This window comes from Amblyomma maculatum, chromosome 10 (genome assembly GCF_055883805.1).
Source record: "Amblyomma maculatum isolate TAMU_Amacu chromosome 10, ASM5588380v1, whole genome shotgun sequence".
In the NCBI taxonomy this organism is placed as follows: domain Eukaryota; kingdom Metazoa; phylum Arthropoda; class Arachnida; order Ixodida; family Ixodidae; genus Amblyomma; species Amblyomma maculatum.
Genome location: NC_139353.1, coordinates 121,462,143 through 121,606,321, shown reverse-complemented (window position 1 = coordinate 121,606,321; position 144,179 = coordinate 121,462,143). Strand labels below are relative to the sequence as shown.

General features: G+C 46.4%; 2 protein-coding genes and 1 long non-coding RNA gene across 3 annotated transcripts; all 3 read right to left on the bottom strand.

Annotated features, from left to right (window-relative positions):
• Positions 1 to 2,531: 2,531 nt before the first annotated feature.
• On the bottom strand, positions 2,532 to 4,328 carry LOC146177378 (uncharacterized). Its single transcript, XM_084581139.1, has one exon. It carries the CDS (start codon positions 4,220 to 4,222, stop codon positions 2,969 to 2,971), a length of 1,254 nt encoding a protein of 417 aa, XP_084437265.1. The 5' UTR covers positions 4,223 to 4,328; the 3' UTR covers positions 2,532 to 2,968.
• A 23,608-nt stretch (positions 4,329 to 27,936) lies between these two features.
• Positions 27,937 to 28,702, bottom strand: LOC146177377 (uncharacterized). Its single transcript, XR_014701307.1, has 2 exons — positions 28,527 to 28,702; positions 27,937 to 28,079 (listed from the first exon to the last, which is right to left on the bottom strand). It is a non-coding gene; the product is annotated as an uncharacterized LOC146177377 (long non-coding RNA).
• An 8,483-nt stretch (positions 28,703 to 37,185) lies between these two features.
• On the bottom strand, positions 37,186 to 120,908 carry brun (trafficking protein particle complex subunit brun). Its single transcript, XM_084580443.1, has 24 exons — positions 120,409 to 120,908; positions 118,030 to 118,195; positions 111,704 to 111,773; positions 109,252 to 109,436; positions 107,501 to 107,688; positions 101,936 to 102,105; positions 93,300 to 93,371; positions 90,481 to 90,600; positions 84,175 to 84,238; positions 82,442 to 82,538; positions 81,500 to 81,646; positions 73,489 to 73,714; positions 66,151 to 66,277; positions 65,382 to 65,574; positions 63,124 to 63,209; positions 60,059 to 60,181; positions 58,742 to 58,785; positions 53,604 to 53,746; positions 50,739 to 50,888; positions 49,315 to 49,410; positions 47,389 to 47,483; positions 45,085 to 45,183; positions 42,107 to 42,231; positions 37,186 to 37,549 (listed from the first exon to the last, which is right to left on the bottom strand). The coding sequence occupies exons 1-24, from the start codon at positions 120,674 to 120,676 to the stop codon at positions 37,370 to 37,372; spliced, it is 3,234 nt and encodes a 1,077-aa protein (XP_084436569.1). The 5' UTR covers positions 120,677 to 120,908; the 3' UTR covers positions 37,186 to 37,369.
• Between the last annotated feature and the right edge of the window lie 23,271 nt (positions 120,909 to 144,179).

Sequence of the window (144,179 nt, the reverse complement as noted above, 5' to 3'; positions counted from 1 at the left end):
TCCTAGCACTTAATACAAAAGTATATAGAAAACAAAACAAACAAACAAACAAACAAACAAAACAAGATACACTTCAATAATGTCCACATCTTCCAAACTCAACAACATTCGTGCGGAGAGTGATAAATTCATGTTCACTACAGCACAACGAGTCCTTCTGCACTTAGTGTCCATAGCGGTCTGGGGGTCGCCTGTTCCTTGGTGGCTGTACCCTACGCTGTGGTCCCGATGCTTCAGAGAACCCACTGGCTGCAGGCGAAGTCTCTTCCGGTTCACAGCAGGTCACTGATGGCATAGGTTGCTGCTTAGCAGCAGCCACAGCTGAAGACCCGGTTGGCGCTTCTGAAACGGGTCCGTCCGTGGTAGGCGGTGAGCTGCTTTCCGTAGCGGTATCATTTGTACCATTCCTTTCACCCCACCCACAAAGGGATGTAGAAGCTTGTGGCATCCTGGACAATTTTGAAGCGTTCCACGTTTTTCCATCATCAAGGTGAAAGGACGATTGCCCCTGCTTTCTTATTACTTTCCTTGGGCTGCTAAAAGCGAAGACACCTTTAAATGCAGTTGTAGGTCTCCGTACCCGTACAAGGTCACCAACATCCACTTTGGTTTCCCTTGCGGCCCTGCGAGCGTCTGTGTAGAGTTTACTGGATTGTTGCTTTTGCTTCACCCGCTCGCGTAGGCGGTGGAGCTCTGCACTAGGGTCAGTCGAAAATATGGCTGACGTGTACCCAACCACATCAAGTCGAGTTCTTGGCAAACGTCCATGCAGGAGAAGTGCTGGGGCAACTGCAGTTGTGGCATGTGGCGTGCAACGGTAAACGCCCAAGTATTCTGTTACCGCCTGGCGTAAGGGACGCTGCTCGAGTGTAGCTACTTGAACAAAACTTTTAAAAACTCTGTTAAACCGTTCTACCTGACCGTTTGCTTGGGGGTAGTATACAGACGAATGCCGCAAGCGGATGCCGCGATCCTGCAGAAAAGCTTGGAACTCTCGAGATGAAAACTGTGGCCCGTTATCGCAAACGATTTCTTCTGGGTAACCTTCACGTGCGAACACTGACACCAAGAAGCTTGTCACTGTGCGTGTTGTGGCTTGGTTGCAAAAATATACCTCGGGCCACTTAGAAAAGTAGTCGACCAGGGTTATTGCATATCGGCAATCGTGTGGCGCTCTCTCAAATGGGCCAACAATGTCCATTCCCAGCTTTAGCCACGGTTCCTTTGGTAAGGGGACCGGGTTCAATGGTGCAGCCCTAACCTTCGAGCTTTTGTCCGCTGCCTGACATATACTACATGTTTGGATAGCTAGCTCGACTTGCCTGTCCATGGCTGGCCACCAAAATTTTTCTCGCAGACGTGCTTTCGTTCGTACAATTCCAGGGTGGGCCTCATGAGCAGCGGTAATTATCCGCGGTGTAAGTGATGCGGGGACCACAAGGCGTTCGCCACGCAAAATCAAATTGTCCACCACTGAAAGCTCATCGCGAAGTTTGAAGAAAGGTTGAAGCTCACCCGGCAAGGATTTGTGCGTAGGCCACGACGATTCAATGTAAGCCTTGATTTGTTGCAGTGTGCCGTCTTCCGACTGGGCCTGTTCAAACTCTTCCCTGGTAATGCAAGACGATACAAAGGCAACTGATACAGTTTCATCTGGTAAAGTCTCTTCTTCCTGAGGAGATGACGCAGGGAGACGAGAAAGCGCATCTGCTACTCGATTTTGCGAACCCTTTCGGTACTTTACTGTATAGTTGTACTGCAGTAGGCGCTCCGCCCACCGTGCTATTCGCAAAGGACGCCTTCCTGGCCCTTGGGTAGAAAGCAATGCGACCAAGGCTTGGTGGTCAGTAAGCAATGTCAAATGGCGTCCCCACAAGTAGACATGCCACTTCTCGCACGCCCAAACACACGCAAGTGCTTCACGTTCTCCTACTGAATATCTCCTCTCTGCGGATGAAAGTGCTCGAGAAGCAAAGGCGACTGTGTGCAGTTCCTCTCCATCCACCTGTTGGAGAACCGCTCCAAGCCCACAGTCAGAAGCGTCAGTGGAAACTACAACGGGAAGGGATGCATCGAACATCCGCAGGACTGTGCTGGACGCAAGTTTCTCTTTGATCTTTCGAAAACTGGAGTCTACCTCGCCAGACCAAACAAATGGTTGCCCTTTTCGAAGAAGAACACGCATCGGTTCAACCATCTCGGCAAAGTTGGGAACGAACCTAGAGTAGTATTCGACCAGTCCAAGGAACGATCGAAGGCTGGCTGCATCGGTGGGTGCCGGGGTATCCTTGATGGAAGCAAATGATACCGCTACGGAAAGCAGCTCACCGCCTACCACGGACGGACCCGTTTCAGAAGCGCCAACCGGGTATTCAGCTGTGGCGGCTGCTAAGCAGCAACCTATGCCATCAGTGACCTGCTGTGAACCGGAAGAGACTTCGCCTGCAGCCAGTGGGTTCTCTGAAGCATCGGGACCACAGCGTAGGGTACAGCCACCAAGGAACAGGCGACCCCCAGACCGCTATGGGCACTTAGTGCAGAAGGACTCGTTGTGCTGTAGTGAACATGAATTTATCACTCTCCGCACGAATGTTGTTGAGTTTGGAAGATGTGGACATTATTGAAGTGTATCTTGTTTTGTTTGTCTAAGGTCTACACAGAGGCGAATACCTCCCTCTTTCTTTTTAGCGACCACAATGGGTGACACCCATTCAGATGCCTCCACCCTCTCTATCACGTCCATATTTTCCAATCGACGGAGCTCTTCCGCGACCAATGGTCGCAGTGAGAGCGGAAGGCGCCGAAGTTTTGATTGGAATGGCTGCACTGTGGATCGCGTTTTGACGTGGTGCACAAAACCTTTTGCGAGGCCAAGGCCTGGATCGAAAAGAGATCCAAACTCTTCAACTAATTCCTTTGGGAGGTTAATTTCCTGCACGGCTTTTGTCGGCTCAGAGCGCTGTTCCCTTCAAGAATTAGACGTTAGCGTCGTTTCAAGGCATTGAAGAGATGACCCATCAATCTGTAGCCCGAGAGCCTTGATGGCATCGATACCCAAGAGTGAGGTGCCTTGTTCTACAACATAGAAAAGAAGACTTGTTGTGTCAGCTTTGTATGTAACGTCAGCGAAGAAACAGCCACGAACCGGAATTTGCTGTTTTAAATAGTCTAGTAACCGAACTGTTGGGGCAAAAAGTACGTGGTCTCCAAAATGCTGCTTGAAAAGGTCCTGTGTAACAATGGAAACAGATGACCCAGAATCTACAAGGAAAGTTACGTCCGTGCGGCCAATCGAAACTGTGACGTGAACTGCGGAGCGAGCGGCCGTCGTCACAGCCAGAATGCTCAAAACTTCCTCGCTAGAAGAATTTTGGCTGTCTACCTCACGAACCGGAGCGGAGCCTCGTTTCTTGCAAACAGAGCGGAAGTGACCCATAACACGGCAATGGTGACAACGCTTGCTTTTGGCTGGACAGCGAAATGATGCCGCACTGTGCTGAGATGAACCGCAGCGATAACAACACGATTGGCGGCTGTGTGACTGCTTCGAGCTCTCGTCGGAAAATGGTGTGCACGTAGGCGTATTTCCACGAGTATTTATACGTCCAACAACTTCAGAAGGAAATTCTTGCAGATCATTGTACGCCTGCTCAAACTGCCTTGCCAGGAGTACCGCTCTAGCGAACGAGAGAGACGATCCTTCAAGAAGAAAACGTTCGCGCAAGCTCCGAGACGAAATACCCGCAACGAACTGGTCACGCAGCGAATCTTCCTCAACAGGAAACGAGCATGTAGCAGAAAGCTCCCGTAATGCAGTGATGTACTCATTCACTGATTCACCAACTTGTTGGACACGCCTACTAAAACGATGCCGTTCGGCAACAGCATTGCTTGTTGCCGAAAAATGAGCATGCAGAGCGGCCACTGCGATATCATACGATGATACTTCAGGCCTTGCATCGCCTGAGCCCGATGCTTTATCAGTAGCAATTTGCTCACCGAGCTTGGCGTTGTCCAAAGATGGGAGGGTGTAAAATATGCGCTGACCTTCTACCCCGAGACTGTGAAGAAGTAGCGCCTTGCGACGATCCGGTGTGCAGTCGGAGGCACCCGAAGCAAGCAGGTAGTTCTCGAACATGCGGAACCATTGCGGCCACGCAACAGCAGGTTGGCCAGGCGCGGGCAGGAACGGGAGCGGTGGCGCGAGTCCCGAAACACTCATGGCGCCGAAGAGCAAGCGGCGAAAGTCACGCCACCCGAAATCGGCCAATCCTCGTCGCCAATGTTGTAGCGGCGTGTGCCGCAGATGTACACGGACTGCCAAGCAACCAAGAAAATCCTCTTTATTTCAACATGCAGTCACTTATATACACAGAGCGACACTGGTGCCTCTGGCGGCCGGTGATCACAAACTCGAACCGAAACCAAATATACAACATTAAGCACTTGGGATCGCTACTGCATGGCGTGATGGGGCAACAACAAATTACCGTATCTCCATCCGGCGCGGAGGGGACAAGCCAAAGTAAAACATGGATTCCGCCAAACGAAAAATATTTGCAGTCTGGCAGTGGAACTGTAGAGGGTACGCACGCAAGAAGGCCAACCTACAGATCCACACCCAGAACACCACTGTCAAACCAGAGATTATCGCACTACAAGAATCCTCCAGAGTGGCGACTCTTTCAGGCTATGTTACCGTTACGCAACTGCGAACTAGCCGCAGATATTCAGCAACGACTGTACTGGTCAAAAGGGACGTCAGCTATGTGCAGCATTAGATTGAAGACGTAAACCTAGAATATACGCTTGTTGAAATTATTCCCGCCGAGAAGGGACAGCAGAGAACCTACGTCCTCAACGTCCACAGCTCTCCCAAGGATCCCACGCAGGAAACAAGTGAACTCCTAGACAAAATTATGAGAAAGTCCAGAAGGAATCAGATTATCATAGTTGGGGACTTCAACGCCCATCACCTTGAATGGGGTTACCCGAAGACTAATGGTAAAGGCACAGCAATACTAGGGAAGATTCAGGAGCTGGGCCTCACGATACTGAATGATACTACCAAACCCACGAGAACCGGCAACAGTATATTGAGAGACACTAATTCTGATCTGTCACTAGCGCGAAACGCGAGCGATCCCACATGGCTCAATACTGGGGCAGACCTTAACAGTGACCACTACATTCTCGCCATTACAATACAAACCAATTCACGTAATAAGAGGGCGTGGAACTCCTGTAAGCACACCGACTAGGATAAATTCAGGAAAGACAGGGAGAAAAATGCGCCGTGCAGCATCTCGGACTTGGAGAAGTGGGTCCAGGATATATGCGGAGACGCCCTTAAGCACACCAGTAGCGTAGAAACGGACGGAGAGCAAACCATCATAGACTCCAGGCTAGCGCACATGTGGGAAGCCAGACACGCGCTCATGAAGAATTGGAAAAGGCAGAGAATTAATCGGAAGCTCAAGTTACGCATTGCACGGCTTGAGAAGGAAATTGAAGAACACGCCATTAACCTCACACGCCAGAACTGGTATCAGGTATGCGACGAACTTATCGAGCAGCTTGGAAACAAGAACACGTGGAACCTTCTCCGCCACCTTCTTGATCCAGCCCAGCCCAAGACAACAGAAACGCTATAGACCAGATCATCCATGCATATCCCGGAAGCGGTGAATAATTGTTATCGGCACTACAGGATAAATATGTAAACTCCAGCAAAGATGAAGATTTGTACCCGGACTACACGGGACGCGACAACCCAAATCTTGACGAGCCTTTCTCGGACGCAGAGATCTGGGCCGCACTGTCTTAACTCAAGACAAAATCTGCGCCTGGACCAGATAAAATCAATTATAAGATGCTGCGGAACCTAGATCTAAAGTCGGTCACAGCGCTCACGGATTACTTGAATGAGTGCTAGGAGAGTGGTAGCATACCCCAATCCTGGAAGCACGCCAAGATGATTTTTATTCCAAAACCTAACAAGATGATAAACCTCGATAACCTAAGGCCAATCTCGCTTACCTCGCGATTATGTAAGCTAATGGAGCATGTTGTGCTTAATAGACTGCAGGACTATGCCGAAGAATACTCGCTTCTACCACACACCATGGTGGGTTTCAGAAGGGGACTTTCTACACAGGATGTCAAGCTTCAACTGTCACATGACGTCATTAACAGATCTAGAAAGGTAAATACGCGGGCTATCCTGGCTATCGACCTAAAGAAAGCATTTGACAATGTCTCCCATTATACTATACTAGAGCACCTAAACGAAATTAGCCCTCGACGAAAGGCTTACAACGACATCAAGGCCTTTCTGAGTGAGCGCTCGGTGGAACTGCACGTGGGCAATTTGAAATCCGACTCGATAAAGCTGAGAAACAGAGACACCCCTCAGGGGGCTGTTCTCTCTCCGTTGCTCTTTAGTGGCATTACCCAGTCGGAAAAAACAACAGAAAGTTTTCTGATATTACGACAGAATTTCTGTGCGGTTTTTGACGGGAAACCTGTTGTGACAACAGAACATTCTGTAGTAACATCAGAAATTTCTGTAGTTACAACAGAAAAGTGCTACAGAACAGACAACAGAAATATACCACAGAAAACTACACAACTACAGAAAAGTACTACAGAAAAGTCTGATGGTTGCGACAGAACTACAGGATATTTTGTCGTATTTTTGGACACAGTTTTGCCGTTTTTTTCGACTGGGTAATCAAGGTCCCGGATAGACTCGTCAAAATACTCGGAGTACAGCACAGCCTCTACGCGGACGATATTACGGTGTGGGCAACTAAGGTGAAATCGAGGACGCTCTTCAAGCATCTGCAGACGTCATCGATGAAGAGGCCAGGAGAGCGGGCCTAGAATGGTCCCTTGAAAAATCGGAGCTTATAGTGTTTCATAAAGGCAAATTAAATGCGTCCTTGACGACCGTCATTATACAGGGTGTGGAAGTAACAGAGGTTCAAGAGATCAAGATCCTGGGGCTCAGGCTACAAACTCTGGAAACGCGCCAGCAATCAACAAACTGAAATGGGCTGTTCACCAAACAGCCAGACTAATACAAAGAATCACTAATAGAAAACGAGGCATGAAAGAACACGACCTCTTCAAACTCATAGACGCCTTCATCATAAGCAGGATTACATACTCCCTCCCGTACCTAAAACTCCAAGGAAACGAAGTTGAGAGAATTGAGGCCATCATTAGAATGGCTTACAAAACAGCAATGGGCCTGGTTCGCTCGACTCCCAACGAAGAGCTTCTACAACTCGGGGTTCACAATACCTACGAGGAACTCAAATAAGCACAACAAACTGCCCAAATAAGGCGCCTATCCAGCACGCCCGCCGGTAGGACAATACTTGAAAATTTAGGTATTGAGGGCGAACCCCTACAAGACCTCCCTCAAACTATTCCACGCGATATCCGAAAGAGGATCACCATCAGACCTCTTCCTCGAAACATGAACCCCCACGCCCATCAAGGCCGAAGAAAAGCCCGAGCTTAGAGCCTGCACAAAATCCTGAGCCGGCTACAGGAGGTCATCTACGTTGACGCCGCAGAAGACCCTAACAAATATTCGATATGTGGAGTCACACAGCCCAACACTAACCCAGCGAAACTCGTTATGGCGGAGACTGTTTCCACATCCAGACCCTTAGTGGCGGAGGAGGCCGCCATCGCTGCGGCCATCGCCTTTACTAATGCAACAACCATAGTAAGCGACTCCAAACAGGCAATCAGTAATTCTTTGCTAGAGGTAGAGTCTCCAAACCCGCCTCACAAATACTCAGTGAAATGGGAGAATCTCCTCCTAAGAGAGACATCGATTTAATACGGACCCCAGCTCATGCGGGGAATCTGTAAAAGTTTTAGTGAGCACATTTTGTTTTAGAGAAATGCTCGAATATTTGGGAAACATATTCCCTGCACCTAATTGTTACCCTAAATATTACATAATACACCTAGATCAATGTACTTTACTGGTAGCCTATTATAATCATTATAATCCCTTTTCATCCAATTGGTGCTGTCTTCCGACAAAACTCGTCATTTCTGACAAGGGCAGTAAAACAGCTTCATGCGGGCTAAAATATCAGTGTTTATGTTCGGGAATAAATACATTTTTATAGTCGCATGATAAGATGACCTCCATTTTTTTTTGGAATAGTTTTATACACGACATCTGTTTTGGAAGCAAACCTAATATTTTACTTCACATAAGATTTAGTCACTGCTAAATAATTAGGGAATAGGAAATTTGCAGCCTGTAAAATTGCTTCCCAGAACATGACAGTGCCCATGCGCAGTTTATAACGATGTTTTCGCAGCAAGTAATTAATAGCTTGCACTTTAACGTTACTGAAAATTAATCGCTAATTATTGTAAATTTTGTCAAGTGTGTAAAAGTTCTCTCACAGGGTGAAATTTATTCGCATTGCAAAACAAAATAATTACACTACCGTTATATATTAACATCACACACATCGGAAATCCCTTATACTTTCCTCGGTTTCAGGAAATCATTTACAGTTAGTGGCGTATCCATTACTACACTATCATATTCTATGACAGTGGCCGCAAAAAGCATCTCGGCAAATTCAATCCACTCAGCGCTGTACACGTAAACAATCACCTTTTCTGCGCGGCGAGTTTTCCTGTATGTGTCCGCGAGATCTCATTTTTGGGGAATACTTGTGCGTGGTTGCCTTAGCCAGAAATGATGTGCACTTAGTCTAAAGCAACTCGCCATGCAGTGCGCTGCCAATGCTACATTTAACCTGCTTAATCCTCGAGTCAAGTGCGATATAGTGAACCAGGCTGCCTCGATTCATTCTAAATTACTGCAGGTCAGAGCACGAACCGTGTATCTATGTGGGCTTGACACTAAATTACCCGGTCTCACTCGCATGAGACATGTGCAAACTATTTAAAAGTCGATAAGAAAAACAAAGATGTGATTAGGCAGCCCCAAGCATTAGCCGCGTGAGCGCGGTACGCAAGAAACGTGCAAAGTAAATCTAGAAGACTGGTGGTTGCGTGCTTTATTGTTTTCCTAAAATCCGCTCTTCTTCTGGTGCATTGGCGAAATCCTTGAATTCTTTTCTGCAATAATGCAGAAATACTGCAGAAGACATGTTTTCATCGCCAACAAACCCGCCGTAAACTCCGAAGGAGACCTACGCAGCGTGCGGTGCGTTTCTGCGAGCGCCGCCGGCTGCCGATCCACACTACCGGAGTGACGGTGGCGCCACCTCTAGGTCGATCTCGCGACGAATACAGCGGCCGTATCACTATAGTGACACGGCCGCTCGATGGAAGCGCACTGGGTACGGCCTGCTGCGTCGTGCCGCCGTCAATGGGCAAGCGCGTCCTTGGGAAGATTACAGTTGCGCCCGCTATTTCTACTCAGGGCGCCACAGTTCGGGGACACGTAAAGCCCCTTGATACTTAGAAAGTTACGCCAACGATTGAACTTTGCCGCCGCCGCGCTACCTCCTCGCCTCCTCCTCGCCCCTTGCGCGCCCCTTCGCTGAAGGCCGGCTCTCCGCCCGATTTCCTGAGCGACGATTGGTCTCCCTGCCGTTGCCATTGGAAACCGACGCGCGTCCGACGTTTTCCTTGTGTTTTCTTTTTCCTTCGCGCCATTTTTCCCCTAGTCTCGGCGAGCGAATATTGCGCGCTGTGCTTTTATTGCAGCGTGCAAGCTCTATGCCGTGCTGTTGCGCGTACAACTGCAGCAAGCGACCTGAAGATGGTTATGCGGTATTCATGATATCTCAAGGCAAGCGTGACGGCTTGCGCACGAGTCAATGGATTCACAAGATTAGTCGAAAGACGTTTATTCCTAGAAACAACAGAGTTGTTTGCGACGTCGAGTGCCTTTCTCACTCCCCGTAATAACGCGTCACCTGACGCTGCGTTTTTTATTCCTGCTTGCTGCTCAATATTTTTGCGGCGGCAGCATGTTCATTGTATAAAAATAAGGTTGTCCTCTGCAGCATGCTGAATATTCTGCGAGGCTCCAAGGCTCCATCATTCAACACGCTTCGACTTCTGTACAGTCAGAAACAGGGCGCTATAATCTGCTTTTTGCTGTCAGAAATAACTGGAAAATTACAGTCTCTCGATTGCATTTGTCGCGATTATGCTAGGATCCCTGGCCTCCTTCACTAAAAATCAAAATTCGGGCTTGTAGAGGAGCTAGCCTTTCCAGCTTTTACTTGTAGTGTGCGTCGGTTACTCGGGAGCAATGAATGCTGGCCCTGCTTTGGCAAGTAAACCCGAGGTATTGCGGGTAATCTGCACTAGTTAGGTCGTATGGCATTTTTTTTTTCAATTCTTGAATGTGTCTTGCCATATGCTTCGACGCACGCGTGGGTTAAAAAATATGCGTTCGTTTTATCAGGGATACGGCCAATGTGCAGGAGGTGTTCATATGATCACACACTTCTCTTTGACCATGACTACAAGGCGTTGGCAGGTTACCTTCGCTTTGAAAGCTGGAGCTCTAAAAGCGCGATTCCGCGTATTCATTTATTGCGAGAAAAGTTATCCCATCGATGTCAAATCAGCCGGAATCATTGCATCAATTTTCTGTATTTACGAAACTTAAACAATCAATAATGATTATAGTTATTATGTAAAAATAGGGGAACATTTTGCGAGCAACAATTCTTAACACTGTAACATATTACTCATTTCAATTGTATGCAAGATTCTTTTTTTCACCTAGCCTGAGTAATTATCTCATCGCTCTATGTTCTAGCTACATTTCACTGAAGACCAGTTTGAGCCGCCAATATTACACGAACTCGAAAAAAAGAACAGACCAAACGCAGTTCCATCAATTTTCTCTCACCGACCTGTCCTGAAGTAAAGGAAGCCTCCTCGACAGAGACATGAACCTCGCGCTGATATTAGTCAGTTATTTCTGTGGCTTGCTCTTTTCCCACCTCCATTTATGAAAAAACAAGAAAGTATAAGAATTAAAAGTCAATGTATAGTTGTCTCGTCAGATATTATGAGATAATAGAGATATGACTGACAACGTAAGTCAATGAAAATTGAAGTATATCAATGGGTCATGGGACGGCATCAGATTAAATAGTGATGGTTATGAATAGTGATAAGTAATGATGGTGACTGTTACGGATAATAATAGTAAATTATAATAATAGGCCCGGATAGTGAGGTGATAGTGTTCGTTGCGGATAGTGACAGTTACGATAGGTCTCTGGCATTAGTAGATATAGTGATAGATAGGATAGCGATAGTTAATGAATTGGCAGTTATATGCTTTCTCATTTCCGCACGTTGAAGACCTATGTGCACCTTGTAATTTTTTTATTTGATTGTTGCGTTCAATGAAATCAAGCTCTTTTACACAGCGCATGAGACCACAGCATGCTTGCCCCAGAACTTCAGTGTATCGGCAATAGGGCCCACCACTTCTCCCAGTGTACCCTGCTGTCTTTTAACCACACGCGAAGTCAGTGAGGGGCCACGTACTCGTAAAATTATTTAATTCCTCCATCAGCATCATATCAAGACTGCCGTGGCAAACCTGTTCCTTGCCTCGAAGCAGCAAGGAACAGCTCAAAATTTGATTTTATACAAAATTAACTAATGAACGCAGATTATCGCAGATCTTTAACTAGCACAGTGCCATTACGCTTGGCCTAAGCTTTCCAATGGTATACGGTTCTGTGTTGCAGCTAAAATTTAGATTTTAATTGCAATTTACTAAATATCAATTAATTAGGCCCAGTAATTGATTGAAATACATGTACAATTAACCAATAATCCAATCTCATGGTTGATCACGTGACATATACTATGCTTAGAGAGATAGCTTGACAGTAGCGAAATAGACTAAGTCCTGCTTTGACCTTCTCTAATCTTGAAGTTCAAAGCACCAGCCTGGATCGTTTTCTGAAGTTTTACCACGGTGACAGATTTCACGCTCTAAAAAAAACAAACACAAAGTCAGAGGCAGTACTAGATTAAGTGCACAAAGTAAAACCTTATCATGAGACTTAAAAAGTGTCTGTAGCACAGAACTCGCCTGAAAGCTTTGTTTATCAGTATTCCCCATTCAAACAGTTCTAAGAAGAAACCAATCAATTCATGAACTTTACTATCGGCATTCTCAATGCTTTTCTCGCAATTTTTCAAAAATTTTGTGCACTCCTGGAGCGCAGACCTGGCCCAAAAGCTCGCGCTTCACTCACTGCTGCGGCCGGCCGGCGGGCGTCAGGGGGAAAAAGCGTGTCGTGCGCAGCGCTCGCCGCCGCCGCGCGAGGAGAATCGAGGAGGAAAGCGCGGCGCGGAGGAGAGTGTCGCTACTTTCAAATTATCAAGGGACTTTAGGGACACGTCGCCGCCGGGGTCGCTGGCTCTGAGCGCGCGGTTTGCTTCCTTTCTGGACGCGTTCGCCTCGTGTCTGCGTGGTAAATGCAAACTTTTTTCTGTGCGCGTGTGCAAGCAGGTTAACGTTGAGACGGAATGCGTTTGTTTTTTAAGGCGAAAGCCGTTCTAAGCTCATGGAGCGAAAATCTGTGCGCAGAAGCTGTGCCTGTAATCTGTGCGTCGCATCTGTGTACAGGTCTGTCAGTCGCAAAAGCGGACGTGCAAGGAGGGAGATTAAGAGTAAAAATGATTGGTGGTGATAGGTAGTCAATAAAAGTTATAGACATTGATAGAGGTAATGACTAATGCTAATGACTAATAATGGTTAATAATGACTAAAATGATATGTAATGACCAGTATATCAAACTTCGGCATGTAATGACCGCAATTGATTAGAAATGAGTAAAAGTGCTCAGCGATGTGTGGTAATGACTATAATAGCTAGGCTTGACTCATTACCGCTAATTACTACGAAATGACTAATATGTGAAACGACAACATGTAATGACCACTGCTGATTCTAAAGGAGTAACCTGCTTAGTTATGAGTGGTAAGGGCTACATGACTACGCAGGAAGACTCATCATGACTGGGAAACGACCAATATATCAAACGACGACTTGAAATGATGAACTATGGCAAACAATGAGAGGCAAATGATAGGAGATGGGTAGGCTTTTGCCGTCCTCCACTTAAGAGACATCTAAGAGACCCTCTAATTTTATCTGCTGAGCTCGCTTCAGGCCAAGGCAGCCACGAGGAGTGGAAATGCACTCGCTTCCTCTAAAATGAAAGTGCCGCTGAGGTTAAAAAGTCCAGATGCTGAAGCATAATGCCCTATCAGCTGCCATTGAATTTGCTACAAGGGACAGCAGATTGGACTTGTTGGTGATTAATTATAGGTTAACAGTGCAAACTACATGACGGGAACACAGGAGAAGAGGACGGCACAACCGCGCTAGTTGTGTCGTCCTCTTTTCCTGTGTTCCCGTCAAGTTGTTTAACCTATTTAGTTACCAGGGAGCTGGCCAGTGAACTAGGTTTTTTAACGATGTGTTGTGAGGCAGATAAACACGATGAGGTAGTACCAGAAGCTTTTCTCACAGGTTATGTTGTGAGGACATATCAGAAAAAGGTACGAAGGTTTTTTTTTTTATATAAGCATACAATTAGTTCTAAATTTTTCCACGCTAGTTTGAGTGGCCTTGCAAGCAAAGGAGCCTGTGCATACATTTGTTTATACTCTTGAGACTGTCTGAGCCGATGCGATAAACTAAAAAGCCACGTTCCACAGAAAATCCGGCGCCCGCTCTGTCGGCGGAAAGTCGGAAAAATACCTCTTTGGTAAGAGGCACTTTAGTTGGTGATATGGCCAGACACCTTTGCCGCAATGAGAACAGGTGACATGTTAAATGTGGCAGGAGCTGCCAAACCAGATAGAGTCAATAAGATGTAAGGGTGAAATGGGAATTATTGAAAGTGGGACCCTTGGATCCCAAGTCAGGCACACTATACTCTTATAGGGCATGTTCGTATGGCTTCGGTAAAAAGGGGCTTTATATAGCTATGTGTAGGGCGCTGTTTCATATAATGCGGTGGCTTGAGGCTGCATTTTAATGATATGCGACAGAGGCAGCAATTATGGGATACGGCGAATAAGCAGGTAGCAAAGTGCGGCTACTCCAACGAGGCTCTGCAAGGAGATTTAAGAACCACAAGTTTTTTTTATCACTACCAGGTTGTTGCTTAATTTATGCAATATTTGTAATGATTTTGAGGCGACATGTCCGTCGTGCAAGAGCCTGTTGCAGGAAATATGAGTCAACAAGGACCAGTTACAGGTTAATGAAAACCAAGGACAATTGAGGCTTGACGTACCCCGCAAAGGAAGTAGACAAGCTTTGTCAGCTTACGAGCACTTTCATTAACAGGATGATGAAGCCTGTAAAGGTCCGGCGCAGTAGCAAGCTGTGTAAACTTTTGATTTCATCATTTTTTCTCACTGTACACAGTACCTGCAGCTCATCTATGAAAACAATGATAGTGTCCATGCTGAGGCGCTATGCAAGATATCGTTAAGTTGCTGCACCCACTGAGAGCGAGCTGGGCTGGAAATGTGAACTCAACAGTAGAGCGACGTTTACGGCTATGGCATAAACCTCTCTCAAGAAAGGTTTTCCATCTGCGATTGCTAATTTTCTTCCCTTTTTGTGTGGCCATTTAATAAGCGTACTCTGCTGCTCGCTGAATCTCGGCTGCAGTTGCGAACTAAAGCGTGAACATTCTTGTGATCGCAGCTAAGAGTTTCACAACAGGAACACTCGATGCGCGTTCTTCCATTGAAAATTAAAAACCAGAAAAATTGTATGGGTTTACGAGCAGCCAATAAAAATAGTAATAAAAACTTTCGGCGCATATACGTAGCACCTTGAGGCTGACCGGCTCTATGAAGGACGCTTAGTTCGGTCATGCAAAATGCGGGAAGCCACGACGGATAGCGTTTTGGCGTACAAAGTTTAAGGTCTCCGAGTGGAAGGTCCCAGGTTATCATCTAGATTTAACCAAATAAACATCTTCATATTTTCACAGTAAAATTTGTCAGAATGAGATAGAAAGGTTGGTTACATGTCGCATTTTGACAGAGGTTGCTCATAGTAAGACATTTTTTTATTGGATGGCGCTGTCAACTTAGAACAGGTTGACATCAATTTGTGTATAAAAGCTGCATGCAGGAATGAGTAAATGGTATAAAAATGACGCACGGAATTCACGACATAGTTAATTAAGTGGTTATGCAATACGCTACCATGGCAGCTGAACAGCTTCGAATTGTTCACAGCCGGGTGACTTTTTCATGTGACGAACAATTTGATCCGAATGCAACATCATGGTAATGCGAGCTCTCCAATCCAGTGGCCTTAAACTACCGTCACATTTTTTTCGGGGTACACTCCAGTATACATCCTTGCCGAGCAAGCGCTAAGTGTTGACATGGTCACACTAGACGTGACAGTATATACTAATTCGTGTTGCCAAATTGTGTGAAGCGGAGCGCTTACACCCTTAAAATAAAAGGCTTCTACTTCGCCGACACCTTCCTGAAAGCGCAGCCAGGCGCAGCTCTCCGCGCGCGGTTGTCCCCGAACGGTGGCGCCACGGCGGGAGCGACGGGAAGTAGGCGCCTCCCGCCGGTTTCGGGCGACGTAGCAGGCTGCACCTAGTGCGCTTCTATCGAGCGGCCGTGATAGTGATATGTGAAGTGCGTACGGAGCAGGAGGCATGAAGAGTCATGTTCTCATCTGTGGCAACCGCTGTTGCAGCAGTCCGAGTAGGATAGTCTGCCGCGTCTGTGTAAAGTACGTCAAGTCGGCCAGCATATCACTTGGACGCGGCCCGAGCTTCTCTGCGATCTTGATGATAAGTTGGATGATTGTTGCAGGAGAGAGGGAGAGCGGAAAGAGTCCTGCTGTTGGCCCTGATGACAGGTGGGAGATTGACCACCGAGGATGGCGGACAGCTAGAGGGGAGCGATGTGAAGTTGTTCGATGATGGAGTGGCTAGCTGCGGAAGTTAGTGGGAGCTGTTGGCGCTGGGCTAGGAGGGCCGCCTCAATGAGCTCGTCAACCGTTGTGGCACACCAAAGGGCGAGGAGCTTAATTTTGTCGATGGAAGTAAAAAGAGGAATAAGACCAAGGGCTGTTTTGACGCCTCTGCGGATAAGGAAGTCCAGGCAGTGCTTCTTCGTGAGCGTGGGACGTAAATATGGAGCAGTGTAAGCAATACAACTTATGACAATGCTTGGAAGAGATGAAGGTGATTGGCCTCCTTCATGCCCGTCCGCTTTATAGTTGTCAACGCGCCGTATAGGACGGGCTCTGCTGTGTATCGATGCAAGTGTTGTATTGCGTTGTGTTGGCTCCGTTTGCTTGGAGGTGGAGGACAAAATTCGGATGGTGTCGACCGTAGGCACGAGAAGGTTAATAGTGAGGCGGACATCTGGATAACGTGCCGGGATAACGCACGAAGAGCTCAGATATTGCTGCTGAGCACTTAAGTACTTTGTCCAATATTCTTCAGCTGTGTTGATCGCAGACTAGCAGTCATCCTTTTAAATGCTATGATGAAGGCCCCCGTGGTGGGCGAGCCAAACCGGAAGGCCCATATTATAGTGATGTTGAAAAGTAGCGGAGAGAGGACGGAGCCTGCGGCGCGCTCTTGTTGCTCAGGAAAATATCCTCGAGGGAGTGGGGACCGGCAACGAGCGTGGCAGTGCGATCCGTATGGAAAGCACGGATATAGTTGCACAGTTTCGCTCCTGCAGATTCTGGAGGCTGGACAGAAATGCAGTGTGTTGAACGTTGTCAACAGCTTTAGTGACGTCGAGGCACAGAGTGTCTAGAGTCTTGTGGTCCAGAAGTTCATGCTTGAGTTGGAGCATAACATCACACGTGTATAGATGGGGCCGAAAGCCGATCATGCTTGGCGGGAAGAGGTCGCGATTCTCAATGTATGTCGAGAGCCGCACCAATATAACATGCTCCATAGCCTTGTACCCACGCAGGACGTGAGTGAGATTGGACCACGGTGGAAGAATATTTAGGTGGGGGCACAGCACGGGCGATGCACTGGATGCAAGTTTCCAGATAAGGTACCAGCCACGCTCCGCTGAACCGGGCCGCTGATCGCAGCGTCAGCGTCGATGTAGCGGTGAATGTTCGCTGGAAGAAAAAAACACATACAGCGATGACGTCGTTGTGATAGAAACCTGCTGATATCGCGCGGCGCGTTTCTCCTGCGTGAGCCGTTTGCGTGGCCCGAACTGTTCCCCCGTCGTCGCCAGAAGCATCACCATAGCGCTTTATCTGCAAAAGCGAAGTCCAGGATAATTTATTGTCAATTGTCAATACTATTGATGTCATTCCTAGCAATGAAGTGAAGAAAAGGTTGGAGTTGAACTTTATGTTGAAATATGGGGGAGTGAGTACTACATTACTCAACCATTAAGTCATCGTTATTCAATTGAAGGCGGCAGGGAAGCAGTTTTCTCACTTTGGATAGCGTAAATAGTGCAGGGAAAGCGAATCCTGCGTTCGGTTGGGTGAGTGGGAGAAAAATATAAAAATTCAGAAGGTATTCTTAACCACTTAATGAAGGAAATGCAACAGCGCCCCGTACCACTTCTCTATCGAATAAATCATTAACGTGGAAACTGAGTGGAATGGAATAAGCAAGCGAAGAAAAGTACGGACGAGTTATGTGTACGACAACCGGAACAAATGCTGCCGCGATTTAATGCTTTTTTTGCCTCAAGCAATCTCAACTGTCTTCAAATTTTGCACGAATACAAACTGCACGAACGGCTGCACGATCTGTCTATCTATTTATGTTCAACAGATTTATATGCGGCCTTGGCGCACCACATCACATTACTGTTCGCCAATCCCTAACGTAGATTCAAGAAAGCTGTTGACCGTAATTTTACCTCTATTGTTTTGTATTGAATAAATTATACTTGGTGTTCTTTGTCCATTGTTGTGAAATTCTCTTCCCCTCTGTATTGCTCAACCTTTCTGCATCTTTTCTGCATACCCTATACCCTGAGCACGGATGGATGGATGGATGGAATATAGGAGCGTCCCCTTTGAAACGGGGGGGGGGGGGGGTAGCAGTAGCTATCATGCTAATTTTTCTCACTATATCTTAATTATTGATTTAGAATGGTTAACTAAACCACCATTCTATTTATTAAATTTTGTTCCTACATTACTAACATTATGTCACTTCTCTGCTTTTAAGCCACTAATCTTCCAGTCGTTTTTTGCTAGTTTCCACCGCCGGTTTATTCACCCGGCCACTGTTATCTCTAAAGCCCAGAGCTTCAGGAACAGTGATTCAGGAACAGGAACACGGCCGCTCGATGGAAGCGCACTATGTGCGGCCTGCTACGTCGCCCGAAACCGGCGGGAGGCGCCTACTTCCCGTCGCCACCGCTGCGGCGCCACCGTTCGGGGACAGCCGCGCGCGGAGAGCTGCGCCTGGCTGCGCTTTCAGGGAGGCGTCGGCGTGGTAGAAGCCTTTTATTTTAAGGATATAAGAACTCCGCTTCACACAATTTGGCAACACGAATGAGTCTAATACTGTCATGTCTAGTGTGACCATGTCAGCACTTAGCGCTTGCTCGGCAACGATGTATACTGGAGTGTACCCTGAAAAACTTAATGCGACGGTGGGTCAAGGCCACTCGATGGAGAGCTCGCATTACCGTGATGTTGCGTTCGGATCAAGTTGTTTGTCACACGAAAATGTCACCCGGCTGTGATTAATTCGAAGCTGTTCAGCTGCCATGGTAGCCTAATTTGTATAACCACTTAACTATGTCACGAATTCCGTGTGTCATTTTCTACCATTTACTCATTCCTGCATGCAGCCTTTATACACCAATTGATGTCAACCTGTTCTAAACTGACAGCGCTTTCCAATAAAATATATTGTCCGACTGTGAGCAACCGCTGTGAAAATGCGACATGTAGCCAATCTTTCTATCTCATTCTGACAAATGTTACGTTGGAAATATGAAGATGTTTATTAGGTTAAATCTGCATGATAAACTGCGATCTTCGACTCAGTTGGAGACCTTAAACTTTTTACGCCAGAAGGCTTTCATGGCTTCCCGCATTTTGCATCACCGAACTAAGCGCGCGTCATAGAGCCGGTCTGCCTCAAGGTGCTACGTATATGCGCCTAACGTTTTTATTACCATTTTTATTGGCTGCTCGCAAACCCGTACAATTTCTGCTGGTTTGTAATTTTCAATGGAAGAACACGCATCGAGTGTTCCTGTTGTGAAACTCTTAGCTGCGATCACAAGAATGTTCACGCTTCAGAGCGCAACTGCAGTCGAGATTCAGCGAGCGGCCGAGTGCGCTAATTAAATGGCCACACACAAAAAAAGGAAGAAAATTACCATCCGCAGACGGAAACCCTTTCTTGAGAGAGGTTTATGCCATAGCCATAAATGTCGCTCGACTGATGAGTTGACATTTCCAGCTCAGCTCGCTATCAGTGGGTGCCGCAAATTAACAATATCTTGCATAGCGCCTCAGCATGGGCACGATCATTGTTTTCAAAGATTAGCATCAGGTACTGTTTACAGTGAGAAAACGATGAAATCAAAAGTTTACACAGCTTGCTACTTCGCCGGACCTCTTCAGACTTGTGAGGTTTAAAGGGGAACGGTCTTCCGCCCCGCTCCTACTCCGCAGGTGCAACGTCCTCGCTGGCGACCCGCGGAGGGAACAAAGGGGACAAAGGACGGGGGCGACACATAGTTAATACTCGAATGATATTGCACTTGCAAATAATACAGAGCATGCCGGCTAGCTATACATCAACAATGTTTTCCTTGGAAGGGCCAAGGCTACATAAGAAGGACTTTTGACTCACCGGCTGGGGATTGGGGGTGCGATTTCGGCGGCGGACATTTGAACGCGCCGTGAATATGGCGGCCGGGATCTCCCGTGCGCGCCGCATTCTTCGGACGAAGCCATACCACGGCGTTTGCCGCGGGAGGCGGCGAGAGCGTGCGGTATTTACCGGTCGCTTCGCCGTTGGGAACCAGAAGATGAGCGATCGTGCACGACGGGTCCTCCCGTGTGCGCAGCGTACTCCGTGCCCGCTATCCCCCAACATTTGCCGGGAGAGGCGGCAGGAGACGACCGCTCTCGCTGCCGGCTGGATCCAGAATCTCTTCTCTCGTCTTCTCACGGGAACCCGCGTAGACGTCTCGGTGGCGCACCCATCGCTGGTCTCCTTCCCCCAAGGGGAGGTATTTACCTCCTCTCCCAGCCGGCGCTGCCATGAAGCTCGTTGGGGTGGTGGTGGTCGGTCGCAGCGAAGGGGGAGGAAACTGGTTTTCCACATCCCTCCCTTCTTTAATGTTGACCTATGGTTGTCGAGAGCTGCTCCTTGGACGCCATCCGCGAGGTAAACACCAGGCTTAGCAGGGCGATCCAAACGTTGGTGTCATCCGACGAGCAGCAAGGTGAAGGGGCCCCCGCTGTCCATCGGCAGGTCCCTGAAGCCAGCGTGATGGGAAGGTGTTGTTCTCGCTAGCGCACCTTTGTTGGCAGGTAGGGGTTGGCCTTGTCGTGGGGCTGGGGCTACGTCGACCCGGCCTTCACTTGGTAGCGTGCAGAGACTCGGGGTTGAAGTAGGATTGAATCTTCGAAGTTGGTGAAATATGTACAAGCAGGTTTAATGGCACTTTGAGAAACTTATTTACAAGATTATTTACACGAAGAAGAAGGGTACATCAGCAAAATGGCAAGCGTTAAGAGTTCATAGCGAGAAGCGACTGGATGAGCCGTTTACCCAGGGCCCAGAGCGACATTTCGTGCTCTGCAGCGTCCTTAAAAACCCCCTATGTCCAGCCCCTCTCTGAAGATGCTGACCAACCAAATCCAGGGCACGCCCCTCAGGTATCGGCATCCAATCGAACACCTCACTGCACTGATGGTCTGAAGCACTGACTGGTCCGGCATTCATTCGTTGGGCGTGATCACTTGTTGGCGGGAAAAGCTTGGGAACGGCGAGGAGAGGAGGTACATTTCTATTCTTCAGCAAAGAAACCACAGGCTGATTCTGTCAAGGGGTTTTACTTCTCAGAAACCCGAGTGCACGTGGCGCCGCATAGGGCTCCCAACATGGTCCCTTTTCGACAATTGCAAATCTTTCCTGCATTCCCGGGAAATCACTTAATGGCCGTATGAGTCATGCTCCTTTCTTGTCCTGCACGTCAGCGGACATGTCACTCTGTCGTCTCCTTTGGATAGGAAGCATTCATCACTGGAGGATAGCACTTCTCGACTGGAAGGGTGAACAAAAGAAAGAAAGCACTTCCTGCTATTTCCCGCAGGGGGACGTTTCTTTGTGTTTTTCCAGACGTTCTCTTGACAGGGTCAATTTGGCATTTGCAGGTTGTCCACAAAGCAAAACATGCTTACAAAACAGGATTCCTGGAAACAGGCTCACTTAGAGCCATTGGACCATCACCACATATTCACAAAACTTATCCATGCCCACAGGCGAACAATAGAGCGCGCAATTGCGGATGCTTGGTCGTAACAGCCTCCTCCCCCGCCAGAAGAGTCTCGGAGGGCAGCAGTCCCAGCTGGTGCATGAAGAGACGACTTAATGGCCTGCACGTGAACGCTTGAAGCTCGCTGTTGCTTGTCGCGTTGTCTTGATTGTTGTAGGCCAAATTGCTCGAGCTGTCTGAAACTCAACCACATGTCGAAGCAAGCACTCGGCTCCCGTCTGAAGAGACCAGGTTAAAAGAAAACTGCCATTGTTGTTCGAGAAAAGCCCACTCTCAAGACGTTCAGGACCCACGTATGCCTAGAAAACCAAACGTGCTGCTTTACATAGTCACACATATACAAGCGCACGGAAAAAAAAAAAAACCTGATTATCAATTTCGATACATGGTGAGGAACATCTCGGACCGCTTAGAAAGAGCGGCTAAGCGCGTCCGCATTCCCATTTAACTTCCCCTTTTTGTATCTTATTTCAAAATTGTACTGCTGTAAAATCAAGCTCCACCTAAGAAGGCGACTGTTCTTCGATGTCGCAGTTTGCAGCCAAGCTAGGGGACAATGGTCTGTCTCTACGGTGAATTTGGCCCCTCCAAGATAGCACTGCAATTTTTGAATGGCCCATACAATGCAAGCGCACTCTTTCTCTGACGCGCAATAAGCCCTCTCTCTAGAACTCAGTTTTCTGCTCAAGTAGAGCACGGGGTGCTCATTACCGTCGTCATCTCTCTGGCAGAGAACAGCACCTAGCCCTCGATCACTGGCATCACACTGGACCGTGAATTCTCGGTCATAGTCTGGAGCTCGCAATACCGGACGGCTAATCAGCACAGCCTTCAGGTTTACGAAGGAGGCTTCCTTTTGTTCGTCCCAGACTACATTTGTCGGTTCTGTCTTGCGGAGAGCGTCGGTCAGAGGGCTAGCCAAAGCTGAATAGTTAGGGATGTAGTGATTGTAGTACCCAGTCAGACCTAGGAATGCTCGAATTTCCGTCTTCGTGCTCGGCCGCGGATAGTCTGCTACCGCAGAAATCTTAATCTCGCTCGGTTTCCTGAAACCTTGACCTACATTGTGACCCAAGTAGTCCACGGTCGCCCTTGCCAGGCAACATTTCTCGGCCTTTACGGTTAGTCCAGCTTGACGCAAAAGGCTCAGTACAGCTCCTAGATGTACCATATGGTCCGCCCATGAGTCGGAAAAAACCGCAATGTCGTCTAAATAAGGCACCGCGAATGTTTCACACCCCTTTAAAACGCTATCCATGAGTCGGGAAAAACAAAATGGAGCATTTTTGAGCCCGAAACTCATCATTGTTGGCTGGTAGCTGCCCGTCGGAGTGACGAAAGCCGCGTATCTGCTGGCGCGTTCAGTGAGCGGTACTTGCCAGTAACCTCGAGTAAGGCCCAGCGTAGTCACATATGCCGCTCTACTGACCTGTTCTACTCTCTCCTCAATATTCGAAATGGGATACACTTGATCCCTGGTGAGAGAATTTAGCTTTCGGTAGTCTACCACAGGCCTAGGGTCTTTACCTGGAGCTTCTACTAAGCTCATAGGCGAAGCATAATCGCTTTCCGAAGGTTTTATTACTCCCAATTCCAGCATGCGAGTTACTTCCCTATCCAGAATTTCTCTTTGCCTTGGAGAAAATCGGTAGCACCTTGATCGCACTGGCACGTCTGAAGTCAGCTCAATATCGTGCTCAGTCAAATCAGTCCTGCCTGGCCTGTCCACGAAGCAGGCCTCAAACTCTGTTATTAGCTCGCCCAGATCGGACAGCTGGGATTTCTTTAGTTCTCCTCTCTGCTCCGTCTTTTTGTGAAGCTCCTGAGCGTTGCTTCCTTTTCCGCTGAGGCAAATCAAGTTATCCCCCATCTCCTCGGGAAGGTTTAACGTTAGATTTACCACGGCTTCCTTCTGCACATAAGGCTTCATTAGATTGCAATGATAAATGCGCACTGCTTTACGCCTATCGGGGATTTTCACTGCGTAGTTAGTGTCAGAAAGCTCTGCAACGACTTTAGCAGGTCCTTCCCACTGTACTTCGAGTTTATTCTTGGGATCATTGGCTTGCTCCATAGCTAAGTCCTCTCGGGTTCCACTTAAAAGTCTCGTGAGATTACTAGACACTGGCGGCAAGAGGTTACTTTCAAGAACGTCCTCATTCCGTGTCTTATCAAGCTCACTTTCATGTTGACTTATCTGAGATGCCTCGCTCTCAAACTTTTCTGACCCGCTATTTTCCGCATTTACCACTGTTTTAACTGCCGTTTCCTCCGCTGTTGATTTTTCTGAAATGAGCAGTGTAGCTAGTTCTCGCGCCTTTGAACGTGTTAAGGCCTGCACATCTCTGTCTCCGAAAATCAGAAGGCAAGCTTTGACCTTCTCGTAGTTGTCCGCGTCCTCCTTGTTTAGCCGCGCGACAACCTCCGCTGCCTCGCAGGGCAGAACCGTCAATAATCTCTGAGACCACGTGTCTCGCTGGAAGGACAGTTCTTCGCAAGTTCGCTCAAAGTTACCCAGATACAGACCGATATCCCCTGATATCACATATGGCTGCATGTACTTTGACATCTTGAAATCTGCCTCCTTGTTGAGAAGAGGTACCGCTAGCTGGGGACAATTGCCCGACCTCTTGCTCAATTCTACTTCTAATTTCCGGAGCTCAATTTCTAGCTCCCGCTTTTTTGCTTCTCTCTCAAGCTTCTCACGTTCGTGCTCCCTTTCCTCTTTTTCCCTCTCAAGTTCACGCTCCCTTTCCTCTTTTTCCCTCTGACGTTCGCGCTCCCTTTCCTCTTTTTCCCTCTGACGTTCGCGCTCCCTTTCCTCTTTTTCCCTCTGACGTTCGCGCTCCCTTTCCTCTTTTTCCCTCTCAAGTTCACGCTCACGCCTCTTTTCCTCTTTTTCCCGCTCTTTCTGCTGTCTGAGCTGTTTCTCCTTTTTTTGGGCGATGAGGTTCCATGCTTCACTGAGCTCCTCATCATCGGCTCCCAAATCTGTGATTGCCTTTATAATCAAAGGTTTTCGTGCCAAACCACTTGTATCAATTCCCAATTCCTCACACAATTGCAACAGTTCCGGTTTCTGCAGCTTTTGTAGGTCCATGATCGCTCCGAGTGTCGGCTACTTCCAAAACAACTGTGCAAACTACCAAACCTAAAGGCGTTTCCACACTCTCTTTACCAGTTCTAAAATCTAACCCTGTTCTAGAACCTGGTCCACATCAGAAGAAAAGCCAAGCACTCACCCACACATGCGATCGATGTTCCGAGCTGCTCTCTTGTTGGCCGATTGTTGCGCCTGCTTGTTGCTTGAGATGCCACCTCCGATCACAAGATGTGGCTTGTAGATTCTGATCCACCTCGAATCACCAGATGTTGTAGCTTGTAGATCCAGATCCCACCTCCAGTCATCAGATGTTGTGGCTTGTAGATTCAGATCCCAACGCTGGTCACCAGTCGTTGTGCTTGTAGATTCAGATCCCACCGCTGCCACCAGTTGTCGTGGGGCTGGGGCTACGTCGACCCGGCCTTCACTTGGTAGCGTGCAGAGACTCGGGGTTGAAGTAGGATTGAATCTTCGAAGTTGGTGAAATATGTACAAGCAGGTTTAATGGCACTTTGAGAAACTTATTTACAAGATTATTTACACGAAGAAGAAGGGTACATCAGCAAAATGGCAAGCGTTAAGAGTTCATAGCGAGAAGCGACTGGATGAGCCGTTTACCCAGGGCCCAGAGCGACATTTCGTGCTCTGCAGCGTCCTTAAAAACCCCCTATGTCCAGCCCCTCTCTGAAGATGCTGACCAACCAAATCCAGGGCACGCCCCTCAGGTATCGGCATCCAATCGAACACCTCACTGCACTGATGGTCTGAAGCACTGACTGGTCCGGCATTCATTCGTTGGGCGTGATCACTTGTTGGCGGGAAAAGCTTGGGAACGGCGAGGAGAGGAGGTACATTTCTATTCTTCAGCAAAGAAACCACAGGCTGGTTCTGTCAAGGGGTTTTACTTCTCAGAAACCCGAGTGCACGTGGCGCCGCATAGGGCTCCCAACATGGTCCCTTTTCGACAATTGCAAATCTTTCCTGCATTCCCGGGAAATCACTTAATGGCCGTATGAGTCATGCTCCTTTCTTGTCCTGCACGTCAGCGGACATGTCACTCTGTCGTCTCCTTTGGATAGGAAGCATTCATCACTGGAGGATAGCACTTCTCGACTGGAAGGGTGAACAAAAGAAAGAAAGCACTTCCTGCTATTTCCCGCAGGGGGACGTTTCTTTGTGTTTTTCCAGACGTTCTCTTGACAGGGTCAATTTGGCATTTGCAGGTTGTCCACAAAGCAAAACATGCTTACAAAACAGGATTCCTGGAAACAGGCTCACTTAGAGCCATTGGACCATCACCACATATTCACAAAACTTATCCATGCCCACAGGCGAACAATAGAGCGCGCAATTGCGGATGCTTGGTCGTAACAGCCTCCTCTCCCGTCAAGCCGGACTGGTTCCGTGAGACTCCGAGCTTCGGTGATTCACGGCCGCAGGGCAGCAGGCAGGAACGTAAACAATGGCAGCAGGCCCAGGCGACTTCACTTGATATCTGCACAACCCTCCGGATCTCCAAAAAGGTTGAATAAATTGAGCAAAATGACCATTTGGTAAAATGCGAGTGCCAAACAATTTTATCCGGCACCGCACTGCGTTCCGTTAATCCGAACGAAGCACGGGCATCCGCGGTTCGTTTGCCGGCATAATAATCTGGTTCCATGAAATTTCCGATTCTCCTTCTCAGCCCAAAAATACCAAGTTCATTTGAACGAAGTTAGCTTTCTCTAATTCAGCGAGATGTTCGGCTACAGCGAGGTCAATATAAAACAAGCAAAACGCATTTGCGCATGCTGTATGCCACGGTTAGACTGTCCGACGTGTGACAGGCAGCTCCCAAAAAGAGCCTTAAGCCTATTTGCTCTAGCGCTAAGGACAATAGCTAGAACGCAGCGCCGCGCGAGGATGTGCATCTCCGCCAAGGAACCCAGGGTGACCCTACTCGCTCGCTGCCATCCAAAGGCAACTTCTGGGCGAACGGCGCCCACCGCGTCCAGCGGTGTCGGAGCGCCCAGGTGCTTTCCGGCAATCACGGCTGCAATACCAGTCAGCCGATTGCGGCACCTGGCTCCCAGAGCCAAAGAGACAGAAGAGGAAATATTTACAACAATATACAGGAAAATATAGGGCCACCGTCCCGGCTGAGGCACTCACTCCCTTCCGGCGTGCCGTTCTCCGTGGACGGCTCGGTCTCGCGCTCCATGTACGGACCTCGTGGCTGCACCTCTCAAAGGTCTAGGCACACACATAAACACACACACACGCACACTCACAAATATACATGCACGACCATTTGTTCTCGCTGCAACTCCTCCCACCTCGTCGTCAAGAAAGCATATTAGCCTTGCTAGCATAGCGAGGTCGGGTCAGGCCTAATGTTAAAAGTCTGGGCAGGCACTCCACGCCCGCGAACTGACTATCGTCCTGTCTCTAGGGAGGGGAAACTAGCTCAAGTGCTTCTGCACGAGAGAACCACGTTGAGGCGCCATTGTGGGGGTTTAAGAGGGGGACGGTCTTCCGCCCCACTCCTACTTCGCAGGTGCAACGTCCTCGCTAGCGACCCGCGGAGGGGAACAAAGGGACAAAGGACGGGGACGACACATAGTTAATACTCGAATGCTATTTACTGCACTTGCAAATAATACAGAGCATGCCGGCTAGCTATACATCAACAAGGTTTTCCTTGGAAGGGCAAGGCTACGTAAGAAGGACTTTTGACTCACCGGCTGGGGAATGGGGGTGCGATTTCGGCGGCGGACATTTGAACGCGCCGTGAATATGGCGGCCGGGATCTCCCGTGCGCGCCGCATCCTTCGGACGAAGCCATACCACGGCGTTTGCCGCGGGAGGCGCCGAGAGCGTGCGGTATTTACCGGTCGCTTCGCCGTTGGGAACCAGAAGATGGGCCCCTAGCAAAAAAATCCGATAGAAAACTAATAGCCTATCAGATTATTGATATTGGTTTTATAGGTCTGCCAGAGTATTTGTCTTATGGGTATCCTAGCCGATTGGTTTTACAGGTCTACTGGAGTATTGGTTTTATAGGTCAATTGTTTACTGGTCGTATAGGCTATGGTTTTATCGGTCCTATGGCATCTGATAAACTGATAGGTCTGTAATGCTAGTACACCCATAGCTGTCAATAATCTGATAGACCTACAAAACCAGTAGGCTTCCTATTGGTTTTGTAGGCCCTATGGAATATTGGTCTCATCGAGTAGCTGCGGGTGTTTTCCTCTCCGGACACCTGAAAGGAGAGGGCAGCTATGTTCCATTTTCTAGGGATGAGTTACGCAGCAGGTGCATGTATACACATTTTAATCCACAATGACAGCGGCAACGCATACTGGCACATAATCCAAACATTGACTGCATCCAGGTAGCCCTCGATTCCAAGATTGCGGATTTCGGCCCGATGATGTAGTCTCTCGAATGCTAAGGCACCTGAAAGAAATAAAAAATTGCGTTACAGCTTGAAAAATAAGCGATTTCAAGAACGCGACACCACCATGACTTCAAAAAATCGGTCCACACATATAGCAGCAACCGCGATTGCGCGCGTATTCATGCGGAGGCAGTTAGGAGAGGCGCCGCCATTACTGAACGCCGAGGTAGCTGCTGAACCAACATTCCGCTTTGCGCCTCACCACAGGTTCTGCCACTTAAACACAGTGAGCACGATATTCGAAAACAGTATAACGCTAAAAAGTTTCATCAATACTTTCAAGAAATTGTGCCGACAACTTTAAAACTCGACGCTGCGTTATATCACACCGCGCGATTCAAATTCCTTTGTTGGCGTGCAGGCAACGGCATTCTGCAACGCAAAGCCACATCATACACTGACAAAGTATAAACGTCAGCCCGAAGTTGCAAGTGATGCACACGCACCTGATCAAAAGCTGAACGTGCGCTGGAACGTTGATATCCTCGAGAAGCACCCCGAAAATCGGCGAAAACTTATAAACACAGGGCACCGACCGAACTGCCGCCCGATCAGCGATCGCGCCAGCGCCAATGCCTCTACGGAGCTGCGCATGCGCGCCCAGAGGAGAGGTGGAAAGGAGGATGAGAGAGGCAGCACGGGCACGCTTGCGCGGGAGTGGGAGTGAGAGAAGGAAACCTACCTCTCCGCTGCGAAGCGCCGCCGGCATCGCGCTACCGCGTCGGCAGCGGCAGCTCGAGCCGTACTCGTCGCTTGCTCGATGTCGACTCCTCTCGCTTCGGCGGCGGTTGCAGCTTTGCATGCAGTTGCTTGGACGCGCGCCTCTCAATCCATTTCACCGTCCTGCTCTGCACATGTAGGTGATTGTGACTGAGCTGGGCCCCGACAGAACCGTGCTATATCCGCGTGCTTTCCCATCTCCATTCAGTGATCCAGTAGCAACAGCGTCGCGCGTCTTGCGGCTCCAACCGTACGTAGTTTGTTGAGACCGCGCGCAGCGTTCTCAATTGTTATTGCGGCTAATATTGTACGTTACGGCAACACTCAATAAACGGAATGAATGCGGGAGTTTTGGGGATGTGTCCGAGATGGAAAAGGAAACAATGACAAAGACCTAAAATCTCCAACGTACTGATCCTGCATGCAAGACCCATAAACAAAGGCATACTGATGTATCAGACACATGAACCAATATGTAGTAGTCTACAAGACAAGCATGTATCAGCCTATAAGATGTATGGGCTTCTGCACTGGTCTGATACTTTTCTTATACAACCCACCGATAAACCTATGAAACCAATACTATTGCCTATAGGACAAATATGTACCAGTCTATAAGATTTATGAGTTTCTGAATAAGTCTCATAGAAATGCAGATAAAACACATAGAATACCTACAGAACCAATACCGATTCTTATAAAACCAATAACGCACCCTATTGGTCTTTTTTGCTAGGGGCGGTCGTGCACGACGGGTCCTCCCGTGTGCGCTGCGTGCTCCGTGCCCGCTATCCCCCGGCATTTGCCGGGAGAGGCGGCGGGAGACGACCGCTCTCGTTGCCGGCTGGATCCAGAATCTTACTCTCTCTCGTCTTCTCGCGGGAACCCGCGTAGACGTCTTGGTGGCGCGCCCATCGCTGGTCTCCTTCCCCCAAGGGGAGGTATTTACCTCCTCTCCCAGCCGGCGCTGCCATGAAGCTCGTTGGGGTGGTGGTGGTCGGTCGCGGCGAAGGGGGAGGAAACTGGTTTTCCACAGACTTCATCACCCTGTTAATGAAGGCGCTCGTAAGCTGACAAAGCTTGATTACTTCCTTTGCAGGGTACATCAAGCTTCCATTGTCTTTGGTTTTCATCAACCTGTAACTGGTCCAGTTGACTCATATTTCCTACAACAGGCTTTTGCACGACTGACATGTCGCCTCAAAACCATTACCAAATATCGCATAAATTAAACAACAACCTGGTAGTGATAAACAAAACTTGGGGTTCTTAAATCTCCTTGTAGAGCCTCGTTAGAGTACCCGCTCTTTGCTGCCTGCTTATTCACTGCATCCCGTAATTGCTGCCTCTGTCGCATATCATTGGAATGCAGCCTTAAGCCACCGCATTATATGAAGTAGCATGCTACACATAGCTATATAAAGCCCCTCTTTACCCAAGCCGTACGAACGTGCCCTATAGGAGTATAGTGTGCCTGACTTGGGATCTAAGGGTCCCACTTTCCATAATTCCCATTTCACCCTTACATCTTATTGACTCTCTCTGATTTGGCAGCTCCTGCCACATTGAACATGTCATGTGTTCTCGTTTCGCCAAAGGTGTCTGGCCATATCACCAACGAACGTGCCTCTTGCCAGAGAGGTATTTTTCCGACTTTCTGCCGACACAGCAGGCACCGGATTTTCTGTGGAACGTGGCTTTTCAGTTTATCGCATCGACTCAAACAGTCTCAAGAGTATAAACAAATGTTGTATGCAGAGGCTCCTATGCTTGCAAGGCCACTCAGACTAGCGCTGCAAAATTTAGAACAAATTGTATGCTTATACAAAAAAAAAAATCGCTTCTTACCGTTTTCTGATATGTCCTCGCAACATAACCTGCGACAAAAGCTTCTGGTGCTACCTCATCGTGTTCATCTGCTTCACAACACATCGTTAAAAATCTTAGTTCACTGACCAGCTCCCTGGTAACTAAATAGATTAAACAACGTGACGGGAACACAAGAAAAAGGACGACACAACTAGATCGGTTGTGCCGTCCTCTTCTCTTGTGTTCCTGTCACGCTGTTTTCAATGTTAACCTATAATTAATCACCAACAAGCCCAATCTGCTGTCTCTTGTAGCAAATTGAATGGCAGCTGATAGGGCATTATGCTTCAGTATCTGGACTTTTTAACCTCAGCGCCGCTTTCATTTCAGAGGAAGCGAGTGCATTTCCACTCCTCGCTACTGCCTTTGTCTGAAACGAGCTCAGCAGATAAAATTTGAGGGTCTCTTAGATGTCTCTGAAGCGGAAGACGGCGAAAGCCTACCCTTGTCCTATCATTTGCCTCTCATCGTTTGCCACAGTTCGTCATTTCAAGTCGTCATTTGATATATTGGTCGTTTCCCAGTCATGATGAGTCTGCCTGCGTAGTCACTGTAGCCCTTACCACTCATAACTAAGCAGGTTACTCATTTAGAATCGGCAGTGGTCATTACATGTCATCCTTTCACATATTGGTCAGCAGTAATAACGTGTCATGCCCAGCTATTAAAGTCATTACCACACATCGGTAAGCACTTGTACTCATTCTAATCAGTTGCGGTCTATACATGTGATAGTTTGATATACTGGTCATTACAAATCATTTGTCATTATTACCCATATTAGTCATTAGCATTAGTCATTACCTCTATCAATGTCTATTTATAACTTTTATTGATTACCTATCACCATCAATCATTTTCATTCTTAATCTCCCTCCTTGCACGTCCGCTTTTGCAACTGACACACCAGTGCACAGATTACAGCCACAGCTTCTGAGCACAGACTTTCACTCCATGACCCTAGAACGGCTGCCGCCTTAAAAAACAAACGCATCCCGTTTCAACGTTAACGTGCTTGCACACGCGCACACAAAAAGTTTGCGTTTACCACGCAGACACGAGGCGAATGCGTCCAGAAAGGAAGCAAACCGCGCGCTCAGAGCCGGCGACCCCGGCGGCGACGTGTCCCCGAACAGTGGCGCCCTCAGCAGAAATAGCGGGCGCAACTGTAAACTCCCCAAGGACGCGCTTGCCCATTGACGGCGGCGCGACGCAGCAGGCCGCACCCAGTGCGCTTCCATCGAGCGGCCGTGCCCTGAGGATAAAAGAATGAGGGAAAGGAAAAAAGAAGCTAAGAGAAGTAATGATATAGGAGAAGTAAGAGGGGGAGGGGGAGGGAATTCAATGGGAGCTAGCAGAATCCAGTTACAGGACCTCTAATTTAGGGAAGGAATAATTTAAGGGCCAAACTAAGGCTGAGCGGGCACACTGATGGGCGAACAAAAGATGCAAAGTCAAATAACAAATGAAACGACCGATGGTTAATGCTTTGTTGTCAAAGTGCCGCCGCTTATGCGTGCAACAGGTTCAAATTCCGAGCGAAACATTATTCGCTTTCTGCGCTTTTATTTAAGCAAGCACAAAACCACAGATTCATAAAACTGTGCTGAATAATGGACTTAGACAAAAACAATGCGGCAAAAATATTTTTCGCTCATTATCGGCCACAGTTTACAAGAAAATGGCTCTTAAAAAGCGTGTATTCACCATAGAAAAGCATTGCCTCCCACTACGTCACAGGCCGCTGAGCGAACTGCCATCTCGTACGGCTTAGACTAACTAGGGGACTTTATCTGGAACAGGCGCGGTACGCTGTGTCCCCACCTATATATCTTGCACCGTGGATTGGACGGAGGTTGTTGAGGCTTGGGGATAAGAATGATGTTTGCATGTTTCGGAGGAACAATTTTACACTCCGAGTTGCTTGCCATATGGGGAGCCATAAATACCATTACGACCGCTGCAGCCAGAAAAGATAACTTCAATGGTTATCGAATTTTAACCAAATCATATGCAGCGATTGCAGAGCTGACGGCACCAACTACAGACGACGCAGTGGCCAAGGACATCAGAAAGAGGCTGAAGGGAATGCGGGAAGTTGGAATAGAAATTCAAATTATATGGACACCGGGACATACTGGCACGGACGGGGGAAACGCAGCCGCGCAAGCGGCCGCCGCGCAAGCGGGTGGGCTCGCTGAAACGTACAATGCCCCACACCCCAACTCCATGCCTACACCGACAGACTTAAATCCTTACCAAACAATGCTCACTAAAGGCTCCTCTGGCAGATCGATGATGCACTATGTACGCACAAAAGTAAAACACGACAGTAAGCTTAGATTACATGAAGCGACACCAACGCCGGTGTTTGAGGACACGAAAGGGCTCACTCGACCACAAGAAATATTTCTCAACAAAGTAATAACAAACGCTGCTTACACACCGCACATACTTGACAAGTGGTTTCTCCGAAGACACGAAACACTCAAACACAACATATGCACGCACTGTCAGGAACAGTGTACAGCAGACCTAGAACATCTTATATGGCAATGTCCATCGTTTTCACAAGGAAGAAACAAAATTACGCATATTCCACACGACGACATGCCCACATTAGCAGGTCAGGTTATATCAAGCACCGAAATACAACACTCCATTGCTACATACGGCAGTGAGAGCGGCCTGCTTCGAGTAGTGTGAGAGAGGTCGACTCACAGCGCGAAGATCGGCCGCATGGCAAGCAACAAGCAACAGCTTGAAGAACCGTTAAGACGAAGAAGTTACACTCCCATCCCTCCCAACTCCCCAAGAACCCAAACAGCGGCCGAGAGCCATCCCTTCCTTTCAATAAAGGCTTCATTCATTCATTCATTATTCCTTTGGGAGAATGCCGGACTCCCAGCTTTGCTGCATGTAGACTGAGTGCATGAATAGAGCGTGGTCATCGAGGTTACGGAGAATCTTGTCATTGATGCGGTCGGGGTCGGCTGCCAATCGCGGACGTAACTTAGCGCAGCCCGGATCTCTGCCACTGTGATCGGGGCACTGAGAGAAGGGTTGTCGGGACCTGTATAGTCTGGGACTAGGAGCAGAGTAGGGGGCTACAGATTGATGTATTTGTTCCTCAGCTGGATGAGTAACTCTTCTGGAGAGCCTGGAAACTGATGTAGAAGGCATTCCATTTGTTGGGCGTTTTCTGCACGAGTGCTAGAGGGGTCTATGAGGTGACGCAGAAAGTGCCAGGCATCTACTCTTTCAATGTTTCTATCTAGTTTGAAGTTTGTTTCGTTTCCTGCAAAAATACAAAATCATTTGTAGACCAGCGCTTGGACCAGCGCTTGGACTCACAACTAGCCAAAGGCTAGTTGTGAGTCCAACGATTAAAAGTGCATATATACACAGGCAGTCATCATGAAAGTTTAGATTAGACAGGCTACTATATAATAATAATAAAAAGATGTCATAGATACTATTTACAGATACAGGAGCATATAAAGTTAGCAGAGATAAAGCAGAAACATCACAGCTGCACGGCTTTTACAAATGATCACATCGCAGATACAATATCAAAGCAAAAAAATATAAGTACATCTAATACGGAGGACAACCTTCGGCATTTAACAACAGGTAATGGTTTTTCAGCTTTTTGCAGAAATGTTGGTCATTCCTCAGGTCGACAGGAATTTTATTCCACAGAATTGCGCCAACATATTGTATAAGTCTCTCACCATAAACATTTTTAGTAAGAGAAAGATTAAAATTGTTGAGGGTGAAGTTTCTTGTGAATCATAATGGACTGTAAATAAGGACACTGGAATGAATGATAGTTTCTAATTATGCTGCATGTGCAACATGACGTTTTTTCTTCCCGCATGTGATTAAAAGTTAATATTTAGCTGCGCAAACAAAGACTTACTGTGTTCATTGTGTTTCGCTAATATCATTATTCTAATTGCACGCTTTTGCAATCATTTGAAGACGTATGATAGGGTTAAGGTAAGTAGTGTAGGTCCAGCCCTAGGATTCTAAACAGTATAATAAATGACTGCTGATAAATGGGAAGTATAATATGCACAAAATGTTAGTGCCAAAACAATCCCGAGCTCGTAAAAAGGCGTAACAACCAGAGGCTAGTTTAGAGCAGACAGTAGTAATTCGATTTTTCCAATATAAGTTGCTATCAAAGACAATACCTAGATATTTGAAAGAGTTTGTTTTCTAAGTGCATTATTGTTAATAACTGGTTTAATTAAGTCGTAGTAGCTGCTGCTAAGTTTCTCAGTTCTTTGTGGGCACAAGTAGGCCAAATGACTTGTTTTCAGGGCCGTCGCCTGTGGCATTGCTATTACCATGTGACATGTCATGTGCACAGCCATACTGAAAGGACACAATGTGCAAACTGCAGCAGCTGACAAGACATGGCGCATGCGTATTCAGAGATTCTTTTCGTTGATGTTGGTGAGCTATGCAATTATCCACCATGGTGGCTAAGCAAGGAAACGAAAAGCAAACCAAGCCACGCGACGTACACATGATGAAAGTAATCTAGATTTAGTTGTGTGTAGGCTACTGAGGCTGTCGTGCATCAAACACAGGGATAGGGGCCAGTTGAATTTATGTATTGTACTTATTGAAACCTATATAGTTTATTTAGATTTAATTCTTTAAGAAAATCCAGAAATGCAGGAAAAGTTGACGAGAACATTTTCATTAGAAACCAATGCTGGTGAAGAAGGATTTGTTATTTGTAAAAGAGTGAACAATGTTTTCTCAGTGTTTCGAGTTGTATGAATGGGTGCAAAATGCGATTGACTGTTAGCTCATCTCCATATGCATCATACAGGAGCTTGTCCCGCTTTGCTAGTGTGAACATAGGCGTCAGATGCATGTCCTATGCGGAGACAACATAAAATCACTTTTTTGAATCACTTCTGGAGGGTGCTCGACTTCCACTCTTGTACTACAGGCTTTATTTTTAGTTTATTATTTACTTCAGTGTTCCATGTTGACGACCATATTTTATTAACTTACTCTGCACCAATTACATGCAATCTTTAAAAAGTATGTTTAGTGCTCTTGTTTTCGTGTCTCAAGCTTGGGCAGTGTACAGGTGTGCTCTCTAATTACCTTCGATACCAGCATGACTTGATTTTGTTCCAACCTTGCTCTGTGAGTGCTGTTAAAGTATTGTGATGTTGTTTTCCAGAATTGGTGTAGCTGCATTTCTTCAGTGAAATGCTGCGACTATAATTAAGGAGTCTGTGTATAATAATACTGTTTGTGATGTATTCTCATTATTTTCACTACAGCAACAAATATAGTATAAAATTCAGCAGTAAAGATGGATGTGCACTGTGGAAGTCCTATTACTTTTTTCAATCTTCTTCGAACAATTGTACTTCCAACAGAAACAGCTGTTGTTGAACTGTCAGCATAAAATTCTGCGAAACTGCTGCATTTTTCTTCCACTTAAAGGAATTCTTAATGAATATACATGTTCTGTTGTAGTTTGTATTCTTTGAAACTGTGTAAGAGCACAGGAAATTTGTCATTACAGGAAAAGAATGGTGTGGACATACCGTGCTAAGAATGAGTCCAAAAGATTTCAGATCTGACAGCTTCTCTTGCTGATTATAAAGAACTCTCAAGAAAAAGATTGTGATTTGCCGTTTTTTCTGCTTCTATAGCATTTTTTAAACTTGTTAAAATACCGTAACCAGGAATGGAGAGACCAATCGATTGGTTTTATCAGCGTGTTTGTTCGGAACACGCTGGTGGGGTTAATATTTTTTTTAAAGGGTGAGTTGCTGCTTCGATGCACCCTCTGTTTTGGGGAAGATTGGAATGAAGAAAGTGCAAGGCCATAAAAAATTATATCTGTTTGGTTGTGGTGCCAGCCACCCACCATGGAGCCTAACAAGGGGGTGGGACAGAACTTCCATGCCAGCTGTACACCATGACTATAATTAAATATGGTGTAACGCAGGGTGGTTAGCCACACAAGGTTAACCCTAGCTGCCAAAAAAAAAAAGGTTTGGTTTGTGGAGTTTATGTCCCGAAGCGACTCAGGCTATGACAAGGAAAAAAAAGGAAAAGTAAGCACAGATAAGAGAGGAAAGTTAAGAGAAAGAGTAAAGGAAAAGTAAAAGATGGAGGTGATTGCCGATTTTGCCCGGTCGGATCAGTCCAGGGTATTGTCTATAGGAAGTGTACATCAAATTGGTGTGTTGCCTCCACCAAAAAGTCCAAACACTCGGCATCGGCTCGACCGCCAAGATGTCCTTTTCCCCAAATATGGCGATGCCACGCATGGCTAAGCGTGGGTGCTCGGGATCCGTGGTGTCGCACAGTACACCAAACATCTGCTTTAAAAGATACCCCTGCACAGGAGATAGTAAGGCATGGTTCGAACCTGCAATCTTGATATTTTTCTAAAGCTGACAGCAAAAATGCAGAGTTGGTTTCAACTGCAGATACCTCATGTATCGGTAGGTCGAAAACTTTTGTTAGAGGGTGGCAGTCACTTCAGGGATCCTTTAATAACTGTAGTAGAGTCCTTGAGTACATGCAACTGCGATGAAAATGACATACTAACAGTTTATTAACATTTTTAGTGCAGACAATAACAATGTTCAAAGGCTTCAATGTCTGTTTTTCATGACGCCACATAATGCAGTCAACTCAGAATGCTTGATCAGGGCGGAGCAACAGTGACTTCGATGGGAGGACAACACTTCCAAACGCGCTCGTCATCTCTGAGGCCAACTGGCGGGCGTTGTTGCTGCTGGGCACGGCAACTGAGCTCCAGCTTGTACACGCCCGTAAGTAGGAAGGCCAGCGTGAACTCGTGCGCCTCACTAGCACCCGGCTCTACCTGCGAGGAGTAATCAAGCTGTCCCTGTCAACATCGTAAAGGCAACACTGGCTACCTTGAATGCTAGCAGTGTGTAGTACGGCTCATTCAAAAAAGCATTGATAGACAAAAAGGCTCAAAAGAAAAGTATGTAACAGTTGCATCTTACCTGTACTCACTTATGGGGCTGAAACGTTGAGGCTAACAAAAAGAGTTCAACTTAAGTTCAGGACAACACAGGGAGCTATTGAACACAAAATGGTAGGTGTAACATTAAGACATAGAAAGCGTGCAGAGTGGGTCAGATCACACCGCCAAAATGCCAAGTAAGAATGGTCTTCAGTGCTTGATGGAGAATACCTATCTATTTTAAAGCGCAATCAGACATCGAAATGGGAAACGAAACTACACTGCAACAAGCGCGTAGAGCGCGTTTTGCGCAATTTATGATGTCTTTAAAAACATGCAAAAGGACTACTCTCTAAGTAATCAGATATGTGCAACATATATCCGGCAGGAAGCCAAGCATGCACTAGCGTGACATTCATGGCTTCCACATCGTGTTCATAGGCAACAGTGCCCATTCCTGAACAGTCAAGTGGCCGTATGAAAATGAATGCCTACATTATTCAATATTAGACATTAGCATAACACAAATCACCAAGCCAATGTCTGCAGCAACCCAGTTAAAAGCCTCAATGTCCTTCAAGAACTTTGAATTATCTCCATGAATGTTAAACCAAAATTCTAAAACACTCTGTACATTCCTCTAGCATCATCCTCTGCCATATATTCAAACATTCATTAGAAACTGGCAAAATTCCGCATGACTGGTAGATTCGTCAAGTAATCCCTGCGTATAAATCTGGTGATAAACACTCTGTCACTAACTACCGATCCATATCGCTAACAAGTGTTCCAAGCAAATTACTAGAACACATCATTGCATCTAACGATGCCTTCCACCTGGACCGAAATGGTTTTTCCTTCCCACATCAACATGGTTTCAGAAAAGGCTTCTCCTGTGACACACAATTAATCAAATTTACTACTGACCTCTTTAAGAACGTGGATGAAAATTTCCAGACTGACTGCATACTCACTGATTTCTCTCGTGCCTTTGACCACGTCACCCACTGTCGCCTCATAGCTAAATTGTCATTGCTTAATTTAGACAACCTAACCCTCTCTTGGATTCGAAACTTTATGTCATTTCTCAAGCAGTTCCCTGTTTTCAATAACTTTACATCACGCCTTAGAGACGTCACATCTGGCGTTCCTTAAGGTAGCGTCCTCGGTCATTTATTATTTTTAATATACATTAATGACCTCCCATCTCACATAAGATAATCAGTTCGATAGTTCGCAGATGATTGCATAATTTATCGTAAAATCCGTTCTCTCACTGACCATGTCATCTAACAGCAGGACCTGGAGTACGTAACTAGTTGGTGCAGATCATGGAAAACGGCACTTAACACGGAAAAATGCTAAATAATGACAGTCAGTCGAAAGCATTCACTCTCAACCTGTGACAATTTACTCAACAGGATTTCACTAAACCATAAATCTTCTTATAAATATCTCGGTATTCATCTTACCGCAAATCTTTCATGGGCGAAGCATATTGAAAATATAACTGCCAAAGCATGCGCGTGCTCGACTACCTAGAGCGAAATCTACATAGCACACCATTTTCTACTCACAAGCTCGCATTTTTAACTTTCATTTGCTCTCAACTAGAATATGAATCTGCCATCTGGTCACCACATCAAGAGTATCTTATCAGGTCCCTAAAAGCTATTCAAAACCATGCAGCACGTTTTACATCCCATGATTAAGACACCATTCCAGCGTGACTAACATCAGGTTGTCCTTATCACTAAAAAGTTTACAATCACGTAGGGATATTGTGCTTATCTCCTTACTGCACAGACTAATCTACAGTCATCATGCATCAACAGTGCCACTTACAAGACTGACTCGCACCTCCCACTGACTGAATAATAATACAGTAAACCCTCATTAACTCGAAGTTGTAAAATCCGGGAAAAATTTCGAGATAAGCGGAGTTTCGAAGAGTTAAGCAAAATGCCGAAAATTTATAGCGACAATCCCTGGTGATCCGTCACGCGATGCCGCCGCCAACGCCTGTCGTTGCCGTTAGTGCACACCGCACAGAGCGATGGGACTCTGCTACAGAGAGGCGAGTTTTCAGCACTGCTTTGTTACCACACCACCGTTCGGTCAAGGGGAGTACAGTTACGCTATATTCCGTTTCTACCACTACACAGCTTGAAATACAAAAACACTGATGAAATTTTTTGTAATGCATCACGTTTAAAAAAAAAAAAAGGTCGCAGTGCAGCGGTGTGCTGCTACACTGCGATGCATACTTGCATTGCAAACAGTGACTTTCCCCTGCTCCTTTCGAAAACTTCGAAAATATCTAGCCACACTAGCCTTTTTATTTTCCTTTACTACCCTGCCAAGCTTTTCCTGAATTGTCTCGATGTGCTCATATATGCATGGATGAGACGAAGTGAGCGTCTGCAGGTTCTTCGCTCGAACCAGACTAGAAAAACAAACTTCGCTCGCAAAAATAAGAAAAACCCAGGACGAAAATTGACTAGCCCAAAGCGTTCCGCGATTGGCTGCCTTCGGGTGACGCAAAATTTTCAAAAAACCCAGAACCTGAACGCGACAGCGACGAGCGAAAATGCTTTGGCGACCCTCGGCCCGTCGCATCAGTCGACGCTCCACTGCACAAGGGAAGCTTTTGTAATAAACGCAAAAGAATTCTTAGGAAAAACTGAGTTTTATTATTTTGGAAGGAAGAACTGGGGTGAGGCTTGACTGCATCGCGTTAGCATTCGGCCCAACAAAAGCGTCCTCGAGCTGCTGAACGCATCGCATAAGCCGTTGGTCGCCGCCACTGCATTCAACTTTGTTGCGAACACCACATACACAGCAAAAATCAAAGTCAACGTTTCATGCACATAGCGCGACGAAACAGAACTACTTGCCGGTATGCACGTGCGAAGGGCAGCTGACTGAAGCACGCTGAACCGACTGCCCAATAAGACCCATCAGCCCCAGCGCGTGAGCGGCACTCACGTGACTGCTTCTAAGGCGAAAAACACGTCCGCAAGAATTTTGTATTTTCTCTTCAAACGTGACCGCGTTCGGCACTTAGTATAGGAACAAAGCACTTGCTCGGAGCCCCTATCACCTTTCGGTAATGGCCTTTGCCTTCGGTCCTTCCAGTCAAAATTTCGAGATACCCGCATTACGGCCAAAAAATGCTTAGAGATAAACGGGAGCTAATACACAGCACCTATGGGAGATGACGGTAGAGCATGGAAAATTTTCGACTTTACCGATTTTTCGAGAAATGCGAGTTCAAGTGAACGAGGGTTTACTGTATAAGTTTGCAACGTCTATTCAGCCGAACACATGAGTTTAACTTCTCTGCCTTGCCATGGGCTATAAAGAGTTGGAATGGTCTTCCAGAATGCATAGCTAATATTTCTGACCCACTAAGATCCACAAACGAATTGAGTATCTTTTTGCAATCAGAATAACTCTTTTATATTGCGTTCACTGTGTGCAAGTTGATTTCGCCTAATGCCGCTAACTATTGTATAATGATATAATCCTCGGTTTATTACTTCCCATGCATGCTCTAATAATTATTTGCAGTTTCAATTCTGTATTACTGTTCGCTTTCGTATTTTAAACTATGTACCATTGTTTCTTTAGATATACTTAACCTCTCCTCCTCATACAATGTTCCATGTTTGGAATCTGTGAGGTATTTGCATAAATGAATAAAAAATACAAACAGATGTTTTTGAACAAGTAATGTCCCCTCTATTTATATGGATGATTTTGAACAAGAGATGTTTCCTCTTCAATGCGTTCAAAAATATACAGCATGTGCCTTTTTATCTGAAAATGTTTGAATGGCCCTATATCGAATCAAGTTTACTGCCAGTATTTGTATGATGTTGATCACCTCTCCGACAAAAAGCTGAATTAGTTCGGCCGTAGACAAAGTTTATGCCAGTGTACAGTGGATGTGTACAATGGCTAGTGAGCTATACTTAGAACAAGCAGATATAAAAGAATTAACATTGAACACGTGACGAACCTTCATTTTGCTTACGGCACAGTCAATGTGCAATAGTAAATATGAATAATGCCATGATAGAAGCAGCAATAGCATCCACAGCACAGTACATTCACATTTAGTTTTATGTGTGAAAATTAAAAAATAGAACACACAGCACAAATGGGTAAGCAAAACCAATAAAGTAGCACAAAACAGTTTAGCCTAATTAAGCAATTGTTCCTCCTATTCTCTGCAGAAATTAGAAGCTTAAAAGAGTGATTCAAGAAGTACATGTCAATCAAAGACGGCTTGAGGGAAGAAACAACTACACTTAAAATACTGACTACTCCTGACAACAGGAAGACAAGCCCACTCAGAATAATGCAATTATCTATTGCTTTCCCACTGGCGCACACACGCATTAAAGTGTTAGTGCACACGTGGCTAGGAAACAGTGGGTGTACCTGTTCAATGAAGAGCTTGTCAGAGCCAACAAACACAGCCTTCGAGTCGAGCCGGTAGCTGAGCGTCCCATTCTGCCTATCTTGGTAGCCAACAGCCGACAGCCAGAGACGCTGAAAGCTCATCTCTGCAGCACAGATGAACAAAGCAGAAATAAATACTCGGCCTGCCGCATAATGCCCCAGCGATACTGAAGGCAATGAGCAAGGCCTCTCAGAAAAACAGCTATACTAAAGTTTCAATGGGCCTTGCAGCACCTCTAAGATTAGGAATAACCCCATGAGAGTGACAAAAATGGCACGGAATATGTACAGGGGCCTACCCGCGATGTAATCGTGAATGAAATTAGTGTACTGATTGACAGCTTACAAACACCGAGGCTGCTTGTGACCGTCAAGAGCTGGTTGGGTGTATTGGGTGCACAGTCACCTATGGACTATGGTCTGGAAATCCGCCTTTTTCCACACGGCTGCTCCATGCATTTATTGGCCTTCACAACTGGCGCAGCCAGACCTCATCGCAGAGGCCATATGCAATTCATACTGTGACAGGTGTACACGACAGATGGTGGCAACAGTCAAGTACACATTTTGCCACTTGGCAGCAGACTGCGTCTCTCAAGAGTGTTTTCAACCAGTGGCAGATGAATTTCCAACCACTCCCCAGAGGGCGCCACATCTTGTGAGAAAGGCGGATTGCATATTACGCCATTTAAGAACTGTCTAGGCTGTCCAGTTTGAATGCCTGAGTGTCTTAGACAGCTATTGGGGTGCAGTGGTAGCACGCTGAACTGCATGGGGATATTGCACAATTCAAAGATTAGCTACCGGCTCACAATGTCCAAGTACACAACATTAAGTAGCTTTTCAGAGAGAGGAAGGTGCAGTATCTGTTTCACTTTCAAGCAGATATCTACACTCAATTAGGTAAAGGCACATCGCCTTCTCATTCCAAAATATTAAAAATATTTTTTTAAGTTTGTTTTTGGGGAAATGAAGGCACAGTGTCTGTCTTCACTCAAGGCCATTTGGAAGCAGGGAGGCGAAATCCGAAGTTGCACCCCGAGAAGTTGAGCTCGCACTGTAATACTATATGCTGTAATGCCAGACATACCCCTCGCAGCATCCAGGCAGCCATAAAGCATCTGAAAGCCTTGTAATGCTCGCATAACATGACTCTAGGGGATATTACAGATTAGGGGCATTCGATTCATATTCAGAAAGCTTATATTTGCAGTTACTGAATAGTATTAGAAAATGTTTGAATATACCAAAAAAAGTTAGAACTCAAAATATAATATTAATAATTGGTTCGCAGGAAGGGAAAGAAGCAGTACCTGTCACACTTGTTTCTGTGGACACCTAACCTCCCCAAGGGAAGGTAGGAAAGTGGGAAAGAAAGTGGAAAGAGAGAAAGAGGAGCGATAGTGGAGGGCTGTGGAGTAATTTTGACCACCTGGGGATGACCTGCACTGACATCACATGGCACTGACATCACACGGGCCTCTCTGTTTCGCCACCATCGAAACACAGCCGCCGACGGTCGGGATTGAACAACACAAAATAGCACCGTCCTTCGCTTTTTGAAGATGCTTCACCGCAATGCCTGCCTGCACACACTATGCAGTGAAGCATCCTCAAAAAAAAAAAAAAAAAGTTACGGGGTCATTTTGCAAAGAGGAACCTTTCCCTTTAATGAAGAGGGCCTACCCAACAATGTGTACAAAGTGAAGCACTTGACAAAACTAGAAAAAACATTGTTCTCACTTCGGTCTTACCTCAAATGCAGACATCCATTGTGCAATTCAGCCATCGAAACACAGCCGCCGACGGTCGGGATTGAACAACACAAAATAGCACCGTCCTTCGCTTTTTGAAGATGCTTCACCGCAATGCCTGCCTGCACACACTATGCAGTGAAGCATCCTCAAAAAAAAAAAAAAAAGTTACGGGGTCATTTTGCAAAGAGGAACCTTTCCCTTTAATGAAGAGGGCCTACCCAACAATGTGTACAAAGTGAAGCACTTGACAAAACTAGAAAAAACATTGTTCTCACTTCGGTCTTACCTCAAATGCAGACATCCATTGTGCAAGTGCTCATCAGATCAAATTACTGCGATGCAAATGTTTTTCTGCAGCTTTTCAAGCCCATTTGATGGACATTTTTTCTGGTTCCTTGAAGGCTGAATTTAGTAGAGTTTACTGCATTCAGCTGTGATGTGACAGCTCCACTCAGTTTTGTGTAGGTCCTTCCAGTACAGGAAAACTAGTTTACAGAGTGCTGTGTAAAATTTATACTTCATTTTTTATTCAGTGAACTCTACACTTCTGTGCAATTATAGTTTAATTTTATTTGCAAACACACGTGAATTCCGAAACAAAGAAGACGAACAGTGTTCGGTATTTTTTTAATTTTCAATTTTTTTTTCTTTCACTGATGAGATGTTCAATATTCGAAGGCTTTTTTTCCAGGTTTGTATTCGAAATTTTCAATACTCGCACACTCCTAACACAGATGTACTATCAGGAACAGATGATAAATCTCGGAGCACAGCAGTCATGCTTTCACCTGAGGGGGGGAGGCCATAAAGGCTTAAGTAATCACGGAAAGTCAGCCAACACTGTGGCAGGCGTGGCCAAGGGTAGGAAACTCCAGTTATTTTCAACTACTTAAATTGCATCTGATGAGTGGGAGAGAACAGGTGCTTAAAAGTGAAGAAGGTGCTCTGCACGCAGGTGGCGCTAGAAGCAGCAGTGATGGCCGGATCATTTTGAGGCACTAGGAAGCTACCCTGCTTTTTTTTGCCAGCTCTGGCTTGGGATGAATTTTTTTGTTGTGGATACCACTGCCATGAAAACGATACAGCGCTTTAGTTAGTTTTCTTCTGACTGCCATGGATTTTGCTAGACAATCGCATACACAGGAAGTTTCCTATCCCTGTCATGGCAATGAGCAGAGGAGGCTGCAGTCAGTGACTTACGTGACACGTTTCGAAGCAGCACGCTCAGGCGCAGGGGCTCCCCGACTGGGAACACGTACTCCTGCTCGGGGCTGTGGACTCTTCCGTCCACCTGCACCTCTGCACATTCCGCAAGAGTAACACATGAGCTCATCGGGAAGATTTGAGAAAGTTAGAGTTCCAAGAGGTCACTACAGAAACTATGCTGCCCACACAATTTCCAAGGAAGCAGCAGCACGTACAAAATTACAGTCCTGCTCTTTGATATGATGCCTGCCTTAGAGCTCGAATAAAAAAAAAGCTTTCTCTTATGTTAATTACCCTATGGAGGTGCAAGCATGTCTGCCGGCAATGGCAACAACAGCCCGTGAAAACATCCAGTGCACACATCTGTGCCAGAAAATGATTAGCCATTCTTTCCTAGCACAGCACATAAGGCAGCACTGTTAACTGGATCATGAAAAGTACTGAAAATCACTGGTAAAATGCATTCAATGCATAGAAGAAATGCTTTTCGAAATTCCAAGTATGATTCCTTAGATGGGAGCTGGCAATTCATTATTGCATTTTAGAACCATGATTCTCAAAATTTATGGGTGAAATTATCGCTATGCAGTCACAACTTTTAGAACTACTTTTTTTAGACCATGTACATGACCAGTACAAGTACCGGTCACGTAGTGGTGAGGAGCAGGCCTCCGAGCTTGGCCGTTATCGCTACACCTCGCCACATATGGTGCAAAAACGATAACTGGTGAGACATCGAACGCAGGCTCATTATTTAAAAACACATTCAATGATGCATTGGGAACCTGCCAGAATGCGCTGAGTGCAAATGTCTGACGTATTCATGGGAAGGCTGAATATCTGAACCTATTTTCTATGTGATATTTTTCAATGCCAAGAGCAGAGGAGGGCGAGCGTCATTTTTAATCACCAGCATTTTAACAGCTAATCAGGCTAGCTCCGAAAGTCTTGGAGCCTAACAATAAGCAGTTTATGATAACATCAGTCTGCAGCAAGAAGGTAAATTTCAATTTTCCCTCAGTGCTTGCACAAAATTCAACACCCTGTGTGCAGAACACATACCATATTTACTCGAATGTAATGCGCCCGCAAATGTAACGCGAGCAGCGACTTTCCATACTGCCCAGAGGGAAAAGCTAAAACCCTGAATGTAACACGAGGTAAGAAAAAGTACCTTTAATAGACATTATGACCACTGCAGTCTAATCGAAAACGCTCATTCGTTGTCGGCATCGGAGGTCGAGCTCTCGGAAACCCAGTCTTCCTTTGCACTCTCGTCTTCCCAGATGATTCGGAAGCCTTTGCGGCCAGGCCCACATTTAAAAATCACCTCCCACGTAAAGTGGATCCTAGCCGTTGAGCTGCCGCAAAATTTCCGATTTCTTTATCATAATAGCTTTTTTGAGGCGAGCCTTATACCATGCACAGCGCGTTGCCATCATGCGAAATGTGATAACAACAGAAGTAACCACGCTAATCCACTGCAAAAAGACTCAATAAGTGCATGATCAAGGGGACAATGTGATTCTGAGCAGAGAAAAAGCACGACGTTTTGACTTTGGATGGATTAGGATTTGGCTTCCCTGGTGCTCATGTTGCCAACCTAACATCGTAAAACCATGGAAACCGAAAACGAGTGGCGGCGGATTCAATATGGCTGCACCCCAGCGTTGCTTTAGCCAGCCAAATCACAGTATTAGATTATAATGCGAGGGTAGTCAAAATGCATAAAAAAAACTCGTGTTACATTTGAGTAAATACCGTATCTCTTGTTGCTTTTCACTCACTGTATGCACCTGTAGGGGCGCCTATTCCCAACCAACACAGGAAGTGTGTTGATTGGTTTGTGGGGTTAACGTCCCAAAGCGACTCAGACTATGAGAGATGTCGTAGTGGAGGACTCCAAAAATTTAGACCTTTGGGGTTCTTTAACATGCACAGAAAGTGTGTGCTAGCACATTGCATGCAACATCCACAAATTTGGGGAAAGCAATAAATTGGCCCTATACTGGCCCATATGATTCCTTTATCTCATACTCTTTCTCCTTTTCCTTTTTTTTAGCTGCACTTGTTTCACAAATAAAACCAACCTGCTGATAACCTACGCACTTATCAACCAGTCTTTGGCCTCTTGGCTGAACTAAGCTCGCCTCATGAGGGCACAGAACAAATGCTTCTTTTTGGTAATGCCGACAAGGTCATGGCATCTTTTCTTATTTATCTTCTTCCCCCCCTCCCCCACTCATTTTCTTTTTCATCAGTCAAGCAGCAAGCATACGAGAGAAGCAATTCACTCACCCCACTGGAGAGGTGACTGCAGGATGGTGTCGAGCATGTGTGGCGTCCAAGGCACCTCATCCAAGCTGGCCTCACCACCACGCTCCAGGGAGGGGTGCACCATACAGTCAAGCGCATAAACACAAGCACAGGAAAGCTCTCCCACACTCAGCCACATGCTGACCCCAGAAAACACTACTTCGTTTACTCTAAGGTGTTGCAAATGGTACATACAGTGTTTATAACATCCAAAAGCTATACACTGGGCCATAAAAGAAACTTTGGTGCGGTACTCTTGAAATATTTTTACCACGAGATTAGAATTCTGTACGCATCAAAGTGAAGCTGCTGCAGCCAAGGTTCTGTGTTTTACGTCACCCGTGGTCAAGCTCAGCATCAAAATGCTATGGCCAGAGAGCAGCTGAAGAGAGTCAAAGTTATAATAATAATAATTGGTTCACAGGAAAGGAAAGGCACAGTATCTGTCACACTTGCTTCTGTGGACACCTGAACTGTGCTGTAAGGAAGGAAGGTGGGTATGAAAGTAGAAAGACAGGAAGAATATAGGTGTAGTGGAGCGCTACAGAGTAATGAAGTAAAATGTGATGTTGGGCTAGTCGGTTCATGTCGTAAGGAAATACAAAACTACGCAAAAAAGATGGGACAAGAAGAACAGAGAAACAGAGATCGTGTGTGCCTCTCTGTTCTTCTTGTCCCGTCTTTTTTGCGCAGTTTTGTATTTCCTTACTACAGAGTAACTTCGACCACCTGGGGATTTTCAACGTGCGCTGACATCCCACAGCGCACGGGCACCTCTCCGTTTTGCCTCCATCGAAACACAGCTGCCGACAGTCAGGACTAAAACCGGGTACTCCAGCACAGTAGTCGGCCTTCTTACCACTGCACCACCGCGACAGGGCTCAAAGTTATGTCCAATGTGAGAAACTCTTAGTACTTGGCTACTGGAAAAAATGTAGCCATGCTAAACAGTACAATTTAAAAAAAAACACTGTAAATTGTAAGTTTTACTATACTTAGGTGAGACTGAAGCTATAAAGGGTGCCTTAAAGAAAAGCTCTGAATTAGTTTAGACCACCAGGGCGTTCTTTACCATTTCTCACGTGGTAGCGGCAATACTGAAGGCTGGAAACAAGATGACGAGCTGTGCTCAAATGAACCCTTTATTGGGCTGACTTGCATTCACAAAAGAACTGAGCAATTGGCGGCAGTGATAGCAGCAAGTGTGCTCGAGGTCGTCAAACAGAGAATGGCCATCGCATTCGTCAGGGCTCAATTTAAAGTCCTCACAGAAACACCTAGATAAAGACACTAAAGGTGACTAGTACAGCCAAGAACGCCGAGGAAACAGATGGTGACATAGCACTAACCATGATGACTGAAAAATTTTGGACAATGCCATACATTCCATTCAAGAGTGATGGCAGTGTGTACGGCTTTTGTGGACCAGGTTATGGATAATGGCAGCATAAGCGCTAGTACATCAGCCATGAACCCCAAGTGACCAATGGCTCACAGCTACAGTTCAACAATGGTGTTAGCAAAAAAATGATGGTCAAAGACATTACCACTGCATACACGGCACCACAATGGTTGAATGGATCTAGCTGCAGTCAAGGTGCAACCACTGTTCCCGAAAAGTTGAGTGTGCCGGCTGGCGATGTAATCCATTCTATTAATTTCCGCAGTATGACACGCTGTATCCCTCTCCACACTCCCCACCCCACAACTCTGATTACCAAGAGGACTTGGTGTTGGGCTACTTGGTTGCGATGCATTCCTAAATATTCAAAGGCACGAAATGCCATTCTCCATTTTGCATCCTTTCCCTCGAAGCTTTACTTGCTAAGGTTAGAGAAGTTTTGCGATAGAGAACATTCTCATGCCAATGCATCAATAAAAGACGTTTTTAAATCAGCCAAGGATATGAGCCACCACCGGAGACTGACAGCATCTCGCAAATGCTGGCGGCAGGCTGGCTCCAAGCGAGACAGTCGGGCAACTCCCTCCTCCTCAGAAGGCCAGCTGCAAAATGATGGGTGCAAATGTTGTCCCTCTCTAGCGGATGTATAGACCTTTGCAAACGAGGGCCTCCTAGGCGTTACCATATTGCTCACTGGGCTGTTGTGTGCACCCGACGTCAACACGGTGAAAACGGCAGCAGAACCTGTTTGCAACAGTCCAAATAGGAGGCGTTTCGACAACCTCCTCGCCCAATGCAAAGGTCTATATCTGGATACACTACTCATACTGGTGGGAAAGCTAATCAGTGTGTGGGTCTCAGATTACATCCCTGGAAATTGACTGTCACCATTAAGAACCATGCCAGTAGAACAACAAATCTTAAACAGAAAATGCACTGGCACCCTGAAAACCAGCTTGTCTAGTTTGTCACTCTGACAGCTTCTCAGAGTTCGTTTGTAAAAGAAGAAATTCAACACATGAGAACGCAAAACGCTGGCAGTGGTAAGTTTTTTAAAGAGAGGTGCAATCCTTGTAGAATGCAATATATATTAAGCTTACGATAAAGCACTCATGAAATCAAGCCTTTCTGCTTTAACTGTTAAAGCATATTTCAATTCCCGAGTGCAATTACTCAAAAGGCCCCTGAAAAGATACCTGCGGTAATATTTTGATGCAAGGAATACATAAGGGTGGTCCTTATCAATATTAGAGTCAAATTTGCAAGTTTTGTGTGGAGAGTATAATTTACAAATAATCATTGAAAAGTGTTCCTGGCAGCCACTCATGACCAATAGGGGCGACATGTTCCCATGCGTACCGCGTGTAAGCCTCCCATGTGAAGTGATATGGGCTTGCTCGGCACGCCCACTCAGCTGCTCATGAGTTACGCGGGTGGAACACTCATGATGGGATGCCATAACAATTTCTTCACTTCGTTTCTTCCTTGCGTGCTAGCATGGGCTGAGTTGAGGTGAGAGAGGCGGAGCATCATTTTCGATCGACCATATCCTCAGTGCTAATAAAGGTAGCTCAAAACTTTTTGTGTTGCAGTGGTGACTGATGGAATACTTATTGCTCGTGCGCGTTTTCTAGCTTTGTAAACACCTTTTCATGGATCCTTTAATCACAAAGCAGGGTGCTAGAACACTAAAATGTACAGTTGCTGCAATACCAGCAGGGGTACAAGGAGACAAGGGCACTAAAAATCTTTATTTGCTGAGGTCGCCTTCTAGTAGTACCCAAGACTACCATAGGTACCATGTAAAATTAGGCCTGCAAGTGAAAATGGGTCAAAAAAAACAAAACATCAAATCTTTCGAGCACCATGAGACTTTGCAGGCAGGCCTGTATTTACTGTTTCTTCCACACTGTTGCACCGGGCAACCCACCTGTCAGCCGTGCACCTCGGGACAGTGACGGGGATGCGGCAGGAGTCCTTGGCCTCGAGCATCAGCGGCTGCCGCTCGTCGTCTGCACGCAGCTCCAGCTCGTGTTCCGTCTCATTGCGGAGGTCAAGCACCAAGTGGCACTCTGTGGGCCTGCAAGGAAACAAGGATAGAGCTGACAGCATTAAAGATCATGAAATAAACAAAAAGCCACTAAGCAAGTCGGCAAGGTAACACTTGCCACCATCCCTATCCAGACACTGTCTGTCCATCCTATGTTCATAAGCTCCTGAATCATATGGTTTCCAAGATCATATGTTCAAAATAGTGGACAGTAAAAAATGTCATACAGTCGAACCCGGATATATCGAATTTTGGTTATATCGAACTCACGGAATATCCCCTTGAAAATCCCATGTAAAAGTATAGGAAAGCCGCGTCATATATCGAACTCAATTTCACCGGCCGTTCGATATATCGAACTCCGCACCACGCACTAGAAAGTGTGCCTTCCCCAATGACGATCGCATCACCCTCGGCAGTTTGCCGCGTGACGTTTTCAAGCCACGCGTGGAAGGAATGAGAGGGGACAGTTCGGCTAGGGCAGCGCCGCGCCCATTCCTTAAAGACGCGCGCATCTGCAGTTATCGTTTCCCGCGCGCCAGCACGTGACGTTTGCAAGCCATGTGCATGAATGAACCAGAGAGAACCGGCGGGAACGAGAGGGAAAAAACGCGATAGAGCGAAGCTCAAGGGTGTGCCTCTTCTTTTGCCGAGCTATCTCTCTCCTTCCTCTTTCCCGGCCTTCGTTTGCAGTAGCACGTGCTACGCATGCGCTAAGCCAGCTCAGCCTGTTTTCAGACAGAACGTCGAACGCTTTCTCCGGCATGTGTTGCGAACCCTCTGCGCGCGGCGGCTGACGTGGCTATGGCGCCTGCGGAAGTTAAGAAGCGGCAGATATATCTTTTTTTTTTGCGAGAGTCGTTAGTTCTTATTGGTTGTGCTGTACGCGCGGCGTAGCGTAAGATATGACGTTAGGAAGCAGCTTTTTTTTTCTTTTTCTTTTTGCGGGAGTTATTCTTGCATGCATGAATCAACGAAAGCACACGGTCAGCTGCAATCATGACACCGGCTTTATGCATTTTTCGCTTCAAACAGCATTTGCAGCTACTTTATCACGCTTTCCAATGATTTTGTGGCAGTAGACTACGCCCGCCCCAAGTGCGGCGTGATAAATCGAACCAGGCTTGTGCAATCAAGCATTCACGGGCAGTCTGCCAAGTTTGCTCCCTGCCACAGCAGGAGCTATCAAATGATAAACACGCCGCGACGTTATCACTGCGCAGCATCTTGGCACGCTGCCAAGAAACGAGCTTTGGATGAGACCACCGAAACGGAGTGCGACATCCAAGCAATAACGCTGGCAATTTCTGCCGCGGCAAACACAGAAACCTTGTTTTGAGCTGCAGCGGTGGCTCGTACGACAGGCAGAGGGACGCAGTTCCAACAAGTTGGAAATTTTTTGCTCTGTCGCTGCCGCTCGTCGCTGAGATCGCTTAATCGCTTGCATGTGAGCGAGCTGGCCTTAACGCTTTCTTTTTCCAAATTCTCACGTGCAAAAGTGGAGGGTGGGTTCATTATGCGAGTGAGTTGATTACGCGACAAATACAGTATCGTCTTTTCGCATCGTAAGTGCCGTCCCAAGCCAATTTCTGTATATTGAATTATCGATATATTGAACTATTTCGCGATCCCCTTCGAGTTCGAAATATCCAGGTTCGACTGTAGAAGGGTAAGCCATCTTTTTTTTAGTAATAGTTTTCTGAATAACGTAGTTCTTCTGCTTAGACTGTGTTATAAATTTTGGCTCGTTCTGGTTGCACCGTATGTTTAATGACCAACCGCACGTGTGCTAACATATGAGCAGCCTGAACCTAGGGCCACACGATGAGAAGAGGTGGAGAGCATAGGTGGAGGGGAGCTCGCCCACCATGGTGGCTTCTCTGCAGTTTTCCCAGGTGCAAAAGAGTGAAGCTTCACTCCAAAAAAAGCAAATGTGAGAGGGCTGAGACACGGTAAGAAAAAAAATAAAGCAGAGCAGCTTCATAGCAATGCTTTAGGGGTAGGCCCCAAGCATTTCAGAAACTTGAGAGGGCCATTCCCATTAAGATAAATTGAGAAAAATGGGGAAGCTTCTTTGCAGTGCCTTTGTAGCAGAGTTCAAACATTTCAGATCTGCAACTATGAGCTATACATAAATGTGACTGGGTCTGGGAAATGCAGCATCATAAGTCAGCCATCACAATGGCTTCTCCATAGCGCAATGGTGCAAGGGGAGATGAAGAGAAACAACCGCGAAGCGACTCCGGCTTGCCATTGCTGCCACCTTCATTTCTAAATCTTGTCAGCACTGTAGACAACAAATGTGCAGACTGACTTCTGCAAACACTAAAAAAGAGTTGTTTATCTTATGCCATAAAATAACCTACAGTTTTGTACCGAACGTGTGGATAACTGCTTTCACACTTCTTTCAGCAGTTATATATTTAAGAATCTGGCAGCCTCATTCACAAGTTTTCCCAGCAGATACGTTCTTTTTGCAATTTTTATTAAACACATCAACAAGGTTTTACTGCATAGCATAAAAAATAAAAAGCACCTCATTTTCGACTTAAAGAAAGCGACATTCATCCGAAGCAAATAAATCACTGTGAAGTGCAATGAACTCACTACAAAGCTGCGGGCTCGCTTTTGCACACAACAGTGCACGTAATGAGTCAAAGCATTAATGCAAAATGTTAGACCAATAGTTTGACAGTAAACCCCCGCCTTGTTAAAATGAATGAAAGGCAGAGAGGAAGCACGCACTCCTGTGCGGGCAGCACGTCCCATCGGGAGATGATGAGTGACGGCTGCACCTCGAGGGTTAGGGCCAGACCCAGCTGGCGGCAGTAGCGTGCCTCTAGGCCAGGACCCCCACTGTAGCGCAGCTGCACCACCACCTCCACCACCTGCACATCATCATGCTTTCAATGAAGACCTTCAACAATTTCTGCTTCTTGCGGGGCAGCAAGCAGGTCCAGATAGGCCAATACGTTAGCACAAACAGATTGGAAAAGTTGGCAGTAATCCATTAGAACGAACACAGAATTGGCAACCACAACACAAACGGGGTACGCCAGAAAGGCACTAAATGCAACTACAAAACGCATGTCGAAGACTGCATGAATACAGCGTGCATGCTAGAGAAAACAGTGCTAAGGTACGCAACAGCCAAAATGCCAACAAAGCTAAAAACAAAAACAAATAAATGCATCCCAAGGCCATAATTCAGACTCCTTAAGAGGGCAGTTTCATCTCTAATGAGAGTGATCAGAGATGTATTACAGTTGTGGGGAACGATCTCCCATCATCCCCTTTAAGGTCGGCTTTCCCCCGCAGTAGTTACTCTCGCTGTTGCGGAATGGGGCCAACATTGCTTATTAACATTAACTATCCAGAGATAGCACCAGCGTCACGGCGGCACAAGCGCCACCCCTGATCATGTCACCGCGCACGCGGACAAAGCCAGCTCTCTTCAGCTGGGGAACTCGACGCAAGCAGACGCATCCTCGCGCGACTCCGCAGTAGCCGATGAGGCGAAGACTTCGCGGGACTTTTCCCGCCTGCTCGCCCTGTCCGGCCTTGGAGTTTATCCTCTGCCCTAGCACGGGCAAACATTCGCCTGTATACCCTTGCTGGTGAGTCAGACGACCTGTATTCATTAACGTGTTTTATTGCTAGCTGGCGTTGTTGTTATTGCAGCAATAAATGCCTGTTTGTTGTCAGCACGTGTTGTTCCTTTGTTCCCAAGAGTAAGGCCCGCAGTGGTCAAGCTTGTAGCCTGGCCAAACAAAAATGATAGGTTAGCCCTGCCGGGGTGGCGCAGTGGTTACAGCTCTCGACTACTATTCCCTAGGATGCGGGATGGAATCCCGGCCTCAGCGGCTGCTTTCTGATGGTGACGAAAAGCTAGGCGCCCGTGTGCTGTGAGATGTCAGTGCACGTTAAAGACTTTAACCCCAGGTGGTCGAAATTTCCGGACCTCACCACTACGACGTCTCCTATAGCCCGAGTCGCTTTGGGTCGTTAAACCCCACAAACCAAACCAAACAAAAAAATGATAGGCTAATGCTCCAAAAAAAACACGCCTTTTAAATGCCTACCAAAAACAAATTTTTGGCCAGCTGAAAGTGACAAGTTAAGGACAGGTCAAAATACTGCTGTTAACATCTGCTGCTAGCTCCGGCTCACACGGCCACACTGGCTGCATTCGGTGGAAACTGCTGCATGTCAACGGCGTTCCCAGACCAGTGTGTGTTTGTCGTTTGTCTGAGCACTTCTCTTCAGTCTTCTTCAGCCTTTCCGTGTGCGTGTCTAATTTATGCTACAATTTCTCCCAAAATCTATGTACCATGTTGCGCATCTACACATTTTGTTAAGCTATTTAATGTGTTAGAGCGGTTCAATATTCCGCGACAGATATTGCAGAAATGCCTACCCTTCAGACTGGCAGCAACCGCAACTGCACTCTGCATGCTGCAAGCCACACTGGATGTGCCCATAAGGTCTGCATCAACTTTGGGTCTATGTACTTGCATGGAAACACTACCCATAGCAACTAGTGGCTGTGAGCATCAGTGAACTTGTGTGGCGGACAATGAGCTGCGTGAGCGTTCTACATAATGATGGCATAGACTGCACATTCCATGACAGTATATGATCAGCCAGGACAGACCCCACAAGGGTTTGCAGGCAATGAAGTCAACTAAGATCAAATCACTTTCAGTATTACGACAAACTAGGAGTGTGCAAGTACTATTGAAATTTTCTAACACAAAAAGGATAAAATATGGGGAATAATGCCTTCAAATATCGAACTGAATATCAAACATATCTGGCAAGTGAAAAAAAAAATGAAAAATTAGGAAAATAGCAAACGTTGTTCACCTTGCTTATTTCAGAATTCACGATTTTTGCGAACTAAATTAGATTAGAACTGCAAAAATCCTGTATAAATTTTATACATGACTTCATATGCCCCTTTTTGTGTTGGAAGAACAACAATGAAACGTGGTGAAGCTGTCAAATCGCTGCTGAATATAGTTAACTAGCATTGATTCAGCCTTCAACAGAACAATAAAAAATGTCCGAATGAACAGAAAGCTCGAAATATCGAATGGGCCCAAAAAAAAAAGTAAACTGCCAAAAACTGTCTTGCATCACAGTAATTTTATATGAAAACCTGCATGATGAATGATTCATATTGGAAAGTTCAAATTTTCACACACCCCTACAAAAAATTGAAAATTTCAATCTAATTCAGACACTTTGCGGCAAATCCCCCCAGAAGTGTACAGAAACCAAAGCACCAAAAGAGGCACTTCACGCAACAAAACATGCCGAGATGTTTCCTTCTTAGAGTATTTGCCAAGTAAATCTTTTTGGTTGACAATGGCAAGATAAGACTACTGAAGGTATGCTAGATGGCCTACATCCAAGACCTTCATGATTTTTCACAATCTTTGCTTGCCTTGAAAAAACAATTTCCTCATGTAATGCAAAGGAGGAATAAACAAACATATAAACAAAGGTTAGGGCAAAGTCTGTGTTCACTTGCTCAGGGTCTGCATGCTCATTTCACTTTGGATTCTGATGAAGTCTAGAAGCTCTTTCTGCTGATGTTGACTGTCATAAAAGCCCACCCTGCTTGAACAACAGCAGGTGACAACAAGTTATCGCTTTCATTCTGGTGGCAGCCTCAGGTGGTTGAAATTTCCATACCCTTCCACTATGGCATCTCTCATGGCTTGAGTTGCTTTTGGGACTGAAACACCATAAACCAACCAACCAATCATTGTGACTAACAAGAAAAATGTGCAAGAAGCAATAATAAAAAGCCACACAAATATTTCGCTTACAGAATCCTCGTTATTGCATCATGAAACAAAGCTTGGAAGTACCAATTCCCCAGACAAAGATGGCTTTCTTGAATAAATACAGTAGAACCCGGATAATAAGAATTTTGGTTATATCAAACTCATGGAATATGTCATGAAAAACCATAGAAAAGCTTCATCGTATATCGAACTTCAATTTCATCAGTCATTCGATTACCGAACTCTGCACCACGCACAGGAGGGTGTGCCTTCCTCAAAGACGTCGCATCACCCTCGCCCATTTACCGCGTAACGTTTTCAAGCCACACGCGGAGAGAATCGGTTCGGCGACGATCGGTATAGAGCAGCGCCATGCCCTTTCCCCGAAGGAGCACGCATCTGCGGTCATCGTTTGCCGCACGACAGCACGTGACGTTTGCAAGCCATGTGCGTTACGAAACGGACGCAGCCAAGGCAGCGGGAGGGGGGAAACAACGCAATATAGCGAAGCACAAGGGTGCGTTCATTCTTCTGCAGAGAAGCTGAGCTTTTTCTCTCCCCTTCCTTCCCCTTTCCCGGGCTTCGTTCGTAGCAGCACGCACTACGCATGCACCGACAGGCCAGCTCAGCCCGTGGCACCATGGCAGACAACGTTGGACGTTTTTTTCAGTGTGTGTTGTAAGCCCTCTGTGCACGAAGGATGACGTGTGACGTGAGTCGTATGTCGTCGTGCTGAACGTTTGGTGTAGTCTAAGCTTTTGCAGAGGGCTATGAAATGAAAAATGGTAGGGGTAACATTAAGAGATAGGAAGCATGCAGATTGGGTCAGAGAAATAACTCAAGTTACTGACATTATAGTGGAAATCAAAAAGAACAAATGGGCATGGGCAGGACATGTAGTACGAAGACAGGAGAACCGACGGTTGCTTAGGGTAACAAACTGGATTCCAAGGGAAGGAAAGCATAGCAGGGGGCGGCAGAAAGTTAGGTGGGCGGATGAGGTCAAGAAGTTAGCAGGGGTTAAGTGGATGCAGCTAGCACAGAACCGGGCTAATTGGAGAAATATGGGAGAGGCCTTCGCCCTGCAGTGGTTATAGTCAGGCTGATGATGATGATGAAGCTTGGCAGCTGCGGACATTAGGAAGCGGCAGGATTTTTTTTTTTTTTCTTGCGAGAGTCATCTATCCTCGCATCTGTGAATCAACGAAAGCATGCAGTAAGCTGCAATCATGACACCAGCCTTTAGCATTGTTCGCTACAAACGGCATTGGCTGCTATCACGCTTTCCAATGATGTGGCACTGGACGCCACACGCCCCAAGCACGGCATGATAAATCGGATCAGGCTTGTGCAATCACGCCATCAAGAGCACTCTGCCAAGTTTGCTCCCCGCCACCAGAGGAGCTAACACCAAAAACACAGTCAAAAGATTAATATGCCATGCCGTTATCGCTGTGCAGCATATTAGCTCGCTGCTAATAAATGAGCTGTGGATGCAATGGCCGAAACTGAGGGACGCGGCACCGACTAACGCTTTTTTTTTTAAATTCTCGGTGACAAAAGTGGAGGGTGGGTTCATTATGCAAGTGGGTTGGTTATGCTACAAATACGGTGTCACTTTTCACAATCGCAAGCGGTGTCTGAAGCCGATTTCCATCACAAACTATTTTGTGATTCCTTTTGGATTCGATATATCCGAGTTTGACTGTAACTGCATCCGCTGATGACACTGCTGACTTGCTATGAACTGCATCCATCAGTTCCAGCACTGAAACTAAGCTAGCAGCAAATTAAAATCGAGGGATCTTGCTTTTCTCTTTCTTCACTGCCAAATGTATTGAAACGTCTAATAAATTGCAAAACTAACTGGTTACACTAGCAGCTTGCACGAATTTACCTTGCCACCAAGGAACACCAGTCAATCATCTTGCTGCTCCTGGCCCTGTACTCTTGTGGTGACCGTGCTAGGCCCCTCCACTAGCTTGACAACAGTTTAAATCAAGGCTAAATCATTGCAGCTGCGCCGTTCTGTCGCTCAAGCATGGCGGCACAGACAAAATGCGGCAAGGTGAAACACAAACTGCTCACCCTGGTCGATGGTGCCATCACCTGTGAGCCGTCCTCCGGGCCTCCTGCACATGATAGCAGTGGTCTCCATGAGCCTCCTTCCTTTTCTTCTCTATGTCTACTGCAACTAATGATTTGGAGCCTTGAAATCATCTCCATTTTCAACATATCTTCAAGAGGTGTCATGTCACCACTGAACATATTCACACCTGGACTTTACTTCCTAATGCATTCAGCATGCATTATACCGCTTTTATAATGCACTCCCATGGTCGTTCATATCAGTTACATAAAAAGATGATAATTATATTTGATACAAGAAGTCTCAGCTTTGTAAGTGACTTTTTTAAGGATTGAGCATCTCTGTATAGCCCAAAGTAAATGATAGGCTCACTCCAGGAGAATCTCGGTGATATAAACACAATTTTGGGATGATACAAATTAGAAACATTGCCCTGCCCGAGTACTGTTTACAGAGGCAGAGTTTTCTACATTTCAACTGCTCTTGCACTACTGTGGATGATACGAAGGTGTGAAAATGAAAAAAAAGAATGCGCTCTATGATGCGCTCATTTCTCAATAAAGTCGAACCAACTTCTCTAGGATTTCAACAGAATGGAGAAAGTGTCCGCACTATTCGAAGGTTGAACCATCGGACCGCTGCCAAAAAGGAATCAAGAACCTTCGCAACACAGGATGTTTAATTCACGGCAATGGCCACCTGCTTTTGAGTGAAAACTGTATGGCAATAATGCTTCACAGTTTCATCATACTGGAGTGTATGCGCCCTGCTGGGAATGATAAGGCCTCTCCTGTGGCCTCCTTCGCAGGTGCAAAACAGTGTGGTGGTGGAACTTCCTCTTAGGGCAGTGTAGGCCTAACACTTAGGACCAGGACTTGGGCGTGAGGGAAAAGAATGTCTGACAGATATCAAGGCAGAGCTAAACTGCTGGGCTGTCCCATCACGTGCGCCAGCCTGGCTCATTCTTTATTCTCTTCTTCATGCAGCTGCACATGAAGATGAAGACAATACTTCATATACTGTGTTCATCAGATGCCAGTCTAACTGGGGTGTCACATGGAATAAATTTGCCGAAAAGGATCCCAGAGGGAGGTCACGTCTCGCCCCAAATAAATTTTTCACCGAACTTGTTGAACCACGTGGCCGCAAAAACAGTGAGCCACTCGCGTCCAGCTGTGAGATCACTGAACCTGATTTGTCATGCTTGAAAAACATACGGGGTGTGTCATCTCATCACCTTGTGCAGCCGAACCACAGTGACATGATCCAGCATAATGACAAACTGTAGCTGTGGACGTCCCAAAGTGCATGCTCACCTGGAAGCAGGAATGGTGCCTGTCCATGCACATCAAGGGTGAGGGAGGCCGCACTGCCGGGCTGCAGGGGCAGCTGCGACTGCAGGCGCTCGGGGCTCCACTGGATGAGGCTGCGCTCGGACTCTGCACCGGGGAAAATCAGTTCCAGTTCCAGCTGTTCCAGAATGGTATTTGCTCAAGACGAATATTTGGCAATTTCAAATCTGGGATCGAAGCAAATACTGAATGCTGTACTATTCAAATGAGTATTTAAAATTATCAAATATTCACACCGGAGTACCAAGTTGCTTACTGTTCATGATGTTCATGGTGAAAGATGACGGATGGAAGGAAACACTAGGTCAGGTGCTCTCCTTGAGGTTCTTTCAGCCCTTCCCTTCATATTACCTTTTACCACAAAATGGATGAAACCAAGGCTTGTGGCTTTGAAGCCCGCAAGGTTCTAGCATGATGTAGAGAACAGCTTCCACAGCTGATAGCTTTTATCATGCCAGGCAGTGGGCACAGTATGCCACAGGTACGGCAGACAGAAGACCAATGTCAAGCTAGAGAAGCCAGATGCAGCTGACAGCATCCTCCCAGCAGTCACAGCCTTTGTCACAATGCTAGCCTACGTGCAGTGCCTCCAAACAGTGCTGAGAGTTTTATGCTGCTCTGGCCATGCCTGGATGCTGATTAGACGATGTGTGTGAAAATAATCAAGGGTGTTTGTTTTGGGTCCTCGGCTTGACGCGTCGTGTCTTCCTTCGTGGGCATGATGGCCTTCTATGGTAGTCACCGCCTAATCCCTTGCTATCCACAATCATAACAGCTGACTCATAACACTCATAACAGCTCACGACGCTGACTGCATCGAGGTAAACTGAACAGTAACTACAGGGCCACTGAACATGCATCAGCCTGGTTGCAGAGCGTGCATTTCATCTACACCCCTTTAAGTCTGTAAGATTAAATAATAAAATTCTGTGCCTGAAGACCAACATACCTAGAAAAACCCACAGAATACTTTTCTCAGTTTCAATGCTGAACTGAATCGGAATGTGATAGTAAGGTTTCACTGTGTTCGTGTCTATTACAATTCAAATTTTGTGCTGGCTGAGTACATTTTCACTACTTCTTAGTACAGTGAAATCTCGTTACTACGAACACCACATTAACGAACCTTTCAAATTAACGAATTTTTTAAGAATCCCCGGCAGATTTGCTATGTTTTCAATGTAAAACTATTTCGGAATTACGAATTCCAAAATAGCGTATATTTCAGAATAACAAACATATTTTATTTCTTCTATAATTTTGGAACATCAGTATTACGAATTTGGCTAAAATTAACAGAGCCACAGCTTGCAACTCTCGCGTGAAACGAAACAGAAACCGCCGTTTCTGTGTGTATGGTCCGTGGGCTGTAGTTATCATCATCAAAACATCTAGGACCAGCTCCTGGTGCCATCATGAAGCTATGGTTTCTTACGCAGTAGCCAGCAGGCCTAGCTGCCTGCGATTTTTTTCTTCCTGTGTTGTGTGCCATACGTGGCTCAGTCGTTCGTGCATTCGCGCGTGCGGGCCGGATTTTTTTTTCCTTTTCTTTTGTGCTGCAGGTTATCTTATTGCGAAGTTTGTGCGAGATTGGCAATGATATTAGCCAGCGAAGTGCCAAGAAAATATGAACGCAGCTGCTTTCACTGCAAAAAATCGACGCATGGAAAAAGCGATTCGGCCTCTACACACAGCTAGCAGTGCCCCATCGACTGCCGCGATCATTATGAAAGACCGAGACAAGATTTTCAAAGCTCAGGGAGCATTGAAGATGGGGTCATAAAAAACTCGAATGTTTTTTTTTTTTTTTTTTTTTTTTTCACATGGACAAAGTTTGTACTTTTATCGCTCGGTGCAGTCACGCACGCAATGAAGTGTTCCGCAAAGCGGAAGGTGTATGTGCTGTAGTGGTATAGAGGCTAGTAGTGGTGTAATGTAGTGTGCGGTCGTGTTTGCTGCACGCGGCAGAAGAAAATAATTGATTTCTTCAAATAAATGAGCTTTGGAGTTAGTGCAACCTTTTCACTTGAGGTTTTGCTTGTCTACACACGTGCCTACTGCAAAGGTACGTCATTTTCATACCTAGGTTTGACCACTGGCTTATAATAGCAGATTTTTCATTACAACGATATTTCAAAATAACGAATGATTTTTTGTGGTCCCGCGGGATTCGTTATATCGGGATTTGACTGTAGCAGGTAACTAATTTCCTTATCATTGATTTTCTTGTCACTAATTTCGTTACTACTAGCATCCTTATCACTGACTTCCATTTCACTAATTTCCTTATCACTAAATCAATTTTACTACAGTCGGATGCAGCTCAAGAATGAAGCGGCAAATACCCTCCCTCCATCCAATGACGTTGATCGCAATTGTTGCCGTTAATCTCGTAGGCAGCTTATTCTGCATCGCTACAGTGGAACCCAGGCAGAAAAGGTAAGAGACGCACCTTTGTTGCTGTGCCGTGGTGCGTATTGTTCAGAGTAGGGACGCGGGGGTCTCAAGGGGGAGTTGCAGAGACGGTTGGTAGGGTCCATTCTTCATGGAATGGGGACAAAAGCCTGGCACATTCTCTTTCCTGCCGGGTCTTCTCAGCAGAGCCACAGAATGTTGTCCTCGAATATAGTATTCAGTACTATTTCGTGCTACGTGATTAACCACCCCATCACAGGAACCGGTCCACGCTACTGGATGGAAGGCCTCCTTTGATGGATACTTTTCACTCTGCTCTTAAGTTGTATCAGACTATAATTCATATTCACTAATCAAGTTATCACTACTTCTGTTTTCACTTTCATTAATTCTGTTGTCACAAAGAGCACCACGAACTACCATTTTGGTCTAATTTTTGGCGACATATGACATAACCTATTAAGGCTTTCGCCTCAAAAATTAAATGCAAGTGAAAAATTACTTCTACTTTTAGGCATGAAATTGCGCCCCTGCTTGACAGAGAGCCTTGTCAGTCTCACACCCTGTTATGAGGCCAGCAAACGTCAGCCATCAATCCCAATGAGGCAACCCACCTCGATCCAGCTTGGTCTGCAGGCTTAGCTCCAGCATCTCAATGGGCTCGGCACCCGAGTTGGTCAGCGTCAGCTCGCACTGGCGCCTGCGTCACAAAACCGAACCATGTGAATGCCAAGCATGCGTGACGAGGTGGAAAAAAAATTACGGCCGATTTGCATAGTTAATCAAATGCGATGTAGATGCGTAGCACTGCTTAAGCTGTACTTCATCACGTCAAGCACGGCGAACCTGCGCAGCAGTGCCTGAGAGGCCGGCTTTATCCATTGCGACGCGAAGCAAACGCGCGATGCAGCCGCGTCCTCAGCTTTTTTCACACCATCTTCAGAAATGAACGAAAACAGGCACAATGTACCTCTTTACAGGCACAGCTCTACGGCCGAAAGGTCTGAGGTGGGATCATAGGGGGAGAGAAAGAGAGCGGGAAACACGCTTGAAGGCGAGCGCCAGTTAAGGCACGGAGGTAAGCACAAGCAGCTTCACGACGCAGCAAGCGGTCCTGGGAGCACCGCGCGTGCACGTCTGCCGTCCGTGAAGGATGAGGAGTGACTGATGTGAGGGGAGAGATGCTGAAGGCCGAAGTTCAGGATGCGCGAGTGACAAGCAACCGCTCACTGCGGAGTAACACAGGCTTGTGAAACGCTGCCTCAGTGACGACCACCATGTCTGCAACTGACATGCCCCTCTCTCACAGTCTAATCTCATTGGGTGCATCTATGCAGCTGCTCTGCCCCCTCAGTGTTGAGTCGTGTGATGTGGGCGTCGCCACTTTCCCTTCTTCCTCTTCAAGTTCACGGAGAAATGAATGGACAAAGAGAGAGCAGCTACTGCTGCAGCTATGCGGCCGCTCCGCCTCCTCAATTCTGAGCCGCAGCGTCGCCACCTTCTCTTTCTCTACTTCAAGTTCACGAAGAGAGAGAGCGAGCGGCTTTGGACAGACATCGGCGAAATCCGTGATTGCGGCTAGTAGTGCTATGCACTAAAAAAGGGCGCTCGCCTATTTATGCTGCAGCACCAAAAGCTGTGCCAGGCATGTAAGAACAGAGAACAATTCTGCCAGAAAGCACCCTGAAGGGTGGAGTGAGTAGCCAAACAAAGCTAGGTTACATGAGCTCCCTAGGAGACGAGAAAGCCTTGAAAAAGGGAAGGGTGGGGGAAGGGGGTGCGGCTTCACAGAAATTTACTCTCACTGATCTTGGTATTGCTACCACTGCCTCCCATGCCTCGAACATTAGTATACATCGCATGAAACACAAACAAATGCAGGTGCAGTACGAACTGCGATATATGCCCATTACTGAAGGTTACAGGTAGTATACGCAGAATTACTTGCGGTGCACGTGCATTCACAAGTTGAAAAACTGTCCTTTTAACAATAGCCAAGAAGCAGACCACAGTGGAACTCTGGACACATCAAGAGGCCACAAGGGTCATTTTAAGCCTCCAATGACCTTGTGTCTCAGCATCATTGCCACTTTCACTCGGGCTGAATTATTGAGCGGAGCTTCCTTTCTTTAGAGCAGCACACCCAGGCATACACAAACCACAAGAGGGGACCGGTGAAACCAAGCAGAAACTAGCTGTACAACCAATGGCCATACTAAATCAAGTCCACTCGCCATGACAGTAGGGTGTCTCCTCAAAGTTGTGGGGGTTTCAGCATGGCTTCAAACTAGTGACACAAACTAAAGCTGTGCTCATCATGGTTATGAATGGTTAGGCGGTTTGAAATAGGGAGAACGCTCTCCTGTGACACCACCTTTTTCTATCCACAATTTTTTTTTTCACATTTTTCTTTAAACAAGGTTTTGGGGAAAGGAAGACACAGTTTACATTTGGGTGGACACCACAGAAGGATGGGCACCTAGGCTCGTATTCCGAGTTTGCGTCATTATCGAAAGTGTCGCTATCTCCCTGACCTTGAGTCAACTAATTGATGGAAATGCCGGAACTGGATGTCAGTTTGGTTCTGGTTTCAGTGTTTCCACAATCAGGTGACTTGAGGTCAGGGAGATAGCGACACTTTCGATAATGACGCAAACTCAAAATACGAACCCTACATAAGATCACTCCACCTCTTTGAAGGTCAAGGGGCCAGACAGGTTAACCTTGGCTGATGCATGGCATATTGAAAATTTCGCTTCAATACCACTGGTGCTGATACGTGTTAGAAACTGCACAGGTCACACGGCCCTGCAGCCACCGCCCCAGTCACAAGCGGTGTGATTCTTATAACACGGTTTCCAAGGGCGCTCACCTCTCACCGGCATACAGGGTGAGCGCATAGTTGTTGACCACATGTGCTGCGTCCCCTACAGTGGCGAAGTCGGGTGCGAGGGGCAGGTTGGCGGTGGCCTCGAGCAGTGGCAGGGGAGCCACCACAGTTACTGGTGGTGGCGGCTGTACCAGCGTGCATTGGCTGTGCACGCCGAGGACACATGTGCTGTAGCCTGCATGCAAAACACAATGCCTGTGACTTGACTGAATGAGTACTGACATCACTGGAGCACCGAAAGGGGCATAAGTGGGAAGATTTTGATCGTCCTAGTGATCAAACTCATACCATCAAAAAATTTCACAAGCGTACTTTACTGAAACGCTCAGCAGGCTCCCTCCAAGACAAGCTGAACATGAAAAGACTAGAAAATTTGTTTTAACTTATGCTATGCATGTCTACATGTATGGTAGATGAAAACAACAAATAAAGTAGCCTTTCATACAAAGGATAACTTCAAATGTGCTATTTATTGCACTACGTATTAAGTGAGTTGAAGAAAGAGTATGAAACAAGGTAGGTAGGTAACTGCTAATGCAGTAAAAAGTTTGCCCTGATGCTTGAAAGCCAAGTTACTCCTTTTCTATTAAACTCAAATCACCATTGGCATAGAGAAGGGGGACACCACACACAGTGGGCTCTTCTCTGCCCTTGCTGTTCCTATGCACCGTGTAGACACCAGCAGCTTACCAAGTAGGGCAGCTTGTGTAAGCTGGTGCACAAAATTCATGCATGACCTGTCTGACTGTACCCAGAAGTCGCAGCTGCCCTGTGGCCCGGGGGGTACCCAGCAGCTTAACCGGGTAAGGACTGGACTCAGGCGGCAGCTCCAGAGAGGCCGGGAAGCTCTCCAGGGGGACCCCATCTGCCACAAGGGACTGCACGTGGACACATGAGGAGCAGTCCATCAACTGCCACACTTTTTGTGTAATTTCATGGTAACATGGTGGCCACTCGAGGTTGCACAGATTCTGCCACAGGACTAACTGCCTGCTAGTTCCCTGCTCAGCTGTTACTTCATGTTAGGCCTATGTTAGGCCTATTTGTTAGGCCTATTTGTGCAAGCACTGTCCCAAAAAGCAAAAGCTCTGTGACACATCTGCCGAGGCACATGCATCTGCATCACCTTGTAAGAAGGTACCGCACGTACGCAGCCAGCCTTAGTTCCATTGTACATTCCTCATCAGTAGCTCGCCACAGGAAACATGAGAGGCTAGTTATTTAAAGCTATTCTGTATTGCTACCTCTTTTCCAGCTTTCTGCCGTCCTGTATTACAGCAGACTTCCATAAGAATGAATTCAGTTAAGATGAACTCTTGGATAAGATAAAGAGGGTGAGGCCGTTCTTTGGTTTTACGTAGAGTCACTGCGAAGAAAATGTGTCTGAGATGCACACATCAGTTGTTTTAGATGAGTTTTGTCAGCCAACATGCCCCGCCTGTGCAGATGCACTCGGGCATCTGCATAGCACTTCCGAGGAGATGAAGCAAAAAGAAACCAAAATGAAAGCTTTTTTGGCACAAGAAAAGCATGAAGACTCGGCACTGGCATTAGAGATGTGCTGCTGCAAAGGCAAGAGTGCCGCTGCTCTCCCTGTGCTAGCTGTGCCCTTTGGGCCCCGCATTAGGTTCACGACGCCAGCAGTATAGGAAGATTAGGTATGGGCACTAGATAATACTACAGTAGAATCTCAGTGGTACGAACTCGGCTGATACGAAATTAGGTGTGATACGAATTCATAAATTTCCCCGGCCGAATTGCATTGCGTTCAGTGGGCAAAAAATTGGATGTTCCGAACACTTTTTCTTTTCGCTACGGGTGATACGAACTTCGGTATCACGACCGGTCGAGGCCCACGCACACACGCACAGCGAAAAAAGCGTGCGCAGCGGCGCAGCACTGATAGCAGGAATCACGCACACGCGCGCGAAAGAAGAAAAAAAAAATACAGCGGGGAAAAAACCGGCTTGGCAACCCGCGGCAGCAGCGAAGTTGGCGAAGGAAGGCGGCGATATCTTGCTTCCCCCCCCCCACCCCCCCCCCTCCTGCTCTCTTTCCTTTCTCTCCCCTCGCCCCACATTTTTTTTTTCTATCTTGTTGTTGCTTTCTGCTATTGGTGTTGTGCGCACGGCCTAGCGGCCCTCTCCACATTTCTCCGCTGCCCTGTAGGCCACACTCTTCCGCTTTCCGGAGTCTCTGCTGCAGCGGCAATACGTTGCTTCGTTTTCTCGTTTGTTGAGGCTGACAACGCGTTGATAGCGCGTCGTTTGTGATCATCTCGGCAACGCGAAAAGGTACATCATACTGCAATGTCACGGAAGAGAAAGGCGCTGACCTTTTAAATAAGGTGGACAAAGAGCCCAAGAAAAGGTGCACTGACATGGCCAAGGAGCTAGGCCTGCCGCTGTCAACGATCGTTGGTCAGCGCGACCAAATTATGCAGAATCTGCAGCACTTCGCGATGAATACTAAAGAAGCCAAAACTGCCCACCATGTGAAGTTGGAAGAGGTTCTTCTAACGTGGTTCAGAGAGGTCATGGCGGCCGGCATCAACATCGACGGAAAAGTGCTTCGTGAGAAGGCAGCGGGCATCGCACTCACACTTGGAATTGATGACTTTCAGGCCTCCGGTGGATGGATTCACCGGTTCAAGATGCATCATAATCTTTCCTACAAGACCGTTTGTGGCGAAGGAAAAAAAGTCGACGCCTCCGCCGAAGACTGGATGACAACCACACTGCCGTCTTACATAGCGGGATATGAGGCACGTGATGTTTTTAATGTAGATGAAGCAGGGCTGTTTTACAATCTCCAGCCCGAAAAAAGTTTGTGTTTTAAAGGCGATGCCTGCCGGGGCGAACAAAAGAGCAAACAGCGGATCACTGTTTTGTTTTGTTGCAACGCCGACGGATCGGAAAAGATGCCACTGACAGTGATTGGCAAATATCAAAAGCCCCGATGCTTTAAGGCAGCCGGTCAATTGCCCTGCGTCTACAAGGCGAACAAAAAAGCACGGATGACGTCTTCTTTGTTTATGGAATTCGTCACGTACCTCGACCGCAAGATGTCTTGCCACAACAGAAAAATAGTTCTGCTGCTGGACCAGTGCACCGCCCATCCAAAACAAATGACACTACAGAGTGTTAAGGTGGTGTTCCTGCCCCCGAACGCAACAAGTCATTTGCAACCACTGGATGCTGGGATTATAAGGAATGTTAAGCACCATTTCAAAGCTTTGTTGGTGCGCCGCCTCCTCGCGAAGATTGAAAGGAAGGACGCGAATCTCCAGATCACTCTTCTGGATGCTGTGCATTTTCTTGCAATTGCCTGGGATCGCGTCATTCCTACGACCATCGCCAATTGTTTCGCGAAGTGCGGGGTTTTCAAATCCGCTGTGGCCACTGCCTCGCAAGTGCCAGACCCGATTCCCATCGATGTCTGGAATCAACTTGACGTCGACTGTTGCGTCGACGATTTCGTCACCGCGGACGACGACCTCGCCACCTGTGGTCTCCGCACGGTTGAAGATATTGCAGAGGAAGCGTTATCACAGCCTGGCATTCCATGCAGTGACGAAGATGACGATGGCCAAAGCGTTGATGACCCACCGCCGACGGCAGCAGAAACGATGCACGCCATCGATGTTCTGCGGCGCGCCATGACCTCCGAGTCTGTGCGGGAGAAGACAGCGGCCCAATTTTTCTCGCGGAAAAGAAGGTGCAGAAGGATATACGCGATTTCTTTCAACGAAAATAAATATTTCGTACCTGTTGGAAGGCTTGAAAACGGATTTTGCTCGTTTTTTGGTGATACGAAAATTTTCGTCTCCCTTTGAATTTCGTATCACCGAGATTCTACTATATGACTTTCCAGAATCCTTTCACACCTTCTGTTCTCCCTCTCCTGGTAGCAATGAGTTTGGTTTGGTTTGGTTTATGGGGTTTAACATCCCAAAGCAACTCGGGCTATGAGAGAAACCACAGTGGAGGACTCCGGAAATGTTGGCCACCTGGGGTTCTTTAATGTGCACTGACATCGCACAGCACACGGTCGCCTTGCTTTTTGCCTCCCCCGAAAAGCGGCCGCCTCGGCTGGAATTCTATCCCGCATCCTTGGGCACAGTAATCGAGCGCCCTAAACACTGCACCACCGCAGCGGGGTAACTCAAGTTTGTGCCAACCGGCTTTGAAAGGCAGAAATACCTCACAAATTCAGCACTGCAAAGAGTACCGTAAGAGCTACTATTCCAAAGGTAGAGCATGAGTTCTGGTGCAAGGCAAAAGAGAATGCGCAAGTTATTTCCAGGTCTGCCCTAGTAATTTACATTGCAACTGATGCTGCATTGGATACCTTATTGCAGTTTTTCAAATACAGGGAGGGCACCAAAGGCTTTCTCGGAATGTTGAACAAGACATCTGCTTTTGTATCAGAGAAGCGAATTTTTTCTCAAAAGCACGAAAGAGAGTAACAGGCTGGGTGACAATTGAATTGCACAATGTCTTGCTGGTGCGAAGGGTAGAATACAAAGTGCCATAAATGCTTAAATTGCAGTTATCGTTTCTCTTATGAGGCCATTTCTTTCACTTGATCTCATTTAAGAAATATTTGGGCGTATACTGTGTGACCACCCATCATTTTTTGAAGCGCTTTCATCTGAAATGGAGTCGCCGTAATGTGACATTTAGACATCCCAGCGTCGGGCAGGCTGACTGACACAGCTGCCTAGAACACTCACTTTTGAAGCCATGTCATTCCACTGGTCATTTGATTGGCTGTGTGTACTTCTACGTCAATGCCGACGAACAGATCAGGAATGATCCACTAGTGGCTGCAGTCTAAAACTTCAAAGGCGATCACACCCATGGTAACGCAGTTGATACCCATGCCAGTTCTTCATGTTCCATGCTTTTGCATTTGTGTTTTGTGCTGCGGCCTGCCCTAGAAATGCATTATGTATTCGGACAGTGCAATCATCCTACTACAGCCTTTGGTCTGGTATCCCAGCGAGGTGACACAGTGGCTAGGACGCTCAAATGTTGTGCCCGATGATGCAGTATCAAATCCCGCCTGCAGTGACCACTTTTCGGTGGAGGCGAAAAGCAAGGCGCCCATGTGCTGCGTGATGTCAGTGCATGTTGAGAAACCCAGGTGGCTGAAACTTCCAGAGCCCTCCAATATGGCGTCTCTCATACCCTGAGCCGCTCTGGAACATTGAACCCCATAAACCAAACCAACCAACCGTTAATCTGGTGATGCTTCCTTACCTCCCACTTGCACATTGCTGTTCCCCTCTGTCCATGGCACTGCTGTTAGCACAGCTTGATGTCAACACTGTGGGTCTGTTCACAGCATCAAAGCTTCGGTTTTATATTTAAGTTCTGCAGCACCCTTTATATACTAGTAAAACCTTGTTGATACGGTTTTTAAAAAATGCGAGAAAAAGGCATAAGATCCGAAACGCCCAATTTGAAAAATTTAACTGCTGAACGAGGTACAAGGGCATTCCATATAGAATTGAGACTTTCAACTGCATAAAAGTGTAGATTAGCATTTATAAACATCAGGTATGCACAGCTCCTATTTTAGCCCTTGCAGAATTCTGTTTGCCTTGTCTTAAACGCAGAAGGGATTTAGTAAGAAATACGTTTCGTAGAAGGCAGTGACGAGCCGAGATCGCTTCCTTGGTGGTTTTCAGATGCTTCACCCACTTTACACCACTGATATGTGGAAAAGCCATCGCGATGGCTTATAGCCACCACGTTTTCGCTCATGCTGTGTTCTCCAGACACAGCCTGCTTATATGCAAATAGTTGTAGTGATCAAATGGTTCATGCCTATGCCCCTAAAACACCACAAAGAAGCCATGGGGTTTCTCCTCAAGAAGTTGTGCTCCCGCGGTAACGGGCGCCTCGTATGTTCACTTCACCCTTTTGCACCAAGGCACTGCAGGAAAGCAACCAAGGCAAGTGAGCGCCACCGTTCAGTTTTTCATGCCGCAAGCGCTCGCAAAATGTATTACAGTCGAACCCGGATATATCGAACTCGAAGGGGATCGAGAAATAGTTCAATATATTGATAATTCGATATACAGAAATCGGCTTGTGAAGGCACTTACGATGCAAAAAACCATACCATATTTGTCGCGTAATCAACCCACTCGCATAATAAACCCACCTTCCACTTTTGCACCCGAGAATTTGAAAAAAAAAATAAAAAAATGGGTTAAGGCTAGCTCGCTCCCATGCAAGCGACTGAGAGATATCAGCGACGAGCGGCAGCGACAGAGCGAAAATCTTCAAACTTGTTGGAACTGCGCCCCTCTCGTCGCTCCAGCCACCGCGGCAACTCAAAACAAGGTTTCTGTGTCGCCGCGACGGAAGAAATCGCGAGCATTTTCGCTTGCATGTCGATGGCGCGCGTCAGTCCGTTTCGGTCGTCTCATCCACAGCTCATTGGCAGCGTGCCAAGATGCTGCGCAGCGATAACGTCAGGGCGCGTTTATCTTTTGATAGTTTCTGCGGTGGCGAGGAGCGAACTTGGCAGAGTGCCCGTGATGGCTTGATTGCACAAGTCTAGTTCGATTTATCACGCCGCGCTTGGGGCGGGCGTCATGACCGCAGCAGCTGAAGGCGTGCTTTCGCTGATTCATACATGCAAGGATAAACAATAAAAAAAATAATAATAATAAACATCCCCGCAAAAAAAAAAAAAGAAACCCTGCCGCTTCTTAATGTCCGCAGCTGCCATATCTTACGCTACGCCGCGCGTACAGCACAACGATAAGAAAGAATGACTCTCGCAAAAACAAAAAAAAAAAAAAACAGAGAGCAGCCGCTTCTTAACATCCACAAGCACCATAGCCACGTCAGCCGCCGCGCCGCCGCACGCAGAGGGTTCGCAACACACGCCGGAGAAAGCGTCCGACGTCTGTCTGAAAACGAGCTGAGCTGGCTTGGCGCATGTGTAGCACGTGCTGAAGGAGAGAGATAGCTCGGCAAAAGAATGGGCACACCCACGCACATGGCTTGTAAACGTCATGTGTTGGCGCATGGGAAACAACTGCATATGCGCGCGCCTTTGGGGAATGGGTGCGGCGCTGCCCAGACCAGCCGTCGCCGAACAGTCCCCTCTCATTCCTTCCGCGTGGCTTGAAAACGTCACGCGGCAAACGGTCAAGGGTGATGCGTTTGTCTTTGGGGAAGGCACACTTTCCAGTGCGTGGTGCGGAGTTCAATATATCGAACGACCGGTGAAATTGAGTTCGATATATGACGCGGCTTTCCTATACTTTTACATGGGATTTTCAAGGGGATATTTCGCGAGTTCGATATATAACCAAAATTCGATATAACCGGGTTCAATATAACCGGGTTCAACTGTATATGACCACAATTTGTCGAAATTTCGAACGTAGTACCTGGGAAATCATGCTATTTGAGTTCATATTAACCCGGAAAAAATAGTGTACCTCTATGAATACCCACGATTATGAAATGGGAACATATCAATGAGGTTCTACTGTATATGAAACCCAGTCCATCCTCTTTGCTACAGTGCCCCCTTACTCCGTTGCCCTCTGCTCTTGTACCTGTGTTTCTATGTGTGATTTCCGGATGTGCGACGGTGACAAAGCTCGACTAAAATACAGGAGCTAACCTTATTGAAGCGAAAGCTTCACTACGCCATGTATGAGCCAAGGTCCCCCTGTTCGGCCTTAAGCCAGAGGTCAGAGTATGGCTATATAGCTTAACCATGACACCACCTATAGCGTACCACCACATAACCTTTGACCATTCACAGCAAATATAGTATCACGTGTTCCTTCTTGTAGTTGATGGTGTCCTTGACTGCATAGTCTTGTCAATTTAAGCACTGCAAAGCTGTATCTGCCAGTCTAAACCTAAGCCTAACCAAAGCAAAATCAAGCAAACAATGCTTTTGCTTTGCCTAACTAGGTTTAGCACAATTAACCCTCAGCCATTTTTATCATGGCACAGCAACAAAAAATCTCTAGACAGAGCAATTCAGACGGAGCCCTCTCTCTCTTTCACAAGTGGAAAGAGAAAGAAGGGCATGTCCCTTCCCTCACCATGTGCTGGACAGCCAGCTCGGTGGGCAGTGGGTTACACAGCTGCAGGGCCACTGCCGCCACTTCACCCTGCACCCACAGGAGGGGGGCCCGGCCCGACCGCCGGTGCGGCTGCAACGGGGAGAAGATGAACGGGCTGTTGCTGCTCGTTACGGCTGCAGAACCCGTCTGGGAGCCCAGGCGCAGAGGCCGCAGGTGAGGGGCTGGGGCCTGGGGCTGGAAACGCCTGCACGCAAAAAAGCACCACACCTTCTGTTGCTGGCATCATTTACCAAAGAGATGCTCGTGCAGAAGGAGTAAGCACATTTTGGTTTGGTTTAGTTTGCGGAGTTTAACGTACCAAAGCGACTAAGGCTATGAGACGCAGCAACGGAGGGCTGTGGAAATTTTGACCACTTGGGGTTCCTAAGCGTGGAGTGACACCACACAGCACATGGGCGCCTTTCTTTTTGCCCTCATCGAAAAGCGCCCGCTGAGGCCGGGATTCGATCCCGCAACCTTGGGCACAGGAGTCGAGCGCCCTGACCACTGCACCACCACAGCGGGGCTAAACCCACTTGGGCCACAGAAGGATTGAGACCACAACTGGGTTAAAACAAGTTGAGCAAGGAAGTATCGCATTAGTTTGGCCGCTACCACACAGGTGGTGCCATATCTGATCGTGCCACTCATTGTGGGGGCAAGACAGAGACAGATTCTTCGGTCACTTAACTGCGGAAGGAAAGTGAACTACTCAAGTCAGTGGAAATGCTGCAGGATACTCTGTACAGGATTCTATCGAAGCATGCTGTTTGCCTAAGTATTACTACGTGGTAAACTGAAGTAATGTTCCACAGTCTCTGACGGGAACAGTCATTTATGATAAGTAGCAAAGCTGTGGAGGCAGTTAGAGAATCCCATATACATGTGCGTAATGGCGAGATTCATGTAATAGCCATACTCCTCAGTAAAGAGAATAATATTATACAATACATATTTAAACATTGTTACGGCGTGCAACCAAGATGTCGCAAGACGCAAGGGTGTTTGGGCACTGAAGTTGGCGCTTGTGTTGGTGCGTGCAGTGGTCTTCCGGTGGTGTTCCTAATTTTGTATTGTGACTCTTGCTGCTTGTGAATGCCCTTATATATATACAGTCGACTCTCGATAACTCAAAGCCGCTTAATTGGAATTTTCGGTTAATTACAAGTGAAGAGCTGGTCCCGTCAGTTTTGCATGTAATTCTATGGAAGAAATCGCTCGATAATTTGAAGTCCTCAGCCAATATTATTGCTTAATTGGAAGTTAATTTTCAGTTGGGATCCTCGATTCAACCGTCATGTTTTGGTAGAATGTGCAATTTTTAAGTTCCCCAACAGCTCCGTGCTCTGCGTTGGCGTCATCGACACCGCAGCCATCCGCAGTGCCGCCTTTCTTGGAGCGGCGCGATTATTCAATGCTATGGCTGCCGCGGCCTCCAAGATCGGCTCCGGCTGGAGGCCAAGCGGCTGCCTCGCACTGCCGGAGCGTTGCCGGAGCTGATCGCGGAGGCCAAGCGGGTGCCATAGGTGCGCGCAGCACTACATAATGGCAGTGTCGAGATTATGCGAGATTAGGCTTGCAGCGAATGCTGACTTTGTCGAGGCGTGTGTTGGTCGAGCGCCCTTGTTGCATTGTGCGAGTAGAGTATTGGCTAGTTTGAGGCGCGGGTGATTCTACGCTTCAGAATTGTAGTCGTGCTGTTGATAGCCATGGCAAACCGTGGCTCTTATCGCACGCTCGACCTGGCAACGAAAGTCGAGGTTTTGAAGGAAGTGGACAAGGAAGGTGCCACCAAAAAAGACATTGCGCGGAAGTACGGTATCAAGCCGAACACGCTCTCCAACTTCATCAAGAACAAGCGCACAATAATGAATGCATTTGAAAACGACAAGTTCAAGACGTCTCGGAAGCGAATGCGCACAGGCGCTTACCCAGAGTTGGAGAAGGCTCTGCTGGTTTGAATTAGGGAGGCCCGGAGCAACAAACTTCCGCTCAGCGGAGATATCATTGCGATGAAAGCCCGAACGCTTGCAGAAATGTTGGGAATCGATGACTTCGTTTCGTCTGATGGATGGCTGACGCGCTTTAAAGATTGCCATGACCTGGTTTTTAAAAGCGTGTGTGGTGAAAAAGCGTCCGTTAACCAGCAAACATGCGCAACGTGGAAGGACGGAAAGCTGCGAGAATACCTAAGTGAATGAAACTGCACTCTTCTATCGGCTGTTACCAGAGAAGACCCTGACGTTCAAGGATGACGACTGTGCTGGGGGCAAACGCAGCAAGGAAAGGGTGTCAGTGCTGATCGCGGCAAACATGACTGGCACGAAACGATGCCGCCTACTCGTTATCGGAAAATCCGCCAAGCCGAGGTGCTTTAAAGGCATAAAGACGCTGCCTGTGGACTATGAGTCAAACAAGAAAGCGTGGATGACGGCCGAAATCTTCAAGAGGTGGATAAGCAAATCGGACCGCAGGTTTGCTGCCTCGAACCGCAAGGTGTTGTTTCTTGTGGACCCCTGCAATGCTCACGTGAATGTGCCAGCCTTGAGTGCTATATGCCTTGTCTTTTTGCCTGCAAATACAACATTTGTTTTGCAGCCAATGGACCAAGGCATCATAAAGAATGTTAAAGAAGTCATGCAATGCCTAAAACGTGGTAAAGCAAATCGGTCGAGAGATAGGTACTCCCTCACAGGTCAATTCACCGCAAGAATTTTTTAGCCAGCTTCATTAACACCAGAGATATCGGCGATTAAAAATGGCGCTCCTCCTCGCTCCCCTCAACTCAACACTCCGAGACACTAGAAAAAAAAAACGAAGAAAACAGCTCGGGAACTCCACCCCGCTAGCCCCGCCCACGAAGCGTCATCGGGTGACGCTCGGTTCTCAGACTTCCGGTCGTCGCGCCTGTTTTCCCCCGAGCGTCGCCCATGCATTCACGGTCTCTGCATTTCCCGTCCCGTCTGCGTTTGCATAGCTTTCAACCTTGTCTGCTGTCTTCCTCGGCCGCCAGTGTCTTCAGTTTCTTGACCTCTCGGAATTGTGTGCGACAGCAGCCCGAACGACTCAGGTCGTTCGCGAGCGCATACCTGCAGGTGGGAGTCCACACATACCGGCGGCCGCCGCGGAGGGAGCACTTTCCTTCATATCCCTGTCCCATTCAGCGCAAATTAGCGTGCACTCCTGCCGAGCACGACTTTCTACAAGACGGCTTTCTTCTCTCGCGCTGCCTGGGTCAGTCTCTTTGGTAAAGTCTTCTGCGGTTTCACCAACGGCGGCCGGTGACCCCTCGCGGATTTGACGCGATAGCATCGACTCTGCATGGATGCTGGCAGACGATCGAGCGTGCGAGTTGCCCGCGTGCAAACATATGTCGTCGTCACTTTTAGTCCGGAGCTGCTTTCATTATGGTCGGCGAGAGGCATCTCTTGTGCATAACGAATGGAATGTATACGCGTACGTATCACCAACGAGAGCATGGACTGATGATCGCTACAGAGTTTGGATATCGGATGACAGGTGAGCACGAATTATTCGTCCGCGAATCTTAAAATTGAGATTAACAAAAAGGATAGTGTAGTGTTTTTTTGGTTTTTTTTGACGTCCTTTCGCACATCGTTTAGTAAGTGCCAATGCGCAACGTGCACACGTGTTTATCTCATGTGTACGCATCGTCCGAGCCAGAATCGACAACGCAAAACATCAGCAAAGCAGCTCGGCACATTCAGTTCGGCAGCGCAGGTTGTCACTGATTTTCGCACCGACACGCAAGAATCGCGCACATGAGCATGCGAGCGGCTACGCTAGAGACGCAGCGAAGCGGGTGATTCCAAAACGCCGTCCGCCGTGGCTTCGACGCAAATAAGGCCTAGCGACGACCAGGGAGCAGCGCACGATCGGAGTGCCGACGGTCAGAGCGCCCGCGGACGGCATCTCTGCGGTAACCTGGCGACATCCGGTGCAACACATAAGCGGTGCGAATTTGTGTACTTTCGCGATGAAGCTGAGGACAGACCTTTTTTGACGAACGTTTCATTTACATGAAGGTTGATGCTGCCTTTTTAATCGGTAAGTATACGGTGTTGAATCGGACCTGCGTGCTCTTTTCGCACTGCTGCACCGACATGCACTTTCAGTCGGACACACATAGTTTAGGAAGTGCCAATGCGTAACGTGCACGCGTGTTTTATCTCATCTCATGTGCATCGGCCGATCCAGAAACAACGGCGCAAAACATGAGCAAAGCAGCTCGCCACATGCAGTTCGGCAGCGCAGGTTGTCACTGTTTTCCGAAGCTACACGCAAGAATCGTGGACAGGAGCACGCGAGCGACTACACTAGAGACGCAGCGAAGCGGACGATTCTAAAATGCCGTCCGCCGTGGCTGTGATGCAAAAGAAACAAGGCCTAGCGACGAGCAGGGAGCAGCGCACGACCGGAGTGCCGTCGACCGGAGTGCCGTCGGCCGCAGCGCCCGCGCCTGGCGGCATTGGGTGCTGCAGTTAAGCGCTGCGAATTTGTGTACTTTCGCGATGAAGCTGAGGGTACACCTTTTTTTGACGCACGTTCCATTTAATTATTAACACGCCGCACAAATGGTCGATGCGGCAAAGACGAGACGGGACTACAGTACGCTGCTGCGCCGTCGGTCGGTACATAAAGGTTGATGCTGCCTATTTAATCAATACGGTGTGAAATCGGACCAGCTAGTGCTCTTTTCGCACTCTTGCACCGACGCGCATTTTCAGTCGGACGCCACCAGCTTTTCGGTTAACATCGCGAACCGAAGCGCCAAGCTCGGGTTCACGCATGCATTGCAGCACTCGAGCAGACGACTTTCGCAGCTACCGGAAGTGTGTCAGTGACGTAGAGGGCGTCGCGACTGCAGCCAATGGCAGCCTGTCGTGGTCTGTCACTCTGTGACTGGTGACGTAGGTAATCACGGCAGAATAGTCCCAAATCTCGCCGCCACGCGGAAATGGTGCAGCCCGCGAATTTCAAAAAACGCTGTTTTTAAAAATTAATAATACCGTATTTACTCGAATCTAACGCGCCCTCGATTGTAACGCGCACCCGTTTTTCGTGACCGCCACCCCCGAAAAAAAAAAAGCTCCGATTGTAACGCGCACCCGTTCTCCGCGAAAAAGAGTACCGCGCACCTAACGCTTTCATACAGCAATACAACTTCGTCTCGTTTGGAAAAGCAAAGATTTAATCTCGGTGCACTAAAAAACACACACACAAAAGGAAACGGCTTATCTTGCCAAGATTGTCACTATGCCGGCACAGGGTTCACTCGTCGTCGCTGTCAGACAACTCCTTGTCACTGCTGACGGACCAAAGCATCTCATCCTCGGTGCCGTCCATGGCATTCGATATGCCACATTTTTTAAAGGCCTTGATGACCATGGCAGACGGTATCGTGCACCACGCATCTTTCGCCCATCCAGTGAACTCTTGCAGCGAGGCACGCTTCATTCTGTTGCTGGGAGTGAATTCATGGCAGCCACTCACAAGCCATTCGGTGTACAGCGCCCGAATCCTATCTTTCACTGGCTTGTTCAAGCAAACATCGAGCGGCTGGAGCTGCGATGTCATGCCACCTAGTATCACGACAAGGTCGGTGTTGCACGCAGCGAGCTTGTCCTTGATGCGTTGGTCGAGATGGCACTTGAAAGCGTCGAGCACAAGCATCGCACGCAGGCCCAAACTGCCGCCGGGTCTCTAGCGCCAGACGTTATCGATCCAGTCGGCGACCAAGTCCGTTGTCATCCAACCTTTTTCATTGGCGCGCACAATCACGCCACTCGGAAACACGGTTCCTTTCGGGAGCGTCTTGCGCCTGAATATGAGATACGGGGGCAGCTTGTGTCCATCCGCGGTGCAACAAAGCATTGCGGTGACGCGTGTTTTTTCGTGGCCGGAAGACAACACGCGCACTTGCTTCGCCCCCTTCTTTTCAATGGTTGTGGTGGCAGGCATGTCAAAGTACAGCGGTGTCTGATCGGCATTTCCAATCTGGCCGAGGTGGTAGCCGTACTTGCGGCGCAAACTTAGAACGAACCGCTGAAAACTGTGCAGCGTTTCTTCGTACTCTTCAGGTAACTTCTGGCATATCCCTGTCCGCCTTCGAAGAGAAAAGCCTTTTCTCTTCATAAAATTAGACAGCCAGCACCTGCTCGCTTTAAAGTCGCTCCGCGTTAGCCCTGTTTGTAGGGCTAGCTGCATCGCCCGGACTTTGAGCAGGTCCGTCGTCACTGGCCGCTGCGCCGCTCGCTGCTCTAGAACATATTCTGCGAGCCGCTCTTCTATTTCGGTGAACCGGCCCTGCTTCGGTCCACTGAAACCTTTTCGTGTAGCCTTGCTGCCGAAAATCTTTTCCTTCTGCTTGCGCCAGTCCCGCACGCATGTCTCCGGAACTCCGAATGCGCGTGATGCGGCCCGATTTCCGTCCGTCTCTGCACACACGATGACTTTCCTTTTAAATGCGGCATCATGATGAACTCGACGAATCTTCGGCACGTCCATACTGGTCGGTCAATCGCAGAAAACGGGTAGGCTAACCAAAGCACATGTACCAAAGCACACGAAGGACGCTACTGCAGCTAGGCATAGACAGCTAGACCAGCTAGTAGGCTCGAAGTGCATACCAGGCGGCCATTTTGAAATGCCGATGGCGATATGATGTCGGAGATTTAGGGTCGTACTCGATTCTAATGCGCACCCAATTTTTGGACACGATATATCGGAAAAAAGGTGCGCGTTAGATTCGAGTAAATACGGTAAATCGCTGGATTTCTTTCGATGAGTTTTACTTTGAACGAATGCTTGGAAGCATTTGTTCTACACATTGAAAACGTTTGTCAGTGACCTTTCTAGCCGTTTCATGCCCCCTTTAAGGTCCTGTACAGGCGGCACCTCCTCGAGCGCATGGTTTTGTGCATGGACACCTTCACAAAATACGAGGTGAGTCTGCTCAGTGCCATGCATATGTTAGCGTGAGCATGGGATCGTGTAAAGCAAGACACAATCGCAAACTGCTTCGGGGCTTGCGGTTTTGTGGCAACTTTGGGGGATGCCTCTGCAATTTCTTCGGAGGAAGCATCAACAAGCGATGCTCTTGGGGACGTCAACTTTGAAGAGTACGTCACTGTAGACAAGGCGGTCGAAAAGTGCAGTGCACTGATGGATAGCGAGATTGTAGAGATTATTCGGCCCCAGGAATCGACCCAGGACAGCGACGACGACGACGTTGAAGAAGAGCCGCAAACAAAGGCTGCCGATGTAGCTGCAGGCCTTGCTCTCGTGGAGCGCTTTTTTGCCGCTGAAAGTAATGCGGAAGAAGTGTTCTGCCACGTCTACAGCCTGCAGAACTTGCTTTCAGCAGCACGATTCGGCAAGAAGGAGCAAAGCAAGATGACCGACTGTTTTTCTTAAGAGAAAATCTCGATTTCGTTACTAATAAAGATGCTGTTTTTGTTTTATGGTTAATTGGAAGAAACTAAATTCGAAGTTTTTTGCGGTCCCCGTGAACTTCGTATTAACGGGAGTCGACTGCATATAGAGGAAAAAAATTTATTTTTATTTTTTCAATTGGTGCCCTCAGGTAGCGCGCAAAAAATTACGCACGGGCCAAGGGGGCCCACATTTGTCCCCGTGAGTCAAAGTGGAGGTCATAATGCTTGCTACTCGAAGATACACTCACTACCTTGCAACAAAGCTGCACAGACCTTGCTTTCCAAAAAAAAGACATGGCTTTGCAAAAAAAAAAGAATATGGTAAGATAAGAGTACAGATGAGTACATTTACACACCACAAGGCAGCCCTTCATCAATAAAAAAATTACACAACTTCTTCACTCAGTTGCAGAAATCTCTCACTCCAAACCATGTTGTAATAATGAATTACTGAGCATTGTAATCACCCTGCGAGGTTTCTGTTAAGAGCGAGTCATTTGCACAATAATGTGAAACAGTGTGTTCCCACTCACCGAACGAGCGGCAGGTGCAAAAGCGGAGGCTGGGCTGACGCAGGTCCTTGCAGCCGGCTGGCCAAGGCTTGGAGCTGCTGACAGGATTCCGCCCGCTCCGTTGGAGACAGCCACTCCAGCCGCCACTCCAGCAGTTGGCACACGTGGCTGACAATGACAAGACCACATCAAGTACAGCCCAATCACGGCCCTGCCCAGCAAACACAACTCAAACAAAAGACAATCAACCCTGGTGAGCTTAAAGAGAGCCTAAAAGAATATTTCAAAGCATGCAAAATTTCTGCTCATGAACAGACAGACGCCCACACATCTGCACTTTGCAGTTTTCAACAACTATGATTATTTATGAATATACCGCCAAAAAAATGTGCAAAAATGTCTAAAGAATGCCAAGAACTGCACTTAGTTAAATCTTACTGTTATTGTAAATTTCTGTTTTTAAAACTTTTTGCAAATTTCGCATATGAGAAACTGTCTCCACTATTAACACCCCCCCCCCCCCCCCCCCCCCCCATGGCCTGTGCCCAAAAAATAAGTGCACTACTATTCGCAAATATGTTTATAGCAACATTCTAAACAAATCTGTACTAAATAATATAACGTTCTTGGATACATTGTTTACAAACGAAAAAATATTATAGCTCAAAATATAAGGAAACATAAAATCACAAAAAAAAATTTAATTTACAAATTATAAACAAGTATTTTTAGCATTTCCTAGAGTTATCTTCAGGTATTGTGCGTTAATATGAATACTTATAAGCATTTATAACTGGCACGCTGCAGCAACTGAAAATACTTTCAGAAAAATAAAGAGCATTGCACCACCCATGTGTACAGACCAAGAACGCCTTCATACAGACATGGGGGTTCAGTGTTGTCTGAAAGCAACCACAACATGCCAACAGAGAATGAAGGGAGCAGAATAGGTAGGCCTCCCACCTGACAGCTAGTGCCAGGTGGTCCATCTTCCGGGCAGTGACCAGCAGGTCCTGCAGAAGCTGGATCTGCAGTCGAGGCCAGCCTTCCATTGTGCCCCCTGTGGTCACCAACCATCATCATCAAAATTCGCATACTCACGAGAACAAGGCAGTCCGATCCTGTGCCAGATAAGGCCGCCCCATATCCTACCAAAACTTGTAGCCTTGTCACTTCCATTGAGCCCCGTACCTTACTTTTGACTGCATTCCCCTTGTTTGGCCATCATCCAACCTGTCACTCTGAGAGGGCATGTTACACATCATATCCAAAACCCCTTTTAAATTCAGCCAGATTATCTTCAACTATCCCCGCCACGCATCTTCAACCAGCAGTTGCTCTCTAAGGTAAGCCATGACCTCCGCCCGTTTTTTCTCCCTCCCATGTTCAGGTTACCCTGACTTGAGATATCTTCACAGGAAGGTTCACTGCATATTCACCATAGTAAGGTCGGTCCTACTTGTGTAGTTTAATACACATTAAGTGCGAAAAAAGCCATACGGCAATTACTAATGTCCCCATAGAAGCGATAGTATTGCCAGACTTTTCAATGCAGAGCCTGTTTAAAGAAACAATAAAATCCAGTTCTTAGATGCAGGCATTTGCCCCATCTTCGGCCTTGGCAGCTCTCCTCTAGCTGAGAACTAGAGAGCTAGCGTGAACTCAGAGCAGAGCTCATGCTCGCATAACATAGCATGCTTATGGTCCATGCTTAGTGTTTCCTGACCGAGTGTACTCTGCTCAATGTCAGTTCAGTTCAGCCATTCAGTCATGTCTAACTCTTCGTGACCCTATGGACCATGTCATGCCACGCTTTCCGGTCTCTATCTTTCTAACATAACATAACTTCATCTGCAGTGCCTCGAGGATGCCATCTAACCATCGTGTTCGCTGCCTACCCCTTCTAACCTTTCCCAACATCAAATCTTTCTCCAGCAACTCCTCTCTTTTCATCAGACGACCAAAGTAGCTGAGCTATAACTTTAGAATTTGACCCTCCAATGAGCAGTCAATATCACAAAGTTTCAATATTCAGGTTTATCAAAAAAGAAAACTCAATCCTAGCTGTTATCCGCATTGCCCTGAACTATGCAACCCCACTGAGAACCAAAATTTTGGCTCTTCATCGAATAACCCCCCTAAGGTCTGGAATACACCAAGAATGGAACAAACTCCACAGTTTCCCTGCGCAACTTTTGCAACAGCTTCTTTTGCTTGCAAACGTGCAAGGAATTAGAGAAATGTGCAGTGCTTAGGAATTTGTCACCTTCAACCAAGACAGCTGTGAGTTTGCAATACTACTTTTCCACTCCTCCCTTCCTGTTCATCCCAGAGCGTGGCCAAAACATAACCCCCCTAAGGTCTGGAATACACCAAGAATGGAACAAACTCCACAGTTTCCCTGCACAACTTTTGCAACAGCTTCTTTTGCTTGCAAACGTGCAAGGAATTAGAGAAATGTGCAGTGCTTAGGAATTTGTCACCTTCAACCAAGACAGCTGTGAGTTTGCAATACTACTTTTCCACTCCTCCCTTCCTGTTCATCCCAGAGCGTGGTCAAAACATAACCACCAAGCTGACAGGTTCCTGCCCAGCACTCCCTAGCAATGCGCAATGAGCCTTTGTTCCAAAGAAGCCTGCCAATCGACTAAACACTGTCGATGAGATGGATTCCAATTGCGAGCGCACTCACTCACCTTTGGCTGGCTTCTCCAGGTTAAGCCGATATCCAGGCAGGCTCTTGAGCAGCAGCTGGTAGCACTGCACACCAATATGTTTACAAAACATATATTTTCTTCTTTCTCCATGTGACAGTTTCCTTCAGGGCTCAGGTAGTTTTCAGATGAGAAATGCAAGGATTTCCAAGGACTTCCAGTGCTCCACAAATTTTCCGTTTTTTTCCATTTTGAAAGGACCAGGAAACAAAGGATTTTAAGAATGCAACATTTTTTCTACCCCGAATACATTGCAGCATAAAAAGCTTTTATGAAAACATGGAAGCTAATGTGCTTCGTAGTTCCACGGTTCACAAAAATCCCGCCTTTTTTTTTTCTTCTCGCTCAGCCCTGACAGTAACATGCATACTGTTAGACTTTACGAGACACATCATCTAATTGGTAGCTTCTGCTTTCTCAGCGTGTTTGCTGAAGCATTGAAATCAGCAATGGCTAAGTTCCGAACTCTTTATTTTTCTCCTCAACTTTGACTTCTTTGGCAAGACCCTACTTTTTCATTCAGCTGCTACTTCTTACTTTTGGCTTCCTACTTGTTTTTAGCCACCCTAACATGGCAATACTACTGTGCACAAGCCATGAGTATCTCCAATTCATTTATGATCTGCACTTTAACAGTGTCCCCTATTCCTCATACAGCATCACACACAACAATCTACTGGGAAAGATAAGGCATTAATTTCTGGTTTTCCACAGCACCTTACTGGCCCATGCTGAATCCTCATTCTGGTGAGAATAAGGCATAGTTTAATTACTTTCACGAGTTCCCTGTACAATAAAGTTAGATCCAGGAGTCCCTAAAAACTTGTCTAAGACATCTGAAGACCTATCAAACTGCATTAGCTTGTGCTCCTGCAGAATCTCAGTAGAGCATTTCGAAAGGTCAGCATTTCCTTGAGTTTCTCTCATCTTTGTTGCAATCAGCGAGCCCAAAAGTCCTTTAGGCCATTCATGCTCTTGGCAAGTTTGGAAAACATCTGCCTTGGAACCAGTGAAGATAAGCCTTTAACTTAGACAGGACTTCAAATTTTTCGGCCTGCCGGTACAGTAAGGCTAGCCTTGCATCCACAAGTTTTGATACTGCAGGCAGCATAGAAATCAGCCGTACTTTTTTTTTCCACATGAGAAAATTTATCTGACACTCAAAGGGTATCATAACCATGAACGGTACCATAAATTGACGCTGACACCAGTGGTTACGGTGCAAAACAGGCTAGGCCTAGCAAACGACCACTGCGAGCAAGCAACAATGCATTTTGTCCCCTGGTGGGTGCACATCGGGGGTGATATCTCTACAGAAATATTACCACTTCAGCAGGTGCACTTAAGTCTTTGTTTGCATGCGGTAGGCAACTGTTCTAATCACGTGGCAATTTTATCTTTCCTGGCACGAACATTACGTCGCATGAGCTAAGAAGTGCCTGGGAACTAGTGCATGAATGGAAGAAGTATCACAGTCTATGTCTCTATAAAAAAATATTCATGAAATACTTTCTTTCGCGGTAGCACCATGGCCCCGATTCAGAAGCATGGCTTGCAAGGTCCATCGTGCACCAAATCCAGCAAAGTTCGCGCACCTATCCATTTTCTTCACACCCAAGCCCTGGTTTCATTGTATGCTATGGTAACCTAGTCGTGACTAGCATCAGGTGGAAGTAGTAGCAGGCTTCTCTGTCTCGCTTGAATTTTTCCCTCGTGCTGCCAGCTCCACCGGCTCCGCTGCATGGCTTGCGCTTTTGCGCGAACCGGTAACCTTTAGGACTCCACTTGTTTTGAACCGACATCTGCATTAATCGCCTAACTAGCTTAGCGCCATGAATTCTTTGTGTCGGCCACAGTCACGATAGTTCTTTGCGTTTTGTATGCTGTGCATCTCATTCCTGCTGGCTCCCCACCTCTTCGTGAGACGAAAGATGTTTGTCTGCGTGCAGCTCCAGTTCCACGAATTCTGCTGATTGCGCTGGCCATTACAGTCGGCGACAGCCGCTGTGGTTGGTGTCGTTGAACTTGTTACCTCCATGTGCTGTCGAGAGGCGCAAGTGCGCTTCGGAGACAAAGGTTTTTCCATAAAGAATAGTGTAAATTTTTTATCCTGTATGGTGATGTGTAGCATGGCAACATATGATTGCCTGCATCAAAAACCAACCACCAGGTATACTAGGATGCATGCATTTACTCTATATTCCTGCATTGCATTGCTGGTATGGAATGCATGGAATGAATATGAGTATCATTTATTTAATTTCATATCAACTCTGCAAATGCTGACACAACCAGTGTCACACAATGTGCTGGCAAACTACCGTATTTACTCGAATCTAGGCCGGTACTTTTTTTTTGTTAATTGGTTACGAAAGTCGGGGGTCGGCTTAGATTCGAGGATGCGGTTTGCCCGCAACCGCTAGACATCTAGCGCCATCTCGCGGATACTGCTTGAAGCTTGCAGGTTTGCAGGCTCCATTTTGCTTTTGTGAACGTTGCACCAAGGTCTCGTCGTTTCGCGTTTCCTTGTGTGCGTCTCTGCGTGCCCTCGAAAAAGCAGTCGTGTTCGCTGCGCGATGGCTCCCACCAAGCGATGCCATTACACTGCGGCTTTTAAGCGGAAAGTAGTTTTAGAGGCGGAGAAGACGTCAAACCTACAAGCTCAGCACGACTTCGGCGTGGATGAAAAAAACATGCGCCGATGGCGCAAGCAGCGGAATGAGCTTTTCGACTGCGCTGCAAAGCGAATGGCCTTCACTGGACCCAAGAGCAGGCGACACCACGAGGTGGAGAAGGATGTCGCTGATTTTATCAGGAAGCAAAGGGAAAGTGCAATGCCCGTGACGACGGAGATTATACAGGCGAAGGCGAGGGAGATCGCAAACATTAGAGGCGTTGGACGGACCGAATTTAAGGCCAGCAGGGGCTGGGTCACTCGCTTCTTGAAGCGTTTCGGGTTCAGCTTGCGACGGAGGACTTCTGTGTGCCAAAACCTACCCCCTGACTTTGAGGAGAAGCTGGTCGCATTCCAGCGATTTTGTTGTCAAGAAGCGGTTGGAGGAGGACTACAGACTGGGCCAAATCGGTAACGCCGACCAGACCCCAGTCTGTTTTGACATGCCTGTAGCGTTCACAGTGAATGAAAAGGGCGCAAAACAGGTAAAAGTCAGAACTGCTGGGCACGAGAAGCAACGTTTTATCGTGATGTTATGTTGCATGGCCGATGGGCGAAAACTGCCGCCCTACATCATATTTAAGCGGAAGACGCTTCCAGCTGGAGAAGTTTTCCCTAAAAACGTCTTTGTGCGCATCCATGAGAATGGATGGATGAGTGGTGCCCTTGTCGAAGACTGGGTGAAGACCGTTTGGCAACGCCATCCCGGGGCCCTGTTGTTCAAGAAGTCGCTCCTGGTTCTCGACTCCTACCGCGGCCACTTGACAGATGCCGTAAAGTCCGTGCTTTCGGATGGCGGTATGGACATTGCGATAATCCCCGGAGGTATGACGAGCCAGCTACAGCCGCTCGACGTAGCCATCAACAAGCCATTTAAGGATAGGCTGCGGAAGCACTACCACGACTGGCTGACAATGCAAGATCACCAGCTCACACCGACCGGGCGCATCAAGCGTGCTTCGCTTAGCCAAGTGGTGAACTGGGTCGCCGCGGCGTGGGAGGAGATTCCGGCCGAACTGATTGTGCGGGCCTTCCGAAAGTGCAGTATTTCCAACGTGCTGGACGGAAGCGAAGACAGTGCGCTGTGGGAGGAAACCAGCGACAATGAGGACAGCGACGGCGACGAAGACAGCGAGTGAGCATTGGACGTGCTACAATGAGCGTCGCAAGCACAATAAAATGCATGTTCTAGTTCCAGTCAATACCTTTTTTCATTCGGCTTACATTCGAGTAAACTTTTTTTTTTTTTTCTGACCGTCTCAATTTAGGGGGTCGGCCTAGATCCGAGTAAATACGGTATGTTCTTTTGCATGAATAAAGCAGGCATACAAGATTGCAATGTTGGCGAAGATAATTGGTGTAAACTTTTAACCACGTAAAGTGGCTGTGCGTGTACAATACTTTGTCGCACTTTTTCATTTTCTATTTCACACGTAAAGTTTTGCTTGGTACGCTTGGTCTCCAGCGCGTGAGTCCATGAGAGCGCTATCCTGTTGTTCTTCTTTCCATCATACCGTTCCTGCAACAAGGCAGTTGCACAACAGCAGGAACGGTACGGTGTAGTAGAAAATTGGCGAGCAGAGCTTTCTGCCGTGCACGAGCGCACAACCTGCGTGTCGTCCGAAGCAACCTACCGATATCTCTATCAGCATGTGGTTTTTTGGACAGCTCCGTTATATGGCCTCCCCTGCCAAGTCCATTGTTAGTTCGCCCCCTCCTGCTGCAAGCATAACTGCAAGGGAGCTTGGCGTTAGCGTCTCTAATTTGTGACCACAGGGAGGTATAGGAACTTTCAGCCCCCCCCGGTGGTAGTGCACAGTATGCTCTTCGCCAGTGCTTGCCAAAGGGGCAGCAACTAAAGTGGCAGCACTGGAGTTCTGCCAGAATTTTCAACAGCACAAGAATGTTTATGAGAAAAAAAAACGAAAGTTACAAGGGTAGTAGCATCCTTTCTGAACTTTCAGCATTAGCAAATCAGAATTTCAAAGATTTTCAAGGATCCCACAAAAATTCCTGCACACTTAAGACACTAGAAAATACTTCTGTCTGGTTTGGTTGGTTTTGGGGCTTAACGTCCCAAAGCGACCCAGACTATGAGGGATGCTGTAGTGGAGGGCTCCAGAAATTTAGACCATCTGGGTTTTTGTTGCGAAAGCAACACTACGCCAGCCGCTTCGCCTCTTCAGCGTGGTCGCACCTCCGCGGTGGTGCCAACTCCACGACTGATCTTGAGCAAAGAAAAAACAAAAAGGAAAAGAAGAAGAAACCGCTGGTGATAACAACTCAGTAGTTCTCACCCTGGTAGAGACAAATGACAACAGCGAGTTGCCCGCACCGAAAGCTTTCGATCCACATTCCGTTCAGCAGCGTTGAACCCCTCTAATTTTTTAATATGCACTGGCATTGCACATCGCCTCCATCGAAAAATGGCCACAGCAACCAGGATTAAATCCCACATTCTTGGGCGCACCAGTTGAGGTCCATAAACACTGCGCCACCGTGGCAGGGCAATATTTCTGCATTCGAAGATGTTCAATATTTTGAAGGATCTGCATGGACTCTGTTCTTTTAGGCAACTTAATTGCACTTACTGACACCTCCCTTGTTCGTGTCACTGCCACCGGACCTGCTGATGCATGCCTTGAGTAAGGAACAACAAGAAATGAGTCACTAACACACAGTTCCCTGAAACATATGGTGCTAAAAGTGGCACAGGCATAACCATGAGCAGTGTCGCTGACTCTTTCAACCCCCTTACTAATCTAGGAAGCTTGAAAGCAGTGCATCACAAGGATGCACAAAACAGTGCAAGATACTGTGCTATCACCCAAACTATCTCTTCCATAACAATGTTGCTCATTTGATTAGTTTGCTCACTGCCTGCTCACCACCTCATTTTATGAGGTTACACCAAAGAAAGAAATCTGAGAGCAGTGATGCTTACTAAGATAACAACTTGTGGGAAGAATTTCAAATCATTTTCAAAACCGAGAGGCTCAAGTTGGCCAAGCAGTGAGGGAAGAAGTGTCTTTCGCTGAAATAACTATGCCAGCCACCCTTGCAATAAAGGAACGTCGTTTATGAGCACTCTTCGGACTCCCAGTAAAACAAAACCGACAATCACCAATTTTAGACACCAGTGTTTACTAAGCTTCAAATCGTTCTGTAGGAAAGCCTGGTGGCCATAGGAATGCATTTATAGGTAAAGAGGCAACATGAATGAAATTGAAGAAGGAAGCTATTTATAAATATTAGGAAAAGCAGACCCAGTGTGCAACCATGGGGGACTCCACAAATCATGCAGGATGCAAGATTGAATTCTGGCCTTGGCGGCCGCTTTTCGATGGAGGCAGAAAGCAAGGCATTCGTGTGCTGTGGGATGTCAGTGCACATTAAATAAACCCAGGTGATCGAGATTTCCGGGAGCCCTCCACCACGGCATCGCTCTCATAACCCGAGATGCTTTGGGATGTTGTCTTAAAAGCTGTCCTCCCATCATGCAATCACTGAAAGCAATAGCTATGCATCCACTCTAAGCAGCTCTACCGTTCCCATGGTAGAAACTTCTTAAGCCTGCTTTCCAGCGAGTGTTGTACCTTGTACGTCACCCTCACCTGAGTGGGGTTGGGCTTCCCTGCCATGCACTTGAGTGCGGCGACGCGCATGTAGAAGGCAGCCTTGCGCTCCAGCCCCAGCTCCGAGTACAGCCGTGCCAAGGAACCGTACCATGACACCTGCACGTGCAGATTACATTAGGCCCAACACAACCTCAGCGGCTGACCCAATCATGTTTTCAAAGCAAAACATGCAAAAAGAAAGGAAGGAACTGACTACCCATTGCAATTGCAGGAATAAATCTGTTCAAATATTGTCACATGGTAGTGACAAGGCCATAGAGACAAAACAGAACAGAGGCGTAATAGCCCTGAAATAAACTCTTTATTGGGATAACTTGCGCCTGCAAAAGAACTAAGCAACTCAGCGGTGGTGATAACAGGAAGCGTGCTCGCTAGTCATTGAACGGGAGAATGCCCGCTGGATTCGGCAGTGCTCAATTTAAGGTTGGCGCAGAAACATCTAGATAAATCAGTTGTGACATACTGGAAAGGTTTGGAATAAGATGAAAACTGTTGTGCTTGCCTGCGATCATCCCAGACTGATCTCAGCGCATCTCGATCTACAAAGAAACTGATAAAGGCCAGTTTCGTGACAGTGGGCATAAACAAATAAAGAGCACAAAATCGTGCCGTTCCACAATTTCTCGTATTTTTTCTTTCTTGGTGACATTTTCACAGTAACAGCTCAGAGTTGCTACAGTGGGGACCTGATAAATAAATAAACGATGCAGGCCCTGCTGGCGTCACTTTATGGACAACAGGTTTCTGACATCTGAAACAAAAGAAGCCCAGCCAAGCATTCACTATGTAACGCTGTTCAAAGAAAGAGACTGTGGCCGCTAATGTGGTTATGGAAAACCTTGCAAGTCTGAAATTTTGCATGGAATCGTCACAAATAACACACTTCAAGCATGACCAACAATTTCAGCCCTCTTGTCTGAAATTTCACGCAAAGCTGTATTGTAGATAAAAGCATAATACACAAGCCCCATTTTAGCCCACTGACTATTTTCAAGGTTCGCAAAATAGAGCCTTGCGGCAATGAGTAGACTTTGGCACACTGCACCCTCTACTACATTTCCTACAACTATACGGCTCCAATGCACAGTCAGCTGTTTTGGTAATAGTGACCATCTTACGTGCACTACCCAGCTTACTGCACAAAGGCCTCGGTGACAATAGGAAAGAGAGCGCAAGACTGATGGCCTGAATGACTGACTACATGAACAAGGTTAGTCTTATACTCTTTCTAGCACTTAAAAGGCAATCAATGAAAAATGCACGCGACAGTCAAACTCTGCAAGCTGCACATGCTGCGCCTGTACTTCTTTCCACCGCTGTCTCATTCTTCCTGCTGAAAACGTTTGGCTGTTTCTTCCCGTCGCTACTTCTCGCTGCACATATACTCTCATTTAGTTTTTGAGTGGACCGCGTAGCCTTCCATGTTTGTAGCCAGCTTTACCCCCTTTTTTTTTTGCCTACGCACCGCAAACTTTTCCTTACAGCTTCAAGGCTCACGTAAAGTTGGCGTCTTCTCTCATTTGGTGAGCCTAGGGGTAAAGCCATTTTAAAAAAAAAAGCATGGTGCTCTTTTCTTTGTTTGTTTTTGTTTTTTTGCAAAAACAAAACTTTTTTTTTTTTCAATCCTGGGTAATGCGCGTGCAGTGATGTCATTTGATGAGAAGTATGTCCCCGCGGCCTGATGCACTTTACTATAATCAATATTTATCAAAAATGTGTTTACTATAAAAGTGCAAACAAATGTACAGTTGTCTACAAATGACGAACTGGGTCTTCAGTTTCGCTTTGCTATATTCAAGTTTACTACAGCGGAGTTGTACTGTACAGTAAAAGCTCGTCAATTCGAACTTCACGGGACCGCGAAAAAGTTCGAATTATCCGATGTTCAAATGATCAAATGGCCTCAAAAAAACTGACAAGAACCATTTGCATTATAGTAAATTTACCGTATTTACTCGCGTAGTGAGCCCGATCGCATAATAAACCAACCCACCTCTGATTTTCGCCTTAGAATATATTTAAAAAAACTGCCGTTGGTCCGTCCGACGGCATAGCGTTTCATGGGTGTTGGCTGGGACTGTGCCGACAGTGCTTATCTGTATTTCCGAATTAAGAGGGTTCAAATTAACGAGCATTTAGTTACAACTTTCGGAGGTTGCGCGGAGACGAGAAGCCAACCCCTACCCTCCGGCGCCACCAGATACAGCGCCGGTCATGGCACCAATTAGGCTTTACCCACTCTACCATGGCTTCACATCGTTTCATCTTCTGTCCCCGTTTTGGACGTGTGCAGCCTCTAACTATGCTGGTCTTTCGCGGAGGTGTTCTTTTTTTTTGCCACATGCTGTGCTCCAAGCTGCCTAGGCACGTAGTTCTAATTATCCGCAGGGGAACAGACTCATGTTCGAATTACCGAGATGTTTTGTACACTGATTTCTATGAAGCTTGGTTGGACTAAGTAGTGCAGTTCGAATTATCCAAAAATTTGAATTATCGAGGTTCGAATTAACGAGCTTTCACTGCATGTGTATTCGCTTCACACCCCAAAATATGATAGTCATACACCTCATAATAAACTTTCTTTTTTTTTTTCTGGCCAAGTTTTGCCTCATCAGTATCGAAAAATATTCGATTTCGATGTGATTTGCGCTATATTTTTAACAGTTGAATTTGCTTTGCACTCAAACTTTTGCCATTCGTGCCGCGCTGACAAAAACTGGCCAGTACCCATCCAGTGACCGAGCCCAACCATCCATTACAAAGGATCTTTTTCCCACAACTCGATCCATTCTCACCTTCTCCAACTCGGAGAGGGCCAGGTTCATGGAGACCACGCTCTGGACAAATTCAGCTGCTGCCAGCGGCCTCTGCACAAACAGGCCAAGGGTACACACACTGCTCCAAGGTAACACAGCAACGAGTCTCAGAAAATCACTTTTTCCTGGTTCAAATCTAGGCTCCAATAATATTTGCTGGCCAAGCTTAGCCCAGGAGAGGTCAGGCCACGACTGAAAACAAAACAGATGACATTGCTAGGTGGAAGACAAATGATGCAAGTGATCCTGTCAAGCAGCCCCACAGCTTGCCTTGTTCGCGCCAAGCCCCTACGCTATATTCCAGTCGCAGACATTTTTGAAGCCACGGAATAAAGAATTAAACAAACACCCAGTGTCCATTTAAGAGACACGCATAGGTTGCCGAAGATGAGGAAGAATTAAAGTCTGTACCAACCTAAGAATGTCATTAAACAGAAACTGCAAACTGGTACGACTCGTATGTGCAGGACATGGAGATAGCAATAAGTGCAGCCACACCTATACAGACTGAAATAATTTCCCACAGCCACTGGGCCACTTGCTGCATCCATCTCTCTCCCCTACCCCTCTTTCCCTTTCTACGAGCAAAGTGGAGTTCTGGGCTAGTTGGTAAGACATGATTACTGGGAGGCTTAGCGCGGAACAGACGGTGACAAGAGAGGCACACAGGACGAGCGCTAACTTACAACTGAAATTGGAAGGGGATAATACACGAACTCAAGGAAAAATATGAGCGCATGCTCTATAAAGCGCTGAATTTGCATGACTAGAAAGATAATCCAAACTGAACCAAGATAAACTAGGGCCACCCAAAGGCAGATAAAACAGAAAAAATAAAAAAAAATACTGGAAGCATACAGCATTTAAAAACGAAGCTTCCTTTTTCAACAGAACAGCTGCCGCTGCACATGAAGCGCGGTGCACGGTGGTTTGATGCTGCTGGTTTGCCTCTTAGATGACGATGAAACACATGGGCGATTACCCGGAGGATTTTGGTTTCATGGCCTATATGTTCGAACCAATAGACCGATCCCATCGGCCAGTTTCATGATGCCACCGCTGTCGCGGTGCATGCTAATACATGTTGTCAACCGGCTTCTCCAGCCGCCCGGACAGCCTGCGCGCCGTGTTTCCGAATGATTTTTAGTTCATGTGTATGCCTTAGTGCATTGGAAAAATTCATCTGTCTCGTTCCTGGGCGCTGTAACAGCACATAACACATATATTACTCTAGTTTTATGTGTTTATGCAATAGCTTATACAGCTCGTTCGGCCGAAAAGCTGTCGGCGTTGTAGTAGAAGTAATAGTTGTCGGCTCCGACATAGGAGCGCTGCGTAAAATCCTTACGCTGGTAATTTGTCCTTCTACTGATAGATAATTGATTGGTATTTGATAGGCGGAATGAAATCTAACGAAATCGATGTGATTAATTGATAATTAAGGAAAAAAGAAATTGGAAATGGATGGTTCTATAGTCTCATAAGCTCAGATGAAAAGACAATTTGATGATGCTTAGAAAATTTAGTGTAATTTGCCACTTAAATAGTTGAAATAATTGAAAAATAAAAACTTGTGTGTCCTGTTATTATTTGAATGAAAGGCCAGTGCTAGATAGTTCTGTTTATGAAAATTTAGAATGTGTAATTAAATTTAAAAAAAAAATAAAAAAGGGGACCTCAAAGGTGTCAAAATTAATTGTACATTAAAGCCAATGCTTGATCATGCATTAGGAAAATTTAGTGTGTAATTGATCTATTACGTAATTGAAAGACTTCAAAAATGAAGAACTAGAAAAAGGGGGTTGAAAGGTGTCAAATGCTCGAAATAAAAAGCCAATGCGTGATGATACTAAATAAAAAAATTTAAAGTGTGTAATTGGTTAAATAACTGAAATAATTGAAAGAAGTCAAATTAAAAAAGGGTGTGCAAGGGTGTGAAAATACCCGGGATGAAAATCAATGCTAGAGGGCAGTAAACGACGAAATTTAGAGCGTAATTGATCAAAACTAATTGAAGTAATTGAAAATCTTGTGTTATTAAAAAGGTGGTTCAAAGGTGTCAAAATCAGTTTGATATCGTTAAGTGCACTTTTTCATTTCATACCATCATTGAGATATATTTATTTGGTCACTTTTATGCTTTAATTTTTTCATTATCCTCTTGAAGCATTTACTTTTATTCTGTGTATTTGACCATCTTCATAATCTTTCAGTTTTTCCTCTATTTTGAATAAATAATTGGTCAGTTTCCCCCTCTAAATTTTCTTGATTAGTATATCAAGCATTGACTTTTCGTTTTATGAAATTTAGCATATTTGAACCCCATTTTTTTGTTTTTGTTATTTCAATTATTTGAGTAAATACACACCTTCAATTTTCTTTATTAGATCATCAAACACTGGCTTTTGATTGTGACCATTTTGTCAACTTTGAAACCCCTTTTTCTAATTTCTCATTTCTTCGATTAGTTCACTAAATAACTGATTAATTAGGTAATCTAAAATTTCTGTTAGCATCATCATGCATCAGCTTTTAATTCTGAGCATTTCGAGACCGTCGAACCCCTGTTTATCCAATTTATACATTTTTAGTTTTTTAATCCATCAATTATTCATAATTTATTTTGCCACTGCCTATCATACACCAATCAACCGTCAATTACCAGAACCATAAATTACCGTGATACGATTTTTTGTATGCAGCCCTCGATTATTTCTGACAAGCTCCTCACAACTGAACGAGGCTACTGGTTGAACAAAATTTAAGGTCCCTAGAGCGCTTGCTTTTCATCAAAATTCACTAACATCAACAGTCACTGTAATAATAACAACGAATTTTTCTCGCCAGTGAGGTATGAGAAGTATGCGTTGAGTTCCTGTGAAGTGGAGATTGCGGAGTGTAGTCGCATGTGCGCGCGCTGACCAGCCAACTACAACAAACATGGCGGTGGTGCAACTTCCGGAAAACCAGTGCATGCGCAAATCGGTCAGTGGGATCAGTCTATGCAAAGAGCAAACCTCCCCAAGGAAGAAACGATGCTGGCTCAAGCAGTGATTTTGACTGGAACGAAAGCGAAGTGTCAGCACCTGCACGTATTGGAAACGTCCTTTGGTAAGTATACTTTTCTTGTCAAACTGCATTCAGGATACAATGAGTGAATTTTGAGGCGAGCAAATGTAGTATAGCACTGATCCACGTAACATAGCACTGTTGTCTTTGAGAGCTTGAAATCCTTTCGCTTAACAGCAGTAACCCACTTCGCGGAAAGCTTCTTATTTTGTGGGAAATAATGGAAGATCACATCGTCGCGGTTGCCAGTGTTCGTGCAGTCGAAGGCTGTGCAGAACGCCGGCATAATGAATCCACCGCGTCACTCGATACTGTACACGTTTCTGTACCTTACAACAAAAAGCACAAATACACAGGGAACAGGGCAGCTCCAAGCAGCTTATGCAGGCACACACACAGAAAGAAGTAGGGTCGCGGAGGCTGCGAAGCGACGATCACCAGTTTTGACGTCACCACTCCGCGATTTCCGGTTTCGGCTCGCATCGTCAGGGTCATCAGCAGCGCTCGGCGGACGGCGGAGCTAACGCGCAAATTTAAACGGCGATTACTTCGCTCCTAAGTAATGAATCTGCAAAAGAAATTTCACTCGCATGATTTATAAGGATCCCACATCCACACATGAGCATCTTAATGAATTAGAAAAACTCTTCAGCTTCCCTTTAAGACATCAGCCATTCTGGCCTATATAGACGCAGCCACAGCTTAGAGGGACTTCATACACAACACCTACTTTACAGGCAACGAACTTAGATGCTTTACACTACATGCCAGATTCTTGTGGCTTTGGCTCGTCAGAACGCAAAGACTAGACAGTTTCCGAGGTGCCGTGAAAACGTCTACCTCTTTGCGCTCTGACGAGCCAAAGCCACAAAAAACCGACATGTAGTGTAAGTAGTGTAAAGCATCTAAGTTTTTTGCCTGTAAAGTAGGTGTTGTGTATAAGTCCCTCTCAGCTATGGCCGCGTCTATACAGTCGAACCCAGATATATAGAACCCGGATATATCGAATTTTGGTTATATCGAACTCATGGAACATCCCCTTGAAAATCCCATGTAAAAGTATAGGAAAGCCGCGTCATATATCGAAGTCAATTTCACCGGTCGTTCGATATATCGAACTCCACACCACGCACTGGAAAGTGTGCCTTCCCCAAAGACGATCGCATCACCCTCGGCCGTTTGCCGCGTGACGTTTTCAAGCCACGCACAGAAGGAATGAGAGGGGACAGTTCGGCTAGGGCAGCGCTGCGCCCATTCCCCAATGGCGCGCGCATCTGCGATTATCGTTTCCTGCACGCCAGCACGTGACGCTTGCAAGCCATGTGCATGAATGAACCAGAGAGAACCAGTAGGAAAGAGAGGGGCAAGGGTGTGCCCATTCTTTTGCTGAGCTATCTCTCTCTTTCCTCTTTCCCCTATGCTTTCCTGGCCTTTGTTCGCAGTAGCACACGCATCCAGCTCAGTCCGTTTTCAGACAGAACATCGGATGCTTTCTCCAGCGTGTGTTGCAAACCCTCTGCCCACGGCGGCTGGGCTGACGTGGCTATGGCACCTGCGGAAGTTAAGAAGCGGCAGATCTTTTTTTTTTTTTTTTTTTGCGAGTCGCTTGCTTTTATCGTTTTGCTGGTTGTGCTGTACACGCGGTGTAGCGTAAGCTATGACGTTACGAAGCGGCGTTTCTCTTTATTTTTTTTTTTTTTGCTGGAGCCGCTTATCCTTGCATGTATGAATCAACGAAAGCACGCAGTCAGCTGCGATCATGACACCACCTTTTAGCATTTTTCGCTTCAAACAGCATTTGCAGCCACTTTATCACGCTTTCCAATAATTTTGTGGCAGTAGACTACACCCGCTCCAAGCACGGCGTGATAAATCGAACCAGGCTTGTGTAATCAAGCCATCACGGGCAGTCTGCCAAGTTCGCTCCCTGCCGCAGCAGGAGCTATCAAAAGATAAACACTTGGCGACGTTATCGCTGCGCAGCATCTTTGCACGCTGCCAAGAAATGAGCTGTGGATGAGACGACCGAAACGGAGTGATAACGCTGGCGATTTCTGCCGCGGCGACACAGAAACCTTGTTTTGAGCTGCCGCGGTTGGCTTGTACGGCAGAGGGACGCAGTTCCAACAAGTTGAAAATTTTTTGCTCTGTCGCTGCCGCTCGTGGCTGAGATCGCTTAATCACTTGCATGTGAGCGAGCTGGCCTTAACGCTTTTATTTTTTTCCAAATTCTCGAGTGCAAAAGTGGAGGGTGGGTTCATTATGCGAGTGAGTTGATTACGTGACAAATACAGTATCATTTTTCGCATCGTAAGTGCCGTCCCAAGTCGATTTCTGTATCTCGAATTATCGATATAGTATCGAACTATTTTGCGATCCCCTTCGAGTTCGACATATCCGCGTTCGACTGTATAGGCCAGACTGACCGATGTCTTAATGAGCGCTTAAGGGAACATGCTGCATCGTTCAAATCGTCCCAATCTAACAACCTGCCTGGAAATTGTTTAAGCTGCAAATGCCATCCACTTTTCGGAAAAACAAAAGTCCTTGATCGGTCTAAAGCGCAATTAGCAAGAGAACTTCTTAAGGCATCATTTATCCCATAGATTAGGAAACGATACGTGCGTAAGTGAAACATCAGTTGTTCTGTTGAAAAAGGAAACTTCATTTTTAAATGCTGTGTAGGTTTCTTTGTGTGCTTCCAGTATTTTTTTCTATTCTTTTTTCTGTTTTTTCTGCCTTTGGGTGGCCCTAGTTTACCTTGGTTTAGTTTGGATTATCTTTCAAGTCATGCAAATTCAGCGCTTTACAGAGCATGCGCACATATTTTTCTTCGAGTTCGTACATTATTCCCTTCCAATTTCAGTTGTAAGTTACCGCTCGTCCTGTGTGCCTCTCTTGTCCCGGTCTGTTCCGCGCTAAGCCTCCCAGTAATCATGTCTTCACTTTCTATACTTTACCACCTGCCTGCGGAGAGTGACAATGACGGTGTAAAACTGAGGAACGAGCGTATAAGGGTTAACACATTAAAAATGCAAAAATCCAACCTACTACTTACTGTACAAACCCTAATATCATAAAGGTCCACATATAACACGAAATGCAATTTCGGCATAGGAAAAATGAAAAAAAAAAAAAAAAAGTCCTTTGATCGGCGTATAATGCGAGTGAGGAAAGATCAGCAAAAATATTTATTTGCACTACATTTCGCGGTTGCCTCGCTAACTCTGCTCTGTTGCGTCCAATGCAACATCATACTAGGCGCCGAATAGCGCCACGAACCTTCATGTGCTGCACGCCAACACACTTGATTGGAGAATTTCACGCACCATGAGGAAAAGAGCAGCTCACATTTGCCCCAGCAAACGCGGAAACCACATGGTCCTCTGGCTGTTCTAAAACCAATAGGCCGTTTCCAGCTCGGACACAGGACAGCAGCTCATGAGCTGCTGGCCATCATGCATCGCGCTCGTGCTCGTTCGCGTCTAGCACTGCACGCAGGTGAGCGGCATGTGCACCCAGGAACTGTTCTCATACTCGGAATTCTCGTGACTACAGTCAAACCCGGATATATCGAACTCGAAGGGGATCGCGAAATAGTTCGATATATCGATAATTCAATATACAAAAATCGGCTTGTGACGGCATTTACGATGCCAAAAGACGATACCGTATTTGTCGCGTAATTAATCCACTCGCATAATGAACCCACCCTGCACTTTTGCACAGAGAATTTGAAAAAGAAAAAAAAGCGCTAAGGCCAGCTCGCTCACGTGCAAGCGATTGAGCTATCTCAGGGACGAACGGCAGCGGCAGAGCGAAAAATTTCAAACTTGTTGGAACGGCAGCCCTAATCAAGGTTTCTGCGTTGCCGCGGCAGAAATCGCGAGCGTTTTCGCTTGCATGTCGATGGCGCGCGTCACTTCGTTTCGGTCGTCTCATCCACAGCTCAATTCTTGGCAGCGTGCCAAGATGCTGTGTAGCGATAACGTCGGGGCACGTTTATCTTTTGATAGCTCCTGCAGCGGCGGGGAGCGAACTTGGCAGAGTGCCCGTGATGGCTTGATTGCACGTACAAGCCTGGTTCGATTTATCACGCCGCGCTTGGGGCGGGCGTCATGATCGCAGCAGCTGACCGCGTGCTTTTGTTGATTCATACATGAAAGAATAAACGACACCCGCAAAAAAAAAAAAAAAAAACAAAAAAAAAATGCCGCTTTTTAACGTCCAAACAGTGCAACGATAAGAAAGGATGACTCGCAAAAAGAAAAACAAAGAGAGAGCTGCCGCTTTTTAACGTCCGCAGGCACCATAGCCACCTCAGCCGCCGCGCGCAGAGGGTTCGCAACACACGCTAGAGAAAGCCTGTCTGAAAACGGGTTGAGCTGGCTTGGCGCATGCGTAGCGCGTGCTGAAGGAGAGAGATAGCTTGGCAAAAGGATGGGCACACCCACGCACATGGCTTGCAAACGTCATGTGTTGGCGCGCGAAAAACGATAACTGCAGATGCGCACGCCTTTGGGGAATGGGCGCGGCGCTGCCCAGACCAGACGTCGCCGAATTGTCCCCTCTCATTCCTTCCGCACGTGGCTTGAAAACGGTACGCAGCAAACTGCCAATGGTGATGCGATCGTCTTTGGGGAAGGCACACTTTCCAGTGTGTGGTGCGGAGTTCGATATATTGAACGACCGGTGAAATTAAGTTCGATATATGACGCAGCTTTCCTATACTTTTGCATGGGATTTTCAAGGAGATATTCCGCGAGTTCGATATAACCAAAATTCGATATATCCGGGTTCAATATAACCGGGTTCGACTGTATTGTCATCTGGTATGTATATCATTTGCAGAGAGTCATCTTTATGTATAAAATTCTTTTTCATACCTCCAACCACATTTGATATTCCGCATCTCTCGAATGCGCGACCAGTGCGCTCCTTGGGAATACTGGTCACACATTCGCGATTCGGCTGTAGGGCATGGCTAACATGGTGGAGCAATCCGTAAGAGTGACCCTTTTGCCATCCTTACATCATGCACGGTGTACTCGGCATGCTTCTTGTCGCGTATGCATCGCGGGCACCGTGGTTGCGAGGTCAGCATGGTGAAACTAGAACCATCGAAATAGTGAGCCGGTGCCACTGGTAGATAATGCCTTGTCACACTGGAAGCCTGATGCTGATAGCGCTGATTAGTGATGAGGCGGAATTTAGGCTGAAATTTATTTGGAGCCGCGCATATACGAGGCAGAAATCTGAGACATTATAATCGGGAAAAAGAACCTTGTATTATAAGCGGGTTTCTATATGGTATAACCTAGTTTCACTTCTGCTTTTTCAATGCTGGAACAAACTTGACAAACGTCAGTGTACATCACAGAGCACATGAAAATAGGACTGGGTTTTTAGAAGACACATCATTCTATAGGTGTCAACTAGTGTAGTTCTACGGTCTTAGGCGTCAGCCATACATCCCCTTTTCCCGTCTCCCTTTGACACACTGACCCCCGCATGCGGAGAAGGAAAAGGAGGTTGTTCCAACTGACCCCTTGAGCAGCAAGCCACCGGGCTGCCTTGATGCCACACTCAGCCTGGATAGGCGCCACTGGCGAGTACTTGGCGTAGTGGATGCAGCTCTCTCGTAGCTGCTCCCAGCCCTCGTCCACAGCCAGTCCAGTCAGGCGGCGCTGCTGCTGGGCGGCCTCACTACCTCCCGCTGCAAGGAAAGGAAACAGCTGCGTGTGGAGGATAAACACGTATAAGCAAGCCCTGCTGAAATGCTGCACGGAGAAGACATTGTGACTGCATGCCGCATGTCTTTTTCCGGTGTGTCCCCAGAGGGCGCTGGCACACAGGACTGCACAGCATCCCTCGCCAAGGCTCTCTCACCTATTGCCACTTGTTAAAATGTTCAGTCGTTTAGCCCACTGTGCACTTGTTTTTCTTTGCACTGGTAAGCATTTAGCATGGCTACAGCGGAGTTTGAATATTCCAGCATATTCTTAACCGTGACATTGATTAGTGCTCCCTACGCACACCACAGATCATAGGCAGCTGCGGAGGGCAATGGCGGTACCATAAAGTGAATTGGCTTTAAAGCAACTCGACTAATGAGGACGTTTAAATTCCTTCGGCATACAGCAAAATCTTTGTAGTTATCTTCACTCTAGAGGCATTCAGAATCATGTGAAGGACAGGTTTTTGACTGGGACATAAAATATTCTTCATTGTACAGGTTATTTCGCTGTAGAGGTGTTGGACAGTAATGCAAACAAGTTTTCAATCTTCTAGTTTAAATTAAGAAGGGTCAGTAATACACAAATGTTAGTAGAGCCGGATACCAATGTGCTCACTATGTCTTATCATCAATTCGCAACACAAAAGCCTGCAGAGTACACGGTAACAGCTCCCCAGCATGACCGGGAGGGGGGGGGGGGGCAAGATATCGCCGCTTCCTTCGCCAACTTCGCTGCTGCCGCAGGTTGCCAAGCCGGTTTTCTCCCGCTGTATTTTCTTTTTCTTCTTTCGCGCGCGTGTGCATGATCCGTGCTATCAGTGCTGCGCCGCTGCGCACGCTTTTCTCGCTGTGCGTGTGTGCGTGGGCCTCGACCGGTCGTAATACCGAAGTTCGCATCACCCGTAGCGAAAAGAAAAAGTGTTCCGAACATCCGACTTTTTGCCCACTCATCATCATCATCATCATCAGCCTGATTGTACCCACTGCAGGGCAAAGGCCTCTCCCATATGTCTCCACTTAACCCGGTTCTGTGCTAGCTGCATCCACTTGACCCCTGCGAACTTCTTAATCTCATCCGCCCACCTAACTTTCTGCCGCCCCCTGCTACGCTTTCCTTCCCTTGGAATCCAGTTTGTTACCCTCAGCGACCATCGGTTATCCTCTCTTCGCACTACATGTCCTGCCCATGTCCATTTCTTCTTCTCAATTTCCACTAGAATGTCGGTAACTTGAGTTATTTCTCTGACCCACTCTGCACGCTTTCTATCTCTTAATGTTACCCCTACCATTTTTCGTTCCATAGCCCTCTGGGTTGTCCTCAACTTAAGTAGAACTCTCTTGGCTAGCCTCCACGTTTCAGCCCCATAGGTGAGTGCAGGCAAGATGCAACTGTTGTATACTTTCCTCTTGAGTGATACCGGTAAGCTTCTAGTCATAATCTGCGAGTGCTTGCCAAATGCGCTCCATCCCAATCTTATTGTTCTTGTTATTTCCTTTTCATGGTCCGGATCTGCGGTTACTACCTGTCCTAAGTAGACATATTCGCCTACTACTTCCAGTATTTCGCTACCTAATGTAAACTGCTGTTCCTTCCCGAGGCTGTTGAACATTACCTTAGTCTTCTGCATATTGATTTTCAAGCCTACCTTTCTACTTTTTCTGTCTAGGTCATCAATCATTATTTGCAGTTCATCCCCCGAGTTGCTTAGCAAGGCAATGTCATCAGCAAATCGCAGATTACTGAGGTATTCTCCATCTACCCTTATCCCTAACTGCTCCCATTCCAAGTCTCTGAATACTTCCTCTAATCAAGCTGTGAATAGTACTGGGGAGATTGTGTCTCCTTGCCTAACACCTTTCTTTATGGGAATTTTGTTACTTTCTTTATGCAGAACTATGGTTGCTGTGCAGCCACTATATATATCTTCCAGCACTTTCACGTACGGCTCGTCTACCCCCTGATTTCGCAATGCCTGCATCACCGCCGAGGTTTCAACTGAGTCAAATGCTTTTTCGTAATCAATGAATGCTATGTATAAGGGCTGGTTATATTCCGAGCATTTTTCTATCACCTGATTGATGGTATGGATATGATCGATAGTAAAGTACCATTTCCGAAACCCTGCTTGATCCTTTGCTTGATTGCAGTCTAAGGTTGTCCTGATTCTATTAGCAATTATCTTAGTAAATACCTTATACGTAACAGACAGTAAGCTGATTGGTCTGTAATTTTTAAGGTCCTTAGAGTCCCCTTTCTTGTGAATGAGGATAATGTTTGCGTTCTTCCATGGTTCCGGTACCGTCGATGACACCAGGCACTGCGTATACAGGGTGGCCAGTTTTTCTAGCACAATATCCCCTCCGTCCTTCAGCAAATCTGTAGTTATCTGATCCTCTCCAGCTGATTTCCCCCTTTTCATAGTTTCTAGTGCTTTCTTGACCTCGTCCTTCGTCACTGGTGGAACGTCTGACTGTTTTTCCCTACCGCCAATCTCATTACGGTCCTGACTACTTTGGCTACTGTAGAGATCTGTATAGAACTCCTCGGCTACTTTGACTATCTTGTCCATATTAGTGATGACGTTGCCCGCCTTGTCCCTTATCGCATACATCTGATTTTTGCCTATGCCCAATTTCTTCTTTACCGCTTTAAGGCTTCCCCCGTTTTTTACAGCAGGCTCAATTTTCTCCATGTTATACTTCCTTATATCGGCCACCTTGCGCTTATTGATTAGCTGTGATGTCTCGGCCAATTCGATCTGGTCTGTTGGATTGGAAGCTTTCATACTCTGGCGTTTCTTAATCAAATCTTTCGTCTCCTTAGACAGCTTACCGGTATCCTAACTATCCTACCGCCTACTTCTACCGCGCACTCAGTAATGATATCTCTGAAATTATTGTTCCTTGCCTCTAGGGTAATGTCGCCATCCTCAGTTAGAGCTGAATACCTATTCTGTAGCAAGATCCTGAACTCTTCTGCCCTCCCCCTCACCGCTAATTCGTTGATGAGTTTCTTTCTTACTAATTTATTGCGTTCCTTCTTCAGATTTAGGATAATTCGGGACCTCACCATCCTGTGGTCACTGCATCGCACTTTCCCAATTACCTCTACATCCTGCACAATGGCGGGGGTTGAACACATTATGAAGTCTATTTCATTTTTAGTCTCTCCGTTAGGAGTTTTCCGTGTCCATTTCCGGTTCTTCCGTTTGCTGAAGAAGGTATTCATAATTCGTAAGTTATTGCGCTCTGCAAACTCAACTAGTAACTCCCCCTGCTATTCCTAGCACCAATGCCATAGTCACCTACTGCCTTGTCTCCTGCCTGTTTTTTCCCTACCTTGGCATTGAAGTCGCCCATTAGTACAGTATACTGCTTCTTTACTTTTCGCATTGCTGATTCTACATTTTCATAGAAGCTTTCAACTGCCTGGTCATCATAACTACATGTAGGTGCATAGGCCTGTACAACCTTCAGTTTATACCGCTTATTAAGCCTAATTACGATGCCTGCAACCCTCTTATTAATACTATCGAATTCATCTATATTACCCGCTACATACTTATTGACAAGGAAACCTACTCCCAGTTGTCGCCTCTCCGGTAAACCTCGATAACACAGTACATGCCCATCCTTCAGTACAGTATATGCCTCATTCGGCCTCCTAACCTCACTCATCCCATTTCATGCCCTCTAGTTCCTCTAACAGCACTGCTAAACTAGCTTCACTAGCTAGGGTTCTAGAATTAAACGTTGCCAGGGCCAGTTTCCAATGACGGCCTGTCCAGCGGAGCCAGGCTTTCTTAGCACCCCCTGCTGCGTCACAGGTCTGACCGCTGCCGTGGTCAGTTGTTCCGCAGCCGCTGGTGACTGAGGGCAGGGGTTTTATGGAGCTTATCATAGGAGGTTGTGGCCAATTACTGCACCAGGGTGGCCAACTCCTGTTCTGGTGAGGGAGTGCGTTGCCGGAGGTGTTCACCGGCATCAGGTCGCACCCCAAACCTGTGTATGCAATTCCATCGACACGCGGATTTTTTTTTTTTTTGTTTATCCGGTGGAGAATTGCGCGGCACCGGGATTTGAACCCCGGTCCTCTTGCATGCGAGGCGGATGTTCTACCGCTACGCCACCGCTGCACACTTTTGCCCCCTGAACGCAATTCAATTCGGCCGGGGAATTTTATGAATTCGTATCAGCCGAGTTCGTATCACCGAGATTCTACTGTATTATGGCATCCAAAGGAAAGGCATTTGTTTACAGTCCTCTCCAGGCTACTCCTAGTCTCGTGCTCAGGAATTTTTTATCAACTTTAATCAGAAGGTGGCACACCAGCAAGCTTTTTTATTGATACTTAAAATTCTCAATAAAGCATGAATCAAGCAGCTGCAAATGACTCACTGCATTTGCTAGAAAAAAAAAATACACCTTTCATACTTTTGCAGCATCATCTCTTTTGGGTACAATGGGTTCTGATTTATATCAAACAGTCACCCTGTTCCCCTTTCCTGTATAGATATGTCTAAAACACCATAAACAGTAACAATGTCATCCATGATTTCTAGAATTAACTGACTGGCTACCATGAAGCATCATGGTTCCTGGGATATCCCAATGACTGTTAGTGCATTGCAGCAGGACAATACGGTTATTCACTCTTTGCTTTCCTATCTGCTCTGGAAGGCTTCGCATTTAAAGCACAGATTCCTTTTTCATCTTGTAGGTTACAACATAGCCCAGCCTCATCCACGCGAAAAGTGTTGCGAGCTTTGCAGTCCACAACGAATGCCGCTAGTGTTGTTGACATCCAATCCTCTACAGCAGAGGCATAAAAATTCCTTGCTTTACCATAGACAGTCTTGTAGGCAAGGCCATGCGCCTGGTTTTTAAGGCTATTTACCCATCCTCTAGAAGCCTGAAAATCTTCCATGCCAAGGCAAAAGCGCAATGTCCATGGCCTTTCCATGAAGAAGTTTTCTGTCAACGACAGTGCAATGAGGCAACTTCTTTAAACCATGTCCAAAGAACCAGACATGTAGGCATTGCCAGTTTGTTCATTCCAAGCACTTCAGTGTAGAAAATAACGATGTACTAAAAGAGAGCTCAAATAAATCACAGTGGCATGTCGATAATTCAAACCCATTTACTTCAAACCCCCAATTGCTTGAGCCCGTCATCATCGTATGTAGTAACAGCAACCACATTTGGACTCGCCTGAATCCCATCTTGGCATACGATTAAAATTTGTCAGTACAGAGAAGCAAACACGCCACAACTGAAGGCTGGCTCCTGATCAAACAGCTTGACTTGCAGCTCTTGCAGACCACAATGTCACTGATTCTAACTGTCTAAGTTTGATGGGTCAGAGTGAGCTCACCAGTAGGCGTGCAGGTGGCTGACACAGCCCCCTCGAGAGTGGCGGCCAGCCACAGCCAGTCAGGCACGCTCCGCAGCAGCTCCTGGGCCTCTGTGTAGAGGGCGTGTGCCTCCCGTGCCAGTCCCAGCTGCAGGCTTAGGTCGCCCAGCTGCTTGCGCTGGCGGCCCTGGCACCGGCGGCGGAACTGCCTGCATTCACCCCAACCAAGAAGAAAACAGCCTGTGAGCGCGACAAGACTGTGAAAAGGAAACACTAGAACAGTTATCACTGCTTAGGATTATGTGGTGGGTGCTAAGGTTATCTGCTACTGTGCAGTTGTTTGTGCTGTAGGGGTATTTATTCAGGCAACCCAGATAGATCCAGCTACTGAGGATGCACTTGCAGCAGAGTGTTAGGCATAGCGAACCACAAAGACAGCAACCAAACTTCTTCATCCTCGGGCGCACCAGCACGCGATGCTGCCAGTGGCTATAACGACGAAGGTTGGCATACTACAGTGCATTTAAGTCATACGTGCCATCTTCAAAACTATTCGTATAATCCCAAGTCATAATGCATTGTACACAACTATTTGGGACACTTCCAAAATTTGTGATGCCTGAAAATTCGGATGAACTGGTAATTCTACCAACAGAATTCTACTGTATTCAATTTTAATGCGTAAGCATTAAGTGCCTATGTTTGCGGAATGTCTGTCTGCAGCTGGTGTGAGCACGAGTGTGTTGCACTGAAACAACGTAGAGTGAAACCAATGGTAGCATCTGAAAGAGCATCAAGAAATGAGCTTGTGTGCCAGATTTGGTGCATGTAAAGTAACTAGGTAATTAATTAGAGCCAATTATGTTAATCAGGCGTTGAAATAGCCGCACAGAGTAATGGCAACATCCTAATGGAGCACGTAGTACTCGACTTCCGGTGATGTAGCCCTAACTTCCTATGGCAGGAAATTTGAATAGTTTGAATGTGAACTAGAGGGAATGGCCATGATTTGCGTGCACAAATGGATGGAAATGTTTGGAAAGTGTGTAAAGAGAGACAATCAATCAGCTACAGTATGAAAAAAAGTTCATAAATGAATAAAAAGAGGCACTTGAATGAACAAAAGAAGAAAAGAAGGGGTTACTATGGTAATTGGTGCCATGACATCATGGTGTAGCCTAGCAATGCTGGATGTCATGGAAATAAAATTCCAAGAGCACTGCAGTATCTACAGTGGAGAAATGCGAAAGAGCGTTGCTGCTGCCAACGGTATATTGCGCACCCCTTGTCAAAGACAACCAGTGTTCCGCTGAACGCATCAAGTTCATCGGCATTCTATAATTGGCTTACAGGAAAGGAAAGGCGCAGTATCTGTCACTCGCGGAATCTAGCTGACACATCTCGAGGAGAATACGACAATGTTCAGGCTTACACATTTCTCCAGTGCAGATACTGCAGTGCTATTGAAATTTTTCTGCTAACTGACACAGTTGACTGCTTGCACTGTACCATTTACAGTTAGCAAATATAAATCTCTCCTACAGTAACACGGAAATGCACAGCTTTCTAACCAATGTCCCTTGCTTTCATTTGCCGGAATGCAGACAGCAAGCTTTCATTTTCCCTTTCACGGAGAAACAACTGCATCATCATTCTCAAAAGACTGCACAAAATACTTTTTAAGCAGGTACATTAAGATCTGCAAACACATGCGCGCTCATGGGCCAACATGAAAGGTAAGAAGGCACCCACTACCGTTTCGGGGTCCCCACCTGGACTCGGTGTCGAGGCCGACAAAGTCCTCAAAGGGCGCCTTGAGCAGTGGCAGTGCGGAGGCCGACGGACCGTGCCGATCGAAACAGCGCTCCAGCCGACGTGACTCCAGCACCCAGGCAAGGGAGGCCGCGAAATCGGCAATGTCCCGTTCAAGCTTCTCCCCATCCAGCTCCGGATACAACTGCAATAGTGGCAGCTTGCTGTAGATTCAAGACTACATTCGCCACTTGCCTATGAAAGACACAATGCAGCAGAGTAGCCTGCACTGGCAATTATACCATTCACAGCTGCGTTTGAAAGAGGATCAGGCAACGACCACCAAACCCATAATGCTTTCATAGCTGCATGTCACACATGAACTGCATACAGAGAACCCACTGTTCGGTTGTTGGTGCTTGACCCAAAGAATAAATGAGCACCCAAGTGATTTCTACAGCAGAGTATCTTTAAAAACAAACATGACAGGACTTATAAACCCAGAAGACATACGTTCAGCGTGATATGGAAGTGCTCAAAACATATGAGCACATACAAGGTTACAGGCTCTGTTAGAAAACCAGGAGTGCAATGGACACAAATGAAAAGAGCCTAATAAGCAAATGTACATATATTTGAAAAAGGTGTTTCAGGTCAGTACACCCTTTGCAGCAGTACCACATTCAGCTGCACCCAACCATTTATTTGTTAATAGTTTAAGCATTTCGTGCAATGCATGACCTTTTGTCACATATTGATTTAACTAGCCATCTACAAAGTCTACACATTCAAAATGCCCAATAGAAGTTATGAACTCAGGGAGTTATATAAATGATGGTTGCTTCCCTGCAGAATAGGAGAAACTGGGACACTTATGAAGAAAAAGATAATTACCGCAATGACAATTCTTTTTCCAATCTTCATGATTTTTTAAAGTAAAATCAAGACAAAAACAATAACACACACACATGCAAAAGCACAAAATTAAAGGGCAACTACGAAGGTTTTTTGACAATTGCATATTCTGGTAACAATTTTACTGTAAGTTTTCCTCTCCGTTCTTATGCATTCTACCAAATTTGGTAGGTGCTGTGTGATAATTCAATCGCGAGCAACTCGGTTTTAAAACAATTTCTGTGGGCAACACTGTTTGTGAAATCATGGACATTATTATTCGCTTTACGGCCCACTCCTCACATCATGATAAAATTTTGAGGCCTTTATTAGTCTATCTCAGACATTTTATAAACAGTGCATCATGATTCCCATACTTTATTTCCACCATCCAATCCGTGTGCGAGACTTTTTCCAATACTGCATGCAACGTCACCCTTTCATCAACTGAAACATCATTTCTGGCCATTAAAGCAGTTTCGGTCTCGATTTGGTGTTCTTTCCTTTTAAATATAGTTCTGCTTGTAATTTCGGAAAAAATTTATGTTAGAGTCAGGATACATGAAGCAATGTAAAGCAATCAAAACCTCAAAATGATAAAAAACTACTGGAGTCGCCCTTTACATACTAAGAGAAAATTTCAAAACTGTTTCATCTCTTGCCAATATGGCGCTACAACCGCGGAAATTTAAAGCCGTTTTGTCATTAAGATTAGCTTGTCCTGAATTTTGTCTTTCAGCAAGCCTGCTTCATCTCTGGCAGCTGACACGTGGAGCTTTCTTTTACACTATGTCGAGAAAGGTCACTGAATTACAGAAACAAGGCGTGCTGTTCTGTGAAAAAAGAAAACAAAAACAAAAAAAAATTGGCATTTTTACATTTCATACGACCTGCGATACTCAGGCTCTGACAGGGTTAAGGATCCGAGAGATCTACTGTAATCATAGTCCAACTGCCCTGCTGGGGTGGCGCAGTGGTCAGGGCGCTAGACTACTGTGCCCAAGGACGTAGGATCGAATTCTGGCCTCGGCGGCCGTTTTTTGATGGAGGCGAAAAGCTAGGCGCCCATGTGCTGTGCGATGTCAGTGCACATTAAAGAACCCCAAGCGGTCGAAACTTCCGGAGTCCTCCACTACGGTGTCTCTCATAGCCTGAGCTGCTTTGGGACATTAAATCCTACAAAACAAAAAAATGTAGTCCAACTGCACTGCTGCCTTCGATTTGAGTCAGCACTGCACAAACAGGAGCAACAACAACTCTTCCCATGAGCAAAGGCCCAAACAGCATTTCAAGGGAAAAAATTAAAACATGCAAAGCAACTTAAATTTAGTGAAGGAAACACAAACCTAGCACTCCACTCACAATTAAAGGGTAACTACTAAAATGTACAACTTATACCAGAATATACTGCCATCCCAAAGGCAACAATTACATTAAAAAAATGCGCGTTTCCACCATCACAGACCATGTTTCACCTTCCCATTGCAGTGGCAACAAAACACCATCCAACACACATCAACGGCGAGATGGAACAGCTCACATACTTTGAGCATTCTGAGAACACCAAATGATGCTCACCAGGCACTGGGTGCTACGAAGCTTGCTGACCGGAGGCACTGCCTCTTCACCTCGGTCAGCTTCTTCCTCCCTGCACAGAGCGCCACATGACATCACAATGCCTCAATTTCTCCAGCTACCCAAAAGCAATCTGAAAGCATGTGCACAACAAAACTTGCTCCTTGTAAAAAGTATCCTGCAAGGAAGGCAGTACGCTACACTATTGTACGGTAGGCACTTAAGGGTTGTAAGCAAAAAGCAGATACACACTGAGCACTCTCTGGTTAGAAAATGTATCAGATACATTTACAGTGCAAGTAAAAAAAGAAGCTACTGTCTACAACTAGGTCAATTTATCTTGCAGCCCGCATAAAAACTCACGTCCTCTGAGGCACATTCAGAGAAGAAACTCAGACACCATTTCACCCGCCAGTGAACCGGAAGCCCAAGTTCCAGCAAATTCACACCTCCAACAGCTTCAGTTCAGTTCAGGCGTTCAGTCGTGTCCGACTCTTCGTGACCCTATGGACCATGTCACGCCACGCTTTCCGGTCTCTCACTATCTTCTTAACATCACATAGCTTCATCTGCAATGCCTCGAGAATGCCATCTAACCATCGCGTTCGCTGCCTACCCCTTCTCCGGCGACCCTCAACCTTTCCCAACATCAAATCTTTCTCCAGCGACTCCTCTCTTCTCATCAGATGACCAAAGTAGCTGAGCTTTAACTTTAGAATTTGACCCTCCAATGAGCAGTCAGGGTTTATGGTCGACAATATCGACTGATTTGATCTTCTGGCAGTCCAAGGAACTCTTAAGAGTCTTCGCCAGCACCACAATTCAAACGCGTCAATTCTTCGGCGGTCAGCCTTTTTCACAGTCCAAATCTCGCATTCATACATCACAACTGGAAAGACCATAGCACGGGTTATACGGATCTTGGTTGGCAGACTAATGTCTCTGCTCTTTACAAGGCGGTCAAGGCTAACCATTGCTCTCCCAGAAGCAGGCGTCTCCTAATTTCATGGCTGCAGTCTCTGTCCGAGGTAATCTTGGCGCCCAAGAACAGAAAATCTGTCACAGCTTCCACTTCTTGTCCATTGATGCTCCAGGACTTGATAGGGCAAGACGCCATGATCTTCGTCTTTTTAATGTTCAGTTTAAGCCCAAACTTCTCACTCTCTTCTTGTACGCGCATCAGTAGTCTCTTGAGTTTCACTTCACTTTCTGCCATTAAAGTGGCATCATCCGCATATCTAAGGTTGTTGATACGTTTTCCAGCAATCTTCACTCCAGCTGATGACTCGTCCAGACTGGCCTTCCTCATGATGCACTCTGCATATAGGTTAAATAGGCAGGGCGACAGTATGCAGCCTTGCCTCACCCCTTTCTCAATCGAAAACCAATCAGTAAGACCATGCCCAGTTCTGACTGTGGCCTCTTGCCCTTCATAAAGGTTCCTGAGGAGACAGATGAGGTGAATTGGAACTCCCATCTCTTGGAGAGCTTGCCACAATCTGCTGTGATCTACGCAGTCAAACGCTTTCGCATAATCAATAAAGCAGAAGTAAATGGGTTTCTGGAACTATCTTGCTTTTTCCATGATCCAGCGAAGGTTGGCAATTTGGTCTCTAGTTCCTCTGCCCTTGCGAAACCCAGCTTGCACGTCTGGAAGCTCCCGATCCACATACTGCTGCAGCCTACCTTGCAGGATTTTTAACATCACCTTGCTAGCATGCGAAATAAGCGCGATCGTGCGGTAGTTGGAACAATCTTTGGCACTGCCTTTCTTTGGAATGGGGATGTAAACTGACCTTCTCCAATCCTGTAGCCATTGCAGGGTTGTCCAAATCTTTTGACATAATGTATGCAGTGTGTTAACAGCGTCGTGGTTGAGGTTTTGAAGCAACTCAGCTGGAATACCATCAATTCCGCTAGCTTTGTTCTTAGCAAGGCTGGCTAAGGCCCATTCAACTTCACTCTTCAGGATGCCCGGCTCGAGATCAGTAATCACAACCATCCTATGTTGGGTTTGCACATCAGGGTCCTTCTTGTACAGTTCTTCTGTGTATTCCTGCCACCTCTTCTTTATCTCTGAGGCTTCAGTGCGGTCCTTGCCTCGTTTGTCCTTTATCACGCCCAGCTTAGCACAGAAGATTCCTTTGATATCTTTGATTGTCTTATACAGAGCTCTTGTGTTCCTTAATTGGCTGTTGTCCTCAACTGCTTGACACTGTATGTTCAGGAAGGCATTCTTATCTCTCCTTGCTATTTTCTGAAAATCCGCATTGAGAACCTTGTATCTGTCTCTTTCCCCCATACCTTTTGCCATCCTCCTTTCCTCAGCTATTTGCAAAGCCTCTTCAGATAACCAGTTTGCTTTTTTGCATTTCTTTTGCTTTGGAACTACCTTAGTAGCAACTTCTTGTATTATATCACGAACATCAGTCCACATCTCTTCGGGCTCTTTGTCTTCTAGATCTAATTCTTGAAATCGATTCCTCATTTCCACAGCATATTCTAATAGAATCTGATCCAGATCATACCTGAAAGGCCTTCTAGTTTTCTGCGTTTTCCTCAATCGAAGCTTAATTTTGGCAACAAGAAGCTGATGATCGGTGCCACAATCGGCCCCAGGCCTTGTTTTTACTGCTTGTATAGCGCTTCTCCATCTCTGCCGGCCAATAATATAATCGATCTGATTCCTGTACAGACTGTCCGGTGAAATCCATGTGTACAGGCGCCTCTTGTGCTGTTGAAAATGAGTATTCGCTATGGTCAGGTTGTTTTCTTGACAGAACTCTACTAGCCTCTGCCCAGCTTCATTTGGCTCACCAAGACCGAACTTGCCTGTAATTCCGGATATTTCTTCACTCCCGACCTTAGCATTCCAGTCTCCTATGAGAAAAACGATGTCTGATGATGGGGTGCGGTCTAAAAGGCATTGTAGGTCCGCATAAAATCTCTCAACGTCAGCTTCTTCAGCAGCAGTGGTCGGTGCATAGACTTGGATAACTGTTATGTTGAAAGGGTGACCTTGGATCCGAAGTGAAATCATTCGGTCGTTTTTGGGGTTGTACCCTAGCACTGCTTTGCCCATTCTCTGTTTACTATGAGAGCGACCCCATTCCTTCTCTTGGATTCGTGCCCACAATAAAAGACATAATGGTCGCCAGAGTTAAATTCTCCCATTCCGGTCCACTTGAGCTCGCTGATACCCAAGATATCAATGTTCAATCCGTCCATTTCTCGCTTGACGATATCCAGTTTACCTTGCGTCATAGATCTTACATTCCATGTTGCTATGTGATATATCTCCTTGCAACATCGGACTTTCCGGTCGCTTTCCGACACATCCACAACTGAGCGTCCTTTTGGCTTTAGCCCAGCCGCTTCATTCGTCCTGGAGCTACTAGGAATCGCCCTTTGTTCATCCCCAGTAACATGTGGGACGCCTTCCAACCTGGGGGGCTCATCTTCCGGCGCCATATCGATAATGGTATTGTGACTGGCCATAGGGTTTTCTTGGCAGGAAATACTGGAGTGGGTTGCCATTACCTTCTCCAGTAAATCACATTTTGTCAGAACTCTCTGCCGTGACCTGTCTATCTTGGGTGGCCCTACACAGCAGAGCTCACGACTTCATCGAGTTTCGCAAGCCCCTCCGCCACGACAAGGCAGTGATCCATACCTTAACACTTTTTGATGCTGTCAACTCCCACAACCCTTTATCCATGCACAGAAAGCCAAAATAAATCCAGCGCTTCAGCTAGCCACATTGATCAACATTCAGTGTATCCAAAGCAAGGAAGCGCTGGATACACTGAATGTTGATCGATGTGGCTAACTGAAGTGCCGGATTTCTTTTGGCTTTCTGTGCATGGATAAAGGGCTGTGGGAGTTGACAGTATCAAACAGTGTGGATAAGCTGTTGGAGGTGTGAATTTGCTGGAACTCGGGCTTCCGGGTCACTGGCGGGTGAAAATGGTGTCTGAGTTTCTTCTGTGAATGTGTCTCAGAGGACGCGAGTTTTTATCAGTTTAACATCCCAAAGCGACTCAGGCTATGAGAGACACAGTAGTGCAGGGCTCCAAAAATTTTGACCACCAGGGGGTTCTTTAACGTGCACTGACTTCGCACAACCCATGGGTACCTTGCTTTTTGCCTCCATCGAAAAACGGCCACCGCAGCCGGGATTCGATCCCGCATCCTCGGGCACAGGAGTCTAGTGCCATAACCACTGCAACATCAAGTCAGGCTAGCGGAGCAAGAAGGGTCCCACATAATGCACACATGTAGCAGATACAATTCCCTTACTACAGATTTGCTGCAACATCCCCACTCACAAGGGCAGATGCATATAGCTACATGAGAGTTGACAACATACAAAGGGGCTAATAAATGCAGATGTAACACAACAATCTGACCATTATCCCAAGTCTACAGCAGTTGCATATCCTGCAGAAGAAAGCTAAAAAACATGGCACAGCTTATAACAACAATACCTCAGCCTATAAATGCTTCATGCATAGCCTACCTTCATTGTAAGTTTTTCACTACCCCTCCGATATTAAAACACTTGTTTACAACACACTCGAATATGCATCAGCAATCTGGGACCCTAACTGTACTACCTTAATTACAATGCTTCAGCTCATGCAAAATAATGCTGCCTGTTTCATGCCTCTTAGCTACAATATAACTGGTACTTCTCAACAAAAACACACGTAATCAACTGACCAACATCTTTCCAAAAATTTTCATGGTTATTTTATTACATACAGTATTTTACAACTGCCTCAATGTACAAAATAAAATCATGCCTCTTCCTTATATTCCAACCCAAACATGATGACAGTCAGCCTAATTTTAGTTCCACCAAAAGGTTGCCCCTAGACCATTATGTTCAGTATGTCACCTGATAGGAAAGTCCCTCTTTCGGAATGAGAGCCAGTGATAAAAAAAAACTGCACTTCCATAACACTTTTGCTAACATTGTAATATACTCAGGTTAAAAACAAGTGCATTGACTCTTCAACACTCACTTTTTCTTTCACAGAACCCTTATAATTCTATACTTAATTCAGATAGTATTATATAATCAGGAGTGTGACCTTTGTGTTTTTTGTGTGTTTTTTTGTTGTTTTCCCTTTGTAATTGCTTCCCTCCAAAATGCCTTAGGTCTTGAGACTACCAATACGACTAAAAATATCTACGAATGGTCATGTTTGTTACATTTGCCTTAGTTATGAATCGAAACGACAAGTAATTCTCCAGCTCGTACCACACTTGACTGATCTATTCGCAAGCACAGACACCAGACACTGAGCCACAAATCAGTGCTCAAGGTTTTCAGACCATGAGCCCGGTGCATTAAGCCTGTGGAAGCAGCTGAGCACACTCAGAATTTGACCTATATAGCATGCACACATTCTATGAATCAAAACCTTTCGTGCAAGGCTGAGTCCACTCAGCATTACGCCTATGTATGGGAATGTACACACATTCTGAGCAGTGAATCAAAACATTTCGCCCAAGGTTGAAAGTCCACAGAATCTGCTCGATATTTGGTAAATCAAAAGTCAAACACAGTTAGTACCTAGTGGCCGTTGCAATACAGCAACTTCCAGAATGTGATTGCTTCGTCCGAGTCACAGTTAATTCCACACATTTCCCCACAGAATTACGATAAATGCAGTAAAAGCAGCCATTTATGTCCCAGAGCAGACATCTGTCCAGGCTGGAATACAATTAGGAATACTTTACTGTAGCTGTAGCTCACAATTCATGCTACAATGTCTGGCCTTACATTGACAGGCCTGCAATGCATACCATACAGCAGGTTGCATAGACAAATCCATTCACTGAGCCACCTATTCAGCTAGAGTTGAGCACTATCTCCAAAGATATAAAATAAGACAACACAAGCTATTGAGAAAAAAATTCTGAACTGAAAAAATGCTATAAAGGGTATGCATGGGTCCCAACTTTATTTCTGTATAAAAATGATCAAAACCTTATTCAATTTCTTCACATTGGCTCACATACACGTTTGTTTTTATGCAAATATTTTTTGCCTACTGCAAGCACACCTTTCTGCGTCCAGCATTCACAATGCTTGCCAGAGGCTCACGTTCACAAAGCCTGGCTACAGTAATCAGTGATTCCATCAAAAATGGAAAACACGAACACTTTGTTGAAATCATGCCAATCAAGAATTTCACTGCTTCTTCCGCATAACATGGTGAGTGTGATAGTTAGGAAGCGACTAGCATGCATGGCTCTGCACCCAATTCCCATATGCCCTATACACCTTGTCTTTGAATTTACGTCCCAGGCAAGCTCACCCTGATGCGGAGACTGCAGTAGGAGGCAGAGGAGGTTGAGCAGTGGTGCCCCCGAAGAGGAGGCAGCGCGAGTCGATGGCCGTTGGGTGCTGTTGCAACAGCTGCTCGTGCAAGTGGCACAGTGCATCGACGCCACCACCATTCTCATCTTTGGCGCCACATTCCCCTGCATCAATCGAAGCAGCCACACCACGCCTGTCAGCAAGGAATTGGGCACAGTTTTTGCTAAAGTTCAGTGACACTGAGTGAAATTTGGCTATGGTAACATCTTGTCACCCTCTGTCATTCCCACACGTTATGCACAGGGCGCAATAACGAAGCAGCAGCAACAAAGTAAATGCTTAGCGCAATACCACAAACAAATATCCAAGACATTTCACAGAACATATTCAAGTTGCACTGCGTTGAGATTTTTGCATCCTAGTAACAAATCAACTAATTTTACTAAAAAAATTAAAAGATTACAAACTGAAAAATGGCAAAAGAACATTGAATTGCAGGTATCAACCCCACAGGATAGTTTCCAAGAAAACTGCAGTGTCATCCTGACCATTCGCTACAGACCTCTAAGGCCGGACTGCACCGAAACTCACTTCCAAACGGTTACCATCGAGTTCTGTTTAGTCATGATGTTATGAGTTTGAATGAAGCGGCAGAAAAATTTTTCAATTCAACTTGCCTGAAAAAAGCACATCTTCTGCTCCTCAAAAATGAACATCAAATAGCCAAAACAAAATTGTATAAAGTTGTCCTTAGAGTAAGTCAATTGCCCAGCCCAGTAATGAAGAATAGAGTCTTGCTGCAACTTTGGATGGACTGCTTACTAATTACACTGCAAAATATTGGCATTACAATGCAGTAATGCAGCCAAACACACCTTGAAAAGCCACATACCAAGTCAATTCAAGTTCATTTAGCTCCTCCTGTTCCATCATAATCCTCAGCCAAACTATGCCCACTGCAGGGCAAAGGCCTCTCCCATATTCCTCCAATTAACCCTGTCTCATGCAAGCTGCGACCACTTAATTACCACAAACTTCCTCATCACATCTGCCCACGTAACATGCTCAAAACCCCTTCAAGACTTCCCTTCTTTTGGAATCTGGTCTGTTATTCTATAACATCCATCAGTTACCTTGCTTTCGAATTGTATGACCACATCCATTTCTTTTTCTTGATTTTGACTAGGATATCATTACCTCACATTTGTGCCCTGGCCCACTTAGCTCCCTTCCTGTCTCGATGTTAAACTTATCGCTTTCTTTTCCATCACTCGCTATATCATACAAAATTTAAATTGAACCCTTTACATTAGCCTCCATATTTCTGCCCAGTAGGTGAGTACTTGTAAGACAAAACTGTAGCACACTTTTCTCTTGAGTGTTACTGGTAAAATGCTATTCATGGCGTGAAAATAGATCTGCCAAATACACTGCACCGCATTCTTATCATTCGTTTTCTCTCATCGTCAGGTTTATCAGTCCTTACCAGCCTAACGTGTATGTTTTCCCTTACCACTTTCCGTGCCTTGCTCGCTACCACAAACTGCTGCTCCCCACAGGGACTATTGCATATTCAAGCTTCAATTTGGCACTATGTTCACTATGTCTTCCATTGCAATATTTTTGACAGTACATAGTAGTACTGATGTCGACAGAAAATGGTGATCACAATAGGAATGACCAGGGCATTGTACTGTGCTTTGTTTGCAGCTTATGAGCTCGTCTTTTTCTTCTGCTGACGTATAAACTAAATATACACCAACAACTTAAGATTGAAGCTGTTCAGCAGAAAGCAGCTGTTTGCTAGCCAGATTTATTGCTTGTGAGACTTGATTCCATTCCATCTTGTACTGGTATTATGATAATTTATAAATTCAACCACAGCAAGAAGATAGGAAACAAATGCAGTGCATCAGGTTAAAAGAAAATGAAATGTAAGGTGAAGCTAGAAAGCAAATGCACAAATAGGTAACCCTCTTCACAGCGACGTCTATAACTGGCTCATGTAAGCGAAGAAAGAAATACGGAAAGATTAGAGGATTTATGGTGGTCAGCAGGAGGATATTTGCTAGCCAAGTAGGCGGCAGAGGAGAGCGGATTCGGAAAAGATCCGTGTGGTAGTATTAACTATCAATCGTTCCGGCATGCCCTGATATAAAAGAGATCTTATCAACAATATGTCTATTCTGAACCAGACTCACGGCATTTGCTAAAATTGTCAATACTTCATTATTTCGGGTTCGTTAAGATCTGCCCCATTAAACCTTTACAGACAAAACCCCCGCCGAGAAAGCAATTTTCAAGGGCCGCCCTCCGAGAGCGATTGGTCGTATCAAGAGCCTGGACGCCGTGACCCCTTTGTGCGGAAGCTACCCACCGACGGTAAGCAGTCCGAGGACCCGACGGTGAGCCTGGAAGTCGCCCCAGTGGCTGCCGTCGGCCGCGTAGCTTGTCACGTAGCGAAGCCACACGCCACGGCTCCCGTCCGGCTGCTGCTGGTCGTTCAGTCGCGTGCAACGGACCCGGCAGATGTGCTCCAGGGCACGATCCCATAGCGGCCCCGCCGGCCCCAGCGGCTGCACCAGCACCAAGAGGCAGTGGTGGTCCTCCAGCCGCGCCTCGAAGTCCACTGCAGTGGAGCCCATGGCCGGGCGGCGATCACTCGCTAGTCATCGCGTAGCACGCAGGCACGCTGAACCGAAGCACTCTACTCAGGACGAGCTTTACCAGCTACCGGTTAAGTGAAAAACTGGAAGCGTTGCAATACACGAAACCAAAGCGCATGCAGTTCCGCTTCGCATTCACATAAACCACGCCGACAGATGTCAAAATAACAAGCACGGCACGGCTGCTCAGCTGGTTTTCATAGTTGCCAGATTACAATGTGGCTCTGCGTTATTTGGCGCTGAACGGTTGAATCCAATGTTTTGTTGAACCTGCATAGCGACCACCGTGATAGCGACTTTTTCTTTAAGAACTATGAACACTTCTTGAAATAAAACCAAACTGCACAAAAACTAATCTAAAGGATGGTAATTTGTTTTACACTTTTTGAAAAGTAGCTTTGGTTTTGTTATCATAGGACTGCTCAATGCCGTGCTGCCGTGCTGCCGTGCTAATGGCTTGAGGACACGTAGGTATTCAAGCAATATAAGATCAATGTAATAGTAGTAATTGCACTCCAACCTGTCAGGCAAGCTCGCGTGAAACGTGGAGCATATTAGGACCACGAGAGATTCGCCAGCTCCTAGGGACGTCCCGTCAGAGTACCACCATGGTACCACCTCCATCTTAACATTGTAAACCGCAGGATATCCCCCTAAGCTCCCTTCCGGGATTTGTTCTAGCTCCAAAGGAAGATCTCCGTGTGATTGTTCCGCTTACTTCCCCTTTAGGACCATGCTAAATGCATTCCAGGACAGTTGTCTGGGACCATGCATGTAACATGTCCACGAAAGCGAGTGAACGAGAGCCGCACAATCTCACTATTATTGCATGCACTATATTTGTCTTTGTGGGTATAAATAATTGGCGCAGTCCCTGCTACGATCATCAATAATTGTTAACTGAAATTTTGACTGGAGGATTGCATTCTCTTTTATGGTTTTTCAGAGCTTATAAATTCAGCAAATATAAGCCCATATATATTGCATTACCTGAAACATGGAAATTGGCTCCTTTGGAAAAAATATATAAAAGGCTACGCAATATTTTGCATTATATGCAGCCTATGATGCATATCACGATATGACGGTTATATGTGTGGGGAATATGAACCACTAGTTCTAAAAAAGGCCTATGTAATTGCGATAGTTAAACGTGGCACCTAGCTACCCCGACAACACACTTACGTCCCACGGACATCCCAAGGATTCTGATTATGGGAGTTTCGGATGTCCTAAGGAAGTCCGGAAAAGTCCCACAAAAATCCTCCAAAACATCCCAAATGAAACAAAGTAATTTCCTCAGGACGTCTCAAACAATACCGAGGTGGGAAATGTTTGGTGCATTTTAGGGGCTTATTGGGACATCGTTCAGAAGATTTTCCTCAGGTTGTTATTCTAGGCCCTATCTTGCCGAGGCCTCGTAAGAAGCATGCAATTATATTATTCTCAGCTCATCCCAGTCAAAAAAAGTCAATGGGTCCAATTGGGAATTTCCCAATTGAAATGAATGGGTCAAAAACCAGTTGTGTTTTCACCACCCATTGGGCCTGACCATTTGATATGAATTGGTGCTCCCAATTAGAAATAATAGGTCACCCATGAAGACCAAATGGTTCACCAATTGAACTCAAATGGCATACCCATTGAGCCCAAATGGTTTGAACTTACATAGCTGAAAAAAAAAGAATGGAAATGCAATTTCAATGTTTTGTGTCCAGAAGTTATAGGGGAGCCGACTTCTATACAAGTTGAATGAAATTAGAATTTTTTACAGAAATCATATATGAGACAAGCAAGCATTACATACACAGAACTAATACAGATTCAATGTATATATCCACAGGTTGCAGACTTATACACTCCATTCTTTGAACAGTGCTGCTGGGACCAGTGACACATTTTTGTTATTCAGAGTTAACTTATTTAATTATGCCTGCACTTAGAGTGAACATGATATAATCAATTAATAAGATTAAGCGGCATATACTTTTTTATAAGAACTTAAATTGTTCACTGTTGTCTCTTAATAGAGGCATGTATATCTGTGCACATCTCAGTCAAGGATATCATTGACTTGACTTTCCCAATTGGGAATGTTTGCTTAGGACCAATTAGAACCAATGGGAAGCCCAGTTGCAAGCCCAATTTGTTTCAAATGGGTGTCCCAATTGGGAGCGAAGGAATCCCAATTGGGAATGAAGTAACCCATTGGGGCTTCCCGTTAGCTCAATGGGTTTATTCAATTCCAATTGGGACCCCAAAATGGTTTCTTCACTCTCAATTGGGAGTCATGAAACCAACTGGGCATCCCAATTGGGAGTGAGGAAACCAACTGGGCTTCCCAATAGGGAGTGGAGAAACCATTTGGGTTGGACAGTACCCATTGGACAAACTTTTGGGATTGCCAGAACCAATTCAATCTGACTGGTCTTCCCAATTGGACCCATTGAAGTTTTTTTGACTGGGATGTTGGTGTTATGAACAGACTCAGTTAAGTTGCCATCTTTAATTTGTATTGGGGCAATTAGGGCAGGGATGATTTGGGAAGAATTGGAGGCAGAGTTGAATTTCAACAGGAAAATCACTATGCTGAAGGTGACCATTATCAAAATTTCTAGTTATAATTATTTTGTGTTGAACTAACAATTCAAAACATATATAATAATATTTCCCTAAAAAACTTATTGCTTACTGGATAAACAAGCACCCATGTGCAAAGCAACATTCGGGGGCGTTGAACACTGCATGTGCCTATATACTATGCATATTAACCACACAGCGAAAACCTTGCGGCTTTTTAGAAATTACGCACATATGCACACTTTGCAAAGAACAGAGGAGTCAGCTGACCTCAAGCACTTCAATATATACTCCACAACAAGGATGTCCTGATATGTCCAAGCTATACACTGTATATGTGCAAAGCTATATAAAATTATTTCTTGAATAGTTATATATTTTGTTAGCCATACAGTTAACCAAGGTCACATGTCACATTCTGTTAACTGAGCCTCTTCAATTCCTTTGTCGACAATAGAAATAAAGCCATTGTTAGAGCTCATTTGTGTTCTTCGGAGAAGTTGGGCGCCACGTGCTAGTTGGGCGCCATGAAGTTGTACCCTGTGATTGTTTGGCGCCACGTTTAACTTGCATTTGACCTATGCCTGCGGGCTAGAAGGGGCCGCGGGCATAGCAGTGGTAGATGGCAACCACTCCCAGAAAGTAATTGGATCTATTAATACGCGTAACGCTTTAATAGCTGAAGAGGTTGCGATAGCGCTAGCATGTACAGGCACTAAAGCCAGAACTATCCTTTCAGATAATAAGGCGGCTGTTAGGAACTTCGGCAAAGGCCTATTTCCAAGCAGGCGGCCAGTCTACTGAAAAAGCACCCGCTAAACGGGAGGTTTCAGTCATCTGGGTTCCAGCTCACGAGGGTCTACTAGGCAATGAGGCTGCCCATCGCCTCGTTTGGGATGTATACACCCGAGCGGCCATAGAGACCCTGCTACCCGGAGACAAAGACCCCCTCATCACCTACAAGGAGCTCTCTAAGACTCCCAGACTAAACAGAAGGATCTATATACCGCCAGATAGGTCCCTAATACCCTCAGAATGCAGGGCCTGGCGAAAAATTCAGGCCAATCGTTTCTTTCCTCATGATACTTTGCATAATGAGTTGACAGGGGACCCAGAGGCTTGCAATCTCTGCAACATACTTCTGAATCAAAATCACCTAATCTGGCAATGCCCCGATTCTCCGGTAGCTAAAGAAACTGATTTCTTTATTCAAATTACCTGGGAGTCCTACATCCGCAGCCCAAACGTGGATGAACAAAAGATCGTCCTACTCCTGGCGGAGGAGGCTTACTCCAAGACCTTCTCTGCGGCCATGTCGCAGGAGAGCCGACAAGGAGATCCCCCCCTTCTAGCTGAGCCCCTGCCCCGAGGTCCATGTCAGTGTAAATAAAGTCTCCTCACTCACTGACTCATCTCACTCACTTGTTGTGAACACGATTCCCATTGAACCTTACCTCTCATATCATGGTAGGCTGCATGTAACGCAGCATATTTCATGACCGCTTTTTATATATTTTCCAAAGGAACCAATCCCCATGCATCGGCTAACGCAGTTATGAGCTTACATTCGCTGTTCATATTGTTACGGAGAAGATATTCAGTAACATTATGCTCGGAAAAACCATAATGAACATATCAGTTGCAACCCCCCAACATAGCCTCTTGAAAAAGCGCAACTGAAATTTTGTTAGTACTGTTGAGTGTCGTAGCAGGGACGGCGCCAATTTCGAGTTATAATGATGATGCCTTTTGTTTTTGAAATTTCAAGCGAATTTGTGTGGTTCTTGTTCACTAGCTTTCGTGCGACCGGGTGCATGATCCCTTACAACTGCCCTTGAATGTATTTAGCATGATCTTGTAAAAGGACAAGTAATTGGGACGTCCCACGGAGATCCTTCTTTGGAGGTTCGAACATAACCCAAAAGGAAGCTCGCGGGGACGTCCTGCGGATTACCCTGTTAGGATGTGGGAGGTAGGGATTTAAACGGGACGTCCTGGGAGTTGGTGTGTTGTCTGGGTATCGCGGCGGCCAACTTCGCGGCGCTCAATTTGTACGAAGAACACAAAGCAGCTCTAACTAATATCGCTTTATTCGACAAAGAAATGAAGGCGCATTTAACAGAGTTTTGAATGTGACACTGATTATTTGTACTGCAACTGAAGCAACTCTTCAAGAAAAGTTTTATATAATGTTGCCGATATGTGCAGCGCAGTATACCTATAGAGGATAGAGCTTATTCACGTGACTTCATTGTAGCTTCAGTGGCAACCATGGCAAGCACAACGCAACGTCGGTGAGGAGGAACGAGAGAGGGGGTTCGGCGAATCATGACGCGGCGTCGGTGAAATCAAACTCTTGTTGGACGGCGGCATCTCAAGTGTCTAACAAATGAACGGAGCGCAGCAGGAAGGACGCCGGTAGACCGGCGCCGAAGCGTCAGAAACATTCTTTTGTGTGCTTTTAGCTACTTTTAGTTTCGAACCGTCCAACATTATGGCACGACCGCAACGCAGCGTCGCCACAACGGCAGCCTGCTAAACCTGATAGTGAATAGGGTATATACGTATACCAGGATGCCCTTCTGGAGTAAGATTAAATATAACATATATATATATATATATATATATATATATATATATATATATATATATATATATATATATATATATATATATATATACGTACATGAAGGAAAGAAGCCAACAGTCGGCGAGGCCAAGGAAAGCATTAGGGATTGTACTTTATCTTTTTTTCATTTTTATTTCGATAATCACATAAATTAGTATTGTAATCTGTTTAGGGGAAAGATCATTAAATACAAAGTAGGAGGAAAAAACGTGCCAATGGTGGGAACCGAACCCACGACCTCCGAATATCGCGTCCGGTGCTCTTCTAACCGAGCTACATCGGCCGCTGTCCCATCTGCTACTTTCTTGGGTATTAATGCTGTCTGCATACGAACCTTGAGGGTGTTCACTAGCGCCACCCTCAGTTGGAAGAGCACCGGACGCAATATTCGGAGGTCGTGAGTTCGGTTCCCACCATCGGCACGTCGTTTTTCCTTCTACTTTGTGTTTAATTATTTTTCCCTAAACAGATTACATTACTAATTTATGTGATTATCGAAATAAAAATAACAAGACATAAAGTGCAATCCCCAATGCTTTCCTTGGCTTCGCCGACTGTTGACTTCTTTCCTTTATGTATTATAACGAGCCCCCTCATTTTCCCTTGATTTGTCTGCTATATATATATATATATATATATATATATATATATATATATGCAGATCAATCAAGGGGAAATGAGGGTGCTCGTTATAATACATGAAGGTCTCAAGGTTCGTATACAGACAACATAAATACCCAAGAAAGTAGCAGGGGGGACAGCGGCCGATGTAGCTCAGTTGGTAGAGCACCGGACGCGTTATTCGGAGGTCGTGGGTTCGGATCCCACCATCGGCACGTTGTTTTTTCTTCTACTTTGTGTCTAATTATCTTTCCCCTAAACAGATTACATTACTAATTTCTGTGGTTATCGAAGTAAACATTAAAAAAAAAAAAAATGACATAAACATACCATCCCCAACGCTTTCCTTGGCCTCGCCGACTGTTGGCTTCTTTCCTTCATATATATATATATATATATATATATATATATATATATATATATATATATATATATATATATATATACATATACATATACATATATATTGTCACGCGCCTTCGCAGAACGTCGACGGAAGATGAAGAAGAACGGTCGGGTAGATCGGGGAAGAAAGAGGAAGAGCAAGGGCAGAGAGACGTCTGTACGCTTCGCCGCAGTCCTGTTTGGACCGATCCTTGTAAATAAACCCCCCATGCGTACAAAGCACGTAACATCTTGGTGAGAGGTGCTTGGGTAGCGACCACGGAGCGTTTCATCTACCGAAGAAGCCGTAGACTTGCTGGCCTACCACCAATGCCATCAGATATGACTGAAGACGGCAGTACCGAGCAGCCAGGATCATCCACGGCGAACAACTGGCCCCATTATCGAGAGCCGCGTACGTTTTCCGGAAAACCTGAGGCGGACGTTGATGAGTGGCTGAAACATTACGAAAGAGTGAGTAAATACAATCACTGGAACGCCGCTACTAAGCTGGCTAATGTGGTGTTCTTCCTTGCCGCCACTGCCTTTGACTGGTTCGATAATCACGAGGATTCATTAAGTACATGGGCTATCTTTACAAGCGAAATCAAGAAAAATTTTGGGGATTAACCTGCAAAGAAGAAGCGCGCTGAACAAACTTTGTTTCACCGGGCGCAAGTACCCGGAGAAACTTGTACTGCATATATCGAAGCCATATTAAAGCTATGCAAACTCGTCAACCCCACTATGCTTGAAGAAGACAAAGTCGGTCACCTCCTGACAGGAATAGCGGAAGACGTTTATAATTTTCTTATTAGCAAAGAGAATCTGAGCACCACCGCTGATGTTATAAAGCATTGTAGAACATTTGAGGCTCTCAAGCTGCGACGAATCACACCTAAATTCTGAAGACTTGCCAATGACACCTCTGTAGCCAGTGTTGAAGCCTGTCCTTCAGTTTCCATGGCTGATATGATACGAGAGATTGTACGCGAGGAATTGTCAAGATCTAGGGACGCCATCTGTAGGGAAGAATATGTGCGGCAGAGTTGTGCACCGCAGGCAAATGTTGCCGCCCTGTCCATTCCGTGGGTTCAACCTAGCGGCGCTTCGCATATGGACGATCAGCGCAACTGTACTCAACGTTATGACCATTAGCCGATGGAAAAGAGGCCCGCCTACTCTGAAAATGTGGTTCGTCAGCGGCGAGAGCCTCGCTGCAACCAACGTCGCGACTTTGTTAGTGAGGACTCTTATGCTGATCGATGGCGCCCTCAACCTGTGTGCTACAGGTGTGGCATTGCGGGGCATATCGCTAGATACTGCCGCCGCCGTTTTCCAACTGTCCATATTACCGACCCCACGCGAACATTCACGGACGGCTGCACACCAAACAGCGATCCCCGACTATGCCTACTGGGGACTCATACCATTCGACATATTTGCGGAATTCATCTCCTGCATCTGATCGTAGTGTGACGCCGCCACTCTAGCGCCCGCGCAGGTCACCTTCCCCTCGACGCCGTTCTTCCCCTACGCCTCAGGGAAACTAGGAGGCGCGGCCGATGGAGGTGAGGCCGCCGGCGAGTCGATGACGCCATATACCTCTGCCCGTGTTTAAGTTAAAGAACAAATTGGAAATTTTTGTTGATGGTGTGAAAACAATGGCTCTTGTGGACACTGGTGCTACAGTATCTGTTATGAGTTTGAGTTTTAAGAACCGTTTAGGTAGAAAAGTAATGTTCAGTGGTGACCGTGCAGTGTTATTCCGTGGTATCGGCGGTGAACCTTTAGTTACCCTTGGTGTGTGTGCTTCGGATGTTGTTATTGGCGGCCTCAAGTTTAGAGTAGAATTTGCAGTACTGCTCGGTCAACGCATGACGTGATTCTTGGGATTGATTTTCTGCAAGAGTGTGGTGCAACTTTAGACTGTGGTACGGGAGAGATTGCTTTGAATTCTTCACTACTTTCGGTTCTTGTGGATGACTCGACACCTGAATTTGGAGCATTTGCTGTGGAAGAAGACACAATTGTGCCAGCGTTATCTGCAGCATTCGTGCGGGCTTTCTCTATTCGGAACCAGTGCGAATCTTTTGAGGCTATAGTAGAACCTACGAGATTCACCTGCTCTAAGAAGAGTATCCTTGTGCCTCGTTGCATCATTCCCGTGACTAGAGGCCGCACTGAGCTGTGGACAGTGAACCACTCCGAAGAGCCAACTGTGTTGCCTCGGGGCCTAAAACTCGCCCGTTTTGAGGAAGGCATATCCGGTTCCGTCGCGGCGTTAAACAGCTCTGTCACTGAGCAGCAGGCGCGGCCAGGCATGGAGACCCAAGTTACGGCTATGATTAGTAAGTCTCTTTCTACAACTGAGCGTCGTATTCTAGTGGAGCGACTACTGAAACACGTGACAGTGTTTGACTCTGCCAAGGAGGACTCAATGCCACTGCCTACCAGTCGTATTCATCACACGATCAACACTGGTTCCGCACCTCCAATACGTCAGAATCCCTATCGAGTCTCAGCAACTGAACGTAAGGTAATAGATGAGCAAGTTCAAGACATGCTAAAGCGCGGCATTATTAGACAGTCCTGTAGTCCTTGGGCAGCTCCAGTTAGCCTTGTTAAAAAGAAAGATGGCACATGGAGGTTCTGTGTTGACTACCGCCGTTTAAATTCAGTCACGAAGAAAGATGTCTACCCGCTTCCACGTATAGATGACGCAATTGACTGTCTGCACTCAGCTTCATGCTTTTCTTCTATTGACTTGAGATCCGGTAACTGGCAAATCCCCATGCACATTGGAGATAAAGAAAAAACGGCATTCGTAACACCAGACGGACTTTATGAATTTAACGTTATGCCTTATGGATTATGTAATGCACCTGCCACATTCGAGCGGTTCATGGATACAATTCTACGTGGACTAAAGTGGCAAATTTGTTTATGTTATTTGGACGACGTTGTAATTTTTGGCAAAACATTTAGTGAGCACAACAGCCGTCTGGATATCGTACTTAATTGCATGGAACGAGCTGGTTTTGTACTGAATGCAAAGAAATGTCGTTTTGGCGATCGTGAAACAATTGTCCTCGGTCACTTAGTTGACAAAGAAGGTGTTCGACCAGATCCCAAGAAAATTGAAGCCGTCAAAAGTTTTACCGTGCCCAAATCAGTAAAAGAGCTGCAGAGCTTTTTGGGGCTATGCTCGTACTTTCGACGCTTTCGACGCTTTATACCAAGGTTTGCAGACATCGCTTACCCACCTACGTGTCTACTGCATAAAAATGCACCATTCAATTGGACCAGCGAATGTGACTCAGCTTTCCGTCATCTGAAGTTTCTTTTGACCTCGGGCCCAATTCTCCGCCACTTCTGCCCATCAGCTCCAATTGAAGTACACACTGACGCAAGTGGTATCGGTATCGGCGCTGTACTTATACTAGAGTCCCTAGAAGTATTTGCTAGTCTGCCGTCCGAGCGGGGTTCCCTATGGAACCGGTTGGCCGCTTCCCGGATGAAAGCGCAGGGGGCGCTGTACGCATTCGGAGCGTGGTCGCGTTGTGTACGTGGTGCTGTGGCGGTTGTGCCGTACTGCGAATCTGCGCCGCGCTGATCCGTTGGTGCCGTGACAAGGCTCGTGCACTACGTGCACGTTTTTTCGCTCGCGAGCCGGAATGCGCGCAAATTAGCTAGCATATGTGCAAGTGTGCCTTTTTTATGGATATGTGATCGCGTCATGTCCAGAAAACGGGGTAAGCGTGATAGCACGTGTTTCTTGCCCGGGTGCAAGACCGGGTAGCGCTCGTGCAAGGTAAAATGTTCTCCAGGACACCGAAAGACGCAGGGAAGAGGCAAGAGTGGGAGCGCAACATCAAGCGCGGCTGCAAAGGCAATAACATTGTTTATTGTCTCAGCTAGGGCATAAAGGAATATGTAAAACGAAAATTAAAAGGCGTAATAAATGAAAAAAAAAATAGGCTGGCTGTGTTCTAATAAAATTCAAGAGAGAACGATGAAGGCCCTTGCGTTCAAGCAATGTACGAAGATGGGTTGCTCGGTGAAAGGCCCACTGCCGTCAGGTGCCGATATTGTCGGCTTCAGTGGCGGGCAAACCCACAAGTGGTGAATATCTTCCTCATTATTTTGTGAGTTGCAGACAGGAAATCCTGGACGTTGATAAAAATATCGGTATATATAAATATCGGATGATCCGGATCGGGGTTGCCCTCACATTACTGTAACACAAATAAGCTAGTGTCGACGTTTGTGAGCGACACTTCAAACCCTGCTTTATTGAGCGAAGTTTTAAGACAGGTAAAGGTAATTGAGATTCCACGGGATGTTACGCAACTCACGAAGGATGCCACCTCAACGCTGTTTCCTGACACTCCAAAATACTTGTTGAAACCCCTGCCTCTCAAGAGAAAGGAGCGCAACTTGTACGAGCAAAAACAGTCAGCAGGGAGACCTGCAGAGAAAGAAAAAAAGTGCACTGATCCTGAAGCATCAGTGGAGCCAGTTGAAGAATACAGCGGTGGTGGATCGTGTGACGTGAGCCTGCTCCAGGAATGCAGAAAGCTGCATGCCACCGCCATTGGGGACAAATGTCGATCTTTCTGATGTTGAACAATGAACATTCGCATAGTGCCACTCAAGCGAGGACGAATCTCCGGAGGCAATTGCCATCGGCGAGTTCTGTTCCATCGCAGTGGTGAAGCTGCCATGAATGCTGCTGTGTGCATTCGAGGAAACAAAGTAAAGGAGATAGCTGTTAAGTCGACAGAAGAGGTGATTAATCTTATTCAGGACATTGCGAAACTCAGCTTGTGTCCTGGCAGCGGATTGAAGCCTATTACAAAGATATTTCCCACCTACAATGGGCGTTGCTTAATTTGCGACGAACGGCACCATTATTTCTCATGCAACATACATAGCCTGCAAATACTTGCGAATGTTAACTCAGAACACCCTGTCAAGAAGAAGAAAAAATTAAGAAACAGACTGCTATGTCTCGAGCAGTTTGTCGTACGAAGGACAAGGTGGCAAAGCTGGTAAAAGCTCTCGGTGAAATGAAAAATGAAAATGAACACCTTCAAGGACAGAGTTTGAAAGAAGTGTTAGTGCCCTTCCTCTCAACTAACAGCTGGCTGTTAAAATATGTTTTAGAGGTTGCAAAACGGAAGTCAACAAAAGTGATGGCGTATTCTGATGAGTGGCTACTAGGCTTCCTAAGTACCAAAGAATGCCTATCAGCAGTTTGCCTGAAGCGCGGTGTGATTTGAAGGGCTCGGGTTGCCATCTTGCGTGCTTTAATTGTGCATGCATCCGAAAGTTTCTAGTTCTACATGCGTGTTATAACTTAGCTAAACGTCCGAAGAAGTTAAGATGAAACTATAGCGTGAATGAAAACGCCGGCGACAGCGCTCTGTTGCTCGCACACATGGTCCTTGGAGCCTAGAATGTGCGTCTAGTGTAGTTCTCCATGCAAGCGCAGTTGTTTGCACAAAATCCTCAGAAGTCTTCATTACAATACGGCACGGCGGTAGCTTCAGCAGGATAATAGAGTATAAAAAGCAGCTTCGTTTCTACATCGGCTCAGGGGCATGCGCGCAAAACTTCGCTCACGAAAAAAGAAGTCGCATCCATGGTTATGCCAACAGTTAACTCGGCTGCGAATTCAATATTACGACTAAACTGAAATCAAAGACTAAAGAGCGGCATCGCATGTACAAGGCACCTGACAATGAGCATGCAGCGAATGCATTTCGAAGAGCACGGGCGCGCGCGTCGTCTGCTCCGTCAGCAGTGGCGCACTCCGGTTCACCGCAGCGCCATCGCAACGATCATTCAGCGGCAGCCCCCGCCGCGGCCGGCGGACGACAGACTAGCAATATTTCTAGGGACCCTACTTATACAACGCCATGGACGCGTTCAGCACGTGATAGCGTATGCCAGCCGCTCGTTGAGTAAATGTGAAAGAAACTACACGGTTACGGAGCAAGAATGTCTTGCCGTTGTTTTCGCTGTACAGCGCTTTCGTTCCTATCTGTACGGGAATGTTTTCACGATTGTGACCGACCACCATTCCCTTTGCTGGCGTGACCCCTGTGGGCGGCTCGCTCGATGGGCTTTACGCCTACAAGAGTTTAAGTTTACTGTGGTGCATAAAAGCGGCCATAAACACTCAGATGCTGACTGTCTTTCGCGTTTGCCGCTTCAAACGACTGATAACGACTCAGACAACTTAGATGAATATTTGGCTCCAGTTTCACAAACCTTCCCCGATCTCCGAGTTTTCCGAACCGAGCAACGCAAAGACAAAACATTAACTTCACTGTTTGATTCCGCCAACGATCCTATGAAGAACACATTTAGCATTCGCGAAGGAGTGCTTTACAAGAAAAATTTCGCCTCTGGGGGAGCACGTATGCTTCTTGTCTTTCCGGAAAGCCTACGTATCACAGTTCTAGAAATGATGCATGATGACGCCACGTCTGGTCACCTGGGAGTGGCCCTAACACTCCATCGCACACAGCAGCGATTTTACTGGCCGAAGAAGCGCTCAACAATCAAGCGATATGTAGCCAGCTGTGTGCAATGCCAGCGCTTTAAGCTGTCGACTTCAAGCCCACATGGAAAACTGCAGCCAGTCACACCTCCAACAGCCCCGTTTGAGCAAGTTGGCATGGATCTTCTTGGACCTTTCCCACGGTCCTCTAAAGGTAACCGATGGATTCTTGTGTGCGTTGATTAGTTAACCCGCTACTGTGAGACAGCCGCGATACCATCCGCTACTGCGTCTGAAGTATCAAATTTCTTACTTCGACTCGTCATTCTTCAGCACGGCCCTCCTGCAGTCATCATTAGTGACCGTGGACGCCAATTCAAAGCGGACATTGTCGAAGAACTTCGCCTCAGCGCCTGCAGTTTTCGCCACTCCACGCCATATCATCCCCAAACGAACGGTGTGGTAGAACGAACTAATCGGACGCTTACCACCATGTTGGCTACGTACGTCGCTGCAGACCATAAGGACTGGGATGGCGTTTTACCGTTCATTACCCATGCATATAAAACAGCGCAACATGAGACAACAGGCTACAGTCCCTTCTACCTTCTCTATGTTCGCACGCCTCGCTGTGCCCTCGACACCATACTGCCATTTTTCATTCATGACGAACCTTCTCTTGCTACCACACTCTGCAGAGCTGAAGAAGCCCGCCAGCTGGCCAGAGTTCGAATTTTATCTCCACAAGAACGTTCTAAGAACCGCTACGACGCCCGACACCAACAAGTTTCTTATGCTCCTGGTGACTATGAGTGGTTGTGGACACCTCTCCGTAAGCGTGGTCTTTGTCAAAAACTGCTTTCACACTACACCGGACCGTTTGTTGTGTTAGAACGCATCAGTGACCTGAATTACGTCATAGCACGCATAACGGCGAATGGTCGACGGTCACGGCAGTCTCAGGTGGTGCATGTAGCCCGCCTCAAGCGATTCATTCCAGAGGTTCTCTGTAATTCGCCCGACGGGCTTCGTCTGCGAGGAGGGAAATGTCGAACGGTGCAGTGACCGTGTAGACTTAAACCATATGATATGTGGTTGTGCATCGAGCGACGCCTACACCAAGAACAAGGAACGTTGGGACAAGTGTTAAAAAGTGCTTCACTACATGATCAGCTTCGGGCTGTCCAGGAGGCCCGCGCGGCGGCGGAGAGCTTCGGGCTGTCTGTGCCGACGTGGGAGCTGCCCTCTACACCTGGCGCCTAGCCGAGTGTCCTCCAGGACCCCTACTGTGGGAAATAAAGTTTTACCAAACCAAGCGCGCCTTCGTAGAACGTCGACGGAAGATCAAGAAGAACGGTAGGGTAGATCGGTGAAGAAAGAAGAAGAGCAAGGGCAGAGGGACGTTTGTACTGCTTCGCCGCAGTCCTGTTTGGACCGATCCTTGTAAATAAACCCCCCGTGCGTACAAAGCACGTAACAATAGATATATATATATATATATATATATATATATATATATATATATATATATATATATATATATATATATATATATATATATATATATATATATATATATATATATATATATATATATATATACATATATATATATATATATATATAGGGAGGGGGTTGAATCTCGAATGGGTCCGGTAGGTCATAAACTTGAAGTAGGTGACACACGATGAAAAAACAACACTTTAATCCGACGTTTCGGCCGGGGTCCGGCCTTTGTCAAGGAATGTAGAAAGAAGCTGTCGGTTCCTATTTCTTATATACATGCACAATCGAAACACGTGACCAGCCACTGTCAACAAATAAACACCAAAATATCAAAAACAAGATTTCACACGCGTGATGTAATGGCGGTGCAAGGTATATAGACCGAATGACACGTGTTGCGCTTAGGTCATGCATCTTAATATGTTGCACAAAGAAAAGAAGATATATCACTAAAGAGACTGTTGTCACTATCAGGGTACAAAACAAAATATCGCGAGGTTATAATGGGTGGAGTACATGTCACATTTAATCCTGCAATATTCAGGAGGGGGAGGGGGGGGGTTGATCAACTGAAATATCATTCTCATTGGTAGGCGACAGTAGCAGATAACACGTCAGTAGAATTAAACAGTGAAATATAACTGTGATTTAGCGCAGTACACACACACACACAAAAAGTAAACAGTCACTCAAATCGCGGCATGGTGACAAAACTCGATTTTCTGCTCAATGCTATGGGGACAAAAAGAAGCAATTAAAGTTAACTGTTCGTAACAGTGTTGATAAAAGGAATCGTGGGCAAGGTTATAGGATAAGTTGTAATGATCAGTGCATGTTACGGCGGGAAGCAATATTACAGTGAGAAACTGGCAAACATAAAAAGATCAGTGCAAGTAAGCATGACATACTGTGAGGGGCTTTGGGCTGTGACCGTAAAAGCGCAAGCGAAGAGGCAAACAGTGCAAAATGGAGCCAATGTCGATTAAACATAATATCTTTTAAGAAGTTGCCAATGGTGCTACCATTTAGTTAAAATGCTACGACGAGAGACAAGTTAGCTTGCAAATGTTTTCATTCAGACCACAAGAAACCGTGTTAAACTTATGTATTAAAAATGATTCGCGAACTTAGCGTTCATGGTGGGTTCTGAAGCCTGATTCCAGTAAAGTTACTTGCATTTTTTCAAAGGGGTGCCTGGTAATGTTTACATGCTTAGAGATAGGAAGGTTAGGCAGTGTATTACAATGAGCTTTATGATTATTAAATCGGTATCTGAAGGGTGTTTCGGTTTGGCCAATGTACTGAATTTTGCAGATAGAACATTCAAGCATGTAAATCACGTTGTCCGTATTACATGAGAAGTTGCCTCGAATCTTTATATTAAAGTTCGATGCAGTGCTGAAAGCTTTCACTGATGTAGTCATTTGTGCACAAACTTTGCAGCGTGACTTGTTGCAAGGATGGCAGCCGATTGGTGCATTGGGGCTAGTTTTAGACGAAGTTAAAATATCACTGAGGTTCTTGTTACGGCGATAGACAACACGGGGGGCTTGCTGATAAATTTCTTTTAGACGATCACTTTGCATGAGAATACCATGATGTTTCTTTAATATGCCTGCAACGTTGGGGACCGAAGCTGAATGCGTTAGCACGAGATTGATTCGTGATTGGCCGGATGGTTCCTTTTGTACTGACAGCATATGACTGCGGATTATGGGTGGAGAGGCCAGCTGCCACCAGGTGCCGGATCCGCGTTGGCTTCAACGCTGGACAATCCCACAGTAGGTGATGGATGTCAGCTTCTATATTTCTTGACTTGCAGATGGGGCACCCAGGGTGTGGATATAAATACCGAAATTGCGGATACTTTCGGATCACCCCAACTCGAATCCTCCGAAGCGCCACCTCCTCTGCACGGGTTAGACCGCGGGGGAGGCTTACCGTACATGGAGGTATAAGAGCACGTGTACGGCGCCGGAGGTGCTCCTTTCTTGTTAAAAGCAGGGTGGCATTGTCCAATTTTATGAGGTTTGGCGATGTCGATGTTGAGTTTGAAAGGCGGGTAGCAGATTCTATTTGGCTTTGAGCACTTAAAAGGTCACGCGGGGTCCATTCAATACGAATTGGATTTGGTATGCGAGCCGCTAGACTGTGTATGTTCTGGCAGATTTCCGGGCTACTACTAACTCGTCTAAGTAGCTTTGTCACCTGGAGAGCATCTGTACGTATGATAATATGGGCCGTGGGGAGCATGGGAATGGCGGTCACAGAGCGAAGCGCCTCTTGCACTGCTAGCAGTTCCGCACAAAAAGAAGATGGAGGTTCCGGTAATTGAAATGTTGAAGTCTTGTTCAATGAAGATTTGCTAGGACAGTAAACTGCTGTTATCACTTCACAGGCTTTGATGCTTGCGTCGACGTAAATTATAATGGAACCATGTGGCAAGCGGGCGTCTTGTTCCATAATTCGGTCGCGAAGTGACGACGCCGTTTCCTGTGTTCTTGGTCGGCGTAAATCAGTTGGCTTGTTATCGCTCAGCCGTACAAAACGCCAAGGAGGAAGAACTGGCAGTGGCGGTGGTAGTATTGAATGTTTCGAAGCATAAGCCTTCAGAGCGCACGTTGCGTGAGAGAGTGTGGCCTTAAGCTTGCGTGCATCACGTCGTTGCTGCACCAGTTCATCTATTGTGTTTAGTTGTGCGTATTCTTGGAGCGCCACGGCTGGTGTAATGCGAGGGAGGGAGGTGATGACCCTCATTGCCTCTCGATTTATAGCCTCAAGTCGATCCCATTGTGCCCTTGTCAAATGCTGAAATTGGGCTTGATAAACAAGGCGCGGTTGCACAACTGCCCTCACCAACTGTCTCGCAACATCTGAGCGAGCGCCGCCCATTTTTGGAGCAATGCGTCTAATTAAACCCAGTGTCTGTAACGCCTGTTTTTTAGCGCCAGACAGCCATGTAGTTCCAGTTCCTGACTCATGAATTGTTAAGCCCAATATTTTTACTGTTGGACTTTCCTGAAGTGGGGTTCCGGATAGATGTAGACGCATAGGAGTTGCCGATAGTTTACGGCGGCACCAGCGGTTGGCGACTGATATGAACGTAGTTTTACTGGCGGAAAGTTCAAGGCCAATGGAAGATGCATATGTGCACGTAATATCTAAAGCTGATTGCAGGGCCGATGATTGAGTCAGTAGGTCGTTGTGTGTTCTCCACACTGTGATGTCATCAGCGTATATTAAGAATTTAACATCAGAAATTTCATGTAACCGCCATGCAAGTGAGATAAACGCAATATTAAATAATGTTGGTGACAACACCGATCCCTGGGGCACGCCGCGAAGATGGGAAAATGATCCTATGGCCTCGTTATTGAGGCAAATTGTCTACTTTCAAGGAAAGATTTTACAAAATTGCGTACTCTAAGTGGTAAATGAAGCATGTCAATTGAATCCAGAATGGCAGCATGACTGATATTATCGTAAGCCTTTTCTACATCCATGGCGAGGACGGTGCGTACATTGTGGCTGCGTGTTGATGATAATACGGAGGATGCCAAGACAGCCAATCCGTCTTCGGTGCCTATAGATGGTCGAAAGCCAATCTGGGCCAGGTGGTAGAAACCGTGATGTTCAAGCCACCACGAGATTCGTGTGGCGAGCATTTTCTCAGCAATCTTGCAAATTGTTACCGTTAAGGAAATAGGTCGAAAGTTGCTTAGGTCTGTTGGGGCTTTCCCCGGCTTTGGAATAGGGATCACAATAGCCGATTTCCAGCTGTCTGGTACATCGTCGTCTAGCCATACCTTGTTAATGGTGTCAAGGAGTTGAGGAAGTGCATCACCACTGAGGTTCTTGTAAACCTCGTACGTAATGGAGTCCGGACCTGGCGCTGTCTTTCGGTTGGCTTCATCTATAGCTGCAAGCAATTCGGGCATGGAGAATGGGCTCGCGATTCCCTCGGTGTCGGCAGCAGATGGCAGCTTATCGACATGGGCTGGCATGCCCCACAAGTAAGGTCTTGTAACTGGTGCAGGCAACACGTCGTACTTGGGGAAAAACTTGCGTGCTGCTTGTCTTGCGAAATCATTCGGAGACAAGTTTGCTGCAAAGCATGCTGTAGCCGCTGCATCAGGACGACGACAACCGTGCTTCATGGCATGGAAAGTTCGCCAAAGATGGGCATTCGATGACTGTGTGGAGAACTGCTCGCACCACAGGTACCATTGTCGTCGTGAGAGATCACGCTCATACCTTCGAGCCTTAGCAGTAATGTAATTTAGTCTTGTACGTGCATGCGCAGAAGTTGGGTCTCTGGTTGCAGTCAATTCCGCTTGTCGACGAGTAGCCCACAAGTTGAGCAGAGGCACATCCGGTGTTGGTCGACCAACCCCCACCCAGGTAATGGTTGTAGCCTCATTTAGTGCTCTTTTTATGCGGTCTAGAAGCGATGGTGCCGACTCCACAGAGTGGTTTTGAAGAATGGCGCGGAAATCGTCCCAATGGACAACTGTACACTTGCGGCGTAATCGTCGGGCCTGTGATGGATAGAGACCGATGATAATAGGATGATGGTCACTGCCCCAGCAGTCCGGCTCTAAGTGCCACGAGGGGGTGCCGGTTCCTGACCACCACGTAAGATCTGGAGCGTATGTTCCACTCCTAGTATGAAGCACAGTCCTTGTTGGTGTATCTGGATGGTTCAGGAGAATAAACAGCGCATCCGTAAAGGCGTCTCGCACTCGCCTGCCGCGAGGACTTAAGGTGGGGTATCCCCAGTCCGGGTGAGGCGCATTGAAGTCACCCCCTACTAAAACTGGACATCCCGGGTATTGTTGCCTAACATTCAGTAACCATCCCAGGTTTATGCGGGAGGGAGAGCCACCACCAGGTCTTACATAGACTGACACAACTACAACAGTTGCCTTACCAAATTTGACTGCCACTGCAACAATCTCCTGATATGAAGTACACCAATTTTCCAGAGCAAGGCGTACCTGAGGAAACCGTGTGTCAACATACACAGCCACCTTTCCCGGAGGAGTATCCGTGTGCACACGTCGGTCGTCCATGGAAGGAGACACGTATCCACTGAAACCAGGAATGGGTGGCAACGCGTTTGTCTCCTGCAGTAGCATGGCCCATACATGAGGTTTGTTCATGCGAAGACGGGATTTGAGCTCTCCAACCTTTGTGAAGAGCCCTCTACAGTTCCACTGAAGCACACCGCGATATCTTGTAGTCGCCATCTTGATTATGAGTCCAGATGTCGCAAAAGCACAGATGTCAGGTTAGATAATTGAGTAACCATAAACCTCAGTAACGATTTCGAAGAGTTATCAGGCAGGGCAGCAGAAGACTTTTGGGAATCAGTGAACGGCATGGGAGTGTGGGACATAATCGTTGGCGAGGCAGCCTTGATATTCGCGGTCTGAGATTCCGTTGCTCGCCTACGACGAGCAAGCAGTTCACGATGTTTGCGGAGCTTATAGACCTCCGCTAAAAGCATTTCAATTTGGTCGTCAACTGCTGTCACATCGTCCTGCGGAGGTTCCGGCACGTCCTTCCCGTTTGTACTCTGTTTGTGACGACGTTGTGCACTCACATTAGCGCTGTAAGCATGTGGTGTACAGATTGCCGGTGGCTCTGTCTCAGATAGCTGTGGCCATTCATCGTCATCCAATTGGAGAGCCTCGAATCTGTTGAATGTCTGAATTCGGTGGTGAAGTACCCTGTTGAGACAATGGCCTTTGTATTACACGACGGACCTTTTGAGTTGCTTTCTGCTTTGTTGGGCAAGTTGGAGAGGTGATGTCATGGTCATTAACTTTCCAAAGTCCGCATCGGTAAGATACTGTTTCTTCTGGCATGGCGTCATCTGGTGTTGTAAAAGGACAGGACCTATGCATATGTCCAGGTCGGAAACAGGTATAACAGTAGACGACACTTGGTTTATAAGGTCGAGGGCGTAGAATGCAGCCGTAATAGTATAGGCGAGTTGGGGGAGTCACGGGGCCTTGCAAGGTGACGATGCAAGAGCGCCCCTTTCCCATGCGACGAGCTTGAATCACACGATGAGTAGGGCAGTAGAGCTCACGCTGAAGTGTAGCCTAGTCCTCGTCAACGTCTACGTTGTAGACAATGCAGCGTTGTAGATCGCAACCATCAACAAGGTAAACCTGGACTGGAACCGAGACTTCGCTTGTAACTGAAATACACTTAAGTGTTTGAAGACACTCAACAGCAGCCAAACTCGGGAGCCACACAGCAATTGTAATCGACTTCTTCCTGGCCGTGAAACCACGGAAACCCTTGGTTCCAAGACATGCGTCCAGATTCGCCTGAATAACTCTGTTCGGTATCTCAGTAAGGCACTTGGTTGTCAGAGCCTTAATGGTCACTTTATAGCATGGTGATCCGGGTGTTGAAAATACCGGGTGATCAGTTGTTGTACAGGAACGCTTGCCTTGTGAACTGTTGTTTGCGGTAGATGATCCCGGTGCAATGTCTTCTGAAGGACGCTTCTGAGCACCGCGTTGTGCCGCCCGTCCAGAAGGTAGCGCTGAAGACACGTCCATTGGCGTGCTCGGCTGCTCACTCACATTGGTGGAAACTCCATCACCAAGTGGTAGCTGGTTAGCCATTCCCGACCTCCGACCTCGGGACAGATCACTCACGGGCTGATGTGCATTTTGAGACGGCAAGATATGTGCTGCAGCCGATGGACCAGGAGCAGGAACCAGGAGTTGGGACCCAGGCTCGGATGTCAATTGTGCGGTCGGTAATGCCGTCGAGACAGGCGGCGCCGACGAAGCTACCTCCGCCAGCGTGCCACGGACGGCACTAGGCCTAGTCCCAGAGCGCAGTTCAGCTGCAGGAATTACGTGATGAATGCCACTCTACCAGATGATACATGAGCGGTCGGAACCTCCTCGGACACTGAGAAGAAAATTCTCTTGATGTAAGGATCGTATTTACGCGAAAGGTAAGGTTTTCACTCAAGCGATGAGCAGCCACCTCAGCAGAGACACTTCGTCGTCTTCTTCCTTTCATGGTTCCTTTTCCGCTTTGAGGAGTGCTTTGCGATCAAGAAGGCTTGCTCGTTCCACTGCATCATTTATTAAGCGCTCTGGATATTTGCGTTCCATTAGGGTGTTACGATGGTTGGCACAGTGAAATTCAAAGTCGCGATCGTCTGAACATATCCGTTTAAAGCGGACGGCTTGTCCATATGGGATGCTAGTCTTCCAGTATTTAAGATGGCTGCTGTCGAAGTGCAGGTACTGAGGTCTGTCACTGGGTTTCCGGTATAGATCGGTGATTAGTTTGCGATTCTTTATTGACACTGTCACGTCTAGAAAAGCAATAGTGGTTCGAGAATAAGAATTAGAAAAGTTTATGGCCTCATGCACATTATTAAAACTAGAGATGAATGATAGAAGTTCTGCCTCACCATGTTGCCAAATAAAAAAAATGTCGTCTATGAATCTCTTGTAGTAAAAAGGCTTTAGCGGGTAGTCTGCGAGAAACCGGTCTTCTAATAAGCCCATGTATATGTTGGTGTAGTTGGGACCAATACGTGTACCCATCGATGTTCCGTTAATCTGGACATAATGTCTGCCATCAAATTCAAAGTTGTTAAGTTCAAGTATCAATCTAAGAAGGATAGCCAATGTAGAACCGTCAATATTACTGCACAAGGTTCGATCTTCAAAAGCCTTTACAACTGACCGGATGCCATCGGAGTGGGGAATATTGGTATAAAGTGACGCAACATCCAGAGTTACGAGCAAGACGCCTTGAGGGATGGTGATATCAGCTATATCTGCTAGGAAATCAGTTGTATCCTTTATGTAGGACTGGAATGTGGCTGGAACCTTATTGATTAGAGTGTCAACATAGCGTGACAGGTTTTCCGTTACGGTTCCTATACCGGAAATGATGGGTCGTCCAGGGTTGTTTGGTTTATGAATTTTGGGCAATAAATAAAATCGACCTGGTACAGGGCTAAGGGGAATCATTGACTTTGCAGTGTTTTTGTCAATTAAGGTTTCTTCCAAGACAGTTTTAAACTCCTCAGTCGGATCGCTTTCTAGCAGGCGGTAAAAGGAATCATCCGCCAGTTGCCTTTCGGCTTCCGCGGTGTAGTCACTTCTGTTCATGACTACGATGGCACCACCTTTGTCAGCGGGCTTTATGACAATATCAGTTTGTGACGCGAGTCGTTTTATGGATGCGCTTTCTTTTCCAGAAAGGCTACGACAAAATTTCTTTTGGGTATTGTAAGCTTTCAGCACATCATTTTGGACTGCCTTAATATAAATGTCGAGGCAGTTTTCTCTTTGAGTCGGGGGAGTCCAGTGATTTTGAGAGGGCAATTTACCACCTTGTACGGGATCTTGTGGCCGGCCATGGAAGTACTCCTTAAGTCTCATATTGCGGGCAAAATTTTCCAAGTCTTTTAACAATTGAAACTCATTGAACCCACCAGACGCAGGGCAAAAATTTAGGCCGTGTGCCAGGGCACTCTCGTCGTCATTAGTCAGGGTGAAGTTTGAGAGATTTACAATTGAGGTTTGAACCTGAGATGGCAGTGGCAACGGAGGCTGGGACTGCGCGGGCCGGGAGATTTTGTCGCGCAAAAGATTTTTGCATTTCACGGAGTTAATCTCCTCCCATTTTTTCTTTTTGTACGCGCCAAGAGCAGCAAGTTCTTCGCAAGAGAGGTTAAGATGATTAAGCAGTTGTTTTTCTGTATTAGCTAATGACTTTAGGGCAGATTGGTGGTGGTCCAAAATAATGCGCGTAAATTCCAAAGCAGCCGTTGCCGATATCCTGTCCCATTTTGCACTGTTGCTCTTAGACAGTTTGGATGTTGCTGGTTTTACATTAACGCGGAGACCACGCGAAGCAGTGGAGCATGCTAGATAAGCCTTTAAAGTCATAACATGCAGTTCTGCACGAATGCGCTTTTCTACTACTTTTCTAACGCATAGAAATTCGTTCGAGTATTTGAGGCTAGGCTTTTTCTTAGGAACCGAGTTTTTAAGTCATAAGGGTTTTCTTACAGTGTTCGGGAGTTTCTTTCGAAGGTTGTACTGGCGTTCCTCGGTCGAGGCATGGTTAGCTGAAGACGGAGCAGACGTAGCATGGGCTTTGCAAAAGTTCTTCTTAGAAGTGGAAGTTCCGGAGCCTCGAGCCCGATAGACACGACTGTTTAAAAACTGAGTTTTACACTTCTGAGGGCAAAG

Coding starts and splice junctions, on each gene's coding strand:
- LOC146177378 (XM_084581139.1), bottom strand. CDS start 4,222: ATGAGTGTTTCGGGACTCGCGCCACCGCTCCCGTTCCTGCCCGCGCCT.
- brun (XM_084580443.1), bottom strand. CDS start 120,676: ATGGGCTCCACTGCAGTGGACTTCGAGGCGCGGCTGGAGGACCACCAC. Junction 50,889..53,603: donor GACGTGCTGCCCGCACAGGA/GTGCGTGCTTCC, acceptor GTTTCCTTGCAG/GCCCACAGAGTGCCACTTGG. Junction 45,184..47,388: donor GCAGTCACCTCTCCAGTGGG/GTGAGTGAATTG, acceptor CGGAATGTGCAG/AGGTGCAGGTGGACGGAAGA.